Source organism: Sphaeramia orbicularis, chromosome 17 (assembly GCF_902148855.1).
Source record: "Sphaeramia orbicularis chromosome 17, fSphaOr1.1, whole genome shotgun sequence".
In the NCBI taxonomy this organism is placed as follows: domain Eukaryota; kingdom Metazoa; phylum Chordata; class Actinopteri; order Kurtiformes; family Apogonidae; genus Sphaeramia; species Sphaeramia orbicularis.
Genome location: NC_043973.1, coordinates 33,420,218 through 33,555,146, shown reverse-complemented (window position 1 = coordinate 33,555,146; position 134,929 = coordinate 33,420,218). Strand labels below are relative to the sequence as shown.

General features: G+C 37.6%; 2 protein-coding genes and 1 non-coding gene across 4 annotated transcripts; all 3 read right to left on the bottom strand.

Annotated features, from left to right (window-relative positions):
* Positions 1 to 18,897: 18,897 nt before the first annotated feature.
* Positions 18,898 to 83,435, bottom strand: LOC115436799 (epidermal retinol dehydrogenase 2). 2 transcript variants are annotated; one of them, XM_030159738.1, is made up of 7 exons: positions 83,368 to 83,435; positions 81,613 to 81,947; positions 75,728 to 75,859; positions 72,864 to 72,963; positions 64,781 to 64,925; positions 53,312 to 53,437; positions 18,898 to 19,088 (listed from the first exon to the last, which is right to left on the bottom strand). In XM_030159738.1, exons 2-7 carry the CDS (start codon positions 81,931 to 81,933, stop codon positions 18,992 to 18,994), a joined length of 921 nt encoding a protein of 306 aa, XP_030015598.1. In that variant the 5' UTR covers positions 81,934 to 81,947; positions 83,368 to 83,435; the 3' UTR covers positions 18,898 to 18,991. The 2 variants fall into 2 exon arrangements, with proteins under 2 accessions (XP_030015598.1, XP_030015599.1); XM_030159739.1 differs by lacking the exon at positions 18,898 to 19,088 and adding an exon at positions 42,960 to 43,064.
* A 27,364-nt stretch (positions 83,436 to 110,799) lies between these two features.
* trnay-gua (transfer RNA tyrosine (anticodon GUA)) lies at positions 110,800 to 110,886 on the bottom strand. Its single transcript is given in 2 exon segments — positions 110,800 to 110,835; positions 110,850 to 110,886. It is a non-coding gene; the product is annotated as a tRNA-Tyr (tRNA).
* Positions 110,887 to 116,152: 5,266 nt separating this feature from the next.
* On the bottom strand, positions 116,153 to 124,875 carry LOC115436801 (proenkephalin-A). Its single transcript, XM_030159740.1, has 3 exons — positions 124,594 to 124,875; positions 122,226 to 122,372; positions 116,153 to 117,030 (listed from the first exon to the last, which is right to left on the bottom strand). Exons 2-3 carry the CDS (start codon positions 122,367 to 122,369, stop codon positions 116,452 to 116,454), a joined length of 723 nt encoding a protein of 240 aa, XP_030015600.1. The 5' UTR covers positions 122,370 to 122,372; positions 124,594 to 124,875; the 3' UTR covers positions 116,153 to 116,451.
* Positions 124,876 to 134,929: the final 10,054 nt, after the last annotated feature.

Genomic DNA, 134,929 nt, shown 5'->3' with positions numbered 1-134,929 from the left:
ATTCAGTTATTTATTATGATCGGACTCTTTAAGGGCCTGGTTTTGTCCCGCTGGCTGTATGTTTGACAGCCCTGCTCTAAAGGTTACACACTGGACCTTTAATAGAACTGTTAATGTGGGTAAAACTCAGAAAATGTCTGTAGTTTCTTTGATGAGTGGGAATGTTTGAACTTTGTCAGAATATTAAACAAGATTAAATACAGAATGTTAGGTTTCCTGCAAGAGTAAAAATAAATCATACAACATATTCAGTATAAAACGCATTAAATATAGTAAGAATTTCTAAAGAGTAAATGAACGTGTTGGTCTGATAACTGTACTGTGGAGTGTGTGTGTGTGTGGGGGGTGATATTTTCCACAATAAACAGGGTTGTAGTTGTAACTGTTTGATTCTAAACTGGATTAGACCCATCATATTTGTCTTTCTAGTGAGTGGTGAGTCTGATCCCAGGGTGCTGTGCAGAGACCTACCATGTGATGGCAGTAGCAGTTCAGTCAGAACCCAGACGTCCTGCTCCAGGGATCCCACGCCCCCCCCCGCCTCCTCATCTGTTCCCAGTCAGCAGGGATCACCATCACGGTTCCATCCACTGGTAAGCAGCACTTCAGCCTCCCAGTTTATGACACAGTGGAGCTGCCGCTGAGGAGCAGCGCTGTGCTAATAGCTTCTGTTTGTCTTCACGTGGTGCAGCTCATGAGTGTGTTTTCTAAAACTCTGCTCCTGTAAATCTGTGGGATGAACACGCTCTAGGAACAGGCACTGCAGTAAAAGGCTGCTAGTGTACGGGTCTGCACATCAAACACACCCATCATTTCTACATTTTTACATTTGATACTTTTTAGCTGTTTCTGTCAGACATACACTGTAAAAAAATATGTATAAATAATACATTCAAATATGAATAATAAATTAATAAATAATTTTTATCTTTGTTTCATTGCAAAAAGGAATGTGCATTTTTTAATGACTTTTTTTTTTTTTTTTTTTTTTTTACAATATTACTTCTTATTACACGTGTATTACAAGTTACAGATCACAGTGGATTTACAAAGGCACAAAACATTTAGTAAAATGCATAATATGGGTAAAATTCCACTTATTTTTCTTAATAAATTTCAAGTTGTTTATGGTTGTTTAGATTATTGCCTTTTTTTCTTTTTGTTTTTTTTTTAATCATTTCGGCTCAAATGTGCTCAGAGTTCTTCTTTGTGTCTTTGTTCATATTAAATCAGTCTCAGTGAATCCAAAGGAACAATTAATGCACAAAAAGGAAAAGGCACAATTAATGCTATATTTTCATGTCACAAATGGACAAGTTCTATTTGAACTGAATTGAGCTGAAAAATAAATCTTCTATTCTTTTCGATTCCCCAGTTTTTCTTCCCAGATTCTCTCCTACATATCACATGTTTTATTTGTACAGGTTCAGTCTGGAGTATGGTGCTGATCCATCCTGCTTATGTTTCACCAATACATACATGAAGAATGGCACACAGCACTATTTAAATCAACAGTTTTACAATAAGAAGCATTTTTATACAGAAAGAACAATTCTATATTGTTCTTTCCTCTTTAGTCTGATGATAAACTATCCAATAAATAATTGTGATCCTAGTTTTTGCACAGGGATCATTAGTGTAAACGGTGACATGGCTGCAGAGCATCAGTATGATGGGATCCACAACAACCATGTCACATCCGTCCACTGACACATTTAGTGTTTTTGTGTCAGCTGGTATTGTTTTAGATCCACAATACTAACATTTATGAAGAAGAGCAGAATTAGCAATAGTAAGTCTATAAGTTTATTCCTAATAAAGTACTGGTACTGACCAGAGCATCATGGGTAATGTCACGTCCGTCCACCAGCAAAAGTTTTCACATACACGTGCTATTCCAAATCCAATATTTATGAAAATAGAGCTTCCACTGTCAAAGAATATCAGTAGTCTGTGCACAAATGGATTAGCATTATTTACACACACTTCTATGACTTTAGGACAACTGGTTTATTTTTTTGACAAAAATGGACACTCATTTGACCCCCTAAGGAAATTTTAGCCGATATAAATGTACTTTTTTCACACTAAAACAATGAACAGATGTTAGATTTGTCATCATTTATAGGTTATTATGCTGTTATTTTACTAGTCTGATCCCTTTCAGATCTCATTGGTCTGTATGTGGCCCCTGAACTAAACCCCTGTCTGTTAATATTAGCAGATTCATTGGATGGATCCTGTTGGTGCGTTGGACCCTTTGGTGGGCCGGGTTTGGGCCATGGCCATGTTTCCCACCCCTGGTATAATTAGCTGAGTTATTTTCTTTACCTCAGAATTAGATGTTTATATCTATAGAGGGAGTGGGTGGAGTCCAACATCTTTCTATTGTCAATACCACACCTTCCAGACTATAAGCCACACCCACCCCGCCTCCAACGTCTCACCATCGCTTCACTGATGCCAAGCTTACGTGCAGCAGCTCTATTTCTTTCTCTATTTCCTTCTTTTCCTTCCTTGTTAAAAATGTCATCAAGTGTTGCGCAACTAAGTCATTTTGCAATATTAGCGGTACCTATTAATCATGACTACAGTGGAGCTGCCTGTTAGGAAAAAAAAAAGTTTCATTAAACAAAGCAGAACTCTGAAAGTGAGGCTCATCAATACAAACCTGTCAATCAACGTCCGACGCAGCAGACGTGGAAGCTTCTGTTTTACCTGAGATATACCACACCTTCCAGACTATAAGCCACCCCCACCCCGTCTCCAACGTCTCACCATCGCTTCACTGATGCCAAGCTTACGTGCAGTAGCTCTATTTCCTTCTTCGTCAGCCGGATTGATGGTTAGCCCAGAAAACATAAATTAGCCGCATCATTTTAGAGCCGTGGGTTCAGTGTGTGGAAAAAAGTAGCGGCTTATAGAGCGCAAAGTACAGTACTATCATTACTATTTTTTCCGTCTGTGCTTTTTTTTTTTGGTTCTCCAAACCTGTTTATGTGAGTTGAACTTAAGCTAAAACACTCATGGAGCACACATTGCTAACATACAGGACTGTGCATAAACCTTGGGCAGCCTGTAGCTCAGTTCATTGTGCAGGGTTAGAACAGGTGAGTGTCCTTATGAATATATGTGAACAGAACTGGAACACATACAGCTTCTGCAGGGAAAGTCACTATTTACTGTTTCATTTATCCTTTTCTCTGTCCAGATGTTCCCAAGTACTTTCTACAATATTCTTTTTTTTTTTCCTGAAATGCATTTTTTTTTAACCTGTAAAGACCCAGTGTTACTTTTGTGTCAGTTCCCAAATGAAATTTTCTCTACATTTAACCTTTCCTTAAGTGATTTATCACCATTTATTAAATTATTATCCTCTGTATTATGTGTTTTATCAATATAAATCAGGTATTTTCCTATATTTAACTTACTGGTCATGTAGATGTTCATAAAAACTCAGATTAAAGTTCAGGGTTATTATCTGAAAAACAAAGAAAACTGGAAAAAAAAAAAAAGTCCCTTTTTCAGGTAAATCTGCCATTAACTGAACATAAACCCAGTGTGTCCATCCACTGTCATCGATCCGACTCCATGGGTTTGACTGGTGAATCAATGTTGTAGAAGATGATGGTGTTTTTCCATGGTAACTACGGAGCCTCTGAACGTCCAAATATGGTCATATCTGATGACCATGAACAGATGAAGAACTGTATTTTACACCAATTATTGACATGTATTTATAGAAGTAGTGGATCAGCAGGTATGAAACAGTTCAAATAATTAGATGCTTTTGGTTGGTGCTGGATGTTTGGGTCTTTAAGGGTTAATACTGATTACTTATTTGCTGTAGTCTATATTCTACATGTACATATATGAATACAAAGGCTGAGAAATGCATATGTGTTACCATGCGTTTCAGAAGCTGCATCTGCAGAGAAAAAGAGAAAAGAGTCCAAATGGAGGTCAGAGTGAATACTGACTTCACCTGCAGAAGCTGTTCAGTCTAATGTGTGTGTGTGTGTGTGTGTGTGTGTGTGTGTGTGTGTGTGTGTGTGGGGGGGGGGGGGGGGGGGGTTGTTTCAATACCGTGCACTTATTTCCTGCATATTTTTGGTTAGAAATGAAGACACACACCCATTACAACCATACAAAAACAACAAAGCTAAAGGCTGTTGAAGACTTCTGCACTGTTCTGTCTGTAGCTTATGTGGGTTCTTTTCCTCTGATTGGCTCACATAAATAAATAAATAAGTAAATAAATACATCCATCTCCCTAAAAACACTCAGTCAGTGGTTCTTTTCCAGGACTTTTTCCTTCTAATACATAATCTTGTCTATCTTAAATTTTTTTCCTCCATTAATAAGATTTCCATGGAGTGAATAGAACGCTGTATTGGACTTGCTCTTGTGTTTTTTGCGAATTTCGTTGAATTTAATAAAATGCACTTTTTTATAACAGACTTGACTGTTGTTTTGAACTGCTTCTACTAACAAGACAGTAAAATGACTTTGGAATTTAAGCTAACATGTTTACAGAGTCAGTTAGCTAGCATTTAGCTTTAGCTCATCTCTGACCCTTCACACTTCTGTGGCTCCACCCCTTTTTTCCAAATATGGTCACTTCAAGCCAAATTCTAAACTCCTGCATTTCAGAGACCAATCAGTGTCGACACAGTTCCTCTGTTGTCTCTGGGAAACTGAACTTAACTTTCACACTTTAGGAAATATTTTACGGTAACTTTCCAAGAAGTTGCATCATCGTCACTGCTCGAGGTCACATGACTTGCACGTGTCTTGTCTAGGGTGTTTCCTTCTGTTACCTCTTAAAGCTGCGATGTTGGATACCTGACATTCCTTCACTTTGACTTTCATGATCCTACAAGTGTTTGGTCGGGTTCAGATTAGGTGATGCGGTAGGCCACGCCCTCCTGCTGTCAGTCATTGTTGTGCTGAAATACTCCATGACTCTTTGGAACCATCTGTTCAGAACGTTACAGGACATGCAGCCCATGGGCCTAAACCGGCCCACCAAAGGGTCCCATCTGGCCCATGGGATGGGCCAAAACAGAACACTGAAGATCAGTCATTTTAGTTCAGGGGCCACATACACACCAAGTCCATTTCAAGTGGATCAGACCAGTAAAATACCAGCACAATAAACTATAAATAATGACAATTCCAGATTTTTCTTTTTTTTTTTTTTGTAGACATTGCAGGTTCATGTTATACACATTTTATATTTTTTTATTTCATCTTGAATATGTTTACATGATAAAATATGTTGAGTTGCAGATGTAGAATTGACTTATTACACATTTGCGTTACTCATTAAATTCCTGAACCTGTTTTTGTGGCATCCAAACACAGTTCTGTCTCTAGTTTGAACATTTTCCAGGTGATTCTTTGGAACTTATTATGACATCATCCTCTGCTTGTTGCATTTTTCTGTGAAATAATTTGTAGATGTAGACATTTACATTATGTGATTTTACTTTATTCACTCTAAAGCATGGAGAAAAGTTTTGAGTTGACATCATTTTTAGGTGAATGTGTTATTGTACTTGTTCTGCCCACTTCAGATCATATTAAACTGTATGTGTTCCCTGAATTTAAATCAGTTTGACATCTCTGATTTAGAAGTATTTTTGATGTGACTACCAAATGAATTATTCCCTTTCTTTAGTGATGTACCACCATTTATTGTATATGTTTCTCTGCATTTTGCTCAGAATAAATTCAAGGTTTATGATTTCAAAACAGAGAAAACTGAAGAAAAAGTGACTTTTTCAGTAAAATAGATCAACTGACCAAAAAAAAAAACATTTGTCAAACTTCATGGGTTTTATTTGCAGAAGATCACAGTGTTTCCACGTTTACTACAGAGCCTCTGAAGGTCCAAACGGGTCAGAAATGATGTCACTGAAAAGCTCAGAAACTCAATGTTAGCTGAATTATTTCCATGTGTTGATAGGTTAGTGGTTCAGTAGTTATTAAACACTTCAGATCAGTAGATGCTTTTGGTCTTTAAGGTTAAAATCTTTCACTTTTTGTATGTTTCAGTCTAGATTTCTTCATTTTGTCAGAGTTATCATAACCTCAGGTTGGTGATGACACTCATACATTCGTGTCAGCGCATGAGTATGTTTTAAATGTTGTCTTGTGATACTGTGAACATGAGCCAAGCTGCGACATGGAAAACAGAAAAACAGTGGAGTTATGTGCAGGGTGGAAAACCCAGGCGGTCATCATCTTCTGCATGTGCCGTCTAATTTACACATCCTCCTGCCTGTACAAATATGTGGCTTTGATGTGATAAAATGAATGACTTGTTAATATAAAAACAAACTGCTCTGAATACGAATCTGAGAGCTCATTAAAAAGGGGGGTGGGGGGGCTCTTAGTGAATGTATTTGAGGACAGGATCTGAATAGAACTTTCACAGTCGACATTTAGACGAATAAAAACAGATACTGATCACTTTAACAATGGCTCTGTTCCATTTATTTCACCTAAAACAAGGGTTCTCAAAGTGGGGTACGCGGACCCGCAGGGGTACTTGGAAGGAGCCCAGGGGGTACTTGAAATTTTTGGGGAAAACTCCATTAAATAAGTCATCATGTATCGAATAAAAAATAAGTAATGAGAAATAATGCTGAAATATAAAACACAATAAATACATTCATATAATAATTTTATTGTTAATTATCTTGTTTTATCTTTGGTAACATTTGAAGAACATTTCTATTATTCAACAGGAAATTATTTGAGTAGCTAAGTAATTAGTTTTTGTTGATGAAAGGTTTTTGTTAATTAATGACCAATTTTTATTTTTTTTTAATCAGTGAAAGAGGGTACAACATTTACTTTAAAAATGTTATTTTTTATACATTACAGTTATAGTTACAGTTGTACATGTTCAACACATGAAGTCTGACCTCAGAGCAAACTGTTTACTTCGTCTAATTAGCTGAATTATTTTTGACACGATGTGAAATGTTAATCGATCAGGTTTTATGTGTTTTACAGTCTGAGTTGCCCATTGACTGTAAATCCTCTACCATGTTGGTGAGATCGGCCCTTGTCCATGGTCCTGAAACTTAATTAGGCCACCTCCCACATCGCAGGTGTAGCCGTCACAGAAAATAATTAAACTGTTTCTGAATAACCAAAAAAAAATGTTTTTTCAAATATCAATTTTCATTTATGAGTTTCACTTTTGTATCATATTTGACACAGCAGGACAAACAAAAACATAGTGTAACACATACATGACTAATAAATTGTTAATTTCTTTTCTAAATGTTCCCAGTTCTTCCTCATTAATGTCAGTCATGTAGTGTCACTGAAGGCCTCTGGTGAATGAACTCCTCCCCCTGGTGGATTATCTGTGTATTGCATGTATCTAATTGTATACATCAGGTTTTACAAGAAAAAAAATATCACACTGATCATGTAGAGGGCTTCAAAACTCATGTATCAAATATGATACATTTGGCATTACAGGGTTAAAGATGAACATTCAACTGTTCAACATGTAATAGAGCCTACCAGTAACTTGAAAAAGAATTAGGCCTGCTGATGGCGTGTTTTTTCATAATCTGTTTTTTTAATAAATCACACCCAAACAGGATGCAGCCGTTTTTAATGAAACCAATTAACACTTACTTCTGTCATTTGTCAGACTGTTCTTCTTCCACCACTTCACACCTCAGACTTGTTTACTCGTCTGTTCTTGTCTAGTTCACCAGCTCTCAAGAGGCGGTCATACATGATGAATTATATTTTATCAAATCTTTCTGGAAATTTGCGTCCACCGCCCCTAAAACTGTATGATTTCATCTGCGTCATCCAAAATCTGTTCTAAGTGAGCGTCCAGTGTTAGAGGGGTCCATCCTTCACTTCCTGTTTGTCCATCCTTCACTTCCTGTTTGTCCATCCTTCACTTCCTGTCTGTCGAACCTTCACTTCCTGTTTGTCCATCCTTCACTTCCTGTTTGTCCCTGGAACAGCTGAATTGAATCCACTGTGTTTGTGGATTGTTTGCGTTGCGCAGGCGTGATGTCAGAACACAATGGCTGTCAAAGCCTGTTGTGTGAGGTTTCAATCCCACTGAAGCCTCAGAAGCTGCAGTGTGTGTTTGTGTGTGGGAGCACATAGTAGAAGTTTACTGGAGGAACGTCGTCGTTGGAGAAGTTTGAACATGTTTACAGGATAATTTAAGGTGCAGGTTCTGAGTTTAACCCATAAAAACCCAGCGCTACTTTTATATCAGAGAAAATGACATTTTCTCTATATTTCACCTTTCTTAAGTGATTTATCACCATTTATTTCTGATATTATCCTCTGTATTTGTTATTTTATCAGTATAAATCAGGCATTTTCCAATATTTACTTCACTGATCATGTAGATGTTCATTAACCCTTTCATGCATGAACTGAGAACTTGAGTCAAGATTTATTTTTTGAGTGTTTTTATTCCTCCTTAGCCATGAAAAAAACAAGGTGATCGAGTCTTTTTTTTCTACGGAGTTACAAAAATATCCATGCATTTAATTTTTGAAGTAAAGAAACGTGTTTAAAACCCAATATCAGAAAGTGATATGAAAACAATGAAATAAAAACATTTTTAATGCTGCTAATCTGATGTCTTCTCACATTTTAACATATTCTGATGCTAGTAATTACTCACTTCATGGAGATAATATGCCAAAAAAAAAAGCTTTTTGTCTAACAAATAATTGATTTACATTCAAACATGTTAGTGGAGATCAGGTTTATCAAGAACAGCAAAGTTACAGTAATGGTCTGAATGTCAGTGTATGGGATGATGCAGAAGTGTCCACTGTGTTGGCTGATATGGAACTAAAACAACAAAACCCATGAATATACAAGAGAACAGCTGGAGAAGAACTGTCCACTGTAGTGACCTATGCATGAAAGGGTTAAAGCTCAGATTAAAGTTGAAGCTTATTGTATCAAAAACAGAGAAAACAGCAGAAAAAGTGTCTTTTTGAGTCAAATCTCTCATTATCTGAACATAAACCCAGTGTGTCCATCCACTGTCATTGATCCAAATCCATGGGTTTTTCTGGTGAATCGATGTTTTAACCCATAAAGACCTGATGTTACTTTTATGACAATTCCTGAATGATTTTTTTCTCTGCATTTAACCTTTTCCTACATGATCTGTCACCATTTATTATAATATTATCTTCTGTATTTTGCATTTTTCAGTGTAAATTATGTATTTTCCTGTATTTAATTCACTGATCATGCAGATGTTCATAAAAACTCAGAGTAAATTCAAAGGTTATGAAATCAAATCAGAGAAAACTGAAGAAAAAGTGTCTTTTTGAATCAAATCTCTCATTATCTGAACATAAACCCAGTGTCTCCATCCACTGTTATTGATCCAACTCCATGGGTTTGACTGGTGAATCGATGTTGTAGAAGCTGACGGTTTTTCCATGGTAACTACGGAGCCTCTGAACGTCCAAATATGGTCATATCTGATGACCATGAAAAGATGAAGAACTGTATTTTACACCAGTTATTGACATGTATTGATAGGATTAGTGGATCAATAGGTATGAACCAGTTTAGATCAGTAGATGCTTTAGGTCACAGGTGGATGTTTGGGTTTTTATGGGTTAAAGGAGCTTCAGCAAATAAAGTGAAGCACAGCAGAAACATTATCAGGCCCTGAATATTTACAGATTTAACCATCATTTATAGTTCATTTATTAATAGACAGTTTTTGTAGTAAAAGTGGAATGTAAATACTGTCTGTAAATATATTAGTTTAGCAACAAATGATGCAAGGTGCTGCTATAGGTGTTTTTATATACTCACCGGCCACTTTATTAGGTACACTTTTGTAAATACATTTCTTTCTTTATATTTAACATTTCCTAAGTGATTCATTAGAACTTATGACATCGTCCTCTGCTTGTTGCATTTTTCTGTGAAGATCAAGTATTTTCTTGTATTGATTGATTTCGAACATGTAGTCAGTGACATCAAAACAAAAATCAACCAACAAAATATAAGTACTGGTACATAAAAGGTTGATAAGTAAACAAAAGGGTGAAAAAAAGATAATTAAAATAAGTGAAATGAAATTATACATGCTCAAAAGGAGTAGGAAGAATTAAATACTTATATACTTCTACCCCCAATCTCTATTCCTTATGATCACTATATTGCAATTATTATTTTATATGAATATCATTATAATAAAAATAATAAAATAATAATAATATAACAATATCACACATCCTTTTTCCGATCTACAGTAATATGATAATACCCATTTACAAATTATCCAACCAGATTTTAATAACAGGTGTTTAGAAAAACTATTTAATTTACTTACCATGTAAACGTTCAGAAAAGGTCAGAGTAAAGTTAAAGGTTACTGTATCAAAACCGAGAAAACTGGAGCAAAAGTGACATTTTAAGCAAAATATATGAACTCAACATAAAAACAACAGTCATTTGTCAGTCTGCTGTGGTTTTACTGGTGCGTGAATGTTGTAGAAGATGACGGTGTTTCCATGGTAACTACGAAGCCTCTGAACGTCCAAATGGGTCAGATCTGATGCGGCTGAAAACCCGTCTTATTGCATTTTACCTGAATTATTTAGCTGTGTTGATAGGGTTAGTGGTTCAGAAGTTCTAACACGTATAGATCAATAGATGAACAGATGTACCTAATAAAGTGGACACAAAGTTCAGACAATCTTTTCATGTTTTTCAAGCTGCAAATCTTTAGTTAAAGCCAGAGTTTGTGACTGAATAGAAATGTGCTGTGTGTTTATGGGGCCATTATTGTAGCAATATTATTTGCAAATGCGTGTGGAGAGTTGAGTGTCCGTATTTCAATCTTGACTGTGCGCAGTCGGATTTGCAAATGTGTAAATTAATCTGTAAATGTGTGATGAGATTTGTGTGTCTGTACAACAATCTGCAAATGTGTAAAACAACTTGTGTGTGTGTGTAATCAGATTTGAAAAGTCAAAGTCACTACAAGACCCAGAAATACAGACAAATCATTGGTTACAAGTCAAGCGGCTTCTCGATTGGCTCTCTTTACACACATGAATTTTGCTACACTTCTGCCGTGACAGATCCACAAATGCGTAGCGGGATTTGTCTGTAAAACCAGGGTTTGTGTGCATGGGCTCAGGCTGCCCTGGGCTCAGGCTCACAGGCTCCCTCATTCCGGCTGTGTTCGGCTTTGCTCGTTCTTGTACCTGACGTGAGTTTACGTGAGTTGTGCTTGCAAGGTTCACCAACTGCCACTAAAAATCGAAGAAGAAGAAGACTCACTTAGGCAAGGAAAGATGGCTGCAAACGACGATGTATGTATGTAGGCTGTATTCAGTGTCGTGCAGTCAGAGGAGGCAGGGGAGGCAGAGCCTCCCTTGTCAATCTTGAAAAGAAAAAAAAAGTTAACTATAAAATATAATAAATGTTGATAGTTGTCAGCTGGTATGTCCTATAAACTCATTTTCCGTTCGAATCCAATATTGTTGTTTTTTTTTTTTTTGTCAATTAGAATAGCAGAATTTCCACATGCTCCGTTCAAATACAGGGAGGAGGCAGCGCTGTGCTGTGCCTCCAGGAGAACTGTCTCCTCCCCTCATGAACTCTACTGGTACCTGATGAAAATATTGTGTTGCTGTCCCTCTGTATATCGCAGTTAAAATGCTTTCAAACACTCTGATTATATGCTCTATCCTTCCATAATCTGCATAACGTATGGAATGTATTTCTGTAATGTGTTTAGGCTCGCAGATTAATCATAAAACCGCAGTGAAAAAGTCACAAGTGGAGGCAAACAGTACCCCTGCCTCATGATAGATGGTGCCTGTGAGTCCATAGATTCATGCGCTTATAATCTTCTTCGTTCTTTTTTATACACTTTAATTCACCTCATCAAAAATGGAGGATTACATTTCTGAGCTGAGAATGGATGGATTTCATGTACAAATAAAGGTAAGACCATAAACTTTTTTTATTTTTAGTTTGAAATGGCTCTTTTTGAAGGTTTCCGGTTGAGTTCCTGCCAGTCTACCTATGCTGACTTGATGCAGAGTCCATATACCCAGGCCATTCCCTTTGCTCACTCTCTCTATTCCAGTTTCTCAGGCCACCATATATTTGTAGATCTGTCTCTGAAAGAGTCAGTGCCTCCCCAGCCATGAACCCCACTGCACGTCACTGGCTGTATTACTACAAATGTAAAGAACGAGCAAAGCCGAACGCAGCCGGAATGAGGGAGCCTGTGAGCCTGAGCCCAGGGCAGCCTGAGCCCATGCACACAAACCCTGGTTTTACAGACAAATCCCGCTGCGCATTTGTGGATCTGTCACGGCAGAAGTGTAGCAAAATTCACGTGTGTAAAGAGAGCCAATCGAGAAGCCGCTTGACTTGTAACCAATGATTTGTCTGTATTTCTGGGTCTTGTAGTGACTTTGACTTTTCAAATCTGATTACACACACACACACAAGTTGTTTTACACATTTGCAGATTGTTGTACAGACACACAAATCTCATCACGCATTTACAGATTCATTTACACATTTGCAAATCCGACTGCGCACAGACAGATGGAAATACGGACACTCAACTCTCCACACGCATTTACAAATAATATTGCTACAATAATGGCCCCATATGTGTTCCTGTGTTTCAGCTGCTGAACTGTCTGTGGTCTGAACTCAGACTGGTGTCAAATCCATATTAGATTACAAACAGAACAGCACTTCTGGAAGGGCTCAGTTTGGATTTCTGCCACAAATGATGAAGAATGAATGACTGCATCATAAAACAGCTGGAACAATGCACTCTTTCGGAAGAGAACTTGTCCAAATCTGAAGGAGAAACTGTGCTTTAAAAACCCTTAACATGTCTGTGTATGTGCTGTTGGTGACATAACTGAACACTCATTTACAGATATTTATTAATAAGAATAAGAAACACTTTCATTCAAAACTGTCTCAAAGTCCTGTTGAAAAATCATATTCATTTTATTATACACTACGAACAACAAGTTAAGGATAGTTTTAATTTTTGGGCTTTTTTTTTTTTTCACTTGGGATTCTTGCACAGCGCTTTTTACTTTTTGTGTGTGAATTGAATTGAAACACATTTTTTAATGACCGTAGTTTTATTTACAAATGACAAAAATGACAAAAAAAACAGAAATATCCTTAACTTTTTGTTTGTAGTGTATATTTATGCTTGTGCTTGTAAAAAAACATTTTGAAAATTCAGTAGTTAATAATTTCCCTATAGAACATGGCAGTACGTTAATATACAACATACTTCTTATCTACAACGAAAGGAGTGACTGATAAGTTTATACTGTAACGTATAATGAGATAATTTACAGTCATGTACAGTTCAACACTTTGGTTACACAGTTATCTGTTCTGTCAATCAAATTATCTCAGAAATATCCATAAAAAAAGAACAAAGCAAGTGGTGCCAGGCACAACAAACCCCGCCCCTCGCACCTATTTCACCCATTATAAGCAAATGGAAGAGAAAAAAAAAAGTAAAAAAAAAAAAATTCATAAAAAATCTGAACTTTGACCTACTGTTCCCAAAATATTAACAGGTCTAATCTGGGTCACTGGTAATCTAGAAACCTAATATGGTCTGAATTTAACTAATAATTCTGCTGCTAGAGGGTAAACAAACGAAGCAAAAACACAGAGGTCTGGGTAAAAACCTCAAACTGATCTTCTGCCTCAGACCATGAACGCATCAGCTGCTGTTTGTCCTGTCAATAAAGAACAAGAAACACAAGCACAAAACATTCATTTATTTATTTATTTATTTATTAATCAACTCTGAGGAATGAAGCAGCTTTAACATACAAATATCGAATGGAAAACATACAATAAGGTCCTAATATTATCCCAAACCTTACACAACATCCACATCACTGACACTTCTTTGACTCATCTGTGCTTCTGTCTTTGTGTTTGTTTCATTTTAAGGCAATTAGGGTTTAATATTATTATTATTATTAATTCTGGTCCATTAGAGTGAGCATTAGTAAGTGTGCATGAAGGAAAAATAAAATATAAAGGTTAGTTCTGTCTTCACTGCTCACTAAAAGGTGCTTTTTTTTATGACACCGCTCATTTGCATTTAAAGGGCCAGTGCACCAAACCACCTTTGTGGTGTCATTAGTCAGAAATGGTGTTGCAGATGGACCTGTGGATTTGAATGAATGATGAATTCAGAGCCAAGCAGAGCATTTACAGTTTATGGAGACCACAGGGACATGATTAAAATGCAGAATTCCATTTAAAAAAAGCTAAACATCACTCCTTAAAGTTTTTTTTTTTGTTGTTTTTTTGTGTTGACACCATCTGTACTTCATGTTTTCCAGATGGCTGCCTGACATGAAGAAACTCCATAAAACAACTACTTGGCTGATAAACTATGCTAACAGCACCAGCTAAAGACCTGATGTGTGTTGATATTTGAGCAGGATTTAAAAGCTTTCAGTGGGTGGAACCATTGGCTTCACATGGTGAAGTATTAATTATCTAAGAAACCCTTTGAGTTTGAGGGTTCACAGTTCCTGAGTACAAACACTTGGCTTTGACACTAAAATGGCTCACTCTGACTACGTTTACATGCACAAAATACTCTGGTTTCTGCAAGTGGATAAGATTTCTGTGGAGTTTTTTGAATAAGTGGTTGAAGCGACGGAATATTCGATACACAGAAAAGGGGTCGATGCCTTCAAATGTCCTTTATTAGAACAAAATATGAGTCAAATTGGGTTTTGCTATGTTTTTCACTGGTTTCAGTCTCATTTGAGCTGTTGTGGAAACCATCTTCCTCTTTTAATCAGTGTGTTGAAAAAAGCTGATGTATTGATAATATTTGTAACATCCAAACACCTGTAGAAGCCCTGAGTATTTTAAGCAGTGATGTTTAGTGTTCTTTAGACTGTACTGTTCCATGGAATAGTGCTGAACTAAGTTTTATTGGGTTATTTATCAGTACAGAGACTATTATTAACCCTTTCATGTATTAGCTTTGCAATAATATTTGCAATAATTACTGCTAATTAGCCGTTTTTGGTCTAGTTATAGCACTACAACACCAAAATTTAAACATGGATTATGTGATTGTTTTTTTGTAAATTATCAGATAATAACTTATTACGTAATCGATGTTCACAACACTTTGCCATTCTTGCTCATCCTGAATAGTCAACAGTTCATTTAAAATTCAAAATTAATTTTAAAATTCTAATTTTTTAAATTCAAAATGAATGTTAAATGAAAGATGATTGTAAACTACATTAAACTGAATTACTGTTCGTTTTGAGGTGCTTCAGTCAAACCAAGACAAAACTTATTCTGCCAAGTCTTAACATTTAATCTTTTCAAAAATTCTTTAAAAGAAAATCTATAAAAATCCAAATATTTAAATTTAGCCTTTAACCTGCACACCGCACCTCTCATAGTGGTAAAGAATATGTGTGTCAAATTGGAAAGGAATCAGGTGAATATTCATGGGGAAAAAAAATCAATAGGGTAAATTTTCTTAGTTTAAATTTTTAAAAAATGTGTAAAAAAAAAAAAAAAATCCCCAAACTGAAATTCAGCCATAAAACTGCAAAAAAACCCCCAAAAAAACAAGTTGAATTTAAAAAGAATCAAGTGAATAGTTTTGGAGAAAGTGTTTGGACAAAAATGTCAGATGGACGGACGGGCAGAACTCCTAGTATTTATGATTAAAGTTGTGTTTAATCATAAATACTGTTCCAAATAAACTGTAGTATATGTGTTCCACTCCAAAGGATCCAACTGGACACGTTTGAGTTCTTGTCTGACAGTAATAATCCCACTCATCCTCATAATAATCCCTGCATGAAAGGGTTCAATATGCACTGATATTTGGGAAATCCAACTAATGCTTAAAATGACTCGTTTCTCTTCTGAACCACAAATATGGATTGTTCTTTTTGAACACAGATCTCCATTCCAGCCCAAAACTACTGATGACTCTGTCTGTGTTGATGAAATAGAGCTGACCATAAAGGCAGACGATCACAAAATGCAATAAAAGCATTAAATAAGAAGCGTATTCTAAATACGAGCTGATTCCAAACCGTTTCCATGACCTGTTTGTATATGGAATATTTCTGTGCATGTAAATGTAGTCGAGCCAAATGAACAAATTAAAACCATTTCACAGGTTGAACCTGATTTAAGAACTCACCTCACAATGCAGAAGTAAAAATACTCAAGTATGGCTTCAACTAGGACGCAGCAACTACATCTGACTAGCTCTGCTTTTCATAGACGCTACCAAGACATGTGATATTATAACAGGAATAGACTGATGAGGAATAAATGTGTGTGATATTATAACAGGAATAGACTGACGAGGAATAAATGTGCGTGATATTATAACAGGAATAGATTGATGAGGAATAAATGTGTGTGATATAACAGGAATAGACTGACGAGGAATAAATGTGTGTGATATAACAGGAATAGACTGATGAAGAATAAATGTGTGTGATATTATAACAGGAATAGACTGACGAGGAATAAATGTGTGTGCATTAACATTCTATTGATAATGGGCGGAGCTAAAAACTAAAGATAATGATCTAAGATGCACCGATGAACTGGAATTGGCTGGTTTTCAGGATTTTGTGCAGATCAAATTGGCATGTGTTCAGTGACACAGACATTAACACACAGTCTGAGTGGTAGTAACTCAGTACCAGTGAAGAAGAAAAAACTAAATAATTGCAGGAAACTTGGAAGTGTGGGTGATACTCTGCAATTAATTACAAATATAGACAGAAAAAGCTGTTCAGTGGACTTGTGCAGTTTATTTTAAGATTTGTTTAAGTGAGAATTAGGTTAGGATGTGCAAATCTGGGGCAGTTTGAAGGATATAATTTTTTTTTTTCTTGTACTTATCAGTTATTATTGGTATAAAATACACTCCATTACATGTAAGTATAAAAGTCTTTACATATGGGTGCTTCTGTGAAACTTCTCCTAAAAACAGGACAGAGGGACTAAAAATTCAAACCAGATGGAGACGAATGTTATGAAGTGAGTTTGGAAGCACTTTGGGTCTATTTTAAAAATAAAGATTTACTGAGATAAAAGGAAACTATTTTTCAGATAAAACACATTTTAGATTATTTTTATACAAAAATCTGTGTGTAACACGATAAAAAGGACATGAAAATTATGTGCTACTATTTTTTGAATATCTTATTATGCTCTCACAGGTACATTTTGGGAATCAAACTAATTATGCAAGGCAGAGTGTTTCACAAAAATGACTGCTGTTGCAAAATCACTCACGATTTATTTGTGTTTAAATGGGCAAGTTCTGCATGTAACGCGAGTGGACACAAAACCTGGAATGAGACTGAGGTTCATGAAAAACCTGCGTGTCTGGGTTAGAAAAACCACTAGGATCGTCACATTTAACAGTGTCTTTATTTAAAGTGCTTTGTAAGACCATTTACAGCCGTGTTTTCAGATCTAATGCACTGACACCTGGGTAGCTTTTCCTGTCCCAGTTTTGGTCCTGTTTTTGGACCCAATATTTTATTAAATTTCATACATTTTTGCGATGGCTCAGAACAAGAGTATAGTTTTTTCGGTATTTATCTGAGGTCATCATTAGGTCCATCCTGGGGGAAAATATGTCTAGTGCCATGTTTCTACTATGTGGTACAGGCTCTACTGGGCCTTTTTGTGTTTCCATGACGTAAAAGAACCTGGAATCTGGTACCTGGTACTAGTTTTTTGGTACCTGCTCCGCCGAAGTTCCAAAACGGGGGAAGAGATACTAAAACGTGACATGTAAAGACTGCAGACCACTGATTGGTCAGAGAGTTGTCTCTGCGTCATTGTGTCATCAATGTGCGACCCTCCATTTGAAAAAGCCCATTTGGAAGTTGACAGTAAACACACCCGGAGGTGAATCCACATGAGGACAGAACCACACTGGGGTCAGATGAGGAGGTTCACACATTTCTGTCTTTGGCGGCTGATGAAAAAATTCAGTGGGAGCTTAACGGGACAACACGCAACGAGCGAGTTTATCAGCAACTGTCTGAGCAGACGACGCAGAAGATACACAGCGCATCGCTATGACGACCAGGTAGTGTAAAGTCAGTAGTATCCTGGAATGGAAACGCTCTGCAGGAATAGGACCTGAGTCGAGCGGGCATGGACCCAGTTTCATAGAAGCACCCATGTATGCTGTCGATTTTTAAAAGAGGAAGGAAATTGGAAATCTGTGGAAAAAAATCCATCATGAAAATGACAATCAGTGCATCTGTAATAAGGGCTTCTATCTGCAGGTAGTGTGCGTTAGTACAAGAAGTGACTAATGAATGTGTCATTTCACAGGAGAAGCAGAAGAAAAGCTCAGAGTAATGAAAGTTAGCGAAGCTTTCCAAAAATATCTCACCACTGAAGTTTGGCACAGTTTGGAAAAGAACTGTTGTGCGCCTTCAAAGTGGATATTTTGGTTTCTGTCGGTTATACAACATTATGGCCATTTACTGTTGAGGTAAAAACTGTGTAGATGATCAATACTTTGATGGAATATTAGATTAAAATGGCAATTAAATAAAACCTGAGCTGCACTTTTAATGTGTCATGTATATTTTCTACTTTACTGTGCATAATTATTGATGGTCATATATTATACAGACTAATGATAACGTAAAAACAAATACATTATGGTTATTAGTGCTTAGAACACAGATTATACACTGGAAGATCCATAAAAGTAATGACATTCAATAATCTGAATTCACCTATGGGATGTTGAAATGATAAAGGCCTCAAAGTCTAACACAGCCCATGTGATTTCACTCTTTTCCTGCCTGGCTCAACAGCACACAGGCAGGTGTGGTGTAAAATGGACAAGTTGAATACTTCCACGGTTCCCTTTGGTCCTGGTTTACTCCTGTTTCCTGGATCGTCCCCTGAAGTGGTCCATGAGGTTGAAGGCTCCCAGGTACTGACCCAGCAGAATGCCCTGCTTCATGGGCAGGATTCTGCACAGACCAACAACACAAACACCATTAGATGGAATCATGGATGAGGAAAAATTAACCAGATGAGCAAAAGGCAGATGAGACTTTTAACATTAGAAAATTTTAAAATGAAAACATAAAAATAAGGCTCAAGCAGTCCAGACCGCTCCAAAATCACACAAGTCCTTATTTGTAATACTCTAGTCGCTTTTCCATTGACCCTCAAATCGCCCAAATATAACTTAATTACAAATGTATCTAACAGAAAAATGACAATTTCGCCAAAAGTCTCATTTTTCAATTCAAAGTTTTGGCTGGTTAGAGGTGGTTTTTTAGGCGTAGCATAAATGGTCTATCACACAAAACTGCAATAAAGAGCTTTTATCACAACTAGAGTGAATTTAAAAAACAGATGATGTACATTACAACAAGAGAAGAAGAAACGTGTGTATGTGTGGACACACCAGGAAAACATCATCATTTTTAATTTAGTACGACATAGAGGGATAATATAGAATAATAATGATGAATATATCTGTAAATCAACACCATATTTACGTTCGTCTCTGTTTATGGAATGACTTCTCGTGTCATCTTGGGATAATAAATAAACAAATCATCACATTTGTGATTTAATGGAAAAAACCAACATTACACAGTTGTGTTTTTTCCACATTTAGTAAATATGGGTAAAGTTTTGCGCAGATGTCCAATGGAAAAGCGACATCTGACATGTACATGTTCTGAACCCCCCTTTAATACACAACTCTACAGACATCAAACCCCGCCCCCATCCCATCTTCACCCAGGTTTTGATTTGTTTTTCACGGCTGATATGACACTGATTATTCCACATCAAGACAGAAACCTGAGAAACTCCAACATAAAACTTTGTAAACCTTTAATTGCAGAAAAAAAATGTTAATAGTGAGTGTTGCACTAAATAGCAAAGCAAAAACAAAATCACACTGTGTATGTAGTGTGTAAACATCAGGACCAGCAGAATATGCAAAAATATAACAGTAACCATATATTATACTGGATACAATACTAGAAAACAATACAAAACACACAGATGATAGTCCATATATCATCTTTTTACAAGTACCTCTTACTAATACTACTACTAATAATAACATAATACTGTATAATATAGAGTATAATGATCATTTTCAAGTCTGTGTCTAATTCTCTAATTAATTTATCTCTTTTCTCTTCTGTATCATTGTTTGTCCTTCTTATTATTCTTTCTTTTTTAATATTTGTTATCTGTTATTTTGCAGTAAATTTTCTGGGACCTATTTTATGTCACATGATGCTGAAAGACGCTGGTGTTTCCAGGTAATAAAGCTTTTTTTTTTTTTTTTTTTTCTGAATCTGAGCACTATTGACTTTTTTCTTACTGCTTTTTCTACAATGCACATTTCTGAGATACATCCTACTACTGTTTCAGCCTTTCTTTGTTTCATTTAACATTTCAACATGTATCATCAGTTTTCGCAAAAAAACTGGAGTGATACAAACAGCACTGGTATCAGATATAAATAAAAGTGAATTTTCTTAATCGATTGTTGGTTACTTATGATGCTATGGGTAAAGAAACAGATTTTGCTGCAGAGTTTTTGGTTTTTTGATTGATTTTCATGGATAAAAAAAAACAATAGCAGTGGAAAAATGCTGAATTCCATAACTGGTCATTGTAGATATGTAGAGATGTGAGACGTATCATCACTCTTTTTTTTGTCTTTTACTTGCATCTTAATGACTTACCCTGACATTTCTTTGTTTTTTTTAGTCTATTGTAATGTTTTGTTCTGCTCGATATAAAACACACTGCTTCATCAGAGTATAAAACGCACTCCTTTATCATTGTCTTCTCTAAACAGTAAATATTGCAGACTGAAAAGCTGCTCCATAACGACTTTCTTTCATTACTGTTTTCATTCATTCAGTATTCAGAGCAGCCTCTCAGTCTAGACAAACCATCATTAGCATCATTTATTCGAAATATTCAGTTTACACACTGCTTTACTGTGAATTCAACAAATATGCTCAGACTGATAGTGTTGTATTTATGCTTATTGGTCCTTTATACGAGCTGAGCCATTATGACTTTAACTATGGCTCAGTGTTTATAGAACATGGGGCTCAACTGGGATTATGTACAAATCACAAAAATGACAGCAGTGGAGTGAACATAATAAGTCTACGCTGCACATCAGACTGGATACTGGACAAAAAACTAAGATCTGATAGTTTAATTCTCTTTTTTTTTGGACAAAACAGATGTATTATTTCTATTACAGCAGCGGTTCCCTGATTTTTCATCAATAACCCGAACACCAAGACCACCCAAATCAATATTTTTGCCCTCACGTGACCCCGATTTACACAAGTATGTCATGAATTACCATAACATGTGCATTTTTCCTGACACTGACCCTATCTGGAACGTCAGAATGTCAATGACGGATCTGTAGGTTATACCAATATCGATATAATCGCTGCTAACTCTGACAGCTAATATTAGCTACATACCAGTTTTGATTGTGATCGATCTGGAATATGACGTACAGATGGTGTCATTAAAACGATGGATAGCAGCGCTGTCAAAACTGTGCTACTCAGCTAACGTTTGCTTTGAATGGACCGTTTTTCAGTGTAGATATAATATTTTATAGATGTACTGGGCCGTGGGTTTGTGGTGTCACAGGTTCGTAGGTTATTTTAGTCTGTTGACAGTGATATTTTAGTGTCTGTCCTGATTTAACTGTTTGGGTTTAGTCTAGGTTAAGTTGCAGTTTTTACAATGTGTGCTTTTGCTGATGCTGTTGAAGAAATGATGAAGTATTACTGTAAATCTGTCAGTAGCACATTCAGCTACTAAACTGGAACTAGCATAGAGCGTGATTTTCACAGATGCTTTACAGGGTCTATCAAAAAAAACTATATATTTTGGGTATAGTTTTTAGAGTTACCCCTAACTCTAACCCTAACCCATCCTGTCCTCAGTGACATTTTCAGCCTAAACCAGTTGAATTCACTTTGAAAGGCAGGAACAGCTGCCATGGGTAAAGAAATGAAACTGACATGGTGTCCACAGTGTTAACGCTGTAACCTGGCAGTTTGGTGGAAAACAAGATGGATGCCCATTGGCCCCTCCCATGAGCTTTGATTGGATTTAAATCCCACCACTACTTCACTCAAACCAGTTTGAACTTGGATTGCTCAGTTTGCTCCTGCTCACTCATGCATGTAAACCTGGGTCTGTAAATGTGGACGAATATCCTCCAATCCCCTACAGACGACCAGAAAAGAACATTACAATAATTATCAAAAGCAGAACTGGGGGTAATTTTATACACCCTGTAGAGCAGCGTTTCGCAGCCTTTTTGGATCAAACACCCCTTTACATTATCATGACCCTCCTGCCCCCACAGGAGGCCCCCTGCGCGCAATCTGTAACACGTTGTTGAGCAGGGGGAGTGGGTCTGATCGAGTTTATAGCCTATACATTACATAGGTAGGTACATATGGTCATATCTGATGACCATGAAAAGATGATAAACTGTATTTAACACCAATTATTGACAAGGATCGATAGGATTAATGGATCAACAGGTTTTATATCAGTAGATGTTTTTAGTTGCTGGGGGGTGTTTGGGTCTTTATGGGTTAAGCTCAGTGTCTGTTAGTAGTTTCAACAATCACAGCACAAAAAAAAGAAACTTCAACATTTGCAGAATAAATAGAACCAAGTTTTCTACTGTTGTAACCTATTGTGTGTCTACAGAGAACAACTTTACTGATATAGTTTATTTATCCATTATTCCCTGTGCTTCTGAGGTACAATGAACTACAATAACAATTAGTGTTTGTAAGTGAGACTTTTATTACCTCCGCCAAGGAGGTTATGTTTTTGCCAGGGTTTGTTTGTTTGTCTGTCTGTCTGTTTGTCTGTCCGTTAGTGTGCAACATAACTCAAAAAGTTATGGACAGATTTTGATGAAATTTTCAGGGTTTGTTGGAAATGGGATAAGGAAGAAATTATTAAATTTTGGTGGTGATCGGGGGTGGGGGGGCCACGGGGGGGCCCATTTCCAACAAACCCTGAAAATTTCATCAAAATCTGTCCATAACTTTTTGAGTTATGTTGCACACTAACGGACAGACAGACAGACAGACAGACAGACAGACAAACAAACAAACAAACCCTGGCAAAAACATAACCTCCTTGGCGTGGGGGGGCCCACAGGGGGGGCCACTGATCAGCCTTGGCGGAGGTCTGCGCTCTCCGAGTGCTTCTAGTTGGCAAATAAATCATAAGTCATTTTGTGTCACTGCCAAAACTTTTGGTTACAATGACACAGTCGGTAAAAATTGAATGCAATGAAAAACTAGTAGTGGAAAGTTCCTTCTAGTGAGTAAGAACATTTCTTTCATTCATTCATTTTCTGAACCTGCTTTATCCTCACTAGGGTCACAGGGGCGGAGCCTATCCTAGCTACTTATGGGTAAAGGCGGGGTTCACCCTGGACATGTGACCAGTTCATCACAGACTGAATATATAGAGACAAACAACCGCTGTCACATTCACACCTATGGGGGATTTAGATGAACCCATTAACCTATCAGAGCATGTGTTTGGATGGTGGGAGGAGCCAGAGTACCGCAGAGAACCCACACAGACACAGGAGAACATGTAAACTGCACACACGGGCCATGGGCTGGTGTTGGATTGGACCCAGGACCTTCTGTCTGTGGGCACCAGTGTTATCCACACTGCACCAGTGTTATCCACACTGCACCAGTGTTATCCACTGCACCAGTGTTATCCACACTGCACCACTGTGTCCCTCATTTCTATGTAAAAAAAACTGCCCTGGAAATTCCCATTTAAAAGTCAGTTTTCTTCAGTTCTTCATGATGAGCTGGATCTGCACAGACCTCTGAAACCCTTCAGATGACACACCGTCAGCTGGACAAACCAGAGGAAATCATCTGTGTCAATGCTAACTGCAGGACTATAGTCCACACATGAGCCTCGGTGGAATTACATATTTACACTTTAGTTTTAACAGCCATCAGATGCCATCGTGCTCGTCTTCTCTCGCTGTTTTTGGATGACTAACAATCCTCCGACTAACAATGACTGTCTCCAAAGACGGAGCAGAGACAAGGCTGCAATATTCCAACAACACATGATTAAAAGCTTGAATACAATGGCTTTGATGTCAAATGAACAGAGGTGACAGCCGAGGCACCGGCTCTGTTTGTGTGTGCTGTGTTCCAGAAAGGAAAAGCTTTCTAACAGAAGAATGGCTCTGTCCTCACACAAATGGACCAGAGAGAGAACAAATAAAAAACAGAACAAGTCAGGAAGAAGTCTCCAGAATGCTCCCTCTTATCAAATGTAATTAAAGGGCAAAAACGACTGAGCTGAAGCAGTGAGGACTGGAGCTATGGGAGGCACTTGTCTGAAATGGGACAGTGTCATTTCCATTTGACTGCTCAGATATTCTGTGTCTGAATTGCTTGTGTCAGATGTTTCTTGCTGGTGTTATCTGAGCACAGGTACGGTATGTTCACTGATACTATTACCTTAAAGGGACATACCGCTGATTATACATTACTGAGGCCACACATTTCATTTACCAGGTTTATATGATCATTATGAGGTCAAGTTATTCATCACTGCTCAGCACTGCCAACAACTCCTGCTGCAGCTGTAACTGCTACACCTAAACATGGAGGCATTTGACACTAAGACTGCCATCAGAACAGGCCGCCTGGGGTCCTCAGGTTTTCTTCACAAGAGAATTCATTCATTCACTCATTCATTCATTTTCTGAACCCACTTTATCCTCACTAGGGTCACAGAGGCGGAGCCTATCCCAGCTACTTATGGGTGAAGGCGGGGTTCACCCTGGACATGTGACCAGTTCATCACAGACTGAACATTTAGAGACAAACAACCACTGTCACATTCACACCTATGGGGGATTTAGATAGAACCTATGGGGGATTTAGATAGAACCCACACAGACACAAGGAGAACATGCAAACTGCACACAGAAAGGCCCCATCCCCATGGACTAAAGGTCCCACCCCCATGGACTAAAGGCCCCACCCCCATGGACTAAAGGCCCCACCCCCATGGCCTGGTGTTGAATTGAACCCAGGTCCTTCTGTCTGAGGCTCCAGGTCTATCCTCTGCTCCACTGTGTCGCCTATATCACAATACAAGTGTCAGAAAATGTCTTGCTAATTCTTTTGCACCTTTGTTTTCACAAAGAACTTAACTTTCGATATATGCTCATCACTTACACCCCGGTAAGAACACTCTGGTCAACAGGCAGTGAAAACTTACTGGTCCCTCCCACCAGATCCAAGACAGGGGAGGCAGTTTTTAGTGTCTATGCCCCACAAAAATGGAACACCCTCCCTGATGACATACCACATCAGAAGTCATTTTTAATAACAGTTAAAAACGTACCTTTATTGGACTGCATTGTGTTGAGTTGTGTGTGCATGTGTATGTATGTGCGTGTGTGTTACTGTGTACCACTTTGTCTGTACTTATAATTTCCAATAGTTTACTTCGTCTGTTCATCACTGTTCACCTGGTGTCCCTTTTCCACACTCCTCTCTGGGGGAGTCACTGCTGTTTCAGCTGTAGCCCCCTGGGGCCCAATGATGACAGGATCTGAGGTGACTCATCTGCAGTGTTGGAAATAACGGCCTTAAATTCCAGTAACAGCTATCATTACTATATGAAACGTTCCAACGCCGTTCCCGTTAGTGTCAGTGAACTGTGGTGTGTTACTGTGCACTGACATCAGCTGTTCTCTGTCCTGACTCAGACAGGCACCAGAGGTGTGACATTCACGAACGATTCCAGTCTTTTGACTGGCTCTTTTCAGTGACTGATGAGAACTGATTTGTTTACGAGTTGTTCTTCTATTCAAATTACCCACAATGCCTTCATGCTTCACCTGTGTGTCCATGAGTCTGAGTTGTCCACGCCCCCTTCTCCTGAACGACTGATGACATCTGCGAGTTTGAGTTGTCCCAGCACAACACAGGCACCTGAACGCAACTATGTTCCAGCTAACTAAGGGGAGGAGTTATCAGCTAACTAAGGGGAGGAGTTATCAGCTAATTTAGGGGAGGAGTTATCAGTGAGTCTAACTGACTGGACTGGATACATTTACCACTGGATCAGGAGGAGCGACTGAAAAAAGAGATGTGGGATTAACTGGAGGAGCATCTGCTGTTTTCTTTTACATATCTGAAGGTTTTTCAAAAAAGTAATGCAATAATTGCTTTTCCTGGTAACTAATTACATTTACCAAGGAGTAATTCTGTAACTAATTTAATTACTTTCTTGGGAAAGTAACTAGTAACTATAATTACTTTTTAAAAGTAATTCGCCCAACACTGCTCATCTGTGTCCTGTCCTGACCTGTGACCCCAGACCTCCTCCCCCACCCTCACCTGTCTGGACGGACCCCCTCATGTGCCCCCCCACCCTAGTACATCTGTACAGGCTGGAACTCCATGTGCAGATGGACATCCATCAGTCCTGGTTCATCTACAGTCTGTCTGTCCATGGAAGTGGATCTGTCCTTCACTGTGGTTCTCCCCTAAACATTGTCAGAGTTTTGTGGATAGCCGAACAGTTCAGGAGTTACAGTAATTTGAATAGTGTAAAGTGCAAAATGCAATCCCAGAGACTGCAGTTGTTAAAGGGTTAAAACCAGTTGTACTGATTATGCATTTCAGCTTGTCTTTTTTTTTTGTTTTGGCAGTGACACAAGCTGACTTTTTGACAAAAATGTGATTTATTTCCTATTAAAAGTCCTTAAAACCCAGAAAATGCTTAGAATTGGTCTTTGATTTACCTCAGTAATGTGTAAAAATACCAAACACATGACATTTCACCCTGACTTTACAGTGTATCTGTAAAGTCTGTGCAAAGTACTCTATAAATTTGAGGATTTCACTGCTTGGTTAGTGGAGTATAATTTACTACTTTATTATCGGTGGAAATGGGCTTTAGAAAAAAAAAAAAAAAAACACAAATACTAAAGTGACAATGGCACAAATCTTGTTTTTGCAAACCTTGCTGATACAGTTCATTTACATTTTTTCCCCACGAGTTTCTGTGGTTGAATAATTATAAGTGTTTAATAAGTTTCAAAGACTTTAATTGGAAAATAAATCATGTTTATGAATAAAGTCAATGTGTGTCACCACCAAAACTTTTGGCCACAACTGTAGAGCAATTGGAGGTAATTCTAAGGAGGATAAATGAACAACACATCCTTTGCAAACCCAGTAATTTGAACATTTTACATGATCTAAAAACTGTTGTGCAGTATTAAAAATAGTTACAAAGAGAAAGTAAAAAAGCGTATGTTTCTAAACCTGTTTTGAGCTAAATGGAATTAGACCACTAAACACGCACGACATTCAGATGATCCACGAAACCAAAAGGATGGAAAAACGATATAGAAAGAGTAGGAAACACAAATGAAAAGAAAGCAAAGGAGTAAAGTCTTATCTGTGAGGAAAGAATCTGAAATAAGGAATGAGAGGTGATGTGGGAAAGAATCCCAGAGCACAAAGGTGAAGGAAAATGACTGACCAATCAGTGTCAGCGAGTGCTCAAACGGTCTGAGATGTACAATTCCAGAGGGATGAGAGGATGAGCGGTGGGTAATCAGAAGGCCTTTGTTCAGCCGTGGACTGAACTGCATGTACGTCTGTTATGAGCCTGAACAGACCCGTGGACAGACTCATGTCTGTGTTCTCAACATGTAGTCTGGGTTTGGAGGACGACTGACACACATGCACTGGACTTGTTTTGCAGCAGAGTTGAAAACAATATTAAAAATAAAGCTGACAAATTATTTAATCGAGGATTTAAAGGAGTGATATTTGGTGTGCTTTTTTTTTTTTTTTTAAGAAATTCTTCCTTTTCCCTCGTGTCCCTGTGGTCTCCATCAACTGTAAATGCTCTGCTTGGCTCTGAATTCTTCATTCATTCAACTCCACAGGTCCATCTGCAACACCATTTCTGACTAATGACACCACAAAGGTGGTTTGAAGCACTGGCCCTTTAAATGCAAATGAGACACTTCAGGCCCCACCCCCTCCAGGTTGTTGCCCATGCTTTCAGTCCCATTCAGCCACTTAATACAATCAACAACTGAACATTTTAGGTAATGGGCTCCAAGTTTGGACATATTTTCAGTTTTTACTACAGCCGCTGCTGCTGATAAACTATTATGTCGAACTCTGAGAAATGTTCGTCAGAAGTCTGAACCTGACATGTGCAAATGTCACGACGTAACTAGTTATAAAACGTAACACATTAAGCAGGAATTCAAACAGGTTGTAGAAATCCACTGGATTTTTGCCTAAATGAATATAAAGATAGCTTTGCAGCAGCTGGAGGGTTCAAATTCAAACTGTCTGAACTATTAGAGTCCAAATACACAAAGAAATGAAGCACAGACTAAGAAAAGTGGGTTTAGATAAATATGAGCCCCTTAAGTTAATGTTTTATTCCAAATATACCACAAAAAAAAAAACCAAAGACCCTGAAAATACACTACATGTCAACACAACTCCTTCAAATACAGGGAGCACATAATAATGTAAAGTCACAGAGAAACTTTAAATGCAGGAACTTCAGCACAAGAACAAGCGCTGCTGTAAAGGTCAGTCATATTAAGTTGAATGCCAGTTTGTCACAGTAGTCAGCTCCAAAAGCTTTAGTTAATGAGTGAAGGGAATAATCCTGATATTCAGAGGGACACATGCCACACACAATCACAAAGCATTCAAAAAAGTACAGCTTTATTAGCAAGTTCAAACTAACCAACAGGACATATCAATACCCTGTAAGAAGACGGGGCTATTTTAGGGGTGTACGAAAATATCGGTTCTACAATATATCATTTCACAATACTGTAGTGATATTAAAAAGTACTGTATTGATATTTTTAGGTATTTATTCAAATGCAGACATGGTGGAGGTTCATTTTTGTTTTTTGTTTGTTTTTTTTGTTTATTTATATATTCACATGGGTATTTTTGCTCTGTTGTTTGTACACTACAAAAGTAGTACTGTGATATTGGAGGTCATACATGCAGTTTTTTGAAACTGATTATGCTGTTTCGTTAAATATTGTTTTTTTTTCAAGCATCCTAAAAGCCCTTTTTACTGTCTGAAAGAGGCAGATGTTAGTTCCTTTGCTGGGATTACAGAAAAATAAAGTTCTAATGTTGGATGATTCAGGGACTGTACACTATGTATTCTTTTAACAACTAATAGAATATGAATATTTGTGCAGGATCTTACACTGTAATGTCTCTAAAACCACATTTCATGTATTTATTTTGTGTGTGTTTTTTTTGTACAGGCAAAGCCACATTATAACTTTATTTATCCAAATCCTGCACTTTGACTTTTTACAGAGAACAGTTTTGTGATACATTAGATCTTGTTCTGATCAAATAAAAATGTGTTTAGTATTTGTGCTTATTTTTGGTGTAATCCAGTTTTTCCAGGAAACAGGCTAATCCTTAAAAAAACAAAAATATCGCCTTGTTAACAGTATCATGATACTGATGATCTCGACATATCATATGGTGATCCTAGTATTGTGATTTTTATCATATCATCAGACTGTTGCCAGTACACAGCCCTAGGCTCTTTCAGAGTTCAAATCCTGTCACACCCCATATTTTTTTTGCCATAATGCAGGTATAACTATGACACATAGCACAGTCAGAGGCCCGACACTCCCCTCCCTCCAGTAAAAGCATTTGTATGTTATACCTTCAAACATACTTTACAAAGTATTCTAGTTTCCTGTCTCAGACCACTTGAATCACAATACGCTGACAGGGGAAAAACGGTTGAATTACTATACGATGCCAAACCAGCTCAGGCAGCGCAGCTTTAACAGCACAGCCCATCAATCAAACAGGACAGATGTAGAAATAAGGTCATCTGCATCAGAAACAAACCGAGCGTGTGGAGCGCTTTGGTCACGCTGCATGTGTGTGGTTTTCTGCAGAACAGCACTGGTCCTCATTTCAAAGGAAATGACCTACATGTCAAAAAGTGACCAGGTCAAAGGTCAAGGCCCTTACTCCAAAATGAGGCCAATGTGGGTGTTGGTTATAGCGCTGATGACCACTGGGATTTACTCCACACAGCCTCAGCTCCCCAGACGTACATTAACCCTTTACAGGACACTCAGAAATACTGGGACATTCAACATTTCACCTTTAGTGTGTTATTGGAGGACAGAACAAGACTGTATTACTTTGGTGAAAGTTTTCAAAATCTTGTATTGTCATGTAGAAAATCAAGGTCAATGAAGTTACTATATTTGGTTCCTTACCCATAGGTGGAAAAAATATATATATAAAATTCTTGTGCTAACTTTCCGGGCCCTACATGGCCAGGCCCCTGCATACATTGCTTCCCTGATCCAGCCCTACAGCTCAACTCGTAGCTTGAGGTCTTCAGGACAGCACCTGCTGATGGTTCCACGGACCTGTTTTAGCACACGCGGTGACAGGTCTTTTAAAGCTGTGGCACCACGTCTATGGAATGACCTGCCTCTACACCTACGGTCCATGGACTCTGTAGAGAGCTTTAAGAAACACCTCAAAACCCTTCTGTTCAAAAAGGCTTTTTAGTCTCCCACCTGACCCAGGACCACCACAGACTGATTACACTCTATGTATTCATCATAACATACTCCATGTGTCACCCCCCCCCCCCCCCCCCAGTCTCTCTATATCTCTATCGCTCTCTCTTTTCTCCTCCTTTACTCTCTCTCTCTCTCTCTTTAACCCCAACTGGTCAAGGCAGACAGCCATCCTTCAGGAGTCTGGGTCTGCTCGAGGTTTCTGCCCGTTAAAGGGAAGTTTTTCCTCACCACTGTCACCAATCACAAGTGTTTGCTCCTGAAGGATTCTGTTGGGTCTCTGTAAACTTAATTTGATTCTGATTTGAATTGATAAAGCACTTTGTGACTCTGTCTGTGAAAAGTGCTCTATAAATAAAATTTACTTTACTTTACTAAATTAGCAGCAGTATATTGTGACGGCCCCAGGGCCTCTGTGCTGCCTGTCTGTGTGTCTGTGGTTATGCTATCTTCCCATGCATTAGTACAGTAAGTGTGCGTAAAGGCGGAGCCTGGGAATCGGGAACACCTGCGGCTGATTGGTTCCCAGTCTACAAAGGATGGCTGTCCAGACCGCGCTCTCTCTCTGCCACCAGCTGGATGCTCAGCCCGAGCCACCTTTTGTTTTATTGTACTTTGTGTTCTGGTTATGGTTTCGTTGGCACTTATTTGTTACTTTGTAAAATAAATCACGTTTAGCATTGGTCCTCCGTCCTCCGTTTGATTGTTTTGTTGTGGTCCCCGAGCCAGACCATAACAATATATAAAAGATACAAGAAAAGCACATGTAAGGTGAAAGGAACATGTATTTAGAACATTAGACCAACACTAGTGCTGGTCCAGACCCCTGTCCACATCCACATGACCCCTTTAACATCAGTCCTTACATGAGTACCCCATTAGAGGTGGACCTGACAGACCCTGTAGACCACATTGGACCTGACAGACCCTGGAAACCACATTGGACCTCAGATTGTGGACTCACTGTCCTCACTGGAACTGTTACTTTCACTGTCTTGTAATTGTGTGCGGAAATGATCAAAAATAGTCACTTGCCCAATAAAGGGTTAATGTACTAAGTAAATATTGTTTTTCCAAGCATCTTTTCAGTCTTATTCTTTTAATTGTAAGTTCTAATCTGTGATCTGGTGGTCCATCTATAACTTTTTCCTCCATGAACTTCCTACCGTACTTTGCGCTCTATAAGCCGCTACTTTTTTCCACACACTGTGAACCCACGGGTCTAAAATGATGCGGCTAATTTATGTTTTCTGGGCTAACCATTGATCCGGCTGACGAAGAAGGAAATAGAGCTGCTGCACGTAAGCTTGGCATCAGTGAAGCGATGGTGAGACGTTGGAGACAGGGTGGGTGTGGCTTATAGTCTGGAAGGTGTGGTATTTCTCAGGTAAAACAGAAGCTTCCACGTCTGCTGCATCGGACGTTGATTGACAAGTTTGTATTGATGAGCCTCACTTTCAGAGTTCTGCTTTGTTTAATGAAACTTTTTTTTTTTTCCTGACAGGCCGCGCCACTGTAGTCATGATTAATAGGTACCGCTAATATTGCAAAATGACTTAGTTGCGCAACACTTGATGACATTTTTAACAAACCATTAAACTAGTTAGATTCTATTAGATTAGATGGAACTTTATTGATCCCTTAGGCAGAGCCCTCAGGAAATGAATGCTCCAGTAGCAGCACAACATGGAATGTACACATATAAGAAATATTACACAACAAAAGAAAATAGTAATAACAATAGCGATTTAAAAAGTTGTGTAAAACAGGCTATTGCACATTAGAAAGTACAAGTAGAAATAAAGAACAGAATGCCCTTTATTGTCATTATACGGAATGTACAACGAGATTAGAGAGCTTCTCCTTTTCAGTGCAAACAGGTGATTATATATAAAATATAAGGTACAAAATATGTACTGATGAAGTCCCACAAGGTAGTGTGGTTAGTTTTATATACAATATCAAGATAAAAGGATAGAATTGAGAATGTAAAAAATGTAAGAATGTACTGCACAGGACGGTTGAATATATACAGAATAATGAAAGTGCACATGGTGATTAATATTCACAGATGGATTTATGTTACATGTGGGAATGATTATGTTGCACAAGATGAATGAATGTTGAGGTAGTTACATATACATATTACATATTATACGTATTGTACATTATAATGATGGCTGTGGTCATTATGTTACATAAATAGTCAAGTAGTAATAATAAAAATAAAAGAGTAATTATATGATGTTATGATATACAGGGTGGGGAAGCAAAATTTACAATGAACATTTAGTTGTTTTTTTCTCAGCAGGCACTGCGTCAATTGTTTTGAAACCAAACATATATTGATGTCATAATCATACCTAACACTATTATCCATACTTTTTCACAAACTTTTGCCCATATGAGTAATCAGGAAAGCAAACGTCAAAGAGTGTGTGATTTGCTGAATGCACTCGTCACACCAAAGGAGATTTCAAAAATAGTTGGAGTGTCCATAAAGACTGTTTATAATGGAAAGAAGAGAATGACTATGAGCAAAACTATTAGGAGAAAGTCTGGAAGATACTATTAAAGAAGAATGGGAGAAGTTGTCACCCCAATATTTGAGGAACACTTGCGCAAGTTTCAGGAAGCGTGTGAAGGCAGTTATTGAGAAAGAAGGAGGACACATAGAATAAAAGCATTTTCTATTATGTACATTTTCTTGTGGCAAATAAATTCTCATGACTTTCAATAAACTAATCGGTCATACACTGTCTTTCAATCCCTGCCTCAAAATATTGTAAATTTTGCTTCCCCACCCTGTAATATCTACAGTATTTTTATTATATATACAGTCGCAGAAAAAATTCTTAGACCGCCCTTGTTTTCTTCAGTTTCTTGTTCGTTTTAATTCCTGGTCCAACTAAAGATCCATTTGTTTGGACAAATATAATGAGAACAACTCAAACAGCTCACAGTAGTTTAATTTTAGCTCATAAAACTTTAATTTCACAGCTGATATCTATCCATTTAACATGTTTTTCTTGATAAAAACCCAAATCCCTTCAGTTCTTCCATCAGTATCTGTGTCATTGTACTGACAAAAACAGTGCTTTTATTCATTCCATGTTTTCTTTTCAGTCTGTTTTAGTCCCATGACACACACAGGAGTTAGGACTGGATTCCAGAACCGTTGTTTTTGATGACTTTGGATGATCTAATAATTTCTTCAACGACTGTATGTGTGTGTGTAGTTTAATAATAGCAGAACTACTACTACTACGCCCCTTTTCTCCAGATATGGTCACTTCTCCAAAAAGCCAACGTCCAAATTGCAAACTAGTGCCGATTACCCCGAAGGTGAAGAATCCTGAAAAACCTCTGCCCAATGAGTCCAAAACAAACCCAGTCCAACGAAGTTAGAATTAAACACAGACTGAAGCACCAGGGTCTATAGCGGTGTTATCAGTCTTCAACATGGTCAAAAATAAAATGAATTTATTGAATACACACAGAGTAATTCCAGGACAGATTTTCCATGAACTGCTTTTATTAATTTATGTACCGTAAATATGACCGTATGACCACCAAATAAACCAGCAGTTGTGGTTTGCAGCATCGGACACAAACATTATCCTCCTTCATAGTGCCCACAGAGCCGCGGTGCCCACTGCTATAAACACAGTAGGAGTCTCCATAAAACTGATGGTCTGCTCTAACTGTCTGTATAAAAGGCATCCGCAGGTCTGTTGGAGTCTACAAAAGGCCGTAAACGCTCTGTAAACACAGAGCAACAGCAGATCTATGTCTTTACGTCTGGGTTTAGTGCTTCTGTTATGGTTTTTGTCCAATTTGGATTCACTCATGCCAGGCTGTAGAGCACATTGGACTTTCTTCTGCCTTAAAATGACTGCTTCAGCTCCAGGTGTGAGGGCATTTTGTGCCCACATGCAGCAATTTATGAATCAGTGTGTGGGCAATATGCGTAGTGAGGATTCCATTCTCCTCCTACACCGCTACCATGACATATCATCTACCTGTTAAAATAATATGAACTTTCACTTAAGTAAATAAAGAGTCAGACCTGGATGAAAATACTGCTCAGTCCCATTTCACTGAATTCAATCAAAATAGCAGAACACCGTACGTATTAGCTCATTTCTCTAAAGCCTGACTTCGCCATTCAGTGGTTCTAAACTCAAAGCTCTGGTTACAGATGGGAATGATAAATATACATGTTCACTTACACAAATGATCAATAACAACATCTGACCAGTGGAGCAGGAAAGAAAAGTTCATTTATAAGGGACACATTTTACAGGTTAAACACTGTGCTCATTGCAACTGAATTCAAATGAACTGAGCTTCTTTTGTGTAAATAAAGGAACACAGGTGACTTTGTATCATCTTAATCATGCTTTTCAGGTGATTTTATGTCATCTTAATCTTGTTTTTCAGCAGAATCATACAGATTGCAGCATTAAAAGCAATGTTGAGATGCTCTGACTACACTAAAAGTCGCTTTAGATCAGCTGAGAAAAGTGTAAATACAGATTTTAACTTCAATCAACAGTTTGTATCATTAATTTTCGTAAACGTAAGTCCAATAACAGTCATGACCTTGGGCGTATGCAACGGTGCCGAACACAATGTTGGAGATCATTAAAAATTACTGCACTTCTACACTGTGGAATAATAATAATGGAAAAAACACATCATATTTTCATACCTAAGCCATACAAAGATTTCACACCCTCATGCCCTTAAATCATATTCAACAAACTGGAAAAAAATTAATTATGTTGCAAATGCACTAAATGAAATATACCTTATACATGATACATAATTGCACTCACTACTACTGTGTTTAAGTCTGAGGTTTTATATTGGCTCAAAACTGCCATGTTTGGAAGTATGGAGAATTTAGAAATATTAACTATGTTTGAAAGTCCTTTACTGCACAGTGGGAAAGAATTATTAAAAAAATGTGATGACAAATAAATCTGCTCGGTTCTTAATATATAAATACTGCACATAAATAGTTCCTGTGGACTGTGAATTTAACCGAAATGCAGATGCTGCATGGGTCTGTGTGCTGAATCTGTGCTAAAATAAAGATAAAATAGGGCTGTTTGTATTATGTTTTAATTGTATAACCTGAAATACGGATCAGCTGTTTCTGGTCTGTCCTCTGCCGTACATTTCAATACTGCGACAAATGATCGTAACTCAAATTGTGGATCATGACTGTAATTAAAAGAAACTGTTGTATAATCTTTTTGGCTACATTACCCAAACCTGAAGGACAATGTGATGCAGGTTTGATTTTATTTTATGTATTTATTTTATTATTTATTCATTCATTCATTCATACATGCATATATGCATGAGGTGTCATGTACTGCTACTGGTCACAGTTCACATCACACCATTCACATCTGTGCTGATGTTTGACAGACAACTGAACTATTAAGTCCTGCTTCCCACCAATGGTTTGGATGAAATTAATATAACTGTTATGTTCATGTCAAGGTCAGTCACAACACAGTTTTAATGTTTTATTAGTTTTGATCCCCATTCTTCCTGAGGTCATTAACATCAAAACAAAGCACCATAATCCCCCACAACCCGCTCAACAAATACGATACACGCAACACAACAGGAAAACCAAAATTCAACAGCGAGCACACAATGCAAAACTATTACAATAACTATAATAGTACCAACAACAAAAATAAATAAAATAAAACACAAAAAGAGCTCAACAAACAAAAGAAAATAAATCATCTAGATGACGTCACTATAGGATGTGCAATAGCTCAGTTATTCTTGGGTAAATATGAAAATTCTTCATCTTTTAGAAAAACCAACTGCTTGAATTTCTGAAATTCAAAGTTGTGGTAAAATTGTGATGCTGCTCTAAATTCCAACTGCAGTCAGATTACAGTACGTTCTCACATGCTTTGACTCAGGTCATTATCCACATTATAAATGTGAATATCCAGCTCTGCACCTGCTGCATGCTCATCCACCATCCTTTAACTTCTCTGACTTTATCAGGAAGGTTTTCTTGCATGAAATGGTTAATTTTGTTCTGTACTTAGAGCATTTATTACATGTGGTACATTGCTTTTAATTTCCTGTTCTTGTCCTCTGTCTTTATTGGCTTTATTGCTTGTGATCAAAGGTTGTATCAATAAGTGAAGCTGGATGTGAACTCCACCAGAGCAGAGGATAAAACACCTTGTGTCTAAAGATAATGGGGTAAGCACATAGAGGGCATTTTGGGACGGAACATGGCCTAAAGGGAGATGCTTTTAACAGTCAAGTGAAAAGGGTCTGCAGTGAACGCTGATGAAGATTTATAAAACATCCAACTGAAGCGCCCCCAGTCTGCGGTTCCTCATTTCTTGTAGATGTGAGTCTGAACCACCATCATGACCCTTTTAAAGCAAAATATGGACTTTTTCAGTTTGGAGCGCTTGATGAAATGTGAATCCAAAACACAGTGTCAAGACTGTTTATTCAGAACTCAGAGCCAAGAATGAGAAGAGAAACCCATCGACTGCAATGACACAGTTGGTTTGACTCAAAGGATGATCTCTAAAGCCCCCCTCCCCCCATCACAACAACTGAAAACCAGTTCAGGAGCTTTAGTGCCATTGTGCTGGCATGTTCACTTTTGGGTCACTTACTCCATCATTTTATATCTTAAATGATAAATGTGCTAAATTTCTGGGCATTCAGCTAGAATTGAATATTCACTTTGCAGTTTACATTAGTGTGAAAAAAGAACCTTTGTTTTATCACAACCTTTACAGAAATAGTAGTGATATTCCAAACTCAACAGCAGGGGGAAGTTGTACATCAGAACACACTTTGGACTACAAAAACCAGCAATAAATTAACCCTTTCATGCACAGTGGTCACTACAGTGGACATATTCAAAGATGTTCACTTGTATATTCATGGATTTTGGGAACACTTATGCATCATCTCATACACTGACATTCATGCCATTACTGTAACTTTGCTGTTCTTGATAAACCTGATCTGCAGTGACATGTTTGAGTGGAAATCAGTTGCTTGCTATTGTTATTAGACTGTAATTAACAGATGTTTTTAAACAAAAAAAGGTTTTATTTTGCATATTATCTCCATAAAGTGAGTAGTGACTAGTATTAGAAATGTGAGAAAACAGATTACCAGCTTTAAAAAAGTTTTTATGTCATAGTTTTCACACAATATATTTTATTTATTTATTTTGAACATGCAAAGAAACAAAATAAAACAAAACAAAGCAAATTAAGACAAAAAGAAAAAAACATTTAAATGAACAGAATCTATCTTCAAGTACGTGCAAGTCTGAATATCGGTAAAAAAAAATATGCTTCAAATATTCAACACATGGTGTCAAGTTAAGTGTACGTTTTTGCAACTCCATGAAAAACAGGTTTATAAGAAAATTTTCAATCGTATTGTTTTTTTCATGCCTAAAAAGGAATTAAAATACTCAGGAAAAAAAATCTTGATTAAGGTTCTTGTAATTCATGCATGAAAGGGTTAATGCTATGTATTGGCAGACTGTAATATTCACTAAATAAAGTAAAGCTCATTATTTAAACCGGTGTTTTTCAACCTTGGGGTCGGGACCTCACATGGGGTCATCTGAAATTTCTAGTAACTGATAAAAATAAACAATTAATAAAAAATATATGACAATCCCAGTCCATAACAGACAAACTGTGGTTGTGAAACTGCAGCACTGTGGTTCTGTTTCTGTGTCAAATGTTCATTGTGGTCAGTTTCAGATGCTGCAGCTCTTTCATAATTCATAGTTTCAGTTCTTGTTTGTTCAGTATTAATTGTCCTCCTTGTAAATCACAGCTGGACTGACTGGACAGATCCTGACCCTTTAATCTACACCTGGATTTACTGCCTCTGTCACAATAATAGACATTATATAGACTAAATGTCCTCTAACATTGTTTATTTGCAACACAATATAGCAAACTATTACATGATCAAAAACAAGTTTTAGTAAAAAAAAAAAAAAAAAAAAAAGTCTCAGTTTTGAATGTCTGGGGTCGCCAGAAATTTGTGATGTTAAAATGGAGTCATGAGAAAAAAAACTTTGGGAACTACTGGTTTAAACACATCTGTATTATGGTATCATTGAGTTTTCTTCATGAAACTAAAACTTAAAATCAGTTTTATTACCAGTCAGTCAAAATAACGACATGTCTTATAATCACATGTGGAGTTCCTGATAGTTTACGTTATAACTCTGTTAAAAGACAGAACAGATCATCATATCTCTATAATCCAATGCATTCGGTGTCTTTGGTATATCTTCAGAACTCTTTTTAACACTCTAATGTCAATTTTAGGTCATCTTAGGTTAAGTAGTAGTAACTACTACACAAAACCCCTTTAAATGACTCATATCTATAGTGGAAGTGTGTCACCTTCACAAAAACAGTGAACCAGTTTTCACTTTCATTTTGGTGCAATAAAAAAACTTACTGATTGAAGTGGATCCACTTGAAAGACGAAGCAGAGTGGACAATTACTTGATTATAATCCATTATATAATCAGAAAAATCAAACTAATCCTCTTCAACAAGCTGCAGCTTCTAAAATGTGAACATTGTCATTTTTCTCTCTTTTATTTATTTTAGCTTTGATTTTACATGAGAATTTCATATCTTACAACCAAACATTTTGTAGTTTTAAAGAAATATTTGAATTGAAAAAATGCACTTTGATACATATGATTAAATTTGGATTTTACAGATGAACTGAAGGCAGTGGTTCCCAACTTTTTCTGGCTTGTGACCCCATTTTTTCCCCCCATTTTTTAATTTCTGGCGACCCCACACATTCAAAACAGAGACATTTTTTTGCTAAAATTAATTTGTTTTTGATCATGTAATAGTTTGCTTTACTATGTTGCAAATAAGCATTAATGTTAGAGGACATTTAGTCTATATAATGTCTATTATTGTGGACAGAGGCAGTAAATCCAGGTGTAGATTACTGCACAAAGGGTCAGGATCTGTCCAGTCAGTCCAGCTGTGATTTACAAGGAGGACAATGAATACTGACCAAACAAGAACTGAAACTATGAATTGTGAAAGAGCTGCAGCATCTGAAACTGACCACAATGAACATTTGACACAGAAACAGAACCACAGAGCTGCAGTTTCACAGCCACAGTTTGTCATGTCCTTTATGGATTGGGATTGTCTCTGTCAACTCAACATATATTTCTTATTAGCAAGTTGTTTTTTGGTTTTTTTTATCCATTACTAGAAATTTCAGGCGACCCCAAGGTTGAAAAACACTGACTTGAGGGGAATTTAGCAGGAGTTAGTGCCTGCAACTGAGAAGGCTTCCCAATAGTTTACAACAAGCTAAAGTGACAAAACATTAATAGATGAGTTTTCATGTGTAACACTGGTCTACAAGGAAAATGCTTCCAGAATAAAAGTAATGAAATTTTACCACATGAAAGTCACTGATAAAGAAAAATCAAGTCAAAAATGCTGGTTGGCCGAACTTTCCAAGATACAGCCTTGGGTCAAAATGTGAAATTCAAGAATTAACGAGAGAATGGGTTTGACTCAAAAGGAATATTTGTCTCAGAGCTACAAGATCTACTTCAAAACACTGTCTGCACATTAGAATACATTCACTTTACAGGTTCTATTTAGTGGAAGATTTATAAAACTATTATATAAATGTACATAAACCAATATGTATGTGTAATAACACTTAATCATATACCTTGAAAACATCAGCAAACCGGCACCTTTGTCATTTATTTTCCAATTAATCTTATTAAAATACGTAACATTTAGCCCATTTAATCTCTGAAGTAAATCATTTCTAAAAAATTGTAGACCAGTGTAATCTAAGTGAATCACTCACCACTGAAGATGTTTACATGGTTCCATTATAGACATGAATATACTTGCTATGATACATAATAATCAAGCCATCCATGTTCTATACAAAATCTTTATTAAATTGCAGATGAATGTGAGCTTTAACGCCCTGTAGAAAACATTGTTCCATTGCTGCCAACAGTTGTGTGGGTGCAAACAAAACACCCTCTTACTGTTTCCAGACACATAACAAAACTTGTCATTTTTTAGCATTGTCTACTTCTAAACAATGCTCACTTTTGGTTTCTAGGTAATAGTAGGAGTGTGTCAAACAATACAATAAACTATGCGATGTCAGAGCTTTATTCTGCAGTGCACTGTCCCTCTATGTTCAGAACAAACACATAAGGTGATGAATCCCTTTGTGAAGTTGCCCTTTATGCTAAACTACCGACGGCTAAGGGGCAAAAGTTAAGAAAAGTTTTGGGTTTGGGGCTAAATTACCACCCAAGTTCATTACACTGATCTGAGAATATATTGATCAGTGTTGTGTAAATTACTTCCAAACCATAATCCATTACAGATTACTTATTACTGTTAGTTAAAAGTAATTCCTTACATTACAATAATGTTGTCTCAGAACTGTAATGCCTTACATGACTCCTGTATTACTATTGAGTTACATGCAGACTCATCATCAGAGTCTTGGGATGCATAAATTTGCTCCTCTAAGTACATGTGGAAGGACAGTTCAGTACGTAACACTACGGTCTACCATGTTCCAATCCCAGCAGGAACCCTCACTTTTTTTTGTTTTGTTTTTTTTATATTTTACATGTTCAAATGGGGTGCAGCGCTTAGGATGCCGGTGGATAAATACGCAATCAAAGAATTCTAACTAGTCATAGACACGTTAGCTTACCTTGTCAGTGCTGATCACAGGGATCATGCTAATGCTAACTGTCCTCTGTAAAGCAGGGTTAGTGTCAGTAATGAGCATATGTCCATGTGGTTAATGGACTATCTTCTGTCATCTTCACCCATTGGCTGAACACAAACAGGAAATAGAACTTTACTGACACATTTTTGATTCCTTAAGGCAGTGGTTCCCAACCTTTTTTGGTTCATGACTCTATTTTAACATCACAAATTTCTGGTGACCCCAGACATTCAAAACAGAGTTGTTTTTTTTTTTGCTAAAATTAATTTTTTGATCATGTCATAGTTTGTTATATTATGCTGAAAATAAACGTTAACTTTAGATGACATTTAGGCTGTATAATGTATGTATATAATGTTTTTGGATTTATTTTTTTAAATTACTAGAAATTTCAGCTGACCCCATTTGAATTCCAGGTAACTCCACCTGGGGTCCCAAACCCTAGGTTGAATTACACTGCCTTAAGGTCTCATGGTCTTCCCATTATAAAAAAATTTTATTTGAGCAATTATATTATGGGTGAAAAGTGTGTTGTAATACAGGCACTACTGAGTATGTACAGAGTAAAATATTACTGAAAACTGATTAGTAATGCCTTAAACTACTGTGACAGCAAAAAGTGATCCATTATAGTAATGCATTACTTTTGTAACACATTATTCCCAACACTGAAACTGACCAAAGATCAGGTAAGACAAAACAACAAGATGTTGGTCATATTTAACAGAGAAAATAAAAGGTCTGCACCACAATTGTAACTTTTCATCCAGAATTACTTGTTCAGATTTGGACGGAGAATTCTGAAGCCGAAAAAATCCAAGTAAAAAAATCCAACTTGAAGGAGGAATTTGAACAGACATGGAATGGAGACACTAATTTGTGTAAATGTGTCAAACACTACTGCATTATAGATGTCCATTATCAGACTGATTATTGCACCTCAAACCCATGTGATGAAATGACGTCCTTTTTGACATGTTGCTGCAGTTGTTTTCCATAACATATACCATCATCGACATCATTAGCATCAATGCTATTTTACAGCATTTTGGATTTATTCATTTCATTTTCATGTTTTAAGGCTTTGGTTTTTGTTTTTTTTTTAGTCTGTGCGTTACATTAGCCTGCATTACACTGTGCTGCTGTTTTAGATCAACATGACTTTGGAAATTATTTAGAAAAAGAAGACATACACATGTAGAATGGATGACAAAGTTCTTAGCTGCCTGGTATAAACATTTAATCGTCAAAACAGTATGGAGCAGTGACATTCACTTTTTTATCAGTGAGAAACTGGAGAAAAGTCACAAAAATACAACAATAGCAGCACTCATCAGTGTATTAACTGTGTACGTGCTACTGCATTTTGTAGGTAAGTTTCGGGTTGGGGTGGACTACGAATCCCAGGTACAAGCCGAGGGTGGAGGTCACCTTCCACGACAGAGCACTGAAGAAGACGACGAGGCAGAGGATGAGCGACCAAGACACACAAACACTCCACAGACTGATAATCAGAAGAATGGAAAGACGCCGCCTTCCATCACAGATACATTTACGACGGAGCTGTGGTGGGTGTGTGTGTGTGTGTGTGTGTGTGTGTGTGTGTGTGTGGTATGGGTTACGCTACATAAAATCATATGAGAGCTGATGGTTTATTATACTGTGTACATTCAGTGTGTGTAGGACTAGAGTTTAAAAAAAATATAGCATCCAGACCAAACCAAACAGGATATTCTACAGATTTTACAAAAGACATACTTCCATTTAGAAATGATCAAGTTTTAGTCATAAAAATAAAAACAAAACTTTATTCTGTTTTTCAGGGATAATGTAACTGCTAATAATAGCCCAACCCTGTAAACTGATTTTCTGAACAGATTCTTATACTGTGCCAATCCCACTGTTCCTGTACTAATACATGAGGTTCCATTTTTCAGAACTTGCTACTACCACCTCAGGATCATGTTTGCTATGTGCCTCTTTGTCCAATACATTTTCATTGTGTAATTTCAAAGACGTAATGACTTTCATTTATACGAGGCTTGAAATCTCATCACTTCCTGCCACCACTTCCACATTAAATCACACTTTATTAATTTCTAATACAGTGTACAGACTGGTGGTGTTATTGGAGAAGATCTGCATTGTTGCCTTCTGTGTAACAGCCTTTCACATGTAAGAATGTGATTCTGACTGGCTGACAATACATTTTAACACACACACACACACGTTAGAATAAGTAACTGTTGGATATGCTATAGTCGTGTCTGTATGTGTTAAAGTGTAGACTGATGATGCCCATGGGATTTAAGGAATCCTCTGACTTACCATCTAGTACCAGCAGGTAAATGGAATCTTACAAATGGTTTGTTGCCCCACCACCCAAAAGCGGAGGCAAAGGCTATTGTTTTTGGTTCGGTTTGTTTGTTTGTTTGTTTCCTCTGCCAGGAAGTATTGTGATCGCTTTGCTTTGTGTGTTTGTTTGTTTGTTTGTTAGCAAGATAATGCAAAAAGTTAAGGACGGATTTTCATGAAATTTTCAGTAAATGTTGATACTGGCACAAGGAAGAAATGATTAAATTTTGGTGGTGATGGGGGGGGGGGGGGGGGGGGGGGGCATTGATCTGCCTTGGTGGAGGTCTGTGCTCTCAGAGTGCTTTTCTTGTTAACATTATAACAGCAAAGCTATTGGTTGAATTAATACCAACTTTGGTTTATAGATTGTCAGTGATCCAGAATAGATCAGATTACATTTTGGGAAAAGTTCCAATTTTTTAATGAATTTTTAAAATCTGTTTTCCTCCATTTACTCATACTGAGCAAAATTTCAAATGTCTGTAGCTGCAGAACTATTGGTTGAATTCAGACCAAACAGGGTTTATAGGTTGCCAGTGAATAGATGTCATTACATTTTGGGAAAAATAGGTTAAAGTTCAAAATTTTTTAATGAATATTTTAACCCCCCACACCCCATTTACTTATAATGGGCGAAATTTCTAATGTCTATAAAAACATCAATTTTTCTTCAATTAACTTCAAACCTGACATGTATAGAGGCAATTGATCTGCTGACATCAGCACACGCATAGACATGATGACATCAGCTGGATCGATGCCAAAATAAGATACAATACAGTCGCAGAAAAAAATCATTAGACCATTAAAAGTAATCAAAAACAATGATTATGCAATCCAGTCCTAACTCCTGTGTGTATCATGTGACTTAAACAGACAGAAAAGAAAACATGGAATGAATCAAAGCACTGTTTTTGTCAGTACAATGACACAGATACTGATGGAAGAACTGAAGGGATTTTGGTTTTTATCAAGAAAACATGTTAAATGGATAGATATCAGCTGTGAAATTAAAGTTTTATGAGCTAATTTTGTTGGCATCATTATATTTGTCCAAACAAATGGACCTTTAGTTGGACCAGACATTAAAGTGAACAAGAAATTGAAGAAAACAAGGGGTGGCCTAATAATTTTTTCCGCGACTGTACGTGCAAGGGGCAGGGTTTGTTGTACCTGGCACCACTTGTTTGTTCTGTCTCAGGTTGGTTTTCTTTATGAGCATTTCAGTCGTACACACATGCTGTCATAAGCTGTGCACCATCAGACCCAGTACATAATAATACATACACTTTTCCAAACACCCCCCCTCCCCCCATGTTATGAAAAAAAAAGAAAGATTCTGTCCTTTTGGCATTACACAGTTTTACCACGTTCCAACTGTGTTAAGTATTAAATGTTATTTTTTCATAAAACATTATTGGGTGCTATTGGAGGTGTAATAAAAATGTTCAACTCTTAAAAGCCTCAAAAATATTTGTTGTGTCAGAGGGATCATTCTAACATGATGACAGAACACAAACATGGACAAACAGAGGCTCATCAACACTTTGGTTGTTGTTGTTGTTGTGGATAATAAATGCCTCAGAGGTTCAGGCTGAAAATTGCACTTCATCAGCACCTCTGTGACCCGTCACAGTGCACTGTGCGTCACAAACACAAACCTAATCCACGGGCTGCCATTTTGACACCAATGGGAACCAATTATAAATGTACAAAAACATAAGGGGCCGAGGTTTGGACCAGTGGTCAGTGGAAAATGTCACAATGACACATTCCTTTCATTTACAAAATAAACAGCGGTTCATAAATGTCACTGTTTTTCTCAGTCGCTGTGGTCCTCTTTCCTAAATGACTAATCCACTGCGGAATTTTGGACATTAGGGTGTCATTAATTATATCTAAACCATATTCACTAGTCATATTCTGAAATGAAAAGCATAATCAGTCATGCTGATCATATGATTCTATCCATCACAGGCCAATACATCATAACAAGTGCACACTAGGGCTGCAAGAAATGATCATTTTCATTCTCCATTAATCTGTCAGTATTTTGATTTATATATTAGTTGCATCTATAAAAATAATAACATTACCCAAAATCTTGTTTGATCCAGAAACCAAAGATATTTACTTTAATGCAGTGATTGTCAACCGTGTACATACTCAGCCCATACTAACCGCCCCCCCCCCCCCCCCCCCCCCCCCCCCCACGTATCAGATCAAGGTCCATGTGGAGGGTGGAGGCGGGGGGGGGGGGGGGGGGGCATATAATTGTCCAGCACACAGGTGTCAAACATGTGGCCCAGGGGCCAAATCCGGCCCGCCAAAGGGTCCACTCTGGCCCCTGGGATGAATTTGTGAAATGCAAAAATTACACTAACATATTAACAATCCTTTTAGTTCAGGTTCCACATTCAGACCAATTCAATCTCCAGTGGGTCAAACCAGTAAAATACTATCATAATAATCTATAAATACTCACAAATCCAAATTTCTCTCTTTGTAAATGTAAATATTTTCATGTATTTACACTAAAACAAAGTATAATTTCACAAAAAATGTGAATAATCTGAAATGTTTTAAGAAAAGTAAGTATAATTTTAACAAATATTCTGCCTTATATTAAATGTTTGGTGTATTTGATATGATCTGTAGGTTATAATGAACATGTGTACATGATAAACTGAAGCACAATATTGTTAAAATTGCACTTATTTTTTCAGTTCGTTCATGTTATTCACATCTTTTGAAAGGATAGTTGGTAGATGTAAACCTTTTCATTATTTAATTTGACTTTTTTCGCTCTAAAACATAGAGGAAAGTTTGGAGTTGACATTATTTATATATTATTATGTTATTATTTTACTGGTTCGGCCCACTGCAGATCAAATTTAGCTGAATATGGCCCCTGAACTAACATGAGTTTGACACCCCTGGTCCAGCACATCAACCCCCCCACCCTGGTTGCAAATTTGTTTTCGGCAGGCAGCAGATAGTCAACGATCAAGTGAGGGGAGTTTGACTGTCACTCATCTATCTAACCCACCACATCCTCAGCATACAGGTCCGTCACAATACTTGTAGAATTCCACCCCCACCCACCCGGTCCCACCAATTTTTTTTTCAGGTATGGGGGTCGCCAGAAGGCTCATGGTTCAAAACAGGTTGAGAAACCCTGCTGTAATGTATAAAGAAATCATAAAATATCCAAATTTAAGAGGTCTTATCCCCCTAATCAAACCAACAAACTGATTAACAAATTAATGAATTTACTAATTTAACAAACAGGTAATTAACAGATTTAAGCTTTATTTTACACTAACATTTGTTATTAATTTCAACTGTATAGTACTTTAACATACTGTATTCTACCTTTGACCCATGTTAACATTTGGACATTTTTAGGATTCCCTCTACATTCAGTCAATAGAAAAGAGCTGTTTGGGTTTTTTTGGGTTTAGCCACAAAAGACCGATATTTCTACAGCCAACCAAGCACCAACGTTTGGAGCTGAAAGACAAAACCCCTAAAGTCCTGACTGGTTAAAACCTTGCCTTACAGTGTTTTAACTGATCATCCAGTCAGTGATCAGTGCACATATCTAAAAAGGTGGACACAGAATGTGTTTTTCCACTCCTCAAGCATTTATATGTCAATTCCATTATTTTATTTTTTTCCAGATGACTCTTGTTTCAAATCAGTAACAGGTACATGATAAAGTCCGCCTTAAACATAAGCTTTAGGATCAGAATTTGGGTGTTATTTGATTACAATTTCATATTAAAGACATGATGCATGAATTCAGTATGTTACCAAATGTGAAGCACATCAAACTTTTCTCAAAGATTTTGCAGAAGTAAACATTTCAGATTGACTTTGATCAGCACTGGTGATGACAAACAGCTAATCACAGACTAATTATGTCATTTGCGCTGCTTTGTGGGAGTTGTTGGAGATGCTGACTCAGAATGATGAACTTATTTCTTCCCCATCGTCACGTAGGGCTGGATGACAGAGCAACACATTGAAATCAAGACTTTTCAGTGTGCGGATCATCTGCATTTGACTAAACCTACAGAAGTTTCAAAAAATGCACTTTTAGTCAAATGAATCTGTGCAATATTAACTAAACAGCACTTGCAGGTATGTGTAAAAAACTATCTGAAATATAATAGAAATGTATTTGCAATAATAAATATGTACGTTTCTATTTCATAAACATGTTTTTCTGTCAAGAAAGCAATGTCAATTATATGATTAAGTACGGTTTCATGTCACTCAGAAATGAAAATTCACATTAGTTTCATATATTGTTCAGGTCTATTATTGCAAAACCCGTTTTTACTCAATTTCACAGTCACTTATTCACTCTAAAAAAAAAGGTTAAAATAAAAACAAAAAATAGTTAATAATTCAAGTTTATATTTTAACCTATGGCACTGTAATAAGTTTATTCCTTTTCCCAGTCAATAAAATGTGTTTTTTAGTGCTGTCAAACGATAAAAATTTTAAATCAGATTAATCACTGGGTTGCTGCAGATTAATTTTGATTAATCATGATTAAATATCATTCATTTTTAATCTATATTAATCGTGTTCCATTTTGCATGAGCAAACAGACTCAAGAAAGAAGGGAATATATATGTACTTAATGTGTTCGTCACAAGCTGGGCGACGCGTTAGCCGAAGTGCTAGCAGAACCCCCAACTGACGTATGTTTTGCGTTAACGTGGTATTTTAAGATGGAAGTGCTTCAGTGAAAAGAAAACTCCTTCCTGCAGAGTGTGTCTAATACTTTATGTTGGTCAACTGTTCTGTCTTGGTTTTTTTGTCCTCATATTTCCATCCACAGGGCCAACGTGCTGTTCAGTGCTTCCATCTTTATGGGTTGGCTCTGCTGCAAGGTTCTAATAGTTTTGGATTTTTCATTATAGTTTAGTTTCATTTAGTTTTGGCTTTTTTTTCTCTAATTCAGTTAGTTTTAATTTGTTTTTAGAGCAGGTTTGATAGTTTTTATTAGTTTTCATTTCTTCTAAATGCTTAGTTTTAGTTTAGTTTTTTTATATCTTTTATCTTCCTCGTCATTGTATTCAAATAAATCCCAGACAGGACTCTGCTGCTTTCTCCCAACTTTAGTCTCCATGTTTTTAGGTAGAGTGGGGACCAGAAGACGACACTAAACAAGTGACAAGAAGTGACGAACCGTGAAGTGTCGTATTCTGCTGCCAGCTAAAATTGCTTGTGCGAAATAAATCCATTTCATATCAATCTGACATTGAGAAAGACGAAAATGAAGAACATTTTATCCATCATTTTTATTCGTTTTAGTTAGTTTTGTAAACACACAATATAGTTTCGGTTAGCTATTGTTTTTTCTTTTAATTATAGTTTTAATTTATTTCAGTTAACGAAAATATTTTTTCAATTCTAGTTTTCATCATTTCGTTAGTTTTTGTTAACGATAATAACCTTGTTCTGCTGCCTGTCACTACTGGATCAACTGACCATTTGCACATGTGCAATGCCAACTCTACTTGGACAAACTGCCCGAAATGCGTTGGCAGAGACGTTCAGAGTCATTCTGGTAAATTGCGTTAACATTTTTAACCAGATTAATCATGATGATGGATTAATCTGTGCTACTGTGTTAATTTTGACAGCCCTAGTTTAGTTTTTTTTGTTTTGTTTTTTTAAATCATATGCAGACTAATTCACTCCAGTTAATTACCATAACACCATTAAACCATGTGAGCCCAGCAGAGGAGATCTAAATACTAATGCACCGTGTGATTTTTACTGTCCTTGATGTTAACACTGTTTCATTTGTCGGCCTCCGTCTCATTTATTGAACCAGGTAGTTTCAGTGAAAATGGAAGTGCAATTCCCCCCCACATAATAACACTATTAGTGCCAGACAATGGACTATAGGCATGAGCGCTGAGTGTGAAGGTCACTGTGGAGGATCGGTCACACCAAGGCTAAAAACATGAGTTAGGAGGCTTTTCAATTCTGAGGATGGAACATGAACAGCTGGAGGGATATTGTTGGCAACATGTGAAATGCTGTAAGTATTTGGAGTGGGCTGATTTAATGAGACTGTGGCAGGCAATCACTAAAGAGGGGTCAAAGTTCAGCTAATGTCTCACAAGGAATTTTACATTTCAATTCAACATGTAGTCAAGTGGGAAACCTGTAAAATGACTTGATCTTAAATGGGTTTAATGCAGTCTAGACATTGCTCAGGCGTTTTCTTCAAAAGCTAAATCTCACAGCTCTAAAGGCTACATGGATTTTCTTCTGAATAACTCTGGAAAACCCTTTTCTTGGGCTGTTCTATTTAGACTGACCTCTGACCCTCAGGTTCTGGCTCATGTTAGCAAGCAGGGAGTGGGCAAGGAAGGTACAGGGGGAAAAAAAAAAAAAAAAAAAATAGACAGATGTTCTGTTGTGCAGTGGAGATACGGTTGAGAATTATTTCAATCAAAAATGTGTTATTAAATATTATTAAGCTTCTGAATTGTTCGTCTCTCCATCTCTTAGATCTGTAAACACCTTTTATTCTCTGCTGACGCACAAATACTGCAGCCAGAATATTATTCACAACAGAAAAATGAGCTCAACGTATTGAATTCAACTACTGCAGCCCACCCACTGTTACACCTTTATTCACAGCCACTGGATCTTCATTTCCAACTACTGCATTTGTCATTTTACTGTTATACTAAAGTTTGTGATAGAGCAGATGTGACTAAAGAGGTCAACTACAAAACCCATTATAATGTCACTCTACAACAATGAATGAGTCATGATTTGTCTTGAAGGTAACGTGTAGAGAACATTAGAGCTGGGCACAAACTTACTAAGGCTACGTTCAGACAGCAGGTTTTAATGCACAATTCAGATTTTTTGGTGGAATCCGATTTTTTTGTGTGCACATTAAATGCGACTTCTGTCAGTTTTGAGTTTGAGCTGAATGCGACCCTGAAGTGACCCACATGCACAAAAGAGTTCCTGATGCAATACGTGACTGCACAGAAGCGCACTGTGTTTATGGAAGTAACACACCTGGGACGCAGAATTGGGATTTTTGTCACATTTCAATGACGTAAAGGTCAGATAAATGCGACCTGGCCGTTTAGACTGAAGTCACATTGCAAAATATCGGATACGCATCGGATTTAGGACCACATATGAAAGTGGCCTGGGTCGGATTTGAAAAAAATGGATTTGTGTTGTTCAAACTGTCTAACAGATCGGACACAGGTCACATATGGGCAAAAAAAACAAACAAAAAAAATCAGACTTGGGCCACATTTGCCTGCAGTCTGAACGTGACCTAAAACTAAGATGACTTAATGACTAATTGGAGTTTTTAAATCATTGACAGTCACTCAGGTGCATAAACCTAACAGCTGGAGTCCACGACACAACACAGTCAAAAACAGATCAGCAATGACTAAACATTGCATATCCTGACAGCCAACCAATCTAAATTTGCTTGGATTCACAAAATAAAGAGACTAATCAGGAAAAATTTGGGGCAATAAAATACTTTTATCCACACATCTTCACACTAAGGCTACCATTCATTACTACTATCCCCTGTTTTGCGAACACATTCAGCTAATGCGATAAAACCATAAGGCACATAGTGATGCCACAGCTGAAAAAAAAAAAGCATCATTCGTTGCTACCAAGTGCATTCAAACCTTTGTTAAAACAACAGCTTAAACTGCATACATTGTAACTAATGGAAATAAAAACTAACAACTATAAAACTGCTACTGGTTTACAACACAACAGTGGATAAAAATGTTTGTAAAGTTCAACAAGTCATTTAAAAATTAAAAAAAAAAAAAAATCAAAACAAACTCTTTGCTACTTGCATTAAGTATGATTATGGAAATGCACAGGCTTCATATGTCTATATGTATCATAATATTACGCTATTATGAAAGCCAAACATTCCAGAAGGATATTCTAAATTAAGCATTTTTTTACTGTGATGGGGTGGGCCATAGCTGCACGTAAACAATGACAGAATATTAATTTTCATTAGATACGTAAACCACTTATTAGAAAATGTGTCTTTTTTTTAGAATTAGGGCAAAATATTTTGTGCATGAAAACAAAGTTAATAGCAATATCTTTACAGGTTCCTACAGATTTCTACAAGTTAAATTTAAGACTTTTTAAGATCTTTGTAAGACTACTTAGAATATAACTTAATGCCTACTTCGCAGCCATACTGGCAAAAATTTGTGAAAAATTTTGAATTTAATCATTTTATCTAGAATTTAGGAAAATGTGTTTATTTACATTAGCAGAGATTGAATATTACATACACTAGCAGCATTGTACCTGTGGTGCCATTGTACGATAGCATGAGAGGCTAAAATCTCCCAGCATACCTCACAACATTTGAATATGGACATAAAATTGTGCCTAGTAGATAGTCAGGTCTTGTTTCTATTCATTTGGCGAGTTTAGTGGTGATCAGGCCTGTGAAGGCTGAGGAAAACCTGTACAAACGCCCTCCCGTGATGAACAGCGATGGGACGGACACAGAATGTGTATTATATAGTAGGACAGTATATACAGAACTGAATGCACTGGGATCATTCCTCACTGGGGGCTGCAAACTAAATGTTAATTGGTTCCTAATTTCAATATAAATTGTCGGGTTGGAACAGGTGGAACTGAGTAAACAAACGTTACTTTCTTTGCAGCTTGGACATTTAACAGACACATTTAAACAGTGACCAAAAAAGCGCTATAGAAATCTAATCCATTATTATTATTATTATTATTATTATTATTATTATTATTATTATTATTATTATTATTATTATTAAATACAATACAGTGAACAAGTTTAGGGCAACATAACTTCAGATCTACCATATCAAATTTAATACCTTTTAAAGACTTTTTTCAACTATTAAATGCAGATTTATGAGACTTTTACGACTTTTTCAGACCCTGCAGGAACCCTGTTTCTATGTTGTGTGCACTGACTCATTCCATAACTTCACTTCTGACATACTGATGGCTGCATCTGTCCTCTTGTATTTGTCAACGCAGGTGAGGGGTAAAAATAGAATTCTGACCAGTGACCAGCTGTTTTGGCATCCTCCGTGTGAATGTCGAGCTTTTGCCAGGTTTGAGTGCGGCTTGGCAATGTTTGAGAAGCGCTTTCAGGTTTACCCGACATGACATGACCTTTGGATTAATGTTCATGTCAGGATGTACGACTCAGTGTGTGTCTAATGAACGCTCCATGTGAACAGATGTGCACAGCTGTAGGTGGACAGAGGAGAAAAAGTGGACACTCACGTTTTGAGGGCAGAGATCAAGTACATGGTCTTGGGCAGCAGAAGGTAGACCTGGTCTGTCAGCACAGCATTGAGGATCTTCTTCGCTACATACTCTGGATCCAGGATGGGCAGCAGTGTTGGCCATCTGAGGCAACAGAAGAAAGGATTAAGAGAACATCCAACCTATGTCTGGTTACTGTTCATTGCCATACCTCCATAAAATATAGAATTTTGCTCTTGTTATGAACCACAGGTGTCAACATATGGCCCAGGGGCCAAAACCCACCCGCCAAAAGGATCCAATCCAGCCCACGGGATGAATTTGTGAATATTTGTGAGATATATTAACAATCAAGGGTGTTCAATTAATTTTAGTTTATGTTCCAAGTACAGATCAATATAATCTAAAATGAACCAAATCAGTAAAACGCTATCATAATAACCTATAAATAATGACAACTACAAATTTTTCTCCTTGTTTTAGCATAAAAAAAGTTAAATTACATGAAAATGTTTACATTTACAAACTATCCTATTACAAAAAATGCGAATAACTTGAACAAACATGAAAATCCTGAAAGAGAAGTGTGATTTTAATAGTATTCTGCCTGTTACTAAAGGTTTTGTGCATTTGCAGATCCACTGTCATCTGTAAGTTGTAATGAACATGTGTACAGATAAACTGAGACCTAATACTGTTAAAACTGCACTTATTTTTCTTGAGACATTTCAGGTTGTTTGTGTTACTTGCATTTTCAAGGAAACTTTGTAGATTTAAACATTTTCATAATGTAATTTATTTTTTTCACATATTATTTTACTGGTTCGGCCCACTTCAGATCATATTGGGCTGAATGTGGCCCCTGAACTAGAAGGACTTATAAATGAATAATAAATCCTAATATTAAACTGAAAAACAGCAGCCAATCTATCCATTTTAAAGTGATATTAAGAGCTTGGTGATCTCTTTTTAATAAAAATAATCAGATTTGTCTATATATTTACTGCATAAACTTAATTTAGCCCTGGATTAAAAAAGGTTATAGTCGAGTAAGTCATGAGAAGTCACAAAAAGGTCAAATGAAAACGTTCAGGGTGTTGATCATTGACGGAAACAATGGACATTTATGCGCTTTGATTCCCTTTAATCTTCATGATTCATTTTATTACCGGTGACAGCTGTTATACTCACTGTATCCACTGTGAAAAGGTCTGTTGGTTCTCTGACTGAGAAACAGAATCACTGGTGTGTGTATCTATAAAACCTTAATGGAAAATTCACCATTAAAAACACCACATCTATGTCGCACCTCCACTTGTGTCTGGTTCATTAATAAAAGTAGTTAGTCATAAAATAAGCAACACGCATGAGATTAATGTTCAGATCCACCTATTTAACCTTTCAACCAGCTCACCATTAAAAGGAAAATGGTCAGAAAATCCACATTATTAGGTGAAACATCCACCAGCCTTTGGAAAAGTACATGGCACGTCGTACAGTGATGACATGATGCAAACAGTTCAGTCATTTTGTTACATGTTGGACATATTTCATGCTGTGTGGATATTTCTAGGAGCCGTGTACACTTTGAGTAGTCCAAAGTGACATGCCAGGTGTTAGTGTTGGCATAAACCATGTGGGCTGGTGTCTGGAGGGCGCTGGAGGATGGATCCAGACGGACATAATTCTACAAACACCTTTAAAACCTGAACTCCAGACATCTAAGAGTTTACCTCGACAGCCCCTTAAGGGGAAGAATAAGAAACACTATCTATACGTCAGTGCAGACGGCCTGCAGGCGGTGCTTTGTGTTTTGTTGCTGAATAGTGCCTTCTTTCATCTACTCATCTGTCTGCCTGTGGTCTGAAAAAAACAAAGGCAAACTTTGAGTTTTTGTACAATTTGACAAAGTTATATAAAAGAATGCTGCAGAAGTGTGATAATTCTGAGTACTTAAAGATTCAATATGTAAGATTTGGGGATATTTATTTATACAATTGAAATAAAATATTCATAATTATGTTGTAGTTTAGAGATTACCATATGAAAATAAGAATTGCAGTTAGGGATGCACGGATACCGATAGGAGTATCGGGTATCGGCTCCGATACTCAGTGTGTGTACTCGTATTTGTACTCGTAAAAGATATCCGATACAAATGCACCGATACCACTTACAGCAGTGTGACATTCCCAGTTCAGTGCAGCGGGTACGAGGAGGAGGAATAATGAGTGTGGAGATTTTTCATAATAAATGACGGTGATAGAAGTAACGCTGACTGACAGTACCGTTAAAGACACAGACATACAAACGCAGCGTTCTGTCCGTCCTCTGTGTACATTCCATCCGTGATGGTGGATGAGTACCCAGACAGAGAATACCAGCGGGAGTACGGAGCGGTGTGGACCGCCGCCAGTGGAAGTGAAAACCAAACTGATCACTCATTTGTCTTTTCTCTTCCTGCTGAAGTTTCGCTTTTAAACCTCAATAGCAAAAACGCTGCAGCATTAATATCACATTAGTGTTTCCTCTGTCATCTCCGTGTTTGTTACTACTGACTTTCTTCTTCTTCATTAAACTTTCCTCTTCTTCGTGGTATTTGTCCAGTATGGTTAATTCAGAGCGGCGCCCCCTGGTGGATTAATTGACAAACGCTCATTCCAACACATTAAATGTCAGTAGCAGCACTTTGTTCCAGTCAGACTAATGACAACGACAATAAAGCACATTTACAAAAGGAACTAACAACTGGAATGGGATTATTAAGTACTCGTATCGGTACTTGGTATCGGCAAGTACTCAAATGTAAGTACTCATACTCAGTCTGGAAAAAAGTGGTATCGGTGCATCCTTAATTGCAGTGTTTTCTTTACTTTAGAATTAGGGATGTCCCAATCCAACCTAAAGATCAGTATCGGCAGCTGATCTGGCATTTTTTAGAAGATCGTACTGGATGTTGTCACAAGATTGGGCCCAGTTCCGGGGTGGGGGGGTAAACAAACGTCCTGCCCCCTCAAATTAAAGTTTACGAAATAGGAAAAAGCAGCACAACAGCAGGAGGCTAAGAGGAATTAGTAAAGTATCTATCGGCTAAAATGTGCTCAGAGGTCTTCTTTGTGTCTTTGTTCATATTAAATCAATCTCAGTGAATCCAAAGGAACTTTGTGTTGGTAAATGACAGTTGTTCAAATGGACAGGATTTCAGTTCTGTTCAACATGTTGATGCTCATATGAGCTATGTTTTCAGCTCAAAAATGAACAATTTCAGCACAATTAACGCTATATTTTCAAGTCACAAATGGACAAGTTCCTTTTGAACTGAACTGAGCTGAAAAACAAATCTTCTCTTCTTTTAGATTCCCCAGTTTTTCTTCCCAGATTCTCTCCTACATATCACATGTTTTATTTGTACAGGTTCAATCTGGAGTATGGTGCTGATCCATCCTGCTTATGTTACACCAATACATACATGAAGAATGGCACACAGCACTATTTAAATCAACAGTTTTACAATAAGAAGCATTTTTATACCGAAAGAACAATTCTATATTGTTCTTTCCTCTTTAGTCTGATGATAAACTATCCAATAAATAATTGTGATCCTAGTTTTTGCACAGGGATCATTAGTGTAAACGGTGACATGGCTGCAGAGCATCAGTATGATGGGATCCACAACAACCATGTCACATCCGTCCACTGATATATTTAGTGTTTTTGTGTCAGCTGGGATTGTTTTAGATCCACAATACTAACATTTATGAAGAGCAGAATTAGCAATAGTAAGTCTATAAGTTCATTTCTAATAAAGTACTGGTACTGACCAGAGCATCATGGGTAATGTCACGTCCGTCCACTGTCACGTCCGTCCACCAGCAAAAGTTTTCACATACACGTGCTATTCCAAATCCAATATTTATGAAAATAGAGCTTCCACTGTCAAATAATATCAATAGTCTGTGCACAAATGGATTAGCATTATTTACACACACTTCTATGACTTCAGGACAACTGTTTTTTTTGGACAAAAATGGACACTCATTTGACCCCCTAAGGAAATTTTAGCTGATATAAGTTTCACTTTCACCGTAGTGATGTGCGAGTTGTTTTTTTTTTTCGACCACTGGGACTTTTGTGGAACTATTTGACCCACCCCATCCGACCCATGAGTAACCCGCTGATCTGCACATCACTAACATACAGAACGCACCCCCATATAATACCTGAACAGACCTGTCCACAGACGCACTACTGCAGTGGCAAACAGCGGGCCGCACAGGCTAAAACTGGCCTGCCGAAGGTTCTAATTTGTCCCATGGTATGAATTTGCAAAATGCAAAAATTATACTAAAGTTATTAAGAGTCAAAGGTGTCATACTTGTTTTAGTTCAGGTTCCACATTCAGCCCAATTGAGATCTCACGTAAAATAATAACATAATAACCTACAAATAATGACTCCAAATTTAAATAAAAGTTTTGTTGCAAAATGTTGGTATCGGATTGGTATCTGCAAAACTAATCCCAAAAACAATCAAATCAGAAGCAAAAAAATCCAGATTGGGACATCACTACTTAGAATGAGATCACAGTTCAGAGCTCTTCCAAAAAGGCTTGACCAATAAAACACTGACTGTAGAGATGGTGGTTTGCGTTTTTTCTCCCTGTTCCTTAAACGGGAGGGAGAGGTGATGTGTATTCTACTGGTTGTAAACCCCAATTTACAACAAACTGACCCTTCAACGGTACACCAGTGGTTCCAACCTTTTTTGTCTCCTGACCCCATTTTAACATTACAAATTTCTGAGGACCCCAGACATTCAAAACAGACACTTTTTTTTTTTTAGCTCAAATTAATTTGTTTTTGATCATGTAATAGTTTACTATAATATGTTGCAAATAAATGTCAATTTTAGAGGACATTTAGTCTATATAATGTCTATTATTGTGGACAGAGGCAGTAAATCCAGGTGTAGATTACTGCACAAAGGGAGAATGCGATTTTCCTTGGTCAGGATATGTACAGTCAGTCCAGCTGTGATTTACAAGGAGGACAATTAATACTGAACAAACAAGAACTGAAACTATGAATTATGAAAGAGCTGCAGCATCTGAAACTGACCACAATGAACATTTGACACAGAAACAGAACCACAGTGCTGCAGTTTCAGCTTCGGTTTGTCATATCTGTTATGGATTGGGATTGTCTCTGTCAACTCACCATATAGTTTTAATTTGTAATTTTTTAAATTTTTTATTTTTATCAATTACTGGAAATTTCAGGCGACCCCACGTGGGGTCCCGACCCCAATGTTGAAAAACACTGTGTTACAGTGAGAAGTGTGAATACCTTCACTGAATGTTTCAAGGTAAGCTGTATGTAGTGACCTTTGCTATACCTTTAACCATCTAATGAGTATATTCTGTTTACATGACACCAGACGCATCTGGAATATTCTGAATTGGGCCAAAAAGGACATTTTCCCGATTAGGACATGTGGAGTATTCCGATATTGTTCTGGTTTTATGAGGATTCTTTACCCATTACATTTTCCAAACAGTGCATTAATGTTTTACTTGAGGTTGCGACAAATGGTCCCTGTTTCCATTCAGCTGGAGTAAAGACGCACATCCTCTCTGGTACAGATGGAACCACTAAAGAAAAATTCTACATTTCTGGTGATCAGTTAAATATTACAAATGTCAGACAGTTTTATACATATGAGTAAATATTAAAAAGTCAACCTATTCCAGAAGGTGTTTGAAGGAATAAAATAGGGAGGCTGAGTTCACACAGCAGAACATCTAACACCAGTGGAAAACTTCAAAAAAGTATTTTTAATGGGGTACATGGCTGCAGGTTAAAGAGGAATATTCATTTAACTGGACTTGAAAAGACTTCATTCAGAATTTCGTCTTTTACAGAATTACTGAAAAAACCAAATACAAACATGCATTAATATGGACATTACTGGACCTCTGTAAATGAGAGAACGTGCTGGTGATTAGAAGCAGATTGATCCACATGTGTTGGTGTAGTTTTTGGTTGCAGAATAGTTAATGTGAGGCCAGGATCATCCAGATTAACTACAGTACGTGTTCAGTCACATAAAGCCATTTATTCTGATTTCCCATGCATCATACTGTTGGACTGTATGCAGGGATTGTACGATATGTCAGAACAGGTGAATTTAGAGAAACCTTTGAAATGTTTGGAGGGCAAGGGGATGGTAGACGTCCAAAGAGGGAGACAGTGACTCAACAGGCCCGATGAGGACAGTTTTGTGGAGACAGTGACAAACTAGACCTGAGGCAATAAGTGGGGGAGGATGAGTGAAAGAGATCAGAAAGATAAGGAGAACCAAGGTGGAGACAGACCTGGAGGGTTAGGGTTAGGGTTAGGGAGGAGGACGGTGACCACAGCTGCTTTTCAACATGCCAGAACTGAGTCACTCACTTACATCTTGTGCTCACGTTTTAGACTTTTCCAACGCAAGCAATGACAGAGAGACGCAAGAAAAAGACGTGACGTAATTTAATGTGAAGATGACACAGTAAGAGAGAAGACTGAGGGTTGAAAAGCCAATGGTTCTGACATCAAGGCTTTCATCATCCTATCTGTAAAACTACCCATTTTAACAAAATAAAACCCCTAAAGCAGGGGTGTCAAACTGATTTTCTTCCAGGGGCCACAATCAGCTCAATTTGATGTCAAATGGGCCGAACCAGTAAAATAATAGCATAAAAACCTATAAATGACAACTTTAAGTGTTTCTCTTTATTCCAGTACAATAAAAAAACATTCAATTATGAAAATACTTACATTTACAAACTATCCTTTCACAAAAAAGACCTGAAAAAACTGAAATTTCATGAGACAATAAGTGCAATTTTAACAATAATATGCCTCAAATTATTATTTATACATGTGCATTACATACAATGTTGCACAAACATTTGGTAACAGCCATAACATTCAAGTAAAAATTTTGGAATTTGAAACTAAAATAAGAACAATTTCTACAATATTACATCTCAGCTCAGTATTAACACAACTTACAGATCATGGTGTACACATACACCAAACATTTAATAACAGGTAGAATATCGTTAGAATTGCACTTATTTTTCTTATGAAATTTCAGTTTTTTCAGGTTACTCATCTTTTTTTGTGAAAGCATAGTTTGTAAATGTATTTTCATATTTTTAAAGGATAGTTTAATAGTTATTTTTTAAAGGATTGTTAAAGGATAGTTTGTAATTGTAAACATTTTCATAGTACAATGTTATTTTTTCACGTTAAACCAAGAAGAAAATTTGGAGTCATTATTTATAGGCTACTATTTTACTTGAGATCATGTTGTTCTGTTTGTGAAACACGAACTAAAACCAGTTCGACACCCTTGATTCTTAACATCTTTAGTGTAATTTTTTCACTTTGCAAATTCATCCAGCGGGCCAAACTGGTGCCTTTGATGGGCCAATTTTGGCCCGTGGGCCGGGCGTTTGACACCCCTGTCCTAAAGTATCAAAACCAACACTAAAATTTAAAAATAAATAAATCAAGCTTCATAACTTACTTAAAACATTCAAAACGCTGTAGCAAACTGCACCAGTAGTGGGTGGTGTCTACAGCATTTGTCAAATAAAGCGATGTTTCCTGTTTTTGGTCCAGTCTGTCTGATTGCCTCATTTCATGCTCCATAAATAAAACATTACTCGTTATCTTCTTCTCTGTTCTGATCCTCTTTCCATTCTCACTTTTATTTCCTTGATTCATTCTCTTTCCATTTATCCCCCTCAGCCTGGCCTGTCATTATAAATAACACTTTGTTCTTAATTGAGTTGCCAGCTAAAATAAACTACTGTGTTTACCCCCTCCTCTTTGTCATGACAAGTCGGTCAATCTCACAACAGTCTTCCCATGAACTGGTCATCACGGTGAGGTTATAAAGCTAGAACTGCATGAAGTGAGGCACATATGCACACCCCAGTGAGCACAGGACAAATACAATCTATACAAGTGCATTAACACAGATCATGTGATATAATAATGAATTACCGAAGCCAACGACTGAGGAAGATGAAAAGAAATCATATGGTGGTTAAAATTAGAAATGAGAATGAAAATGGTGAATAAAGAAACAAGTCTGTAGAAAAAAAAACAAGTTTCATCCAGTTACATGGCTCTTTATTCAGAAAGGAGACAAGGAAGAACAGGGGAGAAAATAATGTGAGAGCAGATGGAGATGACTGATGTGATCGGCTCATTTCAGCCAAGCCCAGCTACACTGAAGTGATAATAGCCAGTTATTTGAAACCACTGGAGCAAAGTAAAGAGCGTATTAGACTTTTTTTATTTAAAAGACGCATTATCCTAGTCCGTGGTGTTGTCTGACAAGTGAACCATCTGTTTGACACTTTAAATAAAGTTTAAAAACTCTTCTATGCAGCAGCAATAAGTGAAAAAAAAAAAATAAATAAATAAATAAATAAATAAATAAATATATATATATATATACACACACATATATATATACATATACACATATATATACACACATATATATATACATATACACACATATATATATACATATATACACACACACATATATATATATATATATATACACATATATACACACACACATATATATATACATATATACACACACACATATATATATACATATATACACACACACATATATATATATATATATACATATATACACACACACATATATATATATATATATACATATATACACACACATACATATATATATATATACATATATACACACACACACATATATATATACATATATACACACACACACATATATATACATATATACACACACATATACATATATACACACACATATACATATATACACACACATATACATATATATATATACATATATATATATATATACATATATATATATATATACATATATATATATACATATATATATATACATATATATATACATACATATATATATACATATATATATACATATATATATACATATATATATATATATATATATATATATATATATATATATATATATATATATATATATATATATATATATATATATATATATCACACTTAGTTCAATATTTTAAAGTTTTTAAAGTTCTGAAATAGTTGCTTATCAGTAAACAGAACCAAGAGTTTTACATGTTTAATTTGTCAAAAATGCTTATTATATATCCAGCGATCAAACCATTCTGGGAACAGCTGTGTGAACATTTAAATAACATTTTTACTGAAACAATTCCTTGTAAATGTGAAGCCTTGTATTTAGGAGATATTTCATGAGATAACTGGACTCTGACGGATAAAAAAAGTGTTGTTAATGCTATTGGCTGCAAGTAAAAAGACTATCAGTAGTCGCTTTTCCATTGGACATCTGCGCAAAACTTTACCGATATTTACTAAATGTGGAAAAAACAGAAGTGCGTAATGTCATTTTTTCCATTAAATCACAAATGTGATGATTTGTTTATTTATTGTCGCGAGATGACATGAGAAGTCATTCCATAAACATGGCAACAAACGTAAATATGGTGTCGATTTACAGATATATTCATTATTACTAGCAGCATTGTACCCGTGGTGCCATTGCACAATAGCATGAGAGGCTAAAATCTCCCAGCATGCCTCACAACATTTGAATACGAACATTAAATTGTGCCTAGTAGATAGTCAGGGAATGTTTCTATTCATTTGGCGAGTTTGGCGGAGATCGGGCCTGTGAAGGTCTGTGGTGAGCTGGGACCCTGTTAAAATCTCCCAGCATGCCTCACAACATTTGAATACGGACATAAAATTGTGCCTAGTCGATAGTCAGGTCATGTTTGTATTCATTTGGTGAGTTTGACGGAGATCGGGCGTGTGAAGGCTGAGGAAAACCCGTACAAACGCCCTCCTGTGATGGAACATCAATGGTACACAGAACGCGCATTATAGTAGGATACATTACCCCACTATCTCGTACTAAATTAAAAAAGGATTTAGTTTCCTGGTTTGTGCACACATACCGCCACATGTTTCTTCTTCTTCTCTTGTTGTAACATACGTCAACATCCATTTTTTTTAATTCATCTGACTCTAGCTGTGAAAGAAAAGTCTTTCCATTGCAGTTTTGCGTGATATACTATTTGCACTACGTCCGAAAAACCACCTCTTGCCAACGCAAAAATTTTTAACCAAAAAATGAGACTTTTGGCAAAATTGTCGTTTTTGCATTAGGTAAATTTTTATGCGCAAGTTATATTTGCACAATTTGAGGGTGAATAGAAAAGTGACTACTAGGAAAAGGTTACAGCCTGAAGCACCCACAACAGAAGAATGGATCCACATCATACAGGACATCTTCATTCTGGAGAAACTGACATTTTGTTTGAAGGGTCAAAGGGAATCTTTTGTCACTATTTGGTCAAAATGGACAAACTATGTTAAATTTGTAACGGATGTGAATTGAATACATTGGTTATGTGAAAACAGTTATATGATATTCATTTCTTTTTAGGTTAATGTAAACATACACACCTCTCCTCCAGCCCACTTTTCTTGCTCTGTTTTATTTGTTCTATATTCGACTAAAAATCTTGGATTAGCATCTTCTTTCAAATTTGATGTGTGAATATTGAATTGTACCCTAAAGGGAAGTTTTGTATAACACGCTTTTCCAAATAAACAAAGAATGGGAAAATAAAAATGCTTATATTACTGGTATTCCTGCTGTACCAAGCTGACAGTGAAATAATTACAAGGTGAGACACTTACTTTTTGTCCTGATATGAAATTAAAAAGGTAAAGAAACAGATTGAGAAAATAATGTGGGAGAATATTGACATGACTGATGCTCTTGGTTCATTTCAAATGGAGCCGAGCTAAGCTGAAGTGGTAAAAGGCAGTTATTGAAAACCATCACTGCAGTGTAAACAGAGTATTATTGACTTTGTGATTATTATAGACCATACTGTAGTCTGAAAGGGATTAGTGCGCAGAGCTGAAACACTGCTGACCTGATGTCAGGTTTAAGCGGACAGCTGCTGGAGTAAAACGCTGAAAATAAAGACTACAGATATTTCCAATTGGGACTCATTTTATCATATTTCACTGCGATTATATTTATATGCTAATAAAATACTATACAGATCTGACTATTATGTACCTAAAGGGTCAAACATTTACTAATAAATAACTGTTTTGCCTCTTCCATTAAGAGCCTGTTATTCTCACTGACCATATTTTGAGTGTCTCACCTAGAGCTTGGAAGTCAAACGTCATATACACTTCACAAACAGAAGCTTAAAGGCCAAGTCTGGATTTTTTTAGATGATTTTTATAGAACTACACTGAATTGTGAACACGTATTACTGACAAACTTAAAGCAATCACATTAAACAGATTTAAATGTAGTGTCTAGGAAAGAGGGAAAAAAGATGAAGAGACCTACTTAGTTTGACATCCATCAAACATCCCAGTGTTGATGAAATATGGGCACACGATGGTGGTCTTGATGCCGTCTTTTCCAGTAGCCAGCAGCTCCAAACCAACAGACTCTGCAAACCCTACCGCTGCAAATTTACTGGCACAGTAGTCTGAAGAAGCATCCAGAAAAGGAAAAGAAAACAGAAAAAATATGCTATCATGAGAATGCATTGAATTAATAATGAAAAACATATTCATAAAAACAGGTGCCATTTATTTGATCCATTTGTGAGTTTAAGCCAGAAAGTCGTTTTGGTTTGCAGGTGAACTGATAAGTTTAGGCCAGTTTTCAGATGTATTACCAAACAGCCTGTGGTTGAACTCATGATCTGTGAGACTGAGAACAGATCAGCAGAGAAGTCAGCTACAAGGCTTTACGTCTGTTTCTCAGCGTTTTTTGAAAAAATGCCCCTTTACGTCCTCATGAGCATCCTAACCCCTCCCCCCACCCCCCACCCCCCCGGACAAAAACTGTCTGAAGGGGTGGGTGATACTGGATCTGACAGAGCTTATATATGTTGCATGACGGGGGGGGGGGGGGGGGGTACACAACGGACATTACCACTGAAGTTCGAGGGGGGCGTACCTTAGATATCTGCCATAACATGCTGCTTGATATTAATACTTATACAGGCTAACACCCCCCATTTCAGTCTCAGCACCCTCTTCTCAGCTTTGTCATTCCAAACGCCCCCTGAGGGGTGGTACCGTTGTGAAACACTGGTCTACATAAAGCTCTCCTACACCAGTGAGAAAACACACACCATTAAAACAATGAGTACATCCAGATTTCAAGACCTGAAAGAAAAAAAAACAACAAAAAAACTGTCTCACACATTTTATGGATCTTGTTCTCTAGTAAAAATTGTTCTGTGTCATTAAAAAATGGTGGTTTCTGAAACCACTGTATTATTTTGACCAGTTGTGATGCACAGTCTAAATCAGTGCTTTATTATGTAAAACAAAGCAGGGTCTGTGGACACCACAGACATCCATCACTAGTAATTCCACAAAATAATAATTTGCATTAAATAATCCATTTGTGCTCTGTCTTTAAAAAGTGCCTACCTTCTGATGCGGTCGATTACAGTCAATAATAAAGATGTCCTGTGTTTACTTCTACTACCTACTGTACCGTTATCCCACCTTTATTAGCTTTGAGCCTGTAGAATCTCTCAGTAATCGTGCATAACCAGACTACTGTGTACTTAGTTGTTCTATCAGTGTTGAAGACACAGGTAGGTGTGGCCCAGTGACTAACCCTCTGGAATATGGAAATAAGACTCTTGGCTACTTTGAATTTCTTTAAACAAAGTGCAACAGGTTGATAATGCCTAAAAAATAAAAGTGTTGGGGAAGAAAAGGTTTTGGTGGGATTTTTGCACATGGGGAAGTAAGTTGTGGTATTAAAATGGCAAAACCACAAACAGAAAAGTGGCTCATAAAAACACTGTCAAAACTTCCCATTTTTAGGGTGTAGCTGCAGTTCAGAGGTGGCCGTTCTGTCAAAATGGCTCCATGCAAATAAAGGAAGGGTGGAACAGTCGCCCAGTGGCTAATTATTCTGACAGAATACATCCTGTGTAGAATACATCCTGTGTAGAATACATCGAGGAGTAACATGAAAATTTAAAGTTATAAAGAAATCAAGGGCATTTTCAGCAATTTCACTTCCATTACCATCTTTATAAGTTCCAGCCATGACTTTGTTTAAGTCAAGTTCATTACCAAACCTATTCTTTTTTTTATAATTATCTTTTTATTGAACATTATAAAATACATTCCACATACAGCTGGTACATAATGGCTGAGGTTTTTTTTTTCCTTTCTCTTTCCACTTTCCTCCAAATGTAATATCTTTAAATTAAACATGACAATCAAAAAATAGAAAAAAAAAAAAAAGAAAACAAAAGTAAAGACATCCTCATTCTTTTACTTTAAATCAAATTAGGGAATGACCATTCCTTTCCAAGTACACAAATAAAATTATGCCCAGGACTTCGTGGTTCTATGCATTCCACCATGCATTTTGCCTGGTTACACTGACAGAGTTTTGCTATGTTACCAGTGCACGGAATATATTAAACCAAAACAAATACACAAATATAATTGACAAGAACAAACCAAACCTCTGTAGCATGACCTAGGGTTTTTTTGGGTTTTTTTTTTTCCCCACAATATACATCTTAGATAAAATCAGACCTAATTGGTTTTATGTATTCTATCCAGTTTTCCCAAATTCTTTTAAATCTATCCACTTCCAGTCTCAGAGAAAAAGTTAGCTTTTCCATCAAATAAATATTGTGTATTACCTCAACCCAGTCCTCAACCTTAGGTACCTCATTCTTCATCCACTTTCTGGTAATTGCTTTTTTGCTTGCAATCAGCATTATTCTATAAATATGTTTGTCCCCAGATCTAGAAAAGTTTATGTCTAGTTTCCCCAGATATAGTACCTCAAATGTACATGGAAGGTCTACCTTCAGTACTTTTTCCATACAATTCTTAAGCTCCTGCCAGTAGCTACCAATTGAGGGACAACCCCAGAATACATGGAAATGGTCAACTTTATCAGCTCCAAACCTATTCGTAACATGAATGATATTATCCCTACACACCAGAATCATCAGCATACAATAGAAGCTGCTGGTTTATCGCTAACAGTATGTGCATAAAAACAGGAGGTCCTAAAGCAGAGCTTTTTGACACCACTCATGCAACACTTACTGCTTCTGTTACAGATGGAGCATCACAGACCACAGGCAGCAGCAGATAGTGATGCTCCAAAGCCATCTTGAAGCAATAAATATCGTTTCAGTGTCTGCAATAATCCTCATAATTCACATGACACTCATTGTATTATTTGTCACTGTACTATTTATTATCAAATGTGTCTGTATGTGTTTTAACTGTGTATTCTTGAAACTGTGTGTTGAATTTGATGCCTATCTTGTCCAGTACTACCTTGTAAAAGAGGTTCTTAATCTCAATGGGAATTTTCCTGGTTAGATAAAGGTCAAATAAAATTTGAAAAAAATTAAATAAAATAAAATGTAAAAAGTCAGAAATTTTCCAAAAAAATCAATCTATTCTGTTTAGGTTTGAGAACATGTTATTTATAATTCGTTTAATCACTTCAGCCTTATGACATTTACCCTGTGGTACAGATAAGGAAACACACTGTAAATGATAGTGACAGTGGAGTTTCTAATGTAAGTGCTCATATAAACTGGGAATAAAATCAAAACCAGTAGGAGTATCACCAGTTAAAACAGTCTGAACACCAAGTTGAGCTGTGGTGGTTCCAATGCTCAGCTCTATAGAAAAGTCAAGCCACAACTGGTGTTTTCATGTCACAGAGGGGCTTTAAAGGAGTGACATTTTGCTTTTTTTTTTTTTTTTTAAATGGAATTCTGCATTTTCAAACATTCCCCTGTGGTCTCCATAAACTGTAAATGTTCTGCTTGGCTCTGAATTCTTCATTCATTAAATTCCACAGGTCCATCTTCAACCCTATTTCTGACTAACGACACCACAAAAGTGGTTTGGAGTGCTGGCCCTTTAAATGCACAGGAGACACTTCAGGCCCCGCCCCCTCCAGGTTATTGGCTGTGCTGCTCTGTCCTGTTCAACCAACAACTGAACATTTTAGGTAATTGGCTCCAAGTTTGTACATATTTTCAGTTTTTACTACAACCGCTGCTGCTGATAAACAATTATGTTGAACTCTGAGAAATGTTGGTCTGAAGTCTGGACCTTAAATGTGGAAATGTCGTGACGTAACTAGTTATAGACGCAACAAATTAAACAGAAATTAAAACAGGTTGTAGAAATCCAATTGATTTTCACAAAAATGAATCTAAAGATAGTTTTGCAGCAGCTGGAGGGTTCAAATTCAAACTGTATGAACTATTAGAGTCCAAATACACAAATAAATGAACCACAGACTAAGAAAAGTGGGTTTAGATAAATATGAGCCCTTTAATAAACCTGCTGATACTGATGTTTTCTTCTTCCCACTCCTTTTCGAGCAATACATATTCAATTTATTTTGTTATTACCAGTGTACATGGCAACTGCTAGAGCAACTCAATTTATTTGCTCTGCTATTAGTTCCTTGTACACAGATAAGTTTGATTTTTTTCCTTCAGCTTGAAACAAATAAAATAAACCAATAAATAAATAACCTACTGATAACACAGACTGACTGGTTGCACAATGACTTTAAACTTCAGAAACTCCAACATGGCTCAAACACTCTTCTCTTATTTGATCTAAAATGAAATTACTCTGTTTTCACATTATCTTGTTTAGTTGGAAACTACACGAGACAAATAATGAATCTCCCTTCCACATTTACAGCTGTCATTTGATGGGTCATTACCACAACAAACAGAAACAAAAGGAAGAAATGATTTATGCTAAGAGCAAACCTTTGACCTAATCTGAACCAGGCACAGATGATATGACGCTACAGCTAAAGGTGAAGGGGCAGCAGACTGTAAACGCATCACACATATTACATCACAAAACTCATTTTTTTCATCTGTCAAGCAAAGTTCACGACTCAGTTGATAACTGATGCCATAAAGCACAGACGAAGCAAACAACAAAAAAAGAAAATGGCAGCATTTTGAAACACAGATAAAGAAGAGTCGCAGTCTGACAAGCATGTATGTGTCCTGAAAAATGAGGGTCATAAAACTGTGACAATTTAATTTAGGTTGACTTAATGAGGCTCTACTGAACAAAAGGTTGCAAGGTTTTGTGTAGTCTACTTTTGGGAACTTTGTAAAGTTAAGTAAAAAGAATTGTACTTGAATATGTTTTATAAATCTTATTAAGAATGAAGCAGTATTCACTGTTTAACCCATAAAGACCCAAACATCCACCGGCAACCAAAGCATCTACTGATAGAAAATATTCAATAACTGTTGATCTACTAATCCTATCAATACATGTCAATAATTAGTGTAAAATGCAGTTCTTCATCTTTTCATGGTCATCAGATATGACCCATTTGGACGTTCAGAGGCTCCGTAGTTACCATGGAAACACCGTCATCTTCTCCAACATTGATTCTCCAGTCAAACCCATGGAGTTGGATCAATGACAGTGGATGGACACACTGGGTTTATGTTCAGTTATTGATACTTTTGCTGAAAAAGTCACTTTTTTCTTCAGTTTTCTCTGTTTTGACAATAATCCTTGAATTTACTGTGTGTTCACAAATATCTACATGATCATCAATTAAATATTGGAAAAAATACATGATTTACACTGAAAAATGCATAATACAGAGAATAATATTACGATAAATGGTGATAAATCATTTAAGAAAGGTTAAATAGAGAGAAAAAGTTATTTGTCAGTTATTTTCTTGAGAAATTGATTAGTTTGTTGATATTTTTCACTGTTTCACACATTTTTCAAGGTCAAATTCAAGCTGTTTTAAGGGTCATTTTGTAATTTTTCCAGTATAGCCCCTTATCGCTAGTGTAAAATACATATCTACAGGAATACATGTACTCATGATTATTTTTTTCACTTTTTATCACAATGATGTACATTGTATTATGCTATAAACATCGAATATTATGTTTCATAATAGCAAAAAGTTTAGAAATTAAAGGAGAACACCAAGTTTTATCCACAAAAAAGGGAAGCCACTTGGCGTTCTACCTGAGAGCACACGCTAATTTTCTTTTTAGACAAAGTTTTATTTTTCAAAATCTGTCACTTCTCCGTAAGTAGCTTTGGTTATAACTGCAAATACTTTCAGGCACTTAAACTAGAATTCAAGAACTTTTCAGACCTTGAAAACACAGCACTGAAATTCAAGCATTTTCAAGCTCCAGTACGAACCCAGCTGTTTTTGCAGTTTGTAGGCCAGTGTTTCCTAAAAGTCTAAACATTCTGATGGCCACTGAAAGCACTGGGAATGAATGTAAAATTTTACTCGTCAGTTAAGTGTTGTAGCTCTTACAAGTTAAATGAGGACTGAAGCTCTGACTGGTTTTCTGTGACTCTCTTATCCTGTAGAGTGAATTACCTACAGGATAAGTCATCATACATGCTTCATTGTAGCACTGAGCGAAGTCCAAAAAAGCCTGCAGTGTTTACACTGTATATACAGGTCTGTTTTTTCATGTTTGTACAGCCCTGTTATCTACGTGGGAGTCGCATACATTTTCACTGATGAATTTACATAGCTTCTTGATGCTTTGATGCTTACATTCAGTGTATACATGAAAAACAATATAAATCCATGTCAAAATGTGTCACAGTAAATCCTATAAGAAATGAATAACATATTAAAACTGATGCAAATTTAACCAAATTTAAGTAAAAGCAACCCAAGTCTGAAGTGTGGTTTTCTGAAAAATTCAATTGAAAAGAAACTAACTCATACAGACACAGTTTAACTTCACTGCTTCATAGGGTGGTCCAAATTTTTTTTTTTAAGATTCTCTGGATTCAAACCCTGCCTTTGGTTCCATATCTGGCCAAATTACTTCGGTCCAAATTTTATGCAAATTAATTCATATTTAGAGGTGTCACAGACAGGTGCAGATTGCTCTATATACTGTAACAGAACTATCCAAATGAATAAAGCAGATTAGAATAATTTGTAATTTTATTCTCAAAATCAAACTGCAACTCACATAAAAATGTTCCTTAGAAAGTCCAGCAACCACTGTTGGTTTATTGAAATGACCAAAAATGTTCCTGTGTTCTTTGACAACTTGTTGCCAGTACTGTTTGTGATCTGCATTTGTTGTTCGGCTACAGCTGAAGTCTGGAATAAGCTCCGCCCCTCTGTCAGCGACATCACTGACAACTTTAGTGGAATGCCCAGTTTTCTCCTCCTTCTGAAAGTCTGCATCATCAGCCCAGTCTACTGGAGGAATTGTTCAGAATGTTTGAGGCAGATCCAAAGTTTCAAACAAACGCATGGTGCTGGTGGGGACAAAACCCCTGATCTGCTTCCCTTCAGAATCTGATGGATTAAGGACATCCCAACGCTTTAGTGGAACCCAAAGAACCTGCATTTAACAACATGTTGTCAACCATCAGCTGCTTCTGCTCTGGTGTCACACAGGAGTAACAGAATGGACGACAACCAGTTCTTCACTCCAGTACCACAGATGTGGGCGGAGTTACTTCAACCATGTATTTCTAGCTGAATCACTCAAACCTTGGTTTTGATAGTACTGCTCTTCTCTTACAGGTCAGCTTGGCTATGCTGAAAATCAACAATTAGTCCATTTACAGGAAGCTTCCAGCAACTTGTGCAACCTCTGAAACATCTGCTTTTTCTTCCAAATTTTCTCCTAAATCATCTTTTGAAAGCCAAAACCTAATGCAGGGTTCTAATTGAGGTTATCTGACACTTTATTTTTTACCAGGATTGTTGGATCACCCTAATGTTCCACGTATATAAATATATCATGTACATGTGTCGTGTATAAATATAGGGTCTGTTAGCCAAAAGACAGGGGCATAAGAATGTGACAGAATCATCTATGTCGTGATATTTACTCTAATATTGTATTTTGAGTTTACCTTTAACTGAGTAACTTTAGGACGCCCTGGTATCAGCCAACAGAGCAAACACTCAAACCTCTGGTCTACTTTTTTTTCAGACCTTTGAACTTGTCACTCCACCTTAAATGCACAACGGAGTCACATTCAGTTACATGAAATCTATTTGGTTTTATGTTACAGCTTCTGTCATTTTTCCATCATATAAACTCCAGCTTAAAATTCCATGTTGCGCTACTCTGTGAGGGATTTGTTTGATGTCTCCATCATATGAAAGTGCTGGTGTGTCACGTAACAGCTACTCTGTTTATTACAGAAATCCACATAAACCACAGATAATATTATCTGACATATGATACTGTATTTGGGAGTTTTTGGGCAGTTTTACAAACCTACTGCTATAATACCATAAAAGTCTCCTCAGAGAGATCTTGAACCAGAAAATGAGCTTTTAAATACAGCGAAGGGGAAATAAAACACATTAATCCAACTCATACACGCACCTGCCAATCCATTGACTGAAATGAGCCCTGCAGAGCTGGCGATGCTGACCAGATGGCCGTGATTGTTGGCGATCATGGCAGGAAGGAAAGCCTTGTAGGTCTGAGAAGACACAGTAAAAAAAAAAACTATCAAACAAAATATCCAGACACAAGCAGTGATGCAGCGTTTAGCTTTTTTTCAGGGGACAGTTTGAGATGAATCAAATATTTCTGCCATGGCATAATTGGAACTTAGTGGAGAATTACCAACTTTTTTTTTTTTTTTTATTTTTTTTTAACTTTTCGGTCTAGAAGGGAAACATTTATTTTTTTTCATGTTCACCACTAATAAATGGCTATTCCTCACAAAGTGAATCAATATTATTAAGCTATGATTACACTTATACTATAATCATGACAGGAAATGTCATGAAGCTAAGATAAATAAGATAAATAAATCACAAAGTATCGCAAGAAAAGTTGCATTGCTTATAAATGACAGCATCAAAAACTACCATCAAACCAGTGGTTCCAGGCACAACAAACCCCGCCCTCACACGTACTGTAGTTTATTATGGCATCGATCCTGCTGATGTCATCATGTCTATGCATGCGCTGATGTCAGCATATCAACTGCCTCTATATACATGTCAAGTTTTAAGTAAATTGAAACAAAATTGATGTTTTTATAGATATTTAAAATTTCACCCATTATAAGTAAATGGCAGTAAAAAAAAAAAAAAAAAAAAAAATCATAAAAATTTGAACTTTGACCTACTTCTTCCAAAATGGAATGATATCTAATCTGGGTCACTGGCAATCTATAAACACAATATGGCATGAATTCAACTAATAATACTTAGAAATAATACTTAAATTCCTATGGCCAGTGGAAACCTGGACCCAACATGTTAGACAGCCCTTAAATACTGTTGTCCTCACATGCACAGGTGAGGTAAACTGGCCTGATGACCTGTCCCAACCCCCACCCAGTCACACAACCAGTGAGCAGACCATCACAAGTTTGGCTGCTACAGTGTTAATTATCAACTGGGGGGGGGGTTCATATCAAATACCACATTAGCCCTGATTTTCTGATGCGACAAGATGTTCTCAGTACTCCTGTGTAATTGTTTTGAAATTTTTGTCCAAACTCCCCCTACCCCGAAAATTACTTTAACTCTGAAAATCTCCACTTTCACAGCTTCTCCACTCTTTTGTTCAGTTCAGTGTCTAAATCTGTTCATGATCCTGTCAGTGCCAGACTGTATGGACAGAGTACTGTGGACTAGGAACAGTCTAATGTCAAAGGTCATGGTGGAGGTCAAAGGACACCAAAATGCCTAGTTTTTTAAAAAATTCAGACCACTCCGACATTTGATCAAATGTGTCCTCAGTTGTGTTCTTCTGGTTTCCTGGTACCACCCCACCCCGCTTGGCCCTTTACAGACACAGTACAGACTACAGATTCAAACACGGACAGACCATTAGTGTGGAGGAAACACTAGCACAAATTTAGGAGGGAAACACTAACAATTCATTCATTTTCTGAACACACTTTATCCTCACTAGGTTCACAGGGGCGGAGCCTATCCCAGCTACTTATGGGTGAGGGCGGGGTTCACCCTGGACATGTGACCAGTTCATCACAGACTGAACATATAGAGACAAACAACCACTGTCACATTCACACCTATGGGGGATTTAGATGAACCCATTAACCTATCAGAGCATGTGTTTGGATGGTGGGAGGAGCCAGAGTACCACAGAGAACCCATTAACCTATCAGTGCATGTGTTTGGTTGGTGGGAGGAGCCAGAGTACCACAGAGAACCCACGCAGACACAGAAAGGTCACACACCCATGGACTGAAGGTCCCATCCCCATGGACTAAAGGCTCCACCCCCATGTTGAACTGAACCCAGGTCCTTGTGTCTGTGGCTCCAGGTCTATCCTCTGCACCAACAGGACAGAATCATGTAAATGTCAGTCCTGTCAAACTGCCGTCTGTTCTGTTTTCATGTCTGTATGCAGAATACATGAGGAAACAGTTGTGTTGAATGTGTCTGATTGAATGTCAGTTGTTTGTGGTCAGTAGATGTGTTCTGAGGAGAGAACCTGAGCCCAACATTTGGAAGAACCCACATGAACAGCTGAGTGCCATCAAATATGCATTTGGACCATTTGGGTGACCTTTGACCTCTAACTGGACCTTTGACTCAGAATTGGACCTTGACTCTACACCTTTTGCAGTGCACAGCACTCTGAAGACGTGACATGTGTCACATAAACACGTCAGTTCCAGCAGGAGCAGATTGACATGTTGTACTTGATCCAAAGTGCAGAAGGTTTAAAGTTGACAAAAACCCCACGTTTTCAGGGTTTAATTTTCGGGGTTGGGCTTAATTTTAATTTTTTTTCACATTTTTGTATTCAGAAGACATGGGGGCATTAGAAAATCTGGGCTAAAATTGAATCTGAAAAATTTCCTGAAATAAGCCCCCCCCATTATCAAACAAACAAAGAAACAAACAAACAAAATGAACCAAAAACAGTACCCCTTGCCTCCACTTCGGGGGGCAGGGTAATAAGACACCCCTCTGTTTATCTGTTTTATCCATTTATCTGATTTTGCTTGTTTGTTTGTTTGTCTGTCTCATACCTATACTTTTTAATTGCTTCCATGCTGTAATGCTTTTAATGTTTTATGTAAAGCACTTTGAATGGTCTTGTATATGAAATGAGCTATAGAAATAAACCTGCCTTTCCTAAAATATAATAAACAATACTTTACAAACTGAACATCTTCCACTTTACAGGAATTTCTTTCAAAAATCTAATAATAAAACCGTCACTGCTCTGTACATCTGCTGTTTGTGACTGACCCAGAAGTGAGCCATCGAGTTGACCTCCATCGTCTTTTCAATCAGGGAATCTGGAGCATCCATGAACTTCTTTCCAGTCACGATCCCAGCGTTGTTCACCAGTATACTGATGTCGCCCACCTCTCGCTTCACCTGTACAGGACAAAGACAAATGTCTCTAATGTACAACCCCAGAGCAGAACAAACTGTATGAAAACATGGACGCTGCGCAGCGCTGGTGAACCCTCAGGAACAAACATTACGCATACTCTGGAGGTGTGGCTTCGAGGGGAAGTCTGAAGAAAGACGTTTGGACTTTTGAATTGTATATTTTCAAAATGTAGCTTGCTCGAACTGTTTTTCCACGACCTCCCACCCTACCTTTAACTGTAAAGTCTGACCACTGATCCAGGAGTTTATTTTAAGAGACTTTGTGGTGTAAAAATGGAGAGGAAGAGGAAGTGGGGCAAATGTGGAGGCATCAGGCTCCATCTGAGGAGACAGCGGTACATCCGGATCCATCTGCCCTCATTTATCAGGGGGAACATCCAGTCCCTCAGGAATCAAGTGGACAAAAATATACGCCCTGAGTGCTTTCAGCAAGTTTTATTATGCACTAATGCTTTCTATCATGTTGCAGGTTCCACTGTTTTATTATTAGTCTGTACTGCCGGACTTTTTGCGCTTTCCCCTCTTTTGTAAATACAGTTTGTATATAGTCTGTACAGTTTATTATTACTATTATTGATTTTGTGATTTTGATCTTCATACATGTACACTTTTTTCTTGCACTTTATTCTGTTGCTGCCTTGACTGTTGAATTTCCCCATGTGGGATCAATAAAGTCTAATCTAATCTTAAGTGCATGTCACCACCAACTATGGATACAAATGCATTAACTTGTCCAGGCAAACCTGTTGTAACCTGAGCTGAGCCTTCAAGACTGTCTCACACTGATGTATGGGACAGCGGTTTTATTATCAATACAGGGAAGGGAGGGCCACAAAAGGTATACAGACTGTCGAACCTCCATGTAGGTTTTAAGCATTTTGTGTTCATCTTATTTCCATGTAAACTACTTCCTAAATACTCAGTATATATTAAAGAATCTATCTTAGGACACTAAACCCTGGAGAGTCATCCATTTGAGTCTATGTTCATTTTCTTCTGCCACAGTTTGATATTATTTTCAGTTTGCATGTTTATCTCTGTTTGTCAAGTGAAATCCACTTATTCTTTCTTCTGCTACTTCCTATCTTAGCCTTAAACTCATTTCATGAATAAATCCTCACTGAGATTACTGGATTTGCACTAGGCACATGTTTTCTACTGGTTTTACAGTCACCATGGTGTCGCCTTAACAGTCAAACAAAAGTTTCAGTTCCTGAACCAGTTTATTTTTAGTTTAGAATTAGGTTTGTGAACTAGACTGACACACTGGTGAAAGCAGAACCACATCGGCTCAGGATTACTTTAACAAACGTCACCAAACCGTAATGTACCGCAATAAAGAGTTACATCCGCAAATGTCAGTCAAAACATTACTGTACAAACAGAAAGACTGAGGGCGTTTTCACACTAGGTATCCGAGTCCGTTGACCCCAAACTCTACTTAATTTTATCAATGTGAATGCAAACGTTCCATGAGTGAGTACTGTACCCAAGTCCAGCTGAGAAGGTAGCCCTGGGTACGGACTGCGTGGATTCCAGTACGGAATACTGCAGTGTGAAAGCAATCCGTGTCAGAGACAGGACGTGACCTAATCAGCACCAAGGTTATTATCGCTAACGGAATGACCAAAACTAGAATTGTAAAAACATTTTTGGTAACTGAAATAAATAAAAACTATAATTAAAAGAAAATAACCATAACTAACTGAAACTGTATTGTGTGTTTATAAAACTAACTAAAACAGATAAAAATTATGGATAAAATTCCCTTCGTTTTTGTCTTTGTCAATGTTGGACTGATAGTAAATGGATTTCTTTGTCTCAGTTTTCTGTGCTGTCACCATACGACACTTTTTGGTCCGTCACTTGTGTTCCCTTGTGGTTTCCAGTCGTCTTCTGGTCCCCACTCTACCTGGAAACATGGAGACTAAAGTTGGGAGAAAGCAGCAGAGTCCTGTCTGGGATTTATTTCAATATGACGACAGAGAAGAAGAGAAAAGAGACGACTAAACCACAACTAAACTACAACTAAACTAAACTAAGACTAAGCATGTAGAAAATTAAAAAAAAAAACTAATAAAAACGAGCAAACCTGCTCTAAAAACTAATTAAAATTAACTGAATTAGAGAAAAAAAAGTCAAAAGTAACTAAAACTAAACTATAATGAAAAATCCAAAACTATTACAACCTTGATCACCACTCCAACAACGGAAGTGAGTTAATCACCATGAGACCATGGACGGTGCTCCTGCTGTCTCCTGAAAAAGCCTCGGATCCGTGCGGCACGGGCTTGCCTTATCGACTGAACCAATGGGTGAAATATCAGGGACAACGAAGGTCACTCTTCTGTTTGCCTGAAACAGGCTAACACAGAGGAAGGTACTGCCTGTGAACAGAACAGTCGCTCAGTTGATGACGTAAGGGTTTGTCGCTTCTGCATTTGTTGGATAGCGACAGAATTCCTTCCGCAGCGCCATCGGCTGTTTGGGCCCTGTAACACCCACTTGTTCTCGGGCACGGGCCGCGGTACGGGCTTGTGAATGTAACATCTGCGGGAAAGGTGTGAGCGTATCCAGGTACAGCACGGATCCAGATACCGTGATACCGGATACAGTGTGAAAACGCCCTGATGCTAACACCTGGATGTGCAGTGGAATTCTCCGGATGCTGAACCACAACAGACATTTCAATTTTATAAAAATCTTTGTAGAAAAAAAAATTATTAAATCAGCCAAAACAGAACTGACCAAGAAAAATACAACTGGGGCCTCCATTTACACCTGCTCAAGCTACTTCTCAAGAGCACATTGAATAGTCTCCTACAGTAATGGCCTCCTCAGTGAATACTAGCTTCATCTCGCATTAGTCCGAGTCTAAATATCAGGCTGAAACTAGATGGGACACACAATCACACTGTTTTTCACTATTGTCTCAAAGAAATACATGCTTGGTTTTCATTTGTCTAGAAGGCTTCTGTTGGATTACATGTCAGGTACAGATGTGCTGTACAGGATCTTTTCGCTCCTGGTTTCTTTTCTATTGTTGCTCCCTTATTATTTGTACATTGTCAACAGCCGTGGGGGTGCTGAGCAAATAAGACAGTTACGTTTGGTCATCAAATTTGTTTTCTCTGTGTTGTTAGGGAAGGTGTTCACTTTTCTTTGAACCACATCCAAAATGATAGAAAAACACAAACAAAACACCATCATACTTAAGCCTCTGACAAACCCAGTGAAATCATCCAGGAAATAATCAGCCTATTAATCCACGCGCAGAGGTGTTCTCCCTGAGTTTGACTTCTGACATTACCTGCCACACCTACACACATGGAACAGCTGACAGTTATGTGTGTGTTTACACTACAGCCACGTCCTCAGGCCATACACTCACACACTCTGGAGTTAAAGGAACGGAATCACCCTTCAGGCTGAACAGGACAACACCTCAGATACAAACACCAACTTCAATAGCACACAGTCATTTAGTTCATGTATCAAAGCAACAACAGACCTACACATAAACCCGTGGGCTTGATTAGACAGGAGAGATTGCATCATTTGGGTCCTAGGACAAGCCCATGTGTATTCTCCACTGATTTTGACAATGCTGTAAAATCCTACCTGCACTGATGATGAAACATAAATACTGTGCTGCTAAAACAGAACAATGAATTAACGGTAAAGACAAACAGTGCAGCTAAGCTTTTAATTAAATTTCTTCAGTTGTATGAACAAAAAATTAAAGCATTCTCTCCCTCCTGTTTTTCATTAATATTTGAATTGAATATTATTTTTACACAACAAATGAAGGGAGTGATAATCGCAAAACACTTGTAATTAATGGAAAGACAACAACCTATGTATAGCATTTTTGTGTTTTGTACTTAGAATTGAGTCTGATATGTGTAGGATTTTTGAGTTACTTATGGGATCTGACAGAAATTTAGGGTAGGCAGAAGATTGGGGCGAGGTGGCAGGAGATTATAAATTAAACTTCATCCCACTTCTTTTCAAATGTTTTCCTTTCTTTTTATATGAATCTTTTTGTGGTTTGGTTTTAATGTTATATTCAAAATAAATAAACAAACAAACCTTAAATTAAATTTTTAGCTTTGTTTCTACATAGACAATCAGTTAATCTTCTAAATGACTTTGAAGTAAGCTATCTCAAAACAGGATGACGATAAAATTTATATTGATAGTAATGATTAACCTTGTAAACTTTACCCGACATAAATAGACGTCTCAGATACATCATACAAATATGAAGGACCACGTGCTGGTAGATTATCTGTTATCAGAGTAAAGATCATAAAGGGATCTGCCACAGGAGGGTAAAAGTCACGTTATTGAAAATATTTTACATGTAATCTCTACTAACAGCATTTATTGCATTTTGGATTAATTTAGAGATGAACTGTTTCCGGGCCAGGGATTTCAAATTTACAAGGTGCACCTGAATGCACCACACAGATCTGTACACCAATGTCTACTAACTTTGTTTAAGAGCAGCATAGTTTGTCATTTCCCTTTATTTAGGAGAGTATGAAACCAGGGACACATTTTAATATTTAAAACTTCAGCAAATGAACCCTCAGGATACTTGTGCTCTGTCAGAAAGTGTCATTCCTATTTACATCAATTTACCCTCCTAAAAAGAAGCATGTGGATGCTTTAAAATTTTCATAAATGTCTCTGAGATTTACTAAAGTTACTGTTACATCAATTTAAGGGTGTCTTTTTTTATTTATTTCAGGTTTAGAATGTTAATTTTATAAATAAATTGTGCTATCCACAAAGCTAAAGCGGCATCGGAAAGCGGAGATCCTGAGCTTTCCGATGCTATACGAACACCTTACGGCCACAGTATTGGACTCTATGACAAGTAGAAAGGAACTGTTTCAGAGACTTCCACACAGGCTAAAAAATGCCAGGAAATAACAAAAAATATGACTGAAAACTGAATGCTTGTTTGAGCAGATGTAAAATAGTTGAAAGTTTATTCCTGCGATCTCAAAAAGTTTCATTATGGACATTTACAGTTGTTTCAGATAATAAATATGCTAAAAACTTCAAGCCTGTTGTTTTTTTTTTCTCCTTAAACACACTGTTTTAAGCATTTATTATTTTTAATAATGATAATTAATGGCTATATAGTTGCAGAAAAAAATATTAGCCCATCAAAAGTCATCAAAAACAATGGTTCTGCAATCCAGTCCTAACTCCTGTGTCTATCATGTGACTAAAACAGACAGAAAAGAAAACATGGAATGTCTAAAAGCACTGTTTTTGGCAGTAAAATGCTATAGCTATTGATGGCCAGATATCAGCTCTTTCTTATGAGCTATTTTTGTTGGTATCATTATATTTGTCCAAACAAATGTACCTTTAGTTGGACCAGGCATTAAAATGAACAAGAAATTGAAGAAAACAAGGGTGGTCTAAGAATTTTTTCTGCAACTGTATATTGAAAGTTAAGTTCTTCCTTAAAACAATGGCGCAAAAGAATTAGCAAAAAAGACATTTTCTGATACTTTTATGACAAAGAAAACATGAAGACACCCACTGTAGGTGGTCTGTTATAATGGCAGACTCCATCCATATGAATGTAGGCCCCTTTGACTAACTGTATAAAACTTCTAATACTACTGATAATACACAGTGAACTTCTGTGGGCTTACCTAACTGTATAAAACTTCTAATAGTACTAACAGTGTCTACAATGAAGTTCTTACTTGGTCAGCCACTCTGTAGACTTCATTCTTGTCACTGCAGTCACACAGGTAGTAGTGGACTCTGCTGGCTCCGTTCTGTTTAGCCAGTTTAGCCGTTTCCTTCATTCCCTCCTGGTTAATGTCCCACAACACCAACACGGTGCCATGAGCCGCAAACTCCCGAGCCATGAGGCGGCCGATGCCACTGCCGGCCCCCGTGATCAGAACCAGCTCACCTGTTATGTTCTTCTTCCTCTTTGGTACAAACAGGTGGATGAAAGCCTCTACATTGTACCAGAGGGACAACAACAGCACTCTGAGGGTTTCTAGGAGGAAATTCATGGTCGCTGATGGATCTAGACAAGATGAGGTGAAAAAAAAAAAAATTAAGTGGGGCAGTAAGGTGACCTCATGTAGCCTAAGAAGTTAAATACTTGCATTCCATTCACATTTTCTTCTCTTTGACTTTATGGCTGCGGCATAGGGGTAGTTTCAAAGTTATTTCACAAAGTAGAAACCAATATTTATTATCTGACAAACTGAGCATAAAATGAGAGACAATGGATCTGGTTTGCTAATAGCTTTCCCATTAGCTGCACCAGAAAAATTCCCAATGCGTGTTTAAGCATTTACCAAAGCCTAATGTCTTAATATTTTGAAAGTTTTGTCCAACTAAAACTACCCAAATGATAGTCAGTTCATAATGAGACAAAGGAGAGAAAAGCAGCAAGTTAATTTTACTGTTTTAATGCAGATTCGAACTAAAATCAAATATTACTAGAATTCACTTTTACTCAAGTGCTGTCCTCCAGCACGAATTTCTTGGTCTTCTACACCACTTCACATCACAGTGAAACATTAACAGCTTTAATTTGCTACTTTCCGGATTATAGTTTTTTGCTGTCCATTGAAAACTATGCATCTAAAATGTGTATGAGAAACTGAAGGATCATTTATAGTATATAGTTTATTCTCCTTCAAGCTACATTTCCCCACGGTGGGATCAATAAAGTCTTATCTCGTCTCTTCATAATCTTAAACTATCCTCTAATGTCACTATAAAGGTTTAAATCAGGCCTATTTTGAGTTGATTACTTTTATTTTAGACAGACTCACATGACAGTGACACTGCAGATAAAATAATAATTTTACAGGATATGATGCACCGTTGCAGATGAAACTACCCATTAGAGTGAACAATTAAATTCAGCAATAAAGTTAATCCAAACTTTTCATTAAAAAGCAATTAGTGAAGCTCTGACAGAGACCATTTAACTGCACAAAGTCCACTTTTCATACTTGAATAGATGCTGCTGAGGCTTACTTTTACTCTAGTTTCAGTGCAGTATTAAAAGTACTTAAGTGCTTTACTTTCTACACTTTTCCTGAACAAATGTATGAATTAAAGGGGCTTTTGTGTACATCAAATTAAAAATATAATTCTCCTCCATGTCTTGGTTCTGGCAGAGATTTGCTTGTAATGATGAAAATGTTAGTCTGATAACATGACTCTAAATCTGTATAAGCAGTTGTAAACTTTTTTAAATACTACAGATATGTGTTAGTGAAGTGTCAGGAGCATCTCTTGGCCTGTGGAACTTGAACCTGCCTTAAACCGGACTAAGTTCACATCAGTCCGTGTTGTCATGGCTTTGGCAGACCTTCACTCACATAAGCTAACACAAGCTAACATGGCGGTAGAGGACAAAAGTCTGCCTTTTCACTGTCAACTGGATCAAACCGTCAACATGTTGGTGTTTGGAGCGGTGAACGTACCGTAGTTATTGTGGAGGGAACCCGGCTGCAGTCTGTGTTCTTCTTCCAGCTCAGACTCTGGACTTGTGTGTCGCCTGAAGGCAAGAAAAGCAGGATGTCTTTAAACTCCTGACGAATCCCCGCCTTCCCTCCGACCAGAGGCATTATGGGACTTGTAGTGCGTTACGTTTCCGCCCTTTTTAAAGCACGTGGAGCCACGGAAATCTAATGTGAACCCTCCAGTATCCGGGTGTGCCTTTTATGCACACTTTGCATTTCATTTTCAAAAACTTCATATTATTTTTACCTCCGCCAAGGAGGTTATGTTTTTGCCAGGGTTTGTTTGTCTGTCTGTTTGTCTGTCCGTTAGTGTGCAACATAACTCAAAAAGTTATGGACAGATTTGGATGAAATTTTCAGGGTTTGTTGGAAATGGGATAAGGAAGAAATGATTAACTTTTGGGGGTGATCCGGAAGAAATCCTGGATTCTGGATCACTTTGAAATTTTCGTTAACATTGTGGTAAATGGGGCCAAAATTTTCGTTTCCCAATATCTCGCTTAATTATTGACCAAAACTCATGAAATTTAACTCAGGAATTGACAATGGGGTCCTCTATCACATTTCAAAGGCTGATCCGGATCTGATCCAGAAGGCGGATTTTATCTCAATTTATATAAAAAATGGGGGTGCCCTTACTTTTTGGCCTACTGTGCCTTTAATATTAAAGGTAGAAATTTCTGACAAGCGCCATCGTGTTGCTCAGTCAGTTCCGCATCGGGAGTATGCCACCGGATTTCATGTAGCTTTAATACTTAAGGAGCTAGATCCAGAAGAAAACCGCCATTACGAGAAATGTGATTTTCGTGAATAACTACTGAACTAATAAGGATATAATTATGAATCCAGTTGCTAATGGTATGTTTTCATGGTCAAGGAATCTTAAAATATAGGTAAAATAAATATGGGACTAATATTTATGGTGGAAATCACAATATGGGGGAATTGTGCAAATCTCATGCAATTTGACTCAGGGATTTACAATGGGGTGTTCTATCAAATGGCAAAGACTGATCCGGGTCTTTCAAAAAGTTATGGACAGATTTGGATGAAAATTTCATGAAATATTGATACTGGCACAAGGAACAAATGATTAAATTTTGGTGGTGATTGGGGGGGGGGGGGGGGGCACTGATCTGCCTCGGCAGAGGTCTGCGCTCTCAGAGTGCTTTTCTAGTTCACAATTTAACCCTTTCATGCATAGTGGTCACTACAGTGGACAGCTATCGTACAGCTGTTCTCTTATTGTATTTTCATGGATTTAGTTATTTTAGTTCCATATCAGCCAACACAGTGGAAGCTTATGCATCATCTCATACACTGCAATTCATCCCATTACTGTAACTTTGCTGTTCTTGATAAACCTGATCTGCACTAACATGTTTGAGTGTTAATCAGGTGGTTGTTATTGTTGTTAGACTGTCATTAACATTATAATTTGTTATATATTTATTCATTTTTGCATATAATCTCCATAAAGTGAGTATGTTAAAATGTGACAAAACATCAGATTAACAACATTTAAGAAATTATTTCATGGTTTTCACACAGTGTATCAGTAAATACATGTTTCTTTGCTTCAGAAATTAACCCTGTCATGCATACTGCTCACCACAGTAGACAGTTATTCTACAGCTGTTCTCTTGTATATTCATGGATTTTGTTCTTTCCGTTGTTTTTTTGTTTGTTTTGTTTTACACATATCTTTATTAAAGTTTTAAGACACTACATATCTTTTCTGACATGAATTGGTAACATTATGTAGATCTCTCCTGAGCATAAACCCCCAGAATCACAAGCCCTCCCTATAGTTTTCACACAATTTATCAGTAAATACATGTTTCTGTGCGTCAAAAATTAAATGTGTGGTATCCAGCTGAGTGGACATTTTTGCAACTTCAAGAAAAATAGGTTCATAAGAATATTTTTTTCATTAATATTATTTTTTAATGTTTTTTTTTTTTTTTTTTAATTATTTTTATTTAATTCTTTAATTAATTTATTTTTCAGATGAAAATTTTCAATTGCCTTGTTTTTTTCATGCCTAAAGAGGAATAAAAACACTCAGGAAAACATTTTCATTAAGGTTCTCATAATTCGTGCATGAAAGGGTTAATCTCAAGTGGGCCGGACCAGTAAAATAATAGCGTGATAACCAATGAATAATGACAACTCCAAATTGTTTTAGTGCAGAAACTAACGTTCAGTTATGCCAATATTTACATTTATAAACTATCCAATCAAAAAGGATGTGAATAACCTGAAAAACACAGAATTTGTTAAGAAATATAAGTACAATTTTATCAGTATTATGCCTCGACTTATCATTTATACGTATGCACAAAACATTTAGTAACAGGCAGAAAATTTTTAAAATTGCACTTGTATTTCTTAACAAATTCCGTTTTTCTTTTTTTTTTTTCAGGTTATTCGCTTCGTTTTTGCTTGGATAGTTTGTAAATGTAAAAATTTTCATTTTTGCACTAAAACAATTTGGAGTTGTCATTATTTATAGGTTATTGTGATATTATTTTTGAGTTTGATGCCCTAACTTGCACTTTGCAACCTTTGGTGGGCCAGTTTTGGCCCCCGGGCCGCATGTTTGACACCTGTGCTCTACAGCTTTAATCTTGTATATTCATGGGTTTTGTTGTTTTAGTTCCATATCAACCAACACAGTGGACACTTATGCATCATCTCATAAACTGCAATTCATACCATTATTGTAACTTTGCTGTTCTTGATTGGTTCTTGAGTGGAAATCAATTGTTAATATTTATTTTTTGCATATTATCTCCATGAAGTGAGTAATAACGAGTATTAGAATATGTTAAAATGTGAGAAAACATCAGATTAGCTGCATTAAACATGGTTTCATTTCACTGTTTTCATATCACTTTATGATATTGGGTTTTAAATACATGTTTCTTTGCTTCAAGAATAAAATTCATGGTATAGCTGAGTGGACATTTTTGTAACTCCATGAAAAACAGGTTGATTAAAAAAAAAAAAAAAAAATTCAATCACATTGTTGTTTGTTTTTCATGCTTAAAGAGGAATAAAAACACTCAGGAAAAAAAATCTTGATTAAGGTTCTCATAATTCATGCATGAAAGGGTTAAATAAGGTTAGAATTCAAAAGTTGCTCATTTTTGCATGATCTTTAAAATTCTGTCCACCAACTAAAATGTGCACATTGTAAACAAAAGAAAATTACCAGACTAGCATCTGTCTGCCAAGTGTGCCTAAAACGCACTATTTCTAACATTTGATCTGTATGATTAGGGCTGAGCTGGATTTACAAAAATAAAATCAAATTAGAGCAGAAAAATAAATCAGTATATAATATTTAATAGATTGATTTACAGGTGTGCATTTTACGCACACTTGGTGACAGATGCTAGTGTTTTTGAACATTTCACCTAGCACCAAAAATTATAATAATGCAAATTAACCAATGTTAATCATTGACAGATGCCAGGATGAAAAAATCAAATAATATGTAATCCACTTTTTATATAGTATATTGAAAAAAATTAATTTTTTGTGTTTTTTGCATCTAAAAAAATGGTTTGTTTACATTACAAACACGGCATTTAAAGGGTTAAAAAATGTGACAGTTATTGAGTATTTGGTATTTTTTATTTACAGCTCAAGTTGATGAAATAGAAAAAAGAGTAAAAGAATCTGTATGAACATTTTTTTGACATTATTCCACAAGTGTGCCAAAAAGGCCCACTTGGTGTTTAGTAAGGGCCTTGGTGGACGGATTACGGAGCGTCAAAGGAGTGGTATACACTACAAACAAAAAGTCGTTACAAAGACTTTTTCTACTGCAAAACAGAGCAATAAGAATCATTCACAATGTTGGTTTTGGTGAACACACAAATCCACTATTTTTACAATCTAAAACTGTAAAACTCATCGACCTTGTGGAATTCAAATCTATTCAAATAATGTATAAAGCAAAGAATAACTGACTGCAGGGCAATATTAAATAAATGTTTAGTGAAAGAGAGGGAGGCTATGATTTAAGGGGAAAATTAAAATTAAAAATTCATAAAGTACGCACTAGGTTCAAAAGTTTCTGTATGACCATCTGTGGAGGAAAACTGTGTGGAGACAAAACAAATATCAAACAGAATTTAGTTTAAAAACAGATATAAAGAATGGATTCTTCAGAGGTTCCAGTATTTAATAATGACACTGAGTTCTGTTTGTTTATGATGTTGAACTGATAAATCTGCTGGAATTATTGAATTAAACTGTTGAACTGTTGAGTCTGTTTGTATGACTGCACTGACATGAACAGACTGGTGTGTGTAATTCAGTTACTGCAGTATGGATTTGTTCTGGTTTGATGCTAAAATTAGTAAAATTGTATTGTTTGATTGTTGTATTCAGTTAGTGATAAAGGTGTGAAAGCACTGAGGGGTTGGATTAAATCAGTTTATTCTCCTTCTTCCTCCTTTTGCAAAATTCAGACTTGTATGTGCTGAAGATAGATTCTGTTCATTTAATGTTATTTTGTTTTTGTCTTAATTTGCTTCGTTTTATTTTATTTTATTTCTTTGCATGTTTGAAATAAATAAATAAATACAGTTAAAGATATTTCTTTTCTTGTCATTTTTTTGTCTTTTTTTGCCATTTGTAACTAAAACTGTCTGGTCATTAAAAAATGTGTTTCAATTCAATTCACACACAAAAAGTAAAAAGTGCTGTGCAAGAATCCCAACTGAAAAAAAATAGGCCAAAAATTAAACATATCCTTAACTTTTTGTTTGTTGTGAATATATATTTTACTTTTTTTTTTTAATGGAATTCTTCCTTTTCCCTCATGTCCCTGTGGTCTCCATAAACTGTAAATGCTCTGCTTGGCTCTGAATTCTTCATTCATTCAACTCCACAGGTCCATCTGCAACACTATTTCTGACTAATGACACCACAAAGGTGGTTTGGAGCGTTGGCCCTTTAAATGCAAATGACCCACTTCAGGCCCCACCCTCTCCAGGTTATTGGCTGCTCTGCTCTGTCCTGTTCAACCAATAACTGAACATTTTAGGTAATGGGCTCCAAGTTTGGACATATTTTCAGTTTTTACTACAACTGCTGCTGCTGACAAACAATTACTTGGAGAAATGTTGGTCTGAAGTCTGGACCTGACATGTGCAAATGTGGTGATGTCACTAGTTCTAGACGGAACAAATTAAGCAGGAACTCAAACTGGTTGTAGAAATCCACTGGATTTTTGCCCAAATGAATCTAAAGATAGCTTTGCAGCAGCTGGAGGGTTCAAATTCAAACTTTTTGATCCTTTTTGTATGCTCAGATGTCTGTGGAAAGAACAAAGTCTATTCTAAATGTTTCCTATTTAGCAAACCATTGAATTTTTATGAATATTTGAAATAAATCATACGTTCAGAACGCTCACCACAGGCACTTCTGTTGGACTGACTGGTTCTGCAGCGGTTTTCGTTTGCAGATGTTTTCTTGGTTTGCATCCTTTCTTCATTTGCAGAGCATTTAATGATTACACTTGTCAACAACAAATTTATTGTTTAAGGTTTTTTTAGCTGATTTAGGATAATTTTGGTGTGCTGAATCCAAAAATCACATTAATTTTGCTCAATCAGGTCAACTTTATGAACTATGCTACATATTGGCTTTTTAACATTTTTGCTTATATTTATGGGCATTTTCACATCGTATGATACAAAATTCTTTCATATTTCTTGCAATAAACGAGCAATAAACGAGTTCTGAACATTTTGACCTGAAGATGGTAAATTTTTTGTTGGGGCAACAGTCCGGCTTCACCAAGTACCCATGCTTTCTGTGTATGTGGGATAGTAGGGACACTGCTCAGCATTACACAAAGAAGGACTGGCCTGTGCGGCAGGAACTGGTGCCTTGCAGAGCAAAGAATGTCATCAACATTCCTCTGGTAGACAGAGACAAGATTCTCTTCCCACCACTGCACATAAAGCTCGGCTTGATCAAACAGTTCACCAAAGCTCTAGATTAGGATGGTGGCTGCTTCACCTACTTGTGCCATGCTTTTCCAGGATTAACCATAGAGAGGTTGAAAGCTGGCATCTTTGATGGTCCTCAAATCCGTCAGCTCATCAGAGATCCTCAGTTTGAAAACTCAATGAACGAAGTGGAACTGGAAGCACGGAAGGCTTTTGTTCTGGTTGTGAAGAACTTTCTTGGCAACAACAAGGCCCGGAACTATGCAAACCTTGTCACCAATATGCTGACTGCTTTCAGAAACCTAGGATGCAACATGAGCATCAAAATGCATTACTTATTCTCACATATGGATCGGTTTCCTGAGAATCTGGGATCAATGAGTGATGAGCAGGGAGAGAGATTCCATCAGGACATAAAAGAGATGGAGGCAAGGTATCAGGGACACTGGGAGACAGTCATGATGGCTGATTACTGCTGGACTCTGAAGAAAGACATCCCTGCTGCTGAGCATTCGAGGGGTTCGAAGAAACGAAAGTTCATGCCCTGAATTTTGCACAATGACGATTTAATGTTCAATTTACATGTACTTACCTTTATCAATATCTATTATTCAATTTACAGGAATTAAAGTTTGTAACACTTAATAAATACATCCTGTTAGAAAATGATTTTTTTTTTTCTCTTAAAACCTATTTTGGGTGAGAGCTATATAAAAAATCAACTGATAAAGTCACAAAAATGTAATCAATTTTGTGAGAAGATCAAATTTTTCAAAATCTAATTAGCAAAAAAACCTGACCTGATTGAGAAAAACAGATGTCATTTTTGGATTTAGCGGTGCAAAATGGTCCTAATTCAGTTGAAAAAACCTAGACAACTTGCACAAAACATTTTTTTGTAACCCAGTGTTATGCATGTGTTTTTGTTTCTTGTGGCGTCTTTTTCATTTGCACCATGTTCGTCTTTTTGTTCCTGGTTCAGACTTGTGTTTGAGTTTGTGAATTTGCATGGTTCCTGTACTTGCAGCTGTTTTCTCTAAATGAGACACATTGGGTCGTTGAACTGTGTTTGGCCCTTGTAGACCATCGTAGGTTCCTGTCATCCTATAAAAGACTGACAAAACAATAATCAAACCCATGTCAGTGTTTCAGGAACAGCCCAGTGCACGTAGACCCAGGGGTGAGTGGAAGCAGTAAGAGTAGATCATGTTCATCCAGACTGTAGAGGACAAAGGGGAGCAGGGGAAAGTTCAGCCTGTGTGTGAGTGACACTGAGGTCCAGTCAGATAACACATGGGAGTGTCAGTACCATAAAGGACAAAAGAAGCAGACAACACTGACAACTGAAACACATACATGAAACCACATTAGAAAACTCCTCCCACATATCAGCCTTTCACTTACTGTGCTTTGATTGAATAGTTAATATTGTATTTTTATGGTCGGAGGAGAACAATACCATCCATCCTAATCCAGATGGAACTGCTTCATATGAAAATAATATTGGCTTTTAATGATATTAATTAATCTCCTGGAGACGAACCAGATGCACTAAAGAAAGGTGGATGTTTGATTAATTAATGATGTTCTGATGGTGTCATCAGACAGGTGAGATTATGAGGAAGATATGAAGATAATTCAGAAATATTAGCCTGATCAGAACGACCTGAAACAATGATGGTAACTTTGTGATTAAGATGAACAACCAGTAACTGTTGAATGTTGATGACATTTGTATTTGTTGGTGATTCTGCCTGATGATCCTTCAACAGTACGAGCGAGTACAGAGTTTTAACCTGAACTTTATTAACAGTGTCATGTTTTTATATTATTATTATTATTATTATTATTATTATTATTATTATTATTAATTCTGACCAGTATCTGATTCCAGTACATGAACTAGTTCCAGTTCTGAACTCAGCTGGATCCATAAAAGCTGTTGAGTTCAGATTGTTTCAGTAAAAATACCAACAGAGTTCAATAATGTTCCATTCCATTCAGTCCAGTGGTTTTATTTCTTATTTTTATTCCTTTATTTCTTCCTTCATATCTCAAGACACTAAACAGATTCAGGTCAAGACCTGAACCTTAAAACTGCACAGAGGAAAAGCATAACAACAAAATCTAAGAGAGGAAACTCATTTACAGCAGCTTCTGCCTTGACGGGCTGTAGAAAGAAATAAAAAAAGAGCCTGGAAACAAGCAACAGATCCAGTTTCTGGAGTCAGACCACAGTCAGAGTTACTGGGAGAAAGTGGACCAAGAGTAAAACCCACAAAAACAGAGAAGGAAAGATGTAGAGTTATGACTAACAGAGTACAGAAGGATCTGATATGGAAGGGATCCAGATCTGATATAGAAGGGATCCAGATCTGATATGGAAGGGATCCAGAGCTGATAAAGAAGGGATCCAGATCTGATATGGAAGGGATCCAGATGGGAACTCAACAGACTGAGTTTCATGTGATTTGTGTTGTTTAGATGGTCATTAAAATACAGTCACACATGAAGGAAGTGATCAGATTTGGTCACCTTCACCTCCAGTCCAGCCTGGTACTGCCTCATCACAACAATGAACAATTAAAAACCCACCATTCTGTTCTTCATGCAGTTTGTTTATAAATAAGTTCAGGTAGAAAACGGTGGAGTAGACTAGCTGACATCATGGTTAGGGACCATGAACTTTATGGACGTTAACACAGTGTGTGATCAGGACTGTCCTTCTGCCTGTCGAATCTGTCACATGAACAACCTCAGTTTGGTATCAAACCATTCCAGATTTGTACAAATCCTCTTAAGATAAGGTAAGGTGAAGTAAGATAAGATAAGATAAGATAAGATATGGTAAGGTAAAGTAATGTAAGGTAAGGTAAGACAGGATAAGGTAAGGCAAGGTAAGGTAAGATATGATAGGATAAGGTAAGGTAAGAGGATAAAGTAAGATAAGAAAAGGTAAGATAAGGTAAGGTAAGATAAGAAAAGATAAGATAAGATATTGTTGCTGTGGTGGAAACTTCTTATTTCCAAAATGGTTATTTTTTAGGAAACTGGAAAAACAACATATTTTCCACATAAACGAATGGAGTTCAGATACGTAGTCCCAAGATGTTTTCAACACTTTTCATTGGTTAAATATTTGTAAAACCTTCAGGCCAACCTGAAGACTGTGTTATAGATGACTTATATATTGTTGCTGTCAGGCAGAAAGCTCGTAAGTCAGACTGACTAATAAAATCATTTTATGACCCAAAAACAGAACCAAAAATGGACTTACGAGGTTTCTGCATATACATACATATATATATATATATATATATATATATATATATATATATATATATATATATAAAAACACACTTCTATGTCATCATGTAAGTGATAACACAAGTTCATAACAGACGAACACAGAATGTAAACCAAGAAGTCATGAGGTGTTCTTACATTTTAGATTAGATTAGATTTTAACTAAAATGTCGATGATTTGTCTTATTTCTGAATATTTTCAGTTGCTCAGAGGTGATTTCATGACTTTTGACTTATCATATGGAACCTAAATTAAGTGGAAAATACAAAAACACATTGAATGGAATGAAATTTGTGCTGTGTCACAGCCTCAGGTATGTCTGAGTTTGTATTACATTCATTTGTGTTATTGTGTGTGTTATTGTGTGTGTGTGTGTGTGGGTGTGTGTGTGTGTGTGTGTGTGTATGTGTGTGTGTGTGTCCATAATGAACACCATTTCATATTAGTAATGCACTTCAGCTGCTGATTTAATTGAAATTGCTCCAAATGAATTCCCATCTCTGCAGCCAATAACCCATGTCTGTTCGTTTCCTGCACTTTGGAAGAAATTTGGAGAGAGCAAAGTCATAAAGATGATAAGTGATCACATCTGACGAAACCAACACAGGCCACTGAATATAAAACATCTACACACAAACGCAACTGCTGAGGAAGAAATGAAGCAGGAGAAAGATTTTCAACGTGTGTGTGTGTGTGTGTGTGTGTGTGTATTGGGTTTTTAGTATTAAATATAAAATCAAACCAAAAAATACCAATGTATATTTGAGTAAGAAGTGTTACTAAGGGTGTGTTAAGCTACATTATGTTATGTTATGTTGTACTATGCTATGTTATGCTATGCTATGGTATGCTACACTATGTTATGTTAGGCTGTGCTATGTTATGTTATGTTATGTTATGTTTTATTATGTTATGTTATGTTATGCTATGCTATGTTATGTCTACTTATAGGCTATATCAAATAGGAGGAATTGTTTACTTTGCCCGTATTCATTTAGAATCTTCTCTTATAGTTGCATGAAGGTGTGGTTATATTTCTTTGTAACTTAGCACAAAACCACTGTAAAACAATCAGAAAATAAATACTGCACATTTTACTAATGCATAATTTTAGAGAAAGAATCTGAATACATTCTGAAATCTGTCAGGTCATCTCATACAAATAATCGAACAAACAAATTAAACCCACAAACTCAAACCTCACCATGCAGCGTGACACACGTTCTTTGGGATGAGTGGCCTACTGTGCTCTGTGTGGAGGGTTGATTGTGTTTTTGTGCAGTCTAATTGAAGTACAATGCTCTTATGTTTCCATCCCAACAGGACAGAACTATTCCCCATTTCACAGCTGAGAGTTAAGAGAACAACTAGAGACATAGAGGTGGGAGAGGAGGAAAGCACAGAGAAAGAGATGGAGAAAGATCATTTTCACCTATAACTGGAAGACCCATGGTTATATATGATGTGATATGTGTTTAAATGGGCAGGTTCCGCATGTAACATGAGTGGACACGATGGGTTATGTACAAAACCTGGAATGAGACTGCCGAGTCATGAAAATCCCACATGTCTGAATTAGAAAAACCACTAGGATCCACACATTTAACCCAATGTCTTTATTTATAGTGGTATATAAGACCATTTCCAGCCATGTGTTCAAGTTCAAATGCACTGACACCTAGGTAGTTTTTCCTGTCCTAGTTTTGGTCCTGTTTTTGGCCCCAATATTTTATTAAAAATTCATTAAAGGTGGGGTGAGAGAAGTTTTCCTGGAGCATTTTTTACTATATTGCTTAAAATCCTCTTCACACCCCGATTACAACCAATTAATTAAATGCTCTAACACTAAAATTAAATAAATGTAGTCCCCCGTGGAACGGACAGGACTGAAAAAACACCATCCAATCATTTTAAGCACCAATTGAAATGATTGAACAGTGATACGTCTATCAAACTCAGCTGTCATTTGCCCCTCCCTGTCATACCCGCAGCCAGACGTTAGTCTGGTTTTGTCTGTCTTTGTCTGTCTTTTATGTTTTGTTTGTCATTTCCTGTTTTATTTTGTTAAGTTTCCCCTCATGTGTCTTGTCTGTCATCTTTACTTCCTGTTCCCCGTTCATCCTGACCTCTTACCTGATTACCTGTCTCCGCCCTGATTTGCTCCACCTGTGTCTAGTTGTCTTCCCTCCCTTTTGTGTATTTAAACTCTGTCTCTTCCCCCTGTCAGTCGCCAGTTTGTAACTCTTGTAGTTCTTACCAGCGTCTTGACCTCGTTTGTTCGTTTTGTCTGCCTGTTGTGACCCTTTTTGGATTCCTCGGTTTTTTGCCTACTGCCTGCTCCCTGTCGGTTTTGTCTGCCTCATCTGATTTCCTGGTTTCGATCTTCTCGCCCTGACTTACTGGTACGTGAATATTTGTCTAGCCCTTATGTCCTGTTGCCTGAGTGATAGCCTGCCTGTGCATGACCTGTTTCCGTCCCTGACCTCCCTTTGCTTTTCCCCAGTCGGGAAAGATACCCCAAACGCCGCTCGGGGAGACGGGCTGCTGCCCTCGAACCGGAGGACGAATCAGAGGAGGATATTTCCAACCTTTATCCTCAAGATTCTGTCATTATTATTATTCTTTCACCTGTGTGTGAATAATAAATCTTTTGAACCTTATTTTTGTGTCCGAGTTACTGCATTTGGATTCAGTGTTTGTACTAACGCCATTACACTCCCCCCTCTGTTCGTACTCCTCTTCGTGCATGAATCGTGCGTTCTCAGAGGAAACAGCAGTTTGCTGGTGAACTTTCCATCCTAATAGAACTAATCTATCCCAGCTCAGGCTCTGGCTTCGTTTCCTGTCCCAGTGCTCCAGACCTCTGAGAACGCACGATTCATGCACGAAGAGGGGTACGAACAGAGGGGGGAGGGGCCAATGACAGATGAGTTTGATAGACATATCACTGTTCAATCATTTCAATTGGTGCTTAAAATGATCGGATGGTGTTTTTCAGTCCTGTCCGTTCCACAGGTGACTACATTTTTTAATTTTTGTGTTAGAGCATTTAATTAATTGGTTGTAATTGGGGTGTGAAGGGGATTTTAAGGAATATAGTTAAAAAAAAAAAAATGCTCTAGGAAAACATCTGGCACCCCACCTTTAGTTTTGGGATGGCTCGGAGCAAGAGTACAGATGTTTTTACATTTATCTGAGGTCATCCTTTAGGCAAAGACACACCAACCTGATTTTGGAAGGTCGGACATCATGGGTCAGTCTGGTGAGGTGGCTGACAGGATCTGTTTGGTGTGTTTGGTGCAATCGGCTGTCTTTAATGCCATCACCAGTCTTTTTGGCCGATTCATCATATGTAATTGGCCACTACCAGTCGTTCAGTCGTACCGATCTGATTGGTGGAGGGATAGCCCTGGACTAGTGAATGAGTGAAGGAGAAGTTTCCATGTGAACACAGCTGTGCCAAAGTACTGCCCACTGTTACTGTCTTCTAGAACAATCCATTCACTGCTCAGGTCAGATCTGAATGAGTGCCACTCAGTGGTGACTCTGGACTTCATTCATTCCATGAAGTCAACACTGTTAGCATAGTGGGATTTCTCCTTACTTTTCCCCTGCTTGGTCTGGAGAGACGTTCCATCATTTCCGGTTTTACATCTCACACAAGCGCAGAATGAGTCGGTAGTTGATTTGGTGTGTCCTTTTCTGGTGACGATCAGCAGTCAGGTTGGTGTGTCTCCACCCTTAGGTACAGTATATCCTGGGGTGAAATATGTCTACATTTGTCTTTTACTATTGGGTCTAAAAATCTACCAAATACATATTATTTTGGTAACAGATACCAAAATAACCCCATATAGCTGCTTCATTCAGTTCCATGTGACTCCAGTATTGTTGTTTGCTGATGCACTACATCACACTTCAGATCCCTCATTCTGTGAGTTCCTCTTTTTGAACTTCTGCGTGAATATGTTTTCCTAAACCTTTGGTACCAGTTCATTTCATATGTAGTGACTTCACCGCTGATCTCCATAAGTTCCCTGAACCTCAAAGTAAAACCTTCCTGACACATCTTCACCGTGTCAACACAAACCCACTCACTGCAGCCAAACCCCTTTCATCTACTTCCATCACATGGAATAGTAGTCGTGTCAGATCCGTTTATGACTCATTTTAACGCTACCTCAGTCTGTCCCCTTTAAGCTGATGGTGTATTTTCTCATTTTTAAAGCCCTTGGTCTTTTCCTGACATCCATGCCTGTTTTACTGCAGCATCGCTCCAAAACACTGTCATTAAACACAGTCCTTTCCAGTTGACTTCCACCGTTTATGACCAAATCTTGAGGAACAGAGATGTCTACTGTTTGGTTAAATGTTGAATTAACCAATAAAATATGTTTTCATGGTGTGGCGTGGACTGAATTATAAGCAACTCTTTCTGCGGCTAAAGTAACCGATTTCTACTTTGTAACAACTGAGTTCACAGTTCAGACCTGAATACTAATACTGGTTCAAACCCACTCAACCAAGAAAGACCCTCCAGTTCTACAGTTTAGGATAGAGTCTGTCTGTCTGTTTTCCTGTCTGTTTTCCTGTCTGTTTATCTGTCTGTCTCTGTTTTTCTGTCTGTCTGTCTGTTTTTCTGTTTTTCTGTCTGTCTGTTTTTCTGTCTGTCTGTCTGTTTATCTGTCTGTCTGTTTTTCTGTCTGTCTGTTTATCTGTCTGTTTATCTGTCTGTCTGTCTGTCTATCTATCTGTCTGTCTGTCTGTCTGTCTACCCATGTAAACCTCTATGGGTGACCTAAACCACCTCCTGATCTAAACTGTTTAATTCCTGTTCATCCATTAAACCTATCCAAACATGGAAGTCATTTTCTTTTATCTTTTTATCTTTATTGATTTATCTTGTCTCTTATCTGTCTTACTTCTCTCTCTTTTTAATTAATGTGCTGTAATATATTGTTTTTTTTTAGGGTGCCTTTTATCATCAGGCAGGGACTACAGCAGGATACTAGCCCTGTCGGCTAAAGGTTTTTAATGGTTTTTACTGGTATTGATCCAGTTCAGTAATTGGGATTGTCCATGATATAATAAATTAATAAACTAAACTAAAAAAACTAAACTATTTGTTGTAAAATACAGTTCTTCATCTTTTCATGGTCATCTGGACTTTCAGAGGCTCCGTAGTTACCATGGAAACACCGTCATCTTCTACAACATTGATTCTCCAGTCAAACCCATGAGTTGGATCAGTGACAGTGGATGGACACACTGGGGTTATGTTCAGTTCAGGATGTCTTTACTGAAAAAGTGGCTGGCTGGCTGGCTGGCTGGCTGGCTGGCTGGCTGGCTGGCTGGCTGGCTGGCTGGCTGGATGGATGGATGGCTGGATGGATGGATGGATGGATGGATGGATAGATAGATAGATAGATAGATAGATAGATAGATAGATAGATAGATAGATAGATAGATAGATAGATAGATAGATAGATAGATAGATAGATAGATAGATAGATAGATAGATTTTTTTTTTTTCAATTAAAAAAAAAAAAACAATTAAAAAAAAATCTTATAAACACCTTATCCCAGTTACTGACTGTTGTAGATTACTGTGTGGTAACATGAGCTATATGGACAAAAGTATTGGGACATGTTCAATTCAGGTGTTTCTTTTCTAACAGGTCTGGGATACAAAACAATAATGACAAATGTAATAATATGTTTTTATATTCTGATAAATATCATTGCATTGGTTAATTTTTGCTTATATTGTTATCTTTGGTTCTAAAATGCCTCAAAGATGGTTTTTACTTTATTTGTCTCAACATTATTATAATTTTTGTTTAATCTATGACTATGATTTTAAATGTTCTAAGTCTAAATTTCTAAAATATTTGTCGTGCTCTGACTGTAAATAATAATTTTCCACCACAACTAACCATCTACTTTCTTCACATGTCACTTATGAAGATAATTCTCCTATCAAACTTCATGAAAATATTAATGTTTATATCTCAAATCAGCTTGAACAGGACATCTTACAGCTGTGGCCATGAGGTGTCCCAATATTTTTGTCCATATAGTTTATACACATCAAGATTTCCTTAATGTTACCCAATGCAATGAAATTTATCACAGTATAAAACTATATTATGATATTTGTCATTATGGTGTTGTATCCCAGACCCCTATTAGAAAAGAAACACCTGAATTCAACAGTGTCCCAATACTTTTGTCCATATAGTGTTTGGTTCCACAGAGTGAACTGCCTTTCATTAATGACACATCATTGATTCGGATAGTTCTATTTAAAATCTATTTAGACAGGGGTTGATTCATTCGGCTATACCACAGGTTAAGAGTGCCTCCCTCAGGTGAGGGTGGATCAGAGCACAAATGTTCTCAAATATTCACAAATGTTCACAAATATTCACAAATGTTCACAAATATTCACAAATGTTCACAAAAAATTCACAAATATTCACAAATGTTCACAAATATTCACAAATTTTCACAAATATTCACAAATATTCACAAATATTCACAAATGTTCACAAAAAATTCACAAATATTCACAAATATTCACAAATGTTCACAAATATTCACAAATGTTCACAAATGTTCACAAATATTCACAAATGTTCACAAATATTCACAACTGACGAGAACAGAAAAGGTCAGAATAATTCAAAGTAACAAATCTGCCACTGTCCAAATCTGTGCATTGTTCAGCTGTGGTGAACTCTGACCCCTCAAACTGACCAAAGCCATTCTTCTGAGCTCGGTATAATAATTCTGTCCACAGTGAACACACAGACATTTGTGTTTATACCTGATTTAAAGCCATAGTTGTAAGGATGTCATTTTTAGTTTTATTAATATGTGTTTATGTTAATTGTATTATATTTGTTCATAATAATTTAAATCCAGAAACACAATTATTTAACAGTAAGTATCAGGCATTAGGGCGACACGGTGGTGCAGTGGTTAGCACTCGTGCCTCACAGCAAGAAGGTCCTGGGTTCGATTCCAACACCAGTTGACGGGGGGTGGGACCTTTCTGTGTGGAGTTTACATGTTCTCTACGTGGGTTCTCTCCGGGTACTCCGGCTTCCTCCCACCATCCAAAGACATGCACTGATAGGTTAATTGGTTAATTTAAATTGCCCATAGGTGTGAATGTGAGAGTGATTGTTTGTCTCTATATGTTCAGCCCTGCGATGAACTGGCAACTTGTCCAGGGTGTACCCCGCCTTCGCCCCTATGTAGCTGGGATAGGCTCCAAGCGACCCCCGTGACCGTAGTGAGGATAAAGCGGGTTCAGAAAATGAATGAATGAATATCAGGCATTAGCGTACAGATATGTTTAGACTAGAAAGCTTATTATTGTTATTAATTATTTAAGTATTTAAATATTTAAAATATACTTATTCTCACTCCTTTTCGAATATGTATTATATGTCTTTTATTTAAATGTTTTGTTTGTTTTTTGACGTTCATGTTTGAAATAAATACATCAGTCAATCGGTTAATCAATCAATCCATTAATAGTTTTATCTTTTAGCACTAATCGTGTTATATTTCTCACTTGGTTTTGGAAACAAGACTAGACTAGAGAGATCCAATAATATTGTAGCCGGATGACGGTGGAGTGAGTGAACAGACTCAAAAACAGAATCATAAATTATATCATCTTCCTCTCCGTGTCAAACCAAATTCCTGAACAACCATGCTGATTGGTCCGTCACCAGGTCAAAGCTGGGACATCCTCTACAAGCGACATTTATAATGACGGATGCGCTTAAAGAATGAGACTAACCTAATTTAAAAGTACACAGAACAATGAAACTTAGGCTCATTTTCGCTCTGTTCTTCATCAAGAGCCATTTCCCTTGTCGTGGTAATTGAGAGCACCCCGGAACTTGTTGCTTATCCAGAGGTGAAGATGAACCCAGAAACGAACAAAGGACTGAATGATAAAATCCCTATATGTGCCATGTTAATAATGTATTACATTATGTGTTAATGTTGATTAACTCAGCACGTTAACTCTTGTATGCATGTAATACTTAAGCCATTTGCCTGACCTGTGGTTTCACATATGTGTGTCCTGATCATGTTCATGTTCATGTAAATTATGTGAAAGTAAGAGTATCACTGCTTATAGCATGTCTGAATAATCATGCTGTTATTTTACTGATGCTTAAGTGAGGTTACAGGTGATGTATAAAGTTTAAGAATCTTATCTGAGGATGTAAAGTTTTCTTACAAGGCCACAGTCTTCTCCCCCTCTGTCTTCCCAAGAGGGAAGAGAAACGTGATATTTTTGAATATTCACGAGGAGGCGTTTTCCCGCCGAAAACAGACAAAGACGGCAACGCCCCAAGGCATCGATGACTCATCTATATTCATGAGGAAGGCGTTTCGGGTTGGTTTTTGGACAAACTATAAAAGTAAATGAAACCAACTTTTCAGCAGAGCTTTTTCCACCCTCGCTGCTCTCACCTACGCAAAGAGCTTTCTCCACCTCTTCTGAGCTCTCACCTAAGAGCAAAGAGCTTTCTCCAAGGAGTCTTGACCATCTCCTTGGCTCTCAGAGCTGTTCCATCTTCTCCTGGCGAGCTTTCCAGAACCAGCCGCCAGAGCCAGCTGTGAACCTCCTCCAGCCAGCAGAACTTCAGAACTCCAGACCTTCAGGCCTCCAGCGCAAGCACGTCGCTTCACAGCCTGTTCCTGCTTCGAACTACGTCAGAAGACTTCATCCATCTGCCGTCAAGGCCGTGCCAGTTGCTGCATCCGCACCGCAACAACTTGTAAGAAAACTTGCTCCTGATTTATCTGAGTTGGTGTTATTCCAATTTAAGTAGGTTTACCTCAACGTAACCTCACTAACATTATAATCTCTTGAATATAGCTATCTGCCATCTTAATCTACATATTCTCCTGTCCATAATCTCCTGCTCCTTTGGTTGTATTTGTCTCTTGTCTTTATGTTATTTGTGTGTCTTAGTTTAGTTAATAAAGTATTTATATGTATATAAATCCATTGCCTCAGTTGTGCTTTGTGTACTGTTATTCACACATGGGTTCATCTGTGCAGTCAACGAACTATCAACCTATGCAAGATTTCCAAATTATTGTTTTGAGTTGATTTAAGTTTAAGTTTGGTTATAAACCTATAATTAAATTAATCAATAAATCAACACTCAATTAATAAATAATTTGGTATCCTATTCTTGTTACAATATTATAGTCATTATTTTATTATTTTCATTTTCTAGTTGTTATATTGTAAAGCTCAGATAACCTACAGGTGAAATATTTAGAATTTAGACATTCTGTCATGTCGGCTGTTGGACTTTGTCTGTCTTTTCTGTTTTGTTTGTTGTTTCCTGTTTTATTTTGTTAAGTTTCCCTCATGTGTCTTGTCTGTTGTCTTTACTTCCTCTCCCTGATCATGTTCACCTTTTCCCTGATTACCTTGCTCCTCCCTGATTATCTCCACCTGTGTCTCATTGTCTTCCCGCCCTCTTGTGTATTTAAACCCTGTGTCTTCCCCTGTTCCTTTGCCAGTTTGTGCTCTACAATTCGTTGTGTTCACTTACCAGCATTACTTGGATCCTGTTCGTTTGTCTGCCGTGTTTGACCTGTTTTCGTCCTTCGACCACCGACTCAGCCTGTTCCTATCCTGCCTGCTTGTTCTCGACCTGGTTCGTATACCCGACTCTGTCTCTGCCTGCTCCCTTTAAATACCTCAGCCTCCACTGATTACCTGTGCCTCGACCTCCGCCTGGATTACTACCGTGAGTCTGCCTGTCCCCCATGTACCGTTGCTTGTTTGACTGCTTATCCGTGTATGACCTGGCTTGTTTTGTGACCACCCTCTGTTTGTCCCTAGTGGGGATTCCGTTGGGGTTTTCCCGGCTCGGCCAGGCCGGTCGTCTGCTGTATTCACCCACAGCCCAGACGTTTATTCCCGGAATCGGAGGCTTCACAGAAGTTACATTATCTCTGTGTTGTATATTATTCCCTGTTAAAGTGTTTAATAAAAACACTAAACCTTACTGGTTATTGGTGGTCTTGCTTTTGGGTTCAGCCTTTGTACTTAGCCTTTCACACATTCAGAGGCTTCGTAGTGAATGTGGAAACACATTGACTCACCAGTAAAACCAGCGGAGTTTAATAAATGACAGTAGTTGTAGATACTTGGCTTACATTCAGTTAATGATATATTTTACTCTTAAAGTCACTTTAACTTCAGTTTTCTCTGTTTTTGATATAATAACCCACAAATGTAATATCAGAATGATGATTAAAGTACAGGATCTGTAAATTAAAGAGAGGAAAACACCTGATTTTCACTTCAAAATGCAAAATACAGAGCTTAATATTTGAGTAAATGGTGATAAATCACTTAAGAAATGTTAAAAATGGAGATAAAAATTCATTTGGGAACTGACACAAAAGTCGCACTGGGTCTTTAGGGGTTAAATGTTTGGAGGTACAAACACGCCTATGAAAGGGTGACATCCAACCAAGGTTATTATCATTAACGAAAACTAATGAAATGACCAAAACTGGAACTGAAAAAACATTTTCATTAACTGAAATAATTAAAAACTAGAATTAAAAGAAAAAAACCATAACTAACTGAAACTGTATTGTGTGTTTACAAAACTAATTAAAACACATAAAAATTATACTACTATGTACATAAACTAAACTAAAACTAAACTACAACTAAAACTAAACTACAACTAAAACTAAACTACAACTAAAACTAAACTAAAAATAAACTACAACTAAACTAAAACTAATCTAAACTGCAACTAAACTAAAACTAAACTAAAAGTAAAACTAAACTAAAACTAAACTACAACTAAACTGCAACTAAACTAAAACTAAACTACAACTAAATTAAACTACAACTAAACTACAACTAAAGTAAAACTAAACTAAGACTAAACTACAACTAAACTAAAACTAAACTACAACTAAACTAAAACTAAATTAAACTAAAACTAAACTACAACTAAACTAAAACTTACTACAACTAAATTAAACTAAAACTAAACTACAACTAAACTAAAACTAAATTAAAACTAAATTAAACTAAAACTAAACTACAACTAAAACTAAACTAAACTAAACTACAACTAACTAAAAATAAACTACAACTAAACTAAAAACTAAACTAAACTACAACTAAACTAAAAGTAAAACTAAACTAAAACTAAACTACAACTAAACTAAAACTAAACTAAAACCAAGCATTTAGAAAATAATGAAAACTAATAAAAACTATCAAACCTGCTCTAAAAATGAATTAAAACTGAATTAGAGAAAAAAAAAGTCCAAACTAAATAAAACTAAACTAGAATGAAAAATCCAGGTAAATTCACCACCACACACTTCTAGAAAAGGAAGACAAATCTGACCTACTTTACCTTTAAGATAGAAGTTGACTCTCTACCTGCTGCCGATGACTGCCATGGTGAAAACAGCAGCAGGATGGCAGATGAACATCACAGGGTAGGAGTATCAGTGTGCTTCCTGAACTCTGCTTTTGGAAATGTGCCACAAGTCTTCATGGTTGAAGTTCACATACATGATTCTGAAACGACTTCCCATTCCTTGTGTCATTAACCAGCAGAAAAGTGTGCCTTCAGCCATTTCAGCCCTGTTCTGATCAGCTGAACTCGGATCAGCTGGATGGAGGCCTGCAGTTCCTTGTGCGTCAGATGAGTCCAAGTTTTTCGCCTTAGTTTGCAGTTTTTATCAGACAGTTCTCAAATCTCCTCAGATTCACATTCTCCACTTCCTTTTGGCTGGAGCACAGATCATCTGCAGTGAAACAGAACAGACATGTTGGAGATTTCACAGTGATTCACATGTTGTTTTGCCCAGAGAAAGGATCAATTAAAAACACTCCGTATATTTAGAGGATCAAAATTGTGAGTTTGCCGGCAGAAGGGGACTTTGATGCATATTTTTACTGAGTGCAAAACCGCCTTGAGCCAGTGGTGGTATCGATGGTGCAACGACACCGGCTCCGTTCAGACCGCAGGTAAATGTGACTCCAGTCGGATTTTTTCCACATATGTGACCTGTATTCAATATGTTCAAGACAGTTTGAACGGCACAAATACGATTTTTTCAGGCCATGTCCTCCTGAGACCCGGTCAGTAAACATTTTCACCATTTGACATTCAATAATTGCCTTAATTGGAAACAGCATGATGCACCAGTTTTTTCAGATAAAGTTTTTTTTTTTTTTTTTTTAATATCACGTCCTTTCCAGAGGACATTATGTCATTTTTTTATTTGAAAGTAAAGCTGTGAAACTCTTGTCCACTCCAGAGGACACAAAAGCATAGCTGGGTCTCAGGAGGATATGTGGTCCTAAATCTGATACGTATCAGATATTTTCCAATGCGACTTCAGTCTGAACGGTCAGGTCACATTTATCTGACCTTTATGTCATTGAAATGCGACAAACGTCACAATTCTGTGTCCAAGGAGGAGGAGCAGGAAAACGGACTTACTTCCATGAACACTTACTTCCATCAGGACCTCTTTAGTGCATTTGGGTCACTTCAGGACCTCTTTAGTGCATGTGGGTTACTTCAGGACTTCTTTAGTGCATGTGGGTCACTTCAGGACTTCATTAGTGCATGTGGCTCACTTCAGGACCTCTTCAGTGCATGTGGGTCACGACCTCTTCAGTGCATGTGGGTCACTTCAGGACCTCTGTAGTGCATGTGGGTCACTTCAGGACCTCTTTAGTGCATGTGGGTCACTTCAGAACCTCTTTAGCGCATGTGGCTCACTTCAGGACCTCTTTAGTGCATGTGGATCACTTCAGGACCTCTTTAGCGGATGTGGGTCACTTCAGGACCTCTTTAGTGCATGTGGGTCACTTCAGGTTCACATTCAGTTCATATTCCAAACTGATAGAAGTCACATTACTGTGGAATATGAACGAACACAAAAATCTTGTCAAAAGTGACTTTTTCAGTCAAATATATGGATAAGTGTGTCCATCCACTGTCATTGATCCAACTCCATGGGTTTGACTGGTGAAGCAATGTTGTAGAAGATGACAGTGTTTCCATGGTAACTAAAGAGCCTTTGAACGTCCAAATATGGTCATATCTGATGACCATGAAGAGGGTTAGGGTTTGGTTTGGTTCATTCATCTTTTTTCCACTGTTAACTTTTTATTATTATTACAATATTATTACTAGAAAAGCACTCAGAGAGCACAGACCTCCGCCAAGGCACCCCCCCCTCCCCCCATCACCACCAGATTTAATCGTTTGTTCGTTGTGCCAGTGTCAACATTTACTGAAATTTTCATCCAAATCCATCCAGAACTTTTGGAGTTATCTTGCACACAGACAAACCAACAAACAGACAAACTGGTGAAAACATAAACTCCACTGTTACACTTGGCAGAGGTAAGAAGTGGTAAATGGACTGCACTTCTATCGTACATTTTCTACACCTTCATAGAGTCCAAAGCACTTTACAAGACCTCACATTCACACACTCATACACCAGACATTTACGACAGATGACAGATGCTGCCGCCGGATGCCGATAATCGCTTACAGCCTGTCGGCCGGTAAGCTAAAAACTACTGACATACTTATGCCAACTACCCCGGTGAATATTAACATGAGTATCCACATTAGTAAAACCTGCTCTGTCATCGTCATGTTTGATATTATTGACTTTCTTCTTGTTCTTCTTCTTCTAAAAAACTTCACTCTTCTTCGTGGTGTTTGGCCAGTATGGTAATTAAGAGCGGTGCCCTCTGGTGGATTGATAGAGAAAAACTCATTGTGACTTACAGGATGCATGGAAGTATGAAGGCACATGACAATGTTAGATACAGACCAACCTGTTTACGTTTGTAAAGGGAGCATAAAAGAGCCTGAACACAGATTTATGAACAATATGTGAGAGAAATTTCTTGAGATCTTTGAGTTCAGCTCATGAAAAATGGCAGCAAAAACAAAAGTGTTGCATTTATATTTTTGTTCAGTGTTTTTTTCTTCAGGTTGTTCATATTTGTACAGATTATTCACATTTGATTATGAAAGGATAGTTTGTAATTGTAGATATTTTCATTGTGTAATTTTACTTTTCGTAACATTAAACCGAGAAGAACATTTAGATTTGTCATTATTTGTGGGTTATTATTCTAGGATTATACTTGACATCATATTGGTATGTACAGTATGTGTCCTGTCAACTAAAATGAGTTCGAAACCTAAACATTTAATACCTTCAGTGTAATTTTTCCACTTCACAAATTCATTTTGTTGGCCGGTTTAGACCCTTTGGAGGGACAGTTTGGTCCACGGGCCTCATGTTTGACACCCCTATTTAAGAATTTGAATATTAAACATATTTTGGTGGAAAATGCAGATAAGTTACTGCTGTGTAGATTAAATTACGTGGTAAAATGTTCTCTTAGTTTTCCTTTCTTTTCCCTTCCTGCTAGCTGGTTCACATACAGTAAACCCACTCTACTTCTCCGCTCCACACATTAACTTGCACAAACGAAGCTCGTCAGGCTGCTCGTGTGTGGGAAACCTCCGTAAACTCGTTTAGAGGGAGAGAATCTCATTTCACTACATGCATTTTCCAGCATCTTGTAGAGAATGAGATACGAGTGATGGAAACCAGACAATTAAGATAAAAAGAAACAGGCTCAGCAGGAGGTAGAAAATGCTGCTTTAAGTCCTCAGAAGCAGCTGGGGAGAAATAAGGCAAGTTTACAACAGCTGCTTGAAGATAATAGACGCTCTCCTGGGGTGCACTTCCGCTAAATGCATCACAAACGTGATTTATACAACTCGACTTCTCTAAAACCTGACAGAAAGATGGTGTCACAACCAGCATAAAATATAGGACTTAAAAATAACAGGCAGTTCATCATAATGTTTTTATTGCCCCTTGATGGTAGAAGATGATAAAAGAGTGTAATCTGAATTCACCAAACATGGAGGATCATCAAATTTAAAAGAAGTATCTGATTTAGTTAATTTAATAACTGAAAGATGGAGGATGATATGACTAGAAAAGCCAAGACAGACTCCCAAAACATTATCTCTCATTATATTAATCATAAAATTACTCGATAAATAAGTAGAACTTGTTATCGGGCAAGGATCCTTTGAACTAAAACATTCAATTCAGAAATTCTAGATGCCATCTGTGTGCTTTGGCCCAGTAAACCACAAGAGGAAGATCAGTTTTACAATAGCGCCGCAATTACATTGAGGGTTATTCTAATTTTATTGAAGAATTCCATTATTTTGAAGGTGAAAGACAACGTGCACTTTGGAGAAATCTGTGGAATTCATTAAAACTTTTATATAAGTTTTTACTTTTAACCCATAAAGGCCCAAATGTCCACCATCGACCAAAACCCAACTTTCTTTCCAAACAGTCATTCCATGATCACACTTTATTTTTCATATATTCAACTTTCATTCCATGTATTCAGACTTAAATTGAACCATAATCACCAAAATCATTCACTGATCTAAACTGTTTAATTCCTGTTGATCCACTAATCCTATCAATACATGTCAATAATTGGTGTAAAATACTGTTTGTCATCTTTTCATGGTCATCAGATATGACCCATTAGGATGTTCAGAGGCTCCGTAGTTACCGTGGAAACGTGAAAAGTATTGTAATGGTGCAAAGTCAGGTGTGATGGGTTGTGCACTAATAGGATGTCAGAATGGTAGATGTTTATACTTTTCATCCAACCACAGTTCAATTCACTCTATCCGGATGGCGTGATTTATCTGGATAGTGTTTTTTATTTGAACGATGACAAGCCGGAATGAAAACAAGCTAAAATGAAATAGCAGTGACAAGGCTATTTTTAAAATGTAAGAAGTAGAAAGTACAGATAATTGTGGAAAATGTAAGAAGTAGAGGTGAAAAGTCAGCTGAAAATTAATTACTCCAGTAAAGTATAGATAACTCTTTAACACCAAACGTATCACATTTGATATATGAGTTTTGAAGCCCTCTACATGATCAGTGTGATTTTTTTTTTCTTGAAAAACCTGATGTATACAATTAGATACATGCAATACACAGATAATCCACCAGGGGGAGGAGTTCATTCACCAGAGGCCTTTAGTGACACTACAAGACTGACATTAATGAGGAAGAACTGAGAGCATTTAGAAAAGGAATTAACTATTTATTAGACATGTTTGTGTTACATTATGTTTTTGTTTGTTCAAAAATAATAATATTTGAGCATTGAGACCTAATGTATCAAATATGATACAAAATTGAAAATCATACATGGATATTGATATTTGGAAAAAGAAAAAAACAAAAAAAGAGAAAGTTTTTCTTGGTTGTTCAGAAGGACCAATAAAGGCTCCAGTTTCAAAGAACTGGAATTTTCTGTCAATGATTTAATGGTTCAGGTTTTACAGGGTTAAGTAAGGTAACTAAGGATTTGTACTTTGTTACCTGACACCTGGTAGTCAGCCTATTAAATTTCATTTTATTCCAAATAATGAGGATGTTTTTATCCATAGCAGTTTTACTTTTTCAGTCTTAGTTTTAGAAGCTAAACTGATTATTTTTCTCATCTACAGCTGTTGAATATTTCATTAGTGTTTGTCTGAGATGAGCTGCCATTCTGTTAACAGTAAATGTATGTTTTAACGGCTTCTTCTACAAACAAAGAAAACTGGTGTGAGAGAAAACCAGTATAGATGACTGTATTGATTGTCACGGCATGTCCCTTTGTAGCTGAGATTTCCTCACCTTCTGCACATGAATGGACAATCCGCTGTTCTTGCTCAGCATATGGATTTTATGTAAGCGATTATTTTCCAGATGCATAAGTGGCCCCTCTCGCTGTGGAGTGGGCAGGTCTATGGAAGCTTTTGTGGCTCACTGCAATCACTGACTGCTGAAGGAGTGGGAGATGCTTGTGTTTGATAGGACAATCGTTTTCTTTTTCTGTTCTGAGTCCTGATTCAGCTGTGAAAAAACACATGTGGTACATTTACCTTCAGATAGTTTACTGGGAAGTCAATATATATACAGGAAAATACGTACAGTTCCCACACTCCTCATCATGACTATTCTGCTGCAACTGTCTGCTGGTAGATGATACAATATACAGACATTAAAGAAGCGATGTTTTGCTTTCTAAAATGGAATTCTGCATTTTCCCTCATTTCCCTGTGGTCTCCCTAAACGGTAAATGCTCTGCTTGGCTCTGGATTCTTCGTTAATTCAACTCCACAGGTCCATCTCCAATACTATTTCTGAGGAATGACACCAGAAAGGTGGTTCTGAGCGCTGGCCCTTTAAATGCAAATGAGACACTTCAGGCCCCGCCCCCTCCAGGTTGTTGACTGCGCTTTCTGTCTCATTCAGCCACTTGTGTTCATTAATACAACCAGCAACTCAACATTTTAGGTAATTGGCTCAAAGTTTGGACATATTTCCAGTTTTTACTACAGCCGCTGCTGCTGATAAACCATTATGTCGTACTGAGCAAACCCTGGTATAGTGCTCAAGTGTTCCTGGAAGGCTTTAAATTTCATGACCTCTGTGACTGTGTGGTACATTTTAAATAATTTTATCCACTTTTTCAAATGAAGGTAGACAGAGCCATTCTATCTCAGGTGCTCAAACATCTCTGACGAGCTGGCTCTACGTTCAGAAGTTAAATTTGTCTCAACTGAGTTTCACCCATAAGAGATTATCCTTTGAGCTGGATTTGAACCAGCAACCTAAGGATACCTCAGATTCTCACTACAGTCCTCTGCTCTATCATCTGAACTATCAAAGGGTACATGTACCAGTTTTTTGCCAGAGGTGTGACCTACTGACCATACCCTGATATGGGATCAAGCGACCCTGGAAGACTTTAAATTTCATGGTCTCTGTGACTGTGTGGTATCTTTTAAATAATTTTATCCACTTTTTCAAATGAAGATGGGCATTGTCATCCTATCTCAGGTGCTCAAACATCTCTGATGAGCTGGCTCTGTACGATTTCAAAGGACATTCAGAAGTTCAGTTTGACTGAGTCACACCCGTAAAAGCTTTTCCTTCGAGCCGGATTTGAACCGGCGACCTAAGGATGCCGTTGTTTGTCACTACAGTCCTCCGCTCTACCAGCTGAGCTATCAAAGGGTGAGGATCTCAGTGTTTTTGCCAGAGCTGTGACCCACTGACACAGTCCAGTTCTAATGTACGAGCTTTTCCTCTTCAAAGTGACTGCCATCATTCAGTCTATAAATTACCATGTCTGTCTAATAACGTTCATTTTGTCTTCTGTTCATGTAATTAGGCTTTTCTTTTCTTCAGACAAGATATAGTTGTAGATCAGGGATCACCAACCCTGGTCCTCGAGGGCCACTATCCTGCATTTTTTAGCTGGATTCCTCTTCCAACACACCTGATTCAAATGATCAGCCTTTCCTCCAGCTCTGCAGAAGCCTGATGACAACCGTCAGGTGGACTGGAAGAGGGAACCATCTCAAACATGCAGGATAGTAGCCCTCGAGGACCAGGAGTGGTGACCCCTGTTGTAGATGTTACCTGTAGATGTTAAATTGAGAGCTTCGCCTCAGCCTCAGCTCCCTCTTTACCACAACTGACCAGTACAGCGACTGCATCACTGCAGACGCTGCACCCATCCGTCTGTCAATCTCACGCTCCATCCTTCCCTCACTTGTGAACAAGACCCCGACATACTTGAACTCCTCCACTTGGGGCAAAGACCCCCCACTGACCCGGAGAGGGCAGACCACCTTTTTCCAGTCAAGAACCATGGCCTCGGATTTGGAGGTGCTGATCCTCATCCCGCTCGCTTCACACTCGGCTGCAAACCACCCCAGGGCACACTGAAGGTCCAGGTTCAATGAGACCAACAGGACAACGTCATCTGCAAAAAGCAGAGATGAAATCCTGTGGTCCCCAAACCGGACCCCCTCTGATCCTTGGCTGCGCCTAGAAATTCTGTCCATAAAAATAACAAACAGAACCGGTGACAAAGGGCAGCCCTGCCGAAGACCAACGTGCACCTGGAACAGGTCTGACTTACTGCCGGCAATGCGAACCAGGCTCCTGCTTCAGTCATACAAGGACCGGACTGCCCTCAGCAGAGGGCCCCGGACCCCATACTCCCGAAGTACCCCCCACAGGATACCACGAGGGACATGGTCGAACGCCTTCTCCAAATCCACAAAACACATATAAACCAGTTGGGCGAACTCCCATGAACCCTCGAGCACCCGATGGAGAGTATAGAGCTGGTCCAGCGCTCCACGTCTGGGACAAAAACCGCACTGTTCCTCCTGGATCCGAGGTTTGACTATTGGTCAGATTCTCCTTTCCAGTACTTGGAATAAACTTTCCCCGGGAGGCTGAGGAGTGTGATCCCTCTGTGGTTGGAGCACATCCTCCGGTCCCCCTTCTTAAAAAGGGGGACCACCACCCCGGTCTGCCAATCCAGAGGTACTGTCCCCGACTGCCACGTGATGTTACAGAGACGTGTCAACCAAGACAGTCCTGCACATCCAGAGACTTAAGGTTCTCAAGGTGAACCTCATCCACCCCCGATGCTCTGCCACCGAGGAGCTGTCCAACCACCTCGGTGACTTCAGCTTGGGTGATGGACCAGTCCACCTCTGAGACCTCAGCCTCTGCTTCCTCCATGGAAGACATGACAGCGGGATTGAGGAGATCCTCCAAGTATTCCTTCCACCGTCCGACCACATCCCCAGTCGAGGTCAGCTCCTCCCACTTCCACTGTAAACAGTATTGGTGGGGAACTGCTTTCCCCTCCTGAGGTGTCGGACGGTTTGCCAGAATTTCCTCAAGGCCGACCGATAGTCCTTCTTCATGGCCTCCCCAAACTCCACCCAGACCCCAGTTTTTGCCTCCACAATCGCTCGGGCTGCGGCACGCTTGGCCCGCCGGTACCCATCAGCTGTCTTGGGAGTCCCACGAGCCAACAAGGCTCGATAAGACTCCTTCTTCAGCTTGACGGCATCCCTTACTTCCAGGGTCCACCACCGGGTTCAGGGATTGCCGCCACGACAGGCACCGGAGACCCTGCGACCACAGCTCCAAGCAGCCGCTTCGACAATGGAGGTGGAGAACATGGTCCTCTCGGACTCAATGTCCCCAGCCTCCCCCGGGATCTGGGAGAAGCTCTCTCAGAGGTGGGAGTTGAAGACCACACTGACACTGGGCTCTGCCAGACGTTCCCAACAGAACCTCACAACACATTTGGGCCTGCTGAGTCTGTCCAGTTTCCTCCTTCGGCAGCAGATCCAACTCACCACCAGGTGGTGATTGGTTGACAGCTCCGCCCCTCTCTTCACCCAAGCGTCCAAAACACGCCGCCAGAGGTCTGATGACACAACAATGAAGTCACTCATCGACCTCCGGCCTAGGGTGACCTGGTGCTACATGCACTTATGGACATCCCTGTGTTCGAATATGGTGTTTGTTCTGGACAAACTGTGACTAGCACAAAAGTCCAATAACAAAACACCACTGGGGTTCAGATTGGGGAGGCCGTTCCTCCCCATCACCCCCTCCAGGTCTCACTGTCGTTGCCCACGTGGGCATTGAAGTCACCCAGGAGAATGATGGAGTCCCCAGTCGGAGCACCATCCAGCACCCCTCCCAGGGACTCCAAGAAGGCCGGGTACTCTGCACTGCTGTTCGGCCCGTAGGCCCAGACAACAGTGAGGCACCTGTCCCCGACCCAAAGGCGCAGGGACGCGACCCTCTCATTCACCGGGGAAAACTCCAACACACGTCGGCTGAGCTGAGGGGCTATGACCACACCCACACCAGCTCGCCGCCTCTCACCATGGGCAACGCCAGAGAAGTGGAGAGTCCAGCCCCTCTCGAATCATAATATGCTTTTTTATTGTTTAATTGTCATTGTATTAATACACGATACATGATGTTGTAGTGACTCTACAATAATCTACCAAAACCTTGGACTGAACCATGGACTTGTAGAAATTCAGTCTAACTCTGGCCCAACTGAGCGGTTTCAGTTAGAACGATTTGTTGTACATGGCTTACACTTTAGACACAGCGGAAAAAGACGGACTTCAAAGTCCAGTTTTAACCATTTACGCTTCTGATGGACCATGTTTACCCATTAAGTTCTTTAAGACCATTTGTAGTCCATTAAGTTTGTACTCTGGCCAGTAAAATGTTTTCACATGGAGCAACTCGGCTTGTACGTCAAATATGAGGCTGGATCAACCAGTCTGCTAATATCAAAGAAGTAAGCTATTTTAAATCTTCCTAGCATCTTTCTCGACATCCTTTCTTCTACCTATGCTGTGTATTTTAACCTGACCTTATGACAGTCATGTGACTACATAGCTGGAGCACACAGTTTCTTTAGCCATACACTATATTTATTCTAAGATCCATTTTTACACAGTTACTTTGCACAATTTATGTCATATTTTACCCTCTGTGTTTTTTAATTCCCTCAGTAAAATTGGTTTTAGGAGAAGCTCGGTAAATTTTAAGTGTTGTAAATGCTCATAAATGCTGTCTGACTCCAAGCTAAAGCAGAATAAATATTATACTCATGGCATTCACTTCCATAGATGTTGAGTTTTTTATGTTAATAGTACATTTGCCAGTGTCTCTATTCACATGTAGCGCTCCTGTCTGCTTCTCCAAATCCCCCTTTTTCCCACAAAATCGTAGTTTTATTCTAGCATTCCTTCCATTTTTTCAGAGTTTACACACACTAACAGATGTCATTTCCAGAGGTTCTCTGACCACTCAGCCACTGACGGCTGTGTTTTTCTGAGGCAAATGAGCAGGAGGACAGGTCGGCCATCGTGGACTTCTGAGTGCAACCACCTGTGTTTAAACACCAGCAAGACAAAGGAAAAGGTGATGGACTTCTGGAGAAGACCTCTACTGCCTGCACCGCTGAACGTCCAGGGCTCGGACACTGAGCTGGTGGGCAGTTTCAGATTTGATCTGGGTGTTGACCTGAACAGTCAGCTGGACTGCTATCACCACACAGATGCACAGCAGCAAAACTTGGCAGCTCCACTCTGTTGTAAATATGTATGTAGTCTGTTTAGTTTTTATTACTGTTCATTTTTTTTATATCCTTTTTTACACTATCTTAATGCATTTACAGTTTTTCTTGCACTTTATTCTGTTGCTACCTTGATCACTGATTTTCCCCACTGTGGGATCAATAAAGTCTAAACTAATCTAATCTGTGTGAACACTTTACACTGACATTAGTCATAATCCACTTATGTTTGTAATGATTACACCAGTGAAACGACACACTTTTGACAGTGTGGCTTAAGTGTTACTAATTATTTATCTATTTTTTTTTCCAGCCACCTTTTTTTGATTATAGCTAATTCAACAGATGAAATAACAGACTGAACAACAGGTAAATGAGAAAACATGAGCGACACCAACCTTTAATTCCCTATTGACTTTTGGTCATCCTCTTGACTTTTTTTACTGGCATTGGATGAGAAACTTATTCCCCTTCATGTAGGAATAGAATTTTTATTCAAACCTTTATTTACCAAGGAAAGCTACACAAGAGGTGTTAACTCACTATAATGATTAATTAATTAATTAATTAACTTATTTATTTATTTATTTATTATTATTTATTATTTATTTTGAATGTTTTGTGATGAAGAATGAGGTTGGGTTTTTTGCATTTCCTAGGTTATTTATTTAGCTAGTTTCAATCTGTAGGACATGTGACCCCAGGACATAGTAGTACTAGGCACTGACTACAGATTAATACTTAATATTAATACAAAAAAATAAAAATAAAGTGAACCAACCCGCTGAGGACTGTGGTATTCTACTTATAAATTTAACCTGGTTTTCTGTCTTGTTAAGTGACACATGTGGATTTATCAAATTTCACCAGATGGTAGGTCTTGTGTATTTTTAATTTCCATTATCATAACAGAATCATTATTATTTTTATTTATATATTTTGCTGTTTTTAGTTCAACGGCCCAAAGGGTCAGATGGACTATTGGTAACAGTGGTTGTCCATCATCCATCTGTTAACTATTTTTCAAGAATCTTCTTCTCCAAAACCGTCTGTCATAATGACTTGATATTTGATATGGAACATCTTTTTGGGGTAAGGTCTACAAAGTTTGCTCAAAGAATTCAGAAATATTGATTTTAGAATTTTGTTATGAAATTTTACAAATCCCCATTGGTTTATGATGGGAAAAACAGACAGGAAGTACCATATGGGCTTTCATTTGGTACCATGACCTTTCATCTTGAGAGACCTTGAAAGGTCAAAACTGAAATGTCTTTAAATATGCCGTTGGACTACAAGACCCTTGGTTCTATATTTTAACAGTGTACGTTTTGTAGAATCATACAAACGGCCAAGACACTCGATCAACAGATTGTTTTAATAAATAATATCATCATGGAAACCAATAAAACAGACCAAAAAGTCAGCCAAAAAATGATTTAACATCTGATCGATATACTGTATGTTTATCTTTTTATCGTTACAAGACCAGTTGGACCAATGAAGTAGGCAGCAGCACGTCATACAAAGCAAGATGATGCGAAGTTATTAGCTGAAGTTGTGAGGAGTTGTTTTGAACACTGACAAGTCCAAACTACAAGGTGATCGGTTGGAAAGAAGTGGAGGAAGGAGGCAGAAGGGGGTGGAGCTCTGGCGTCCTAGTCCATGAAGCCCCCGTACCTCTTCTGTAACTCGCTGCCGTTCTCCCATGCCCTTTTCAACATGCCTCCGCCCACGCTCTTGCTGCTGTCCACCAGCCACTCCGGCCTGCCCACACGCCTCATGAACCCTCCGTAGCGCTTCTTCAGCCCACGGCCCAACACCGCCTCCAGCAGGTCGCTCTGAGCTTCTCCTCCAGCCCGACGCATGAAGCCTCCGTACCGCTTTACCGCCTCACCTCCGTCAGCGCCGTGCTCAGTTGCTGCGTTCAGGATCTTTAGGATCTCCAGCCGTACGTTCTCTTCCTCGTCCTGGTTTCCCGGTTCCTCTAGCGCCCCCTCTGGGGATGAGGAGCGGCGTGACATGAAGCCCCCGTAGCGCTTCATGAATCCGCCATACTTCTTAGCCAGTTGGTGTTCCGGTGACGCCGCCTCCTCTTCGTTAGCGCCCGCTGCTTCCTGTTCCTGCAGTTGACGGTCATCGTCCAGGGGGATGTGGTTGTCCTCCTCCAGAAGGATGTCTCTGCAGAGGCGGAGCTTCTGACTGTCCAATCCACCATCACACTCCAGGGAACATGTCTGGAAAAAAGTCCCGACCATCAGTTTCATGATCAGCATTAACTTTTATCAACTTCTAAAATACTTGAGCTAGTTTCACAACTGATAATTGAACACTCACTGCTCATTATCGCTACTTAGACCCAAGAACTGTGCACCAAAACGCCATCCAAACGTGTTAACTGTTCATGCGTTACATCACAGAGCCTATTTGAGTTCATTTTTGTTTCTAAGTCAGAAGGACTGTGGGCTAGAATTTTTATTCATCTTGTTTTGGTCTCGATATAGCTAACCAAGAGGACTCACTGTTCCACAGAAACATGTAATGAGTGTAATATTAATATTATTCTGAGGGTACTAAAAGCAGGTATTTTATTATATATCACAGGGTTTTCTCGCTACAACCTGGACTGTTGAGTACTTTTAATACTATAGTTTCAATAAAGCTGCTTCCAAAAAGTACTTGACACTCAATTTCATATTTATACTCATGTACTCATAAATTTGGATTTTTTAAAAACGGTACCACTCTGAATGGCCACAATATTAAACAAACACCAAATCTTGTATGAAAATGTTGGATAGAAAACCTAACAGTAGGTGACAGGAGGCATTGGTTTTATCAAACTCTTATGGCTAAATACTATCATACATTATTTTCTCATTAAATGGACTCCAAAGTCAATCGAAATGATAAAGTTAGTGGCTTTTTGGCCTTTCAATACTGAGACATAACCCAGAGAAGGGAGTTTCCATCCCAGTTCCAGTATGTTTGTAGGTTAAAGCAATCTATGCCCATCAGTTTGGATTATGTTCAGATATTACTAAATATATCTCTGGGGTGTCTCATAACCTTGAATATAACCATAAAAAGCAGTTGTAGCCCAAAACTTTGGGAATGACTTTGCTTAAATAGGATTTATTTGTCCATGACAGTCTTTGAAACCCATAGAATGTTCCTAGTTGTTCTTCAGTGAGCCTCAGAAACATATGGAATTTAAAAGAAACAAACAAAATGGGAAGCAAATTTTGCACAAACAAAACTTGTGTCATTCTTCAAACATTTGGCCACAATTATACATGTAAATACTTTTTAAATAATTACCATTTAATTGAATAAACATTTTGAAATATGTTGAAATTATGGGAATTAACACAATCGATTCAGTTTTCAGTCACTTAATGTAGCTGAACATTAATAGAATTTCTGTTGGATACAGTTGACGTGCGTCTTTTTTTTTTCCATGAGGGTTTTTCTCTACACCCAACCAAGTGCTATCAGTGTATAAACCCAACCCAGTTACACAAATGACATACAAGGCAGGCCTTCAATGATCATTGAGATTGAAATACTTTGTTTTCTTGCCCTGTGCACCTGTCAATCAAAATAATACCAGAACATGTGAACTGCTGCATAATGCTGACACTCCACTTCCATTATGACCATTTACAGCAAAAGCCCAAAATGTGTACACGGTAAGACTGAACTTAGAGTATTTCACTAAGAAGTAACATAATAAATGAAATATTAGTTTATTTCATATGAGTTAAAGGGCTCGTATTTATCTAAACCCACTTTTATTAGTCTGTGGTTCATTTATATGTGTATTTGGACCCTTATAGTTCATTTTGGCAAAAATCCAGTGGATTTCTACAACCTGTTTGAATTTCTGCTTAATTTGTTAGTTTTATAACTAGTTACGTCACGACATTTGCACATATCAGGTTCAGACTTCTGACAAACATTTCTCTGAGTTCGACATAATTGTTTGTTTATCAGCAGCAGCGGTTGGAGTAAAAACTGAAAATCTGTCCAAACTTGGAGCCCATTACCTAAAATGTTCAGTTATTGGTTGAACAGGACAGAGCAGCACAGCCAGTAACCTGGAGGGGGCGGGGCCTGAAGTGGCTGATTTTCATTTAAAGGGCCAGTACTCCAAACCACCTTTCTGGTGTCATTAGTCAGAAATAGTATTGAAGATGGACCTGTGGAGTTCTTTTTTTTTTTTTTTTTTTTTTTTTTTTTGAATATGCAACAAGACAAAGTAATCTTACTTAGTCCTTAGAAATAAAATAGGTAGTAAGAAGTCATGGAAGAAAACAAAAAAAACAAAACTTATATATATACATGATTTCATCTGCACATTTGAAAAGGAGTGGGAGAAGTAGAACTTATTTAATCCAACACTTTCTCCACAGAACAGTTCTACTGAGTTAATGAATGAAGACTTCAGACTCAAGCATAGCATTTACAGTCTATGTTTTAAAATGCATAATTCCATTTAAAATAAGCTAAATATCACTCCTTTAATTCTAGTGAAACAGCAGGAAGTCACATTACAAATGTTAATTTAATAAAGCGGACATCATTGACTGGTGAGCAAATGGAAAATTGATTGTATTGTGCGTTATTCAATGTAACTGTATATATGCGAGTCAATAGAATCCAGAATGCAGAGTCTTTGTCCACGTTGTGTCCATTGTCCTCCAAGTCAAAACCACAGACAAAGACAGAAACATCAGACGAGGGAGTGGAGGGAGAACTGAGCAGATGGTGTGGGAGAACTAAACAGCCCAGTTTATCTGCCACATCCCTCATGTGCTCCTTTAACAACCTAGAAAAACTGAAAACCATATGTGGGCGCCTGTTTCCCAGTCCGTCTAACGGAAGCCTGCACATCCAACCCTGCTGCTGCTGCCTCTAAACTCCAGATGCAGAAGGATAATCAGACCAAAGGCATCTCTGTGACCCCCCCGGGGGCTATGTATCGACTGGATAAACCCCCTCCTCATATGAGTCAATAGATTTCACATGTTACAGCCATTGGACATTCCAGTTGGATTGCACATGGAGGGGATTCTTGCTGAGCTTTCACTGCTGCTGGCTTATGACGACAGAATTAATGAACGGGAAAATTGAATTGAGGATGTATTGACACTTGAGGGGATGAAGCGATGGAGACAATAGCACCCTCTAGGGGTCTGGGCGGGAAGCGTAAATGTAAGTTAACAATTACCCTCTGAGAGAAAGTTGGAATTACATTTTAACAACAAATTTCTTGTTAAAATGTATTTTTTCTGCTATTAGACACACCTTAATTTCAGTGAAACTTTTAAACCGATAACGTTTTTTGGAGAAATATATTTTGAAGGATGTTTTTTCCACTGTTACAAATATGTGGAATAATGTAATCCAACATTTATCAGAAGAACTCCTGCTTAAATCTATTATATCTAAAGAAAAACATGAATTACTACATGAAAAATGGAGAATAATTTCATAAAGATGATAGTAATGATGCAAATTCTGCAAATATTCTAAACTGAGCAGCATCTAACTTGTAGGAAAATTGTACAGAAAGAGACAAAAGGATAAAAATAGATGATTTAGAGAGAAGATGAAACAAGTGGGGACACAAAGAAGTGGACAAGGACAAAGAAAAGCAGCCCATGAAGAGGAAAATCTATGTAAATGAGTACAAGAAGAGCAGTGATGTGGATGTTTCAGACATTTGAGCTCAACAGAACCGATCTGATATAATGATGGCTTTCTAAGAACTGAAAATGCAGCAAAATGGAGAAGGAGACCTGCAATGGAAGGCAGATATCAGCCATTATTCTGATTGGATAAGACAAAAGGGGGCGTGAACTAAAGGGAAGAAGAGCAAGAATAACAGGGATGTAACTAAAAGAAAGAAAAAAGGTTAATAATTCATTTTGGCCAAGTCACTATATGCATGTTTTCCTGGATTTATCATGAAAAAAGAACTTTAGAATCAGTAGATTTTTATTAACGAGGACAAACCAGACATCTGTGTGTTATTAACAAACTGAGACTAAAGTTTCCACACTTCTGCTTTTGTAAATTCAGTTTAGTTCTGGTGCCACATCCGATCTGAAATGGGCCAGAACATTAAAATACGAAAATAGTTACCTTTCCATTGGACAGCGGCGCAAAACTTTACCGATATTTACTAAATGTCGAAAAAAAACAGAAATGCGTAATGTCGGTTTTTCCATTAAATCACAAATGCGATGATTTGTTTATTTATTATCGTAGATGACATGAGAAGTCATTCCATAAACATGGTGACGAACGTAAATATGTTGTTGATTTACAGATAGATTCATTATTATTCTATATTTCCCCTCTATCTCCTACCAAATTCAAAAATGATGTGTTTTCCTGGTGTGTCCACACATACACACACGTTTCTTCTTCTCTTGTTGTAACGTACGTTAACATCCGTTTTTTTTAATTCATCTGACTAGTTGCAGATAAAGCTCTTTCCATTGCAGTTTTGCGTGATATACTATTTGCACTACACCCGAAAAACCACCTCTTACCAGCGCAAAAACTTTTATTTGAAAAATGAGACTTTTGGTGAAATTGTCATTTTTCCATTAGGTCAATTTTTATGTGCAAGTTATATTTGCACAATTACAGGGTCAATGGAAAAGAGACTGGTGATAACCTATATATAATGACAAGTCCAAACCTTTACCATTGTTTTAGAGTGAAAAAAGTAAAATAACAGTATAAAAAATGTTTAAATCTACAAACTGTCCTTTAAAAATGTGAATGACACGAACATCCATGAATATCCTGAAAAGTCTGAAGAAAAAAATGTGCAATTTTAACAATATTATGTTTCAGCTTTTCATTTACACATGTACATTACAACAAATCACACACAAAAAACACTAATGGGCAGAATATTGTTAAAATTGCCATTATTTTTCTGAAGACATTTTAGGTTGTACAGTAGAAGCTGACTAAATATTGGAGTCAAATATAAAAAAAGGAGTGGACTGATACATTTGTAGGTGAAATATTCTCAGTACCTTTGCCTTTACCTTTTGCAGTGGAAAAAAGGGAAATTCAGGCTGTGGGAACAAAAATAAACCACCAGTTTGTTCAGATCTGACAAGTGTTGGAATATTTTCAACACCACTGCAGGTTTTTATGTCAGTATTTTACTGGTCTGACCCAACTGAAATCTGAGCTAAAATGAGTGTTATTTGAGTGTCAATGAGTGTCATTTACTAATTCATCCAAGGGACCGGACAGGGCTCTTTTTAGCGGACCGGTTTTGGCCCGTGGACCGTATGTTTGCCCCCCCTGCCCTCACCCTTCTGCTTCAGCAGGTGTAGCTGCAGACTTGACCTAGTGCATATTTCATTTGTAGGAGCAGTAATCAAATATGTGCCATTACCAGGGAGGAGAAGGCGGACTGTTGTCCCAGCAGACGGTACACACACAGTGCACACTCCTTCCCACAGTCCGTTCCCACCACCAGCGACACGCACGCGCCCACAACCAACATCCACAGGCAGCTGCTGTGTGCGAGGACAGCCATGGACTGAGGACCAGAAGAAAAGGACCAGAAGAAAAGGACCAGAAGAAAAGTTAAAAACACTGAGGACGACAAGATCCAGACAGACAGAAGACAAGTTAATTCAGAAAACAGGCTTTTTCTGTGCAGCTGCTGTGTGCGGGGACAGCCGTGGACTGAGGACCAGAAGAAAAGGACCAGAAGAAAAGGGACAGAAGAAAAGGACAGAAGAAAAGGACCAGAAGAAAATGACCAGAGGAAAAGGGACAGAAGAAAAGGACCAGAAGAGAAGGACCAGAAGAAAAGGACCAGAGGAAAAGGGACAGAAGAGAAGGACCAGAAGAAAAGGACCAGAGGAAAAGGGACAGAAGAAAAGGACCAGAAGAAAAGGGACAGAAGAAAAGGACAGAAGAAAAGGGACAGAAGAAAAGGACCAGAAGAAAAGGACCAGAGGAAAAGGGACAGAAGAAAAGGACAGAAGAAAAGGACCAGAAGAAAAGGACCAGAAGAAAAGGACAGAAGAAAAGTCAAGAGTTAAAAAAAAAAGAGGAGGCAGGACACTGCAGAGGCTTTTTCTGTGCACATGTGAGCTCATACAACATCAGTTTGTCCTGCACTCTTCTCTTTGTCTTTATTTTAATTGATTATTATTTATGTTTTATTGATTCTGTTTTAATTGTAATTGTGTTTTTCATCTGTCTCTTTTCCATTTTTGCAAAGCACTGTGAATTGCTCTGTGTCTGAATTGTGCTGTACTCATAAATTTGCCTTGAATGGTTTCTACTTCCATGTTTTCCTACTAAAGGATGTTTTCTGAAGACTGGCATATACCGTTCAGATCAGAAACCCCTTTAAGGTTATACAATTGGCTTGGATTGCCTCTTTTTTTTTGCATTTTGAGTTTTTATTGACTAAGAAAATACAGAGAGACATAGATTTATTTTTTCTAATACAGCTATATAACTAACTATATAAAATACATTAACTAATCAATTAATATCGATATCAGTGTATTGGAATATACTCATAAATAAGTCATATTGCAGTTATTTCAGCAGATATTATGATAATAGTAGGTGTTTTACTATTTTTGCATATAATTTTCAGTGTAAAATGATAAAAATAAAGATAAGATGATATGATTTTATACATTACAGCCCTTACTATTTAGATATTGCACTCGTAAACATGACTTTTGATAACATTTTAATCAACTATTCACCTCTTATTGTATCATAATCATCCTAATACATTAAAAAATAAAAAAGAGACAAGTCATATAAGATTTTATGGCTCGAAGAAAACAGAAAATGATGATGCTGAAGCCCTACTGTGAGTAAATGTTCATGCTTGACTGAATACATGACACATAAACCTCAGTCAATTCTGATTAATAGTCCTAAGTGCAGCAGTTGGAGGATATTTGGATCAGGTTTGGATTTCTCTGACACTCCGGCTACTATAAGTATATTGAAAAAATAACAATAATGACACGAAAGCAGTTATATGACAGTTTATATCCTAAATAAAACACAAAATATGGAACAAACAAGTAAATAAACAGATTTTGTGATTATATTGCATATTTTAAATGTGTAAATATGAGTCTGATGCTGTTTAAGGATCATATTGGTAACAGATTATGGGGTTTTATTGGCCAAAAAACATAAAATGAATAACTTTTTATTAAAACCAGTTCTCCTCTCTTTATTTTATCCCTTTTTTGTTATCTTCTAGCATTGCCGTTGAGTATTTAATGTGTCAAAATTAACTGAATCTCTTATAATTCCACCATTAAAGTGATTATATATTTATTTATAAGGTTTTATTGGCAAGAGAAACATAAAATAAATATCTGTTGAGTATATCCAAGACAGATTTCTTTATTTTATCTCTTTATTGTTGTCTTTTAGAGTTACTATTTGTCAAATTCAACTGACTCTCCTTTACTTTACCATTAAAGCCAGAACTTATATTTATTCATGAGGTTGTTTTGGCCAAATAAACGTAAAAATGAATCATTTTTAGTGTCTAATGTGACAAAATTAACTAATCCTAATATTTCTACCATTAAATTCCGTATATATAGTTAATGATAAGGTTGAATTGGCTAAAGAAAACTGATAATATGAAAGACTAAACTAAGTCAATGGAGAAAACGGACATTTTACGCACGAATCTCAGTAAGTTTTGAGTGGGAGTAGAAGTTGTCAGAGTAATTTTCTGAGGATGAAAACCAAATTCTTACCTCTAGTGGGTTATTCTGATGACACTGAAGCCTTTCGGTACTTTCCTGGTCCGCGCGTGCCCTCGGGGGAACCGGCGGAGTGGGAAACTGTTGACTGACACCCAATATATGCGCGCCAGGCTCCGCGTGCGTAACGCCGTCACGATTCAGCCAATCAGAGGACGCACGCACCGCTTTCTCTCTCTCTCTGCCTCTTTTTCCTTCTCTCTTTGCTTTCTTGCAAAGTGGGACTGCGTTTCTCAGAGGAAAAGAAGTCAGTCAACAGCCTGGAAGTGTCCGTCTGAGCTGCGCATCACGGCTCCGCGCGCACTTTAAATAGTTGGGGTGTCTTACGTCAGCGTGGATAATGGGTGGAGGAGGGGGGTGGAGGGGTTAACAAGCGTGATGATGTGACGTGACAGCCTCCCCCTCCTCCACACCTATTTTTTCTTCCCCACTGACTCTCCATCAGGACATCTGCTTTATTACCTCTGTGCACGCGCATTGTGACTGGGGTTTATGCTCATGTCAGTGTGAGAACGCGCATTCTGACTGGGGTTTATGTTCATGTGAGTGCGAGAACGCGCATGCTGACTGAGGTTTATGTGAGTGTGAGTGTGAGAACGCGCATTCTGACTGGGGTTTATGTGACTGTGAGTGTGAGAACGCGCATTGTGACTGGGGTATACAGGGGTTGGACAAAATAATGGAAACACCTTCACCTCAAGATGATAATGTCCCAATCCATACAGCTAGAATTGTTAAAGAATGGCATGAGGAACATTCTAATGAAGTTGAGCATCTCGTATGGCCGGCACAGTCCCCAGACCTCAACATTATTGAGCATTTATGGTCAGTTTTAGAGATTCAAGTAAGACGTCGATTTCCACCGCCATCGTCTCTAAAAGAGTTGGAGGGTATTCTAACTGAAGAATGGCTTAAAATTCCTTTGGAAACAATTCACAAGTTGTATGAATCAATACCTCGGAGAATTGAGGCTGTAATTGCCGCAAAAGGCGGACCTACACCATATTAAATTATATTTTGTTGATGTTTTAAGGTGTTTCCATTATTTTGTCCAACCCCCGTATGTTCATGTGAGTGTGAGAACGCGCATTCTGACTGGGGTTTATGTTCATGTGAGTGTGAGAAGGCGACACATCAGTGAAACAAAAGTCCATTCATGCGCAGGTGTCTTTCATGGTGTGTCTTCTGGAGACTCATTACTGCACCAGGACTGAAATGATCACATCCAGGGCCAGATTAACACTTCATTGTACCCTGGGCAACAATATTCAAGGGCCCCATCATCACAACCCCAGGATCCCTATAATCTGGCAAAATACAGAATAAATTCCAGGAACATATGTAAATATACCCCATACTTCAATATCTAACTATCATCAAATGCATTTTGCTGTACAAATGTGTAAATGCTCGTAGAACTACAAGTGCACCACTATAGCCTCTTGTCAAGGCCACTCACTTGCATATGATGATATGAAAACAAAACACATTAGCATCAGTATAATCTAAAATTGATCCACTACACGACGTTCTTTAAATGTTCATCTTTTTTAATGTCCCTCTCCTTTTTTAATTTTCGTTTGGCGCTCCCACTTAGCTGCTTCTCCATGTTTGCAATGTTTTGATTCGCGTACGTCGCGTACGTCGCTTATGTCGCGTAGTTCTTGATGTCTCACATCCCGCTCAGTGCACGCACGTTGATTTGCGTCACCACTGATTCGCTTTTTGGACTCACCAATGAGGAGAGGGTCTCAGCTCATGGTCACAGACAGCAGGAGCAGGGTTTCTGTGCAGTGCAATGGCTCCGGGCAGCGGACAGTTTCATTTATAAGCAAAAGATAACCAGATATTTTTGTTATGCCCAAGCTACCCAGGGCCCTTCAGAGGTCGCGGGCCCCTGGGCAATTGCCCAGTTGCCCATATGGTTAATCCAGGCTTGTCTAATAATTTTTTCCATGACCGTATATAGCAATTAACATTATTTCACACCAGCATTTCAGTTAGTGACCAAATTCTGATGCTTTCAAAAGTTAAAGTTGTAATATTTCCAATTTAAGTCTGAATACATGGAATGAAACTTGAATATATGAAAAAAAAAAAGTCTGACCATGAAACGAATGTTTGAAAAGAAAGTTGGGATCAATGAAAATGGAATTATATGAAATGAAAGTCAGAACATAAAAGCTAAAAATGAAATTATATGGAATGAAATTGGGCAATGCACTACAGAAGCCAGACTATATCGACTGCAAATATATAATAAAAATCAGAGTATATAGAATGAAAGTAATATTACTCCATATGGCTATTCTTGCAAGAAAGGGGACACTAATATTAACTCCAAAAGCATCAAATAAGAAGAAAAAGTGAAAAAAATAATAGTGATAAAACTACTGGTTAATCTACTTAACCTAAATATACCAGTAAAAAATGTGATATATGAAGAATAGAATGCAGTTACAGTCATATTTAAACAAAAAAAAATCAATATATATCACCATACCTATACTAATACTAATTCTTTTCTCTATATGTTTGGTTTTGAGCTGTATCATTAACATATGAACAGTAGTTTATGTAACTTCAGATGGTATTTGGAGTGAAATGGTAAATGCACTAGAGATGGAATGTATTTTATTGTTATGATTTTGTCTTTCATGTGTGAGCAGAGATGGAAGACTCATTCATGTGATGTATATTACCTGAGTTTGTAAAGCCTACAGGTTGAAACCAGCAGGTGATGCATTATGGGATTTTTTACATGCATCCAATATGATTGAATTTGAACCTCACTATTATTGTTTTTTTTATTGTCATACGTATTAGATAGATAGATAGATAGATAGATAGATAGATAGATAGATAGATAGATAGATAGACAGACAGACAGACAGACAGACAGACAGACAGACAGACAGACAGACAGACAGACAGACAGACAGACAGACAGATAGATAGATAGATAGATAGAAAGTCAAAAGCATACTAAATATATTTAACTATTGACATTACTCATAGATGGACAGAAAAGAGGGATCATAAGGGTTAGACCTCTGGACACTTCTGCTTTTCAGCTGGTGTAGTGGATTAACCCTCTAACGCCAAATGTATCATATTTGATACATGAGTTTTGAAGCCTTCTACATGATCGGTATGATTTTTTTTTTCTTGTAAAACCTGATGTATGCAATTAGATACATGCAATACACAGATAATCCACCAGGGGGAGGAGTTCATTCACCAGAGGCCTTTAGGGACACTACAAGACTGACATTAATGCGGAAGAACTGGGAGCATTTAGAAAAGGAATTAACCATTTATTAGACATGTTTGTGTTATATTAGGTTTTTGTTTGTTCAAAAATAATAATATTTGAGCATTGAGACCTGATGGATCAAATATAATACGAAATTGAAACTCATACAAGGAAATTGATATTTGAAAAACAAAAAACCAAACATTTTTTTGTTTGTTCAGAAGGACCAATAAAGGCTCCAGTTTCAAAGAACTAGAATGTTCTGTCAGTGATTTAATGGTTCAGGCTTTACAGGGTTCAACATACACTTAGCAATTTAACACCCCCAGTTTGTGACCAACGTCAATTAGAAGTTTTTTTTTTAAAATGATGAATCGATTTGGAATCAATTTGCAACAGATGAATAAACTGAAAGAATCGAGTTCGTAAAAATAATCGGACTTCCCATCACTACATTTTTCAAGGTTTCAGTAAAATATCCCTTAGCATTAGCTTTAGTGTGACTTTTACAATGATTTTGATGAATACATAGAAATACAAGAGGAAATGTAGTGGAACTAGTGCATTAACCCATGGGCATCCACAGGTTCCACATGTGCTAGTGTTTCTGCTGTTGTGTATTTGTGCATGCTGTACCGCACTTGTCCAGCAGTCACCGCCAAAGTGTTCTGAACATAGCAACATGACTGTAAGGCTGTTGTATTCCAAAATTACTAAAATTTACCTAAATATTGGTCCTATCAACTTACAGTTTTCACTAGTCTGTTCCTGGACTAAAAATACATAAGTCTGACAAACTGCAGCAGTCAGCTGTGTACGGATTTAGTGTGAATTCATGGACACACACACACATGCATACACACACACAGTCCAGTTGGCTTTTATCATATACATGACATGGATGTTCAGATCTGTTCTGGTGCATGGGTCAATAGGAAAAAAAAGATGAAATGAGATGCACTGCGATAAAGTTGAGTAGAATACTAAACTTAAAACAAAAGGAAGTGCTTAAATATGGTCTCCTCTGATGATGGACTCCTATTGGTTGGTGTTTGTGCAGAGGAGGGGCTCCCCCAGACTGAACTGGGCATGGACAGTTAGGTGGAAATAAAGCCTGAGCTCCAGCTGCTCTTCAGACTTTGCTGTCCTCAGCCTTCCGTCTGACGTCTGTTTGACTGACCCGCTGCTGTCCATCTGTCCAGACAGTCCACCACTGTTAACCCTTTACAGGACACTCACAAATACTCTGGAATTCAACATTTAAACTGTAGGACATAACAAGACCTGATTACTTTGGTGAAAAATTTTAAAATGTAATATTATGTAGAAAGTCAAGGTCAGTGAAGTTACCATATTTGGTTCCTTACCCATAAGTGGCAAAAAAAATAAAAAAAATAAAATAAAATAAAATCCAAGAAAAACACATGTACAGTAAGGTGAAAGGAACATGTATTTTAGAACATTAGACCAAAACTAGTGCTGGTCCAGACAACTCTGAACATCATTACTGACTGAAATACTTTGAGAATTTTTTTCTTTTTTTTTTTATTGTCATGTAGAAAACCAAGGTTAATGAAGTTACCATATTTAGTTCCTTACCCATAAGTGGCAAAAAAAAAAAAAAAAAAAAAAAAATCCAAGAAAAGCACATGTAAGGTGAAAGGAACATGTATTTAGAACATTAGACCAACACTAGTGCTGGTCCAGACCCCTGTCCACATCCACATGACCCCTTTAACATCAGTCCTTACATGAGTACCCCATTAGAGGTGGACCTGACAGACCCTGGAGACCACATTGGACCTGACAGACCGTGGAGACCACAGTGGACCTGACAGACCCTGTAGACCACCACATTGGACCTGACAGACCCTGTAGACCACCACACTGGACCTGACAGGCCCTGTAGACCACCACATAGGACCTGACAGACCCTGTAGACCACCACATTGGACTTGACAGGCCCTGTAGACCACATTGGACCTCAGACTGTGGACTCACTGTTACTGTCAGTGTCTTGGAATGTGTGTGGAAATTGCTAAACATACCCACTTCCCCAAAAAGGTTTGAAGATCAGAAAAAGGAAACACAGAATGGTGTCTGGAACAGGGTCCAGGATTCCAACTATGACCACCAAAGGCGTTTGGTTCTGTCGTTGGTTATCGTCATATCACATTGTGTTTCAGAGGCGGAGTGTTTGGTCTGCACTGATTTTTTTTTAACTTTCCTGATCTGGGGAGGCATGAGGTATTGTTTTTGGTTTGGTTTGTTTGTTCGCTTCTTTGTTTGTTTGTTTGTTTGTTTATTGACACTGTAGCAGCAAAACTATTGGTTGACTTCATAGCAAATTGAGTTTATAGATTACCAATGATCCAAAACACGTCTGATTATGTTTTGGGAACAGTAGGTCAAAGTTAAAAAAAAATTTCATGGATTTTTAAAATCTTTTTTTCTTCCATTTACTTATAATGGGCAAAATTTCAAATGTCTGTAGCAGCAAAACTACTGGTTCAATTCAGACCAAATGGGGTTTATAGACTGGCAGTGACCCAGAATAGATGTGGGTACATTTTGGGAAAAGTAGGTCAAAGTTCACAGTTTTTTATGAGTTTTTTCTTCTCCTATTTACTTATAATGGGTGAAATTTCAAATGTCTATAAAACATCAATTTTGCTTCACTTCACTTCAGACTTGGCACATATATAGAGGCAGTTGATATGCCGACATCAGCACGCGCATAGACATGATGACATCAGCTGGATCGATGACAAAATAAGATACAATACGTGTGAGGGGCGGGGCTTGTTGTGCCTGGAACCACTGGTTTTCTTTTTATGTGAAGTAAAATGTTTTGTCTTTTTTTATTACAGGGAAATTTTCTATGTAATGCAGATCTGCCAAAGATCATGGACTCGGTGAAATGGTGAAATGAGTGGGTGCAGGATTCTTTCATGTGTTCATTGTGGTTTTTATTAAACATCATTTCATTCACTTATGAGTTAAGAAAAGTTAACGCACCAATCCTACTTAAATCACTTCTAAGTTAATACAAGTTCAGTTATGAATAAAAAGGATCAGATATTTGTGGCTCTGTTGAAGTAGTTAATATTCATGCTCATGCTTATTTTTTCATCTGCATTTAAAATGGTGTTTCTTATTGACTGGGGGATTTCATTGTTTGTAATGTGTACATGTAGTTTTATTTGGAGAATTATCTGGGTGTTCTAAGTGTCTGATTTCCTGCTCTTTTGTGGATCTTCATGCAGTTTCCTTCAAAAATAAACAAAGCAGATGTTTGTAAAGTGCAGAAGTGTTTGTGTGATGCTTCTGACGCTGTGGTGAGTCTGATGGAATCACAAACTCTGGAAAAAAGACCATGAACGGACCTTTGGGGAATTCAGGCTTTTCACCCGTCCACTCTTCAAACTCTGGATCAGCTGTGTGCTTTTGGAAACACATTACAGGACATATCAAACTGAAATACACACGCTTACAATGACTGCTGAACTCTTTTTTTCCATAGTTGATCTCATGCTTGATAATATTTTTTTTATCCGCAAAGGGAATCACAGCCAAAACCAGTGGTTCCAGGCACAACAAGCCCCGCCCCTCGCACATATTGTATCTTATTTTGGCATTGATCCAGCTGATGTCATCATGACTATGCATGTGCTGACATCAGCATATCAATTACCTCTATAAATGTCAGAAATTTGAAGTAAATTGAAACAAAATTTATGTTTTTATAGACATTTTAAATTTTGCCCATTATAAGAAAAAGGGGGAAAAAAGATTTAAAAAAAAACATAAAAATTTTTAATTTTGACCTATTTTTCCCAAAATGTAATCACATCTATTCTGGGTCTCTGCCAATCTATAAACCCACATTGATATGAATTCAACCAATGGTTTTGCTACTAGAGTGTTAAACAAACAAACAAACAAACAAACTGAACCAAAAACAATGCCCCTCCCCCTTCAGGGTAAAAATACAGTTCCATCACCTTATTGTCGCTGTCAGGCAGAAACGTCTTTTGTTCAAAACAGTTATTTTTCAGGAAACTGGAAAAACAATATATATTCGACATAAATGAATGGAGTTAAGAGATGTACTCAAACTATTTTTCATTGGTTAAATATTTCTAAAACTGTCCGGCCAACGTGGAGGCTGACCAATAGAATCATCACAAAAGCTCTGAAGAGGATTTAGAATGAGCTTCGTTGTAAATACTGGAGTGATGCATCAGGTCTGTGGGGAACCCGGGGTCTGGTAGTGGACTAGAAGGTGGAGCCTGGGCCCTGTTGGATCAGGTCTTAGGAGGTCTGTGGGGAACCCGGGGTCTGGTAGTGGACTAGAAAGTGGAGCCTGGGCCCAGGTCTGAGGAGGTCTGTGGGGAACCCGGGGTCTGGTTCTGGAGTAGAAGGTGGATCCTGGGCCCTGTTGGATCAGGTCTTAGGAGGTCTGTTGGATCAGGTCTTAGGAGGTCTGTGGGGAACCCGGGGTCTGGTTCTGGACTAGAAGGTGGAGCCTGGGCCCTGTTCGGACCATGCATTATTCATTCATTCACTCAGACAGCCTTTATTTAAATGTGAACTCATCCAGGGCATGACCTCCTTTTCAGTGGCACAACACAACAGAATAAATACATAGAAATGACAAACAAGCACACATGACAGAATCTCATTAAAAACTGTTGGATTCGACAGCAGAGTAGTATGTCCAAAGGAGAGATGAAGCCCCGCCCCCTTCTGCTGTGACCTATGGGATCCAATAATACAAACAGGTGTAGTTTTATGATCCTGTTTGATTTGTATCACTATTGATTTATATGATTTTTAAGATATTGATTTATTCTTCATTTGTGTGTGTGTTTGTTTTTTATCTCAGTTTGGGGAAAAGACAGAAAGTTTAGTGTTTTATGTTAAACAGTTCAGCTCTTGTCTCATATGATAAACTTCACCAACACCGAAATGAGTTCTGGCTTGTTGGACTTTGTGTGTGTGTCCAGGGATTCACACTAAATCCGTACACAGCTGACTGCTGCAGTCTGGCATACTCGTGTATTTGCGCTCAAGGAACAGACTGGTGAAAACGACAAGTTGATAGGACCAATATTTTGGGAGATACTGGTAAGTTTTGAATAGCCTTACAATCCTGTTGCTATGTCCAGAACACTTTGGCGGTGACTGCTGGACAAATACGGTACAGCATGCACAAATACACAACAGCATAAAAACTAGCACATCTAGAACCTGTGGATCCCAACGGGTTAATACCTATTGATCCACTAATCCTATCAATCCATGTCAATAACTGGTGTAAAATACAGTCCTTTATCTTTTCATGGTCATCAGATATGACCCATTTGGACGTTCAGAGGCTCGGTAGTTACCATGGAAACACCATCATCTTCTATAACATTGATTCCCCAGTCAAACCCATGGAGTTGGATCAATGACAGTGGATGGACACACTTCTTATGGCATTCAGTTAATGATATATTTTGGTGAAAAAGTCATTTTTTTCTTCAGTTTTCTCTGTTTTTGATATAATAATCCTCAACTTTAATCTGAGCTTTTATAAACATTTACATGATCAGTGAAATAAATATAGGAAAATACATAGTTTTCACTGAAAAAACTCAAAATAAAAAGGATGATATTACAATAAATGGTGATAAAACACTTAAAAAAGGTTAAATATAGAGAAAAATTCATTTGGGAGCTGACAAAAGTAGCACTGAGTCTTTATGGGTTAAAGGAAGAAAAACTTGTTGATACCATAAAACAGATGTGTGTAAACAATATGTATAGGATGAAAAGTATGCTACAAATCCTACCCGAACACATCTTTTCCTCCTTGTGTTTTATTCATGTACTCCCTGGGGAGGCAAGGGCTATTGTTTTTGGTTTATTTGTTAACACTCTAGCAGGAAAAATGATTGAATTCAGACCAAATTAGGATGATAGATTGTCAGTGACCCAGAACAGATGTCATAACATTTTGGGAAAAGTAGGTCAAAGTTTCAATTTTTTATGAATTTTTAAATTCGTTTTTTTTCTCCGATTTACTTATAATTGGCGAAATTTCACATGTCTGTAGCAGCAAAACTATTAGTTGAATTCACACCAAATTAACTTTATAGATTACCAGTGACTTAGAATGGATCTCATTACATTTTTTGAACAGTAGGTCCAAGTTAACATTTTTATGACTTTAAAAACAAAAACAATTTCCCCATTTACTTATAATGAGCAAAAATTCAAATGTGTGTTGCAGCAAAACTATTGGTTGAATTCGGACCAAATTAACTTTATAGATTACCAGTGACCCAGAATGGATCTCATTACATTTTGGGAACAGTAGGTCAAAGTTCACATTTTTTTTTAATGAATTTTTAAAATCTTCCCATTTACTTATAATGGGTGAAATGTGTGTGAGGGGCGGGGTTTGTTGTTTGTTTTCTATTGGCTGGATTGGAACCTTTGCTAGGCTTTCACTGCTCATAGAACTCTTATCCAGTTAATGTTGTGCAGAATTCTGCTCTCACTTTCCAGTTGAATCAAACAATCCTAACCTACACTTCTATGAACACACACTGTATTATAATTTAATGTTGGTGTCCTGGGCAGGACTTCCTGTTGGCTTTTGTCCCATATTTCTGAAAGTAAGTTTGTGTTTCTTACAGGATTTTCTCATTTACTCCATTACTTTCCCCCTTCCATGAGTGCACATACAGCTGAGGACTGGATGTCACACAGTTTCCTTCAGCTCTCTTCAAACTAAAACTAGATTCTCCTCACTGGCACTAACAGGTTTCATACCAAACTGAACCCTTGACCATTAAAGTTAGACTCTGCTCTTTGACCAAACCTTACATTTTGACCTTAGCCAGCTTGGATTTTTCCAACTAAGGCTCATTGTAATAATCACTTCAATGCTTTCAACTAAAGGAAACAGAATTATCCATGTTGGGTTTTTCGTATTAAACATCTCCAGGTTTACAACTGGATGTGGATGATATTTTAGGCTGTAGGCAATTATAATGGGCTTTTCTCCCTTTTTTTTTTTTT

Excerpts from the sequence above, each read along its gene's own strand:
- LOC115436799 (XM_030159738.1), bottom strand. The coding sequence starts at position 81,933 with ATGAATTTCCTCCTAGAAACCCTCAGAGTGCTGTTGTTGTCCCTCTGG. Across the intron at positions 64,926-72,863 it reads TTCAGTCAATGGATTGGCAG|ACTACTGTGCCAGTAAATTT; the intron begins GTGCGTGTATGA and ends ATGCTTCTTCAG. Across the intron at positions 53,438-64,780 it reads TTTGATGGATGTCAAACTAA|ATGGCCAACACTGCTGCCCA; the intron begins GTAGGTCTCTTC and ends CTGTTGCCTCAG.
- LOC115436801 (XM_030159740.1), bottom strand. The coding sequence starts at position 122,369 with ATGGCTGTCCTCGCACACAGCAGCTGCCTGTGGATGTTGGTTGTGGGC. Across the intron at positions 117,031-122,225 it reads AGTCCGCCTTCTCCTCCCTG|ACATGTTCCCTGGAGTGTGA; the intron begins GTAATGGCACAT and ends ACTTTTTTCCAG.